This window comes from Lynx rufus, unplaced genomic scaffold (assembly GCF_022079265.1).
Source record: "Lynx rufus isolate CCGP_SWC_20201006 ecotype Redwood Valley unplaced genomic scaffold, mLynRuf1.p SCAF_2, whole genome shotgun sequence".
Lineage (NCBI taxonomy): Eukaryota > Metazoa > Chordata > Mammalia > Carnivora > Felidae > Lynx > Lynx rufus.
The window spans coordinates 127,799,941-127,944,119 of NW_025814834.1; the positions used below are offsets into that span (position 1 = coordinate 127,799,941).

General features: G+C 41.1%; 1 protein-coding gene, 1 long non-coding RNA gene and 2 pseudogenes across 2 annotated transcripts; 2 read left to right on the top strand and 2 right to left on the bottom strand.

Annotated features, from left to right (window-relative positions):
- Positions 1-12,358: 12,358 nt before the first annotated feature.
- On the bottom strand, positions 12,359-13,312 carry LOC124514279 (olfactory receptor 11A1-like). The gene has a single exon (XM_047082303.1). It carries the CDS (start codon positions 13,310-13,312, stop codon positions 12,359-12,361), a length of 954 nt encoding a protein of 317 aa, XP_046938259.1.
- A 13,494-nt stretch (positions 13,313-26,806) lies between these two features.
- On the top strand, positions 26,807-59,692 carry LOC124514280 (MICOS complex subunit MIC26-like; annotated as a pseudogene).
- Positions 59,693-78,180: 18,488 nt separating this feature from the next.
- LOC124514263 (uncharacterized) lies at positions 78,181-88,718 on the bottom strand. Its single transcript, XR_006962602.1, has 3 exons — positions 88,541-88,718; positions 80,520-80,619; positions 78,181-78,567 (listed from the first exon to the last, which is right to left on the bottom strand). It is a non-coding gene; the product is annotated as an uncharacterized LOC124514263 (long non-coding RNA).
- A 19,255-nt stretch (positions 88,719-107,973) lies between these two features.
- LOC124514281 (ribosome biogenesis protein NSA2 homolog) lies at positions 107,974-109,021 on the top strand (annotated as a pseudogene).
- The last annotated feature ends 35,158 nt before the right edge of the window (positions 109,022-144,179 follow it).

Consider the following 144,179-nt stretch of genomic DNA (forward strand, 5'->3'; position numbering starts at 1 on the left):
CTATATGCTCAAGAATGTCCGGGTGCTGGGCCACTTTGAGAAGCTGCTCTTCCTAGAGCTCTGCTGACTCATGTTCTCCCAGTGGCCCAGCCAGGGTGACTACGTCTTCTGGCCAGGCCAGCCGGATGCCAGTATCTATGTGGTGCAGGATGGGCTGCTGGAGATCTGTCTGCCAGGGCCTGATGGGAAGGAGTGTGTGGTGAAGGAAGTGGTCCCTGGGGACAGTGTCAACAGCCTCCTGAGCATCTTGGATGTCATCACTGGCCACCAGCACCCCCAGGGCACCGTGTCTGCCCAGGTGGCCCAAGATTCCACGGTGCTGCAGCTGCCAATGGAGGCCTTTTCTGCCGTGTTCACCAAGTACCTCGAGAGCTTGGTGGGGGTGGGAGGGGGCAGATCAAGATGGTGAGGCTGCAGTGGGACACCTTTCTGGCACTTCACAACTACCTGGGTCTGGCCAATGAGCTCTTCAGCCATGGGATCCAGCCCCTGCGCCTCTTCCCCAGCCCCAGCCTCCCGGACCGCAGCAGCCCCGTACGTGGCTCCAAGAGGGTGGTCAGCACCTCAGCTACCGAGGAGCCAAGGGAGGCTCTTGGCCAGCCACCTGACCACACTGGGGCCCCACTACCTGGACTTGCAGGAGACCCAGTGACCACTCCCTCCTGAACAGCCGGATCTTGCCCCATCATGCCAAAGCTGGCCCCATCATCACCCACCCAGGTGACCAGGATGTAAGCCTGCACCTTGTGCCGTGGGGCTGCCTGCACATCTACACCCCTTCTCACCAGGGGACTTGGTCGAGGTCAAAAACTGGAAAAAGACCCTCTCAAACCACAGTGGACTGGGCCTCATAGAGGTCTCACTCCAGGGGTCCACCACTCCAGAGTCAAGAGGGCCAGGCCTGAGGAGCCCCAGACATGGAAGACTGACCCAGATCCTATCTTCAGCTCTGCTCCAGCCACAACCCAGAAGCTGGCTGGTCTACGCATGGCAGAAGCTTGAGGAATCACCCGTCCGATAAAGTAGACTATCTTTACTCCTTGCTATCGGGTTGACAGAGGTTACCCCAGGAAGCTGGGGAAATAGGGAGAGGTTCCTGGTGGCACTCCTCTTCCTCTTATGGATAGGATATTTTGTTGGTATTGATTTCCTCTAATCTGGGCCCCATTTGTAAGTGTGGGGCACATTGAATGGAAGACTCTGGGGGGTTTAAAAGCTTAAATGTGTTGTAACCTCTTTCGGTCTGTTGGTTTGCCTGCCAGTAAGGAGGTTGCCAGTGCCATTTTGGGGAAGTGTTTACACTGATGTATGTGCCTCAAGCTTTAGGAAAAAGAGATTAAATGATTCTCAGGATAAAAGTTGATGCTTAAAATTGTTACGGAACCAGGCTGGAACACTGGTGGAAAAACCAAGCAGCACTCGGAGATCTTGGTGGATCGGAGATTTATTTAACACCGACGGGCTCAGAGGAGACCATTTCTCCAAAGATCTGAGCGCCGAATGCAAGGGGGGAGGGTAGTTTATAGTCGTCAGCTTCCATATCCGTGGGGTTTTTGAGTGCGCAGCAAACAAAGGAAGAAGAACCCAGAGGAGGGGGCTCTGAGCCAGAGACCAAAGTGTGTTTTAGCCCCGTCTCCCATCTTTGTCATACTTTATTCACTTCTCCAACATTCCCCCTTTTGATGCCTTTTAAAAAAACTTTTATTAGGCATCACCTTTCAGTTTTACAGGTTGGTACTTTCGAAAGGCTAAGATACGTGCAGTAGTTTGGTGAACAACAGTGTTTTCAATAAAATGTATCACGGCATTCAGTATACAGGTGCCGATGGATACAAGTAAAATTATGGAGAGGAGGGGCCCCACCAGAGCAGGATGCCCAATCTGTGAGATCCCATCCTTTTCATTGATTGATACTTTCCTGTTGTCTATGTTGAATTCTTTCCCTGAATTCCTTAACATTAGTTGTAACTATTCCTGACTGGTTTACGAAATAGCAACATTCGTCCCCCAGAAAGATTCAAGTCCCTCCTTTTTCTGAAGTGAGGACATTAAGAGCTCGCTTATTTTGGAGGGTCACTGCTGCCAGGGAGTTTATTTGGTTTTGTAAGGTTACCAGAGAATCTGCCACCCATTCCATGTCTTCACTTATCTCTTGAGCTAGTCTGTGGTATAGTCCTACAGATGAACCTATGCCCCCTATTCCGGTTCCTACTCCTGTCACAATTCCTGATCCTATCAGAACAGGTAGCAAGACTGCCTGTTTAGCCCAGGACTTAGGGCTAATGGCTGTTAGGAGCTGATCTTCAGTGTAAACATATATCTCTGGGGTTAGGAAAACGGAATAACATATCTGAGTCCAGTTGACCTCTAAGCATCAGTCAGCCAAATTAGAACACAGATAGAATACCCCAGGGGTTGAACATAGGGTTGAATTCCTCTTTAAGGTTATATTTCTTCTGCTTGGAGAGGTACTGTTCATGCCTTCAGGGACAGATTAGATTGTCAGCATTTGTGAGATGGACCCCAGTGGCCAGGCATCCAATTAAGACAGAGGTGTTGTCCTGAAAAACAAATAACCCAGTGAAGAAATGGGCAGAAAACATGAATAGACACTTCTCTAAAGAAGACATCCGAATGGCCAACAGGCACATGAAAAGATGTTCAGCGTCGCTCCTTATCAGGGAAATACAAATCAAAACTACACTCAGGTATCACCTCACACCAGTCAGAGTGGCCAAAATGAACAAATCAGGAGACTATAGATGCTGGAGAGGATGTGGAGAAACGGGAACCCTCTTGCACTGTTGGTGGGAATGCAAATTGGTGCAGCCGCTCTGGAAAGCAGTGTGGAGGTTCCTCAGAAAATTAAAAATAGACCTACCCTATGACCCAGCAATAGCACTGCTAGGAATTTATCCAAGGGATACAGGAGTACTGATGCATAGGGGCACCTGTACCCCAATGTTCATAGCAGCACTCTCAACAATAGCCAAATTATGGAAAGAGCCTAAATGTCCATCAACTGATGAATGGATTAAGAAATTGTGGTTTATATACACAATGGAATACTACGTGGCAATGAGAAAAAATGAAATATGGCCTTTTGTAGCAACATGGATGGAACTGGAGAGTGTGATGCTAAGTGAAATAAGCCATACAGAGAAAGACAGATACCATATGGTTTCACTCTTATGTGGATCCTGAGAAACTTAACAGGAACCCATGGGGGAGGGGAAGGAAAAAAAAAAAAAAAGAGGTTATAGTGGGAGAGAGCCAAAGCATAAGAGACTATTAAAAACTGAGAACAAACTGAGGGTTGATGGGGGGGTGGGAGGGAGGAGAGGGTGGGTGATGGGTATTGAAGAGGGCACCTTTTGGGATGAACACTGGGTGTTGTATGGAAACCATTTTGACAATAAATTTCATATATAAAATAAAAAAAATACAAAAAAAAAAAGACAGAGGTGTTGGTTTTGAGATTTTCAGGAGCTTCCCAGGTCAAAGGGATGGGAGTGGCTAAGTAAGCCCTCTGGCCGAGGGGCAAGCACATCCAGCAGGTTTGGGTGTGATTATCTATTTTATGGAGGACTTGTAGAGTAGCGTTGGCCCAACGCTGGAGTGGGGAATTGGTAAGCATCTGATTGAGGGCTGAAAGGTTCAGACCCTGGTAGGCTGCCAGGGGAGTGGTCGCCTTTATGGCTTGTATTACCCTATCGTGGGTATCCTTTATAACTTTTTGAAGGGCCCTGTCTTGCACCCCTCCCCCATCCGAGATCCCCCATTGAGGAAGGTAAGTGTAACAAGCTCACATCCCTCTCTGGAGGCCCTTGTTATGACATAGGTTCCTGACATTCTAGTTTATCTCTACAGTCTAATACTTAGTCCTTGGGGCACCGGATGACTGACAGAGAATGGGTGTTTTTCCCTTGTAGCAATCTTTGTGGAGAGAGGTGAAGGCACTGAACACCCTTGACCCCCTTATTGTCATATAACAATCCTGGGGGAAAAGTGGGTAAATGGCAGTTGTGAGAGTGAGAGAGGTTATCATAATATACAGGCAATACTTAATAATCATCCCATCCAGAGGAGGTATGTGAGACCCAGCATGCATCTTTTGTCCCATGTCCAGCTTCTCTATCAGCCCAATAGTAAGAAGTAAGATCAGGGCTATGACACCAGTAAGGGATAAGGACTGGCAGAGTTGCATCCATACCCCTGGGCTAGGTTCACTCGTTGATTCCTCAAGCTTCTGCCATGCGCAGGCCAGCCAGCTTCCAAGGCGTGGCTGGAACAGGGCTGGAGGTCTCAGGGGCCAGTTTCCCTTTTGAGGGTCAGTTTAAGTGGGTTGACTAGATCTGGATCACTTCGCCCATTTGTGGGTTCTCCTGAGTTGGCCTTCTTAACTCTGGAGTGATGGACCCATGGGGTTATACCTGAAACTTTAAGGGCTTGTTAGAGTTGTTAGAATAACAGTATGAGTCCCAAGTCCACCATGGTCTAAGAGGTTCCCTCTTCCAATCTTTGACCCACACAGAATCTCCTGGCTGAAAGGGGTGAATGGGGGTCCCTAAGGAAATTGGGGCCCTCTCTGTGGTGTATCTTTGTAACTTGTTTAGGACTGCCCCCAAGGTCTGGAGCTGTTCTCTTGTTCCCTTGTCTCCAATCTGGTGTAGGTCTCCTGGGAGTTTTCCTAAACATGGGGGGGGGTCTCCCATATAATAACTCAAAAGGGGAGAATCCTAGTGTTCCAGGCATGCATCAGGCACACAGGAGGGCCAGCAGGAGTAAATATGGCCATGGGAGATTAGTCTCTTGGTGGAACTTAGCCAGGGTTTCCTTGAGGGTGCGATTCATCCGCTCTACTTTCCCTGAGCTCTGGGGTCAGTAAGCAGTGTGCAGTTTCCAGGTAATGTCGAGGGACTTTGTTAGGGTTTGTATCATGTCTGCCACAAATGCAGGTCCGTTATCACCGTGTATGGTTAAGGGTAGACCAAACCGAGGCACAATCTCCCGTAGAAGAGCTTTGGCCACCTCACGACTTCGTTCCGTTCTTGTCGGGAATGCTTCGACCCATCCCAAATATGTGCAGATTATCACAAGAAGGTACCTGAATCCTTTATTTGGTTGTATGTCAGTAAAGTCTGCCTCTAAGTCTTCGAAAGGGGCGGCCTCCGTCCTTTGTGTGCCGGGCAGGGGCCATGGGGCAGACCAAGCATTGTTTTTGGCACACGTTATACACGGCTCACTGACAGCTTGGCATAATGCTGGCAGCTGGCAGATATAGTAGTTCTTTTTGAGGAGGGCTCCAGTGCAGTTTTCCCTAGGTGAGTGAGTTAGTGATATTCCTTCACTAGGAGTCACTAGGAGACAAAGATGTGTCCATTTGGCATGACCCACCATCCCTCTTTGCTTAGTGTGTCCCTTTCTGTCGAGGCCCATCTTCTTTCTTCATTTGTGTACAGAAGTGGAGAGGCTTGGGGCGCCTGGGTGGCGCAGTCGGTTAAGCGTCAGACTTCAGCCAGGTCACGATCTCGCGGTCCGTGAGTTCGAGCCCCGCGTCGGGCTCTGGGCTGATGGCTCAGAGCCTGGAGCCTGTTTCCGATTCTGTGTCTCCCTCTCTCTCTGCCCCTCGCCCATTCATGCTCTGTCTCTCTCTGTCCCAAAAATTAAAAAAAAAAAAACAAAACAAAAAAAACGTTGAAAAAAAGAAGTGGAGAGGCTTCCCTCTGGGGCACAACAGTCATAGCGTAGGTAGGAGCTTCGCCTGGGTCACCAGAGGTGACCGCTCTGGCTGTTTTGTCGGCCAGGCGATTTCCTTGAGTTACGGGGTCATCTCCTTTCTGATGTCCCTTACAGTGTAGAATAGCTGCCTTGTCTGGCAGCCATATGGCCTCAAGAAGCTTTAGTATTTCTTCCTTATTTTTGATAGTTTTCCCTGCAGCAGTGAGGAGGTCTCTTTGCTTATAGATAGCCCCGTGTACATGCACAATAGTGAAGGCATACCGGGAATCAGTGTAGATGTTAACTCATTTACCTTTGCTCAGGATGAGGGCTCGGGTTAAGGCGTATAGCTCACCTCATTGTGCTGACCATCCTTCCAGCAAGCCCTTGGCTTCCAGAACTTCGGTGGTTGTGGTTACCGCATATCTTGCTCTTCGGCTGCCCTCTTGTAAATAGCTGCTCCCATCGCTGAACAGGGTGATCTCTGGGCTTGTTATAGCCTGGTCTTGGAGGTCTGGGTGGCTGGTGTGGACTGCATCCACTACTTTGGAACAGCCGTGGTTGGGTTCTCCCTCCTCCGTGGGAAGGAAGGTGGCTGGGTTTAGTGTTCTTACTGTCTTGAGAGTGACCCTTGGGTTTTCATAGAGAAGGCCTTGGTATTGTGTCAGCCAAGAATTGGAGAGGAAACGATGTCCTTGGCTGCCCACGAGGGACATGATCGTGTGTAGGACCTTAAGTGTTAGTCCCAGTGTGTTTGTCTGCCTCCTTGATGAGCAGGACTGTGGCTGCCAGTGCTCTGAGGCAGGGTGGCCATCCTGCAGCCACAGGATCAAGTTTCTTTGACAGATAGGCTACTGGCCATTGCCAAGGCCCCATGCTCTGAGTGAGCACTCCAAGGGCTATTTTGTACTTTTCATGTACGAAGAGGTTAAAGGGCTTTTCTATGTCAGGCAAACCTATGGCTGGGGCTTGTCCCAGAGCCAACTTTATTTCTGTGAAGGCGGCTCTTGCCTCCTCAGTCCATGCAAGGGGCTCCCGGGCTGGCCCTCCCAACAGGTCATAGAGAGGCCTTGCTGTGGCTGAGAATCCCGGAATCCAAATGCGACAGAACCCGGTGGCCCCTAAAAATTCACACAAGCCTCATTTTGTTTGGGGCTGTGGCAGTGTGGTGATAACTTTCTTCCTTTCCGGTCCTAGTTCTCTTTTTCCTTTTGTGAGGAGGAAGCCTAAGTATCAGACCTGCTGCTGACAAATCTGTGCCTTTTTCCAAGAGGCCCGGTACCCCGAGGAGGACAGGAGCTGCAGGAGGGCCTTGGTACCTTTCGTACAGTCTTCTTGGGTGTCGCTGGCAAGGAGGAGGTCGTCTACATATTGGAGGAGGACACACCCTGTGGTTTTCGTCAGAAAGTCGGAGAGGTCTGCAGGTAGGGCTTCCCCCCAAAAGAGTGGGCGAGTTCTTGAAACCTTGGGGAAGTTGTGTCCAGGTCAGCTGCATCTGGTGCCCTGTAGTGGGCTCAGTCCATTCAAAGGCAAACAGTGGTTGACTTTGAGGAGCCAGGTGGAGGCAGAAGAAAGCATCCTTTAGGTCGAGGCACATAAACCATCTGGCTGACCCAAGAATTTGGCTGAGGAGAGTCTATGGGTTCGGAACCACTGGGTGTAAAGAAACAGCCATTTTGTTAATGGCCCTCAAATTCTGTACTGATCTGTATCATCCTCCTGGCTTCTTGACTGGCAAGAGCGGGGCATTCCAAGCCGATTGGCACTCAGTTAGAATACCTGCTTCTCTGAGTTTGGTCAGGTGCTCTTGTGTACCCATTCTAACCTCGAGTGGCAGGGGGTACTGCCTTTGTCTCTGAGGTTGGGCTCCAGGGATCAGGTCAACAATGATGGGGGCCCGACTCAAGCTAGTCCAGGTGGGTTATCTTGGGGCTGAATTCTGAGGGGCTACAGGGTAGGGCCTGGGCACAGAATAGTCTCCATTCTTCTTCCCTTGACAGGGTAATCACCAAGACCAGGGTTTCCTTCTGCCGTGGGTTTAATTGGAGGCTAGTGTGTCCAGTGGGTTCAAAAGTTATTTGGGCCCCAAGTTTGGAGAGCAGATCCCGCCCCAGGAGAGGAATCAGGCAGTCGGGTAAGTAAAGGAACTCATGCTGGACCTCGTGACCCCCAAGTTCACATTGTCAAGCTTGACAGAAGGGCTGCTGCATCGCCTGTGTCCCAGTAGCCCCAAGTATGGTTGCCATCTTTTGGTTGTAGTAACCGGGGAAGTTACAATGGAAATAAAATTAAAAATGCGGTGCCTGGGTGGCTGAGTCAGTTAAGTGTCCAACTCATGATTCTCCCTCTCTCTCCCTCTCTCTCTCCCTTTCTTCTCTCTGTCTCTCTCTCCCACTCCCCCCTCTACCCTTGTCCGGCTTATGCTGTCTCTTACTCTTTAAAATGAAAAACAGTCTCCCATATTCAAAATTTATTACATGCCATACTTTTGTCAGCTGCTTTGGCTATTAAGGTTCCTAGGCATTCCAGTCTCAGTTCCCTGGAGGCCAAAGTAGTCTATCCCACTGGTATTTCCACCAAAATTACTACCTTCAAGGAAACCAATAGCCAAACCTCTGTCATGGCCCAAAGGGATATTCTCTCGAATGATAAATTTCAGAAACATTGACAAGAGATACCCAACAGTTGGCCCCAGGGAGGGGGAAACAATATGGAAAATCTAGTAATTGTTAGCTTGATTAAAAGAGAACTCTGGTTTGGACCAAACAACAATCTGGCCCAACTAGAAATTCTAAAACTCCCGCTATTTACCACTGTATATACATTAAACCATTGGTCTCCTGAACATGATAGCATTCATGAACCAGTATTGGTGAGAAACAGTTGATAAGGCTGTTCATAAGGCTGTAAAAAGTGCCCAGCTGTCCAAAGTAAATTTCAGGGAAACCTGTTCACACAAATGGATTTCATACAACTCCCTCCCTTTGTGGATATTTTTTAGTCCTGGTTTGTATGTTTTCCCACTGGACCAAAGCTTTCTGTTATAGACATGCCAATGCTTCTTCTGGTAGAAAAGATGATCCTTATTTGAAGCACCTCTCTCAAACCTCAGTGATCAGGGAACCCATTTTACTCGTCAGGTGCTTTGACAATTCTGTTGTTGCTTGGTCGGTTTTACATTTTCCTTGTGCATATCATCCTCAATCCTCAGAGTTAGTCACACATGCACTAAATCAAGCACTAAGACTTAATTGGCAAAATTTATAGAGACCCTCCAAATACCTTGGCTGGAAGCTTTGCCATTGGACATTTTAAGTCTCAGATCCATCCCCTTGGGAACTCATAGACTCCTCCTTTGAGAGAGTCACAGAATGTCCAATGTACCTGCCCCCTGCCTTCTTTGACCCACAGTTGATAAAAGGAGATAGAGATACTTCAACCGTGTGACAGCCTAATTGCTTCTATTAAAAATAGCCATGCTTGGTGGAGTAATCTTTCCATAGTGCACTCCTAGGAGACAATGACCTTAAGTACCTTGCAACCTATAGATTTCATCTGTTGGAAAAGACACCTCCAGAAAGACTCTTGAACCTCACTGGAGAGGTCCTTATCAGAAACTGCTAGCCAACCCATGTGTGACCAAACTCCAGGGAATAGATTCTTGGATTCATATCTAAGAAAGCACCAAAGTCTGACTGGAACTGCGCGCTATCTGGTGATCTGAAAGTAAAGACTTCCAGTAATAGAAGAAGACATATAATGAGAGCTTTGCCAAGGTGTCCTGACCAGGCTTGTATATCTTTTTCTCACTGTTGTTTCTTCTCTCTCTTTTATGGGAAGACAATACTCTGTCTACATTTCCCAAGCCCTTGCAAAAGGGGGAAACCTCTTCTTTTGATTATGGCCTTTTGGAAACAGCTTCATGATCTTGGTACACATTAATTTTTCACTTGATTTTTCTGAAGGATTAGAAAGTTCAGAATTCACAAGAGCTTTCTTTCCTTTAAACTATTAATTGACCTAAGATTGTTTTCCAAATTCATGGTCTCTCAATTTTCACTCTTACTATTGTTGATAATACATTTGGTTCTAAACAGTTCTTTTGAGATAACAACATTCTTTTAAAATGTCTTTGAAGTTTTTCAAAAAGTTTATCAGCTACTGCTTTAAAATTCTTTTTAAATGTTTATTTTTGAGAGAGAGAGAGCATGAGTGGGGGTGGGTCAGAGAGAGAGGGAGACATAGAATCCAAAGCAGGCACCAGGATCTGAGCTGTCAGCACAGAGCCCAACGCGGGGTTCAAACCCACAAACTGTGAGATCAGGACCTGAGCCGAAGTCTGACGTTTAACTGACTGAGCCACCCAGGCACCCCTCATCAGCTACTGCTTTAAGTTTGTACCTACACTGTATCTTCCCAAATGTAGTTGGTTAACTTTTTCAGTGATCTCTCGAAATATTTAGTATTCTACTTTTGTGATGGGTTTAAGTGGAGACTTCCAGGAGGCATGTATGACAATTATGGGTGTTTCCTTCATAGGTAGAACCTTTCTCCCATACGTCAGAACAAATGCCAATAAGTATTTCAGATGGCTCCTTTCAGACCTAGAGTCCTGGTTTAGAAGCATCACACAATTTGGATTTGTTATGTTACTTCCTCTATTTTTATAATTATTTTAAGTTTTATATTCTGTTGCCTATCAAACTTTTTAAAAAATGATATACCCAATAAGGTGATGCTAGCTCATTGCTCTGAGATGATAATCCAACACACATGACCTTGACATAATACGGGCTTTAAGTTGGAGTACTTGAGGGTTTTTCCCTCCTAACCTTCCTTATTACTCAAATGTGGCTGTAAACGGTTTCCAAATGCTATGCACTTTCCCTCCAATGTAGGCTGTGACAGCCAGGAAAGGTCCTTCCTGGTACTGAGGGGCAAAACCACTAAATATGGAAAACCTGACTCCTGATCAGCAACGCTTTCAAACAAAGATCTTAACCAAAAGGGGGAAACATGAAAATTAATAAAAGGAAATCTCATTTAGAATGGAGTTGAGAAACCAGCAGAGGGAGCTCTCGATGCCCTCTCACTCATCAATTACACACCCAACCAGGAGAGAGGAATCCTGCACATGGATACTACTTTACTACCCCAGCAGGAAAGGAAGAGACCCTTTATTCACAGTCCAGCCAATGAAAAGCCACTATACTTTGAACTCCCAGTTTACTGCAATGGACATTTTGTTTGTAACAGCCTTCCCAACTTTCCCTTCCTCTGTAAAGGAGCGTTCCTCTTCTTTGTTCTGCAGACTTGCCTATGATTCTGTCATAGCTTGCTTGATCTGGATTGCAATTCTCTACAATTCCCCAATAAATCCACTTTTGCTGGTATAACTGGCAGTTTTATTTTTAGGGCTAATACCCTACACTTTCAGTCTCCCCCCATTATCAACATTTCCCACCAGAGTGGCACATTTGTTACAATCAGTGAGCCTACACTGACACATCATTATCCCCCAAAGTCCATAATTTCATTCGAGTGCACTCTTGACATTGTACATTCTGTTGGTTCTGCCAAATGTATAATGGTGTGTCTCCACTTTGTAGTATCATACAGAATAGTTTCACTGCCCTAAAATCTTATGCTCTCTATTTATCTCTCCTGCAGCCCTAACCTCTGGCAACTACTGATCTTTTTACTATCTCCACCGTTTTGCCTTTTTTCAGAATGCCCTACAGCTGGGATCATATAGTATGTAGCGTTTTCAGATTGGCTTCTTTCACTTAATTATACCTACTTACGGTTTCCTCCAAGTCTTTTAGATCTTGATAGCCCATTATTTTTTAGCATTGAATACTATTTCATTGTCTGCATGCACCATGGTTTATTTTTCCATTTTCCATTGAAGGACATCTTGGTTACTTCAAAATTTGGGCAATTATGAATAAAGCTTCTATAAACATCCATGTAAAGTGTTTTGTGTAGACACAAGTTTTAAGCTCGTTTCGGTAAATACCAAGGAGTGTGATTACTGGATTGTATGGCAAAAGTGTACTTAGTTTTGTAAGAAACTTCCAAACTGTCTTTTAAAGTGGCTGTACCATTTTGCACTCTCGCCAGCAATGAATCAGAGTTCCGGTTGCTCCACATATTCACCAGCATTTGATGTTGTCAGTGTCCCAGATTTTGGCCATCTAATAAGTACATAGAAATCATCTTATTATTTTTAATTTTGAATCACAAGTGTAATTTTATATTTATATATGTAGCTTTATGTTAGTTATTTGATTAATGTTTGTCATCCCCTTATAGCCTGTGGGTTCAGTGGAAGCAGGGACTGCCTCTGCTTTTGTTCATTTTATCACCTATATGTAGTACAGTGCCTCGAGCATAGTAGACCTCAATGAATATTTGAATAAATGAGCAACCAGCCTTAGCAGCTCGTTTTGAGGCTGAGCTTTTACACAAAAGATGCAGGTCTACTGAAGATAATGGAGCAGAACCTGACCTATGTAGACCATTCATGGGACACCAGTTCACCTGAGGCTGTCAGAACTCAGCAGCATCCATAGCCATGCTCAGAGGTGTCTGATCATCTGGCTTTAATAACTCCTGAGAACTTTTCCTTTTTGCATCATCCAAGGAGGAAACTTGGCTTCTTACTCAAGCACATCTTCAGGGCTTCGTGGATGTCTCTGTTTCTCAGGCTGTAGATGATGGGGTTGAACATGGGTGTCAGGATGGTATAGAGGAGAGAGAATCCTTTGCGCAAGAGCTGTGAAGAATTGGCTGAAGGCACGAGGTACGTGGCAATCAGTGTCCCATAAAACACCGTGACCACAGTGAGGTGGGAGGAGCAGGTGGAGAAAGCCTTTCTCCGCCCTGTGCCAGATGGAATTCTTAGGATGGCAACAAGAATGCAGGAGTAGGAGGCTGTGATGAGGAGAAATGGAACCAGAGTCACTGCAGAAGAGGTGGCATAAGCAATGGTCTCGGTCAGTGAAGTGTCCATGCAGGAAAGATGGACCAGAGGCGTGAAGTCGCAGAAGAAGTGATCAATTTCATTGGGTCCACAGAAGGTTAGTCTAGACAGTAGGACCATAGTAATTGCTGTGAGGAGGAAGCAGCAGAGCCAAGAACTGGAAGCCAGCTTAATGCAAAGGGGGCCAGTCATGAGGATGGGATACTGGAGAGGTTGGCAGATGGCCAGATACCGGTCATAGGACATCACAGCAAGCAAGAGACACTCCGTTGCAGCCAGGGATCCAAAGAAGTAGAACTGTGCCAGGCACCCAGCCACAGAGATAGTCTTCTGCTCAGCTATGATGATCAGCAACATCTTGGGGACGATGTTGGAGGTATACCAGATCTCTAGAAAGGATAAGTTCACCAGGAAGAAGTACATGGGGGTGTGGAGGTGATGGCTGAAAAAAACTAGCAGAACAATGAGGATGTTTCCAGAAACGATTAAGATGTAGAAAACTAAAAACGTCATAAAGAGGAAAATATTTAGCTGTCGGATGGAGGAAAATCCTCGAAGCACAAATTCTGCTATGGTTGTTTGGTTTTCCCAGGGTGGGATCACCATGCCTTTGCTTCCCTAGAGCACCCAGCGATAAGACATGCAAAGCACAGAAAGTTCTAGCTTACACATAGACCATGGATTGACAGTGGATGATTTTCATTCCCCACTCAGGTTTTTGGAAGATTTTTTATTTGGGAGGAGGAGTATCTTCTTTTTTCCCCCATAACCTGAAATGGGAAAGAAAAGAATTTGCAATAAGCACTTGTGACTGCTTCAATCCCCCTTCTTCTCCTACCTATCTAGATCTTTTTTTATTAAAATTTTTTTAACTTTTATTCATTTTTGAGAGAGAAAGAGTGTGAGTGGGGGAGGGGCAGAAAGAGGGAGACACAGAATCTGAAGCAGGCTCCAGGCTCTGAGCTGTCAGCACAGAGCCCAGCGCGGGGCTTGAACTCACAAACTGTGAGATCATGACTTGAGCTGAAGTCAGACGCTCAACTGACTGAGCTACTCAGGCACTCCTCCTCCTTATACATATCTTCATTTCATCAGGAGCAATGTCAGTCTTCGGGGAAAGCAGGACATGGAATAAAGGGGAAGAAGAATACAACGGGGAGGAAGAACAAAGTAAAAAGAAAGGAAAGGAGAATTATATGCTCTGTCATCCTGAATGCACTATGGTGGCTTGGGGAGTTATGTAAAGAAAAGAAGATCTAAAAGGAAGGTAGAAGTAGTAGAGAGTTTGTGAACTCTCAAACATTCCAGAGTTTGTGAACTCTCAGATGGACCTAGAGAATCAAGGACTCAGGACAAAGAACCCTTTCCCCCCTCCTCAAGTACTGGTTATGTGCAGAGAAACAGCCCCTATAATACCTACTATGAATTTTTCTCCTTTTCAGCTTCTTAGTGATTTGAGAGATAAATTTCTTATTTCTGTTACCGTTTCCATAGCCCGAGCAAGAGAAAATCAGATGAGTGTGAGGTTTGAGATTCTCTTGATTCTGAGGTCAGTGCTTGTGCTGGTGTAATGCAGAGGCAGGAGTGTTTTTCACTCACAATTTGAAAAAGATAAAATCAGGTCATTAAAAAGATTTTATGTCGGGCAGCAGTAAATGGGAAAAGAAGATTCAGAACCAGGGGGGCCTAACGCATGGTGTGCGACCAGCCAATTGAGTGTAAGGTAGTCTCAGGTTCTTCTTTTGAATGAGATACAAAGGCCCAGGTCTCCTCCTCAATTCCATCTTGGTCTAAGCCATAGGCCCTCCCCCGAAGTTCAAGATAGATAGAGAACCTGCTCAAGAAAGTCTGTTATCCTCAGAGCCTGAGGCTGAAACCATGTGACTGTTCCCAACACCCTTGTACTGGATGTGTTACATTCTTAACATAGTTGTGGAAGGACCCTCCTGCTGCAGGTGGAGATGGGAAACCCCACATGCAGGGACAGAAAGTACTATGTGAGGGTAATAATGAAGTTATCAGAGTAGCTGGAGAGTCCTATACAAAGTCCAGGGTGCTGCTCTGTAAGGGTCACATTTGAACAAGTTGTTTAACTTCTCTGAGACACAGTTTCTCATCTGTGAAATGGGATACCAGGAAGGAGAAAACCTTAACATGTGCCTAGCATGGGAAAAAAACATAAATACAGAGATTGTGAAATCACTAGCTCTTCCAGGCTGCCAACATTACTTAAGTTTACCAAGAAATTGCCTCTGCTTTGAAGAAAGCATTGGCAACAAATCCCAGTTTGTTTTGCCACATACTGCAGTGTTTGTGCATGTAATTTTGTGAGTAATTAAGCTCTTCCAGTGATCTCATATCATACTAACAGCTTTTGGCAGTACACGAGTCCCATTTTAAAATCGACCCAGTGTCCTACCATTCTGTGGGGCTTTAGTTTTCTAGCTTTCCACGTGGCTCACAGAACTAACCTGGAACTTGCGGTGAGCGGTCGCCAGGACTGGTGATGTGCACTCTGAGCCCATTGAGTGTAGCACGGGGAAGGCACAGAGACACAAGTTCTCTCCATCCCCTGCAAAGCACAAATAAGGATCTGAGATGTCAGAAGGAGGGCTTCGGTTCTGAGAGCACAGTCAGACTCCTGGATGTTGCTGCTATTGCTGCCTATGAGGACGTTATTACTCGATCCCAGGCACTGTCCTAAGTGCTGAAAAATGTAACTGTCATCACAACAACCCTCTGTGGTGGGTTATTATCCTTACTTATTATTCACAGAGAAGTTAAATAACTTACCCATGGTCATCAGCTAGAAAGCGGCAGAGATGAGATTCAGATTTGCTCTCAATCCCTCACTCCTAACCATGAGCACTGCTGCTCAGGGGGCCGGAGTACATCGGCTAGTTTGCATAGTCTCACGGAGGCGGGAAGAGGAATGTTTCCATGAGGCAGCCTATCATACAGGTTTTGACTTCAGGGAGAGTGAGTTTGCCTTTGTTGTTGATGAGGGAGCCGTTCCAGAAAGGGTCACAAACTGACAACCTTTTCTACCTGTCTCCTGGACTTGCTTTCTTTCACACTGCTACTTTTATGCTCTTTCTCTATAATCTTAAAAAATCCGGTCAGTTTATTACCTTAAAAAAATCCAAGAACACTTTTGAGAATGTGCCCAGAGAATTATCACTTCCCTTCCACCAGTCAGTTGCATTTATGCTGCAGGACTGCTGCATCAGCTGGATGCAATGCAGAGGCATGACAAAGGAAGGAAAGCCAGTGAAAGATAGGACAGAACTAACTAGCGAAGCCTTGTTGAGAGCACAGGCTCTAATGCTAAATAAATAGGCCTAGATTCCAATCCCTGCTCAACCACGAAGATATATAGGCAAAGGCATTTTATAACCTTTAAGGGGAGAGGAACTCTGCTACCTCCAGGGGATGAAAATGAGGATTTATAGGGCAGCAAGAGAGGTCGATGACACTGGCCTCCCTCCCCTAACATGCAGCCACTATCTCTTGCTCTGTCTCCTTAGCAGGGTGAGGAAATCGTGCCCCTATGTTAACTCTGCTTCTCTGTGCTGCTGGACTCCATAGCCACAAGCCCAAACAACACAGTATGTCTGTAATTCGTATTGGTACAGGGCTGGGTCCAGAGTAAGTGCTCAGTAAGTGGTAGAGCTTTCTTCCTTTCCCCTCCTCTCCTCTTCACCTCTTCCTCTTCCATTCCCTCTTTTTTCCCCAGTTATGTCAGCACAGTGAGTGCTATCTGAACATAGAAGATATCTGCTTCCCTTCACTAGAAGTGTTCGACAAGAATAAATTATGAGGACAATTAAAGAAGATGTAAGCATTGGAGAATTATTTGGGTTTGATGAGTTTTCATGCCCCTTTCAAATGTGTTTCTGATTGGGAAACATTTCATTCCCCCAAGACACACACATACAGAAAATTTGTAGGAAAGAGAAGAGGCTTATCACAAAGCAAAGTAAAAACAATACTCAGTGAATAATCACAGATTTTTCTGCCTTCACTAACAACAACAACAAAAAAAACCCCAAAAACATGGGAGGGCAGGAAGTGACTCGGGTGCTCTCTGAATGGGATCCTTTCTCTTAGCTGAATTCAGGCGTCAATCAACTAACCAATTAATTCAGCCAACATTTGGCTTATTGATAAGGGCTCTTGACTCTTGCTAGCTGCTCATTAATTCAGGTGAACAGTTGGTCAACCAGATAGACAAATAGTTTGATTCTGTTACTAACCTGATGATTGATTTAGTGTGCTAGGGAATTGTACCCCTGGCCTTATGTAGCAAAGAATAGACCCAAAACAGGAATCACTGAAGCGTATGCCAGCAGAATAGATGAGCTTTACCTGTCAGTGCCTCAGAGTGGTCCCCTCCTACTTTGGGGAGCCAGGCCATAGAGACAATGACATGTCTCTCTCCCTTGGATTCAAAGAATTGGGCTAAATATCTGGAATCCTGCTTTTATCCAGAAAGCTACCCGCCTGTGCACTTGCCAGAAACCTAAATTGGGGTTGTCTTTCCACATGAACCAAGGAGGCCAGTTGAATTTTGTCCCCATCTTTCAACCTTCCTCTGTGTAAACTTGAATTCCCTTTGTGGGCAAAGACATCACCTCCCCTGATCCTGGTGCTCATGGGCATTTCCCAAATGACTCTGCTGGGGAATTGCTGTTTATTTTGCAAATTATGTGAAACCAAGTTACCTTCACCTTAGAGGAAATATCCTTTTTTCCTTTGCTTTATATTAATCTTCTACTTTTTAAAAAAATTTTATTTAAATTTTAGTTGGTTAACATACAGTGCAATATTCGTTTCAAGTTAATCTTCTACTTTAATGATGACTATTCATATTTATGTTACCTGTATAAAGAGCTTTAATTTAGTGATGAAAAATGCATGATTATGTTAGGGGGATAATGGATTAAAATAGTATTTTGAAAGGAATATTCAATTTTTTTCTACCTTCTGGAAAAAAAAAACATTACTGTGCATTTCCTCATTGTATAGGTTTGGTAGAGAACTTAAACCAATATCTATGATAGTAAACATTTATTGTCAAAGCCATTAATTAGGATTCTAAAGAACTTGTGTCCTCCTTGATTCCTGTCATTTATTAAAAATTGTAACTGAGGCTAGCCTTGTTCTAAGAAATGTAAGTTTGTGATTGGCAACCTTCTGGAATTAAAGTGATCATCTACTGACAGCATTAACAGACTAAAGAGAGATTTGCTCAAGCTAACAAATTAATGCAGCTTGTTCAATAAGCATAACAAATAAAACAGTAAAATAATCAATGAATTGAAATGACGTCATTTGTTCTTCAGAACTGAAGTATTTTCTCTATGATATAGTACCCAAACTTCCTGAAACCTTGGTATCCACCACAGTTTGAACTCATGAGTGAATACCTATCTGAATGTATGAGGCTTCTGGGTAGGATGTCCTCATTGAAATCTACTAAGTAACCACTGTATGCCGGGCTTTGTGCTAAGCCTATAGTATCTGTAACCCTCACAATCCTTGTGCATATTGCCCATCATACAAATAAGGAAATCCAGGTTTTGAGAGATGAAGTGACTTGTTCAAAATTACCCAAGCAGAAGAATGTGAGGAGACTGGGATTGGACCAAAAGCTCCGTGAGGACAAAGCATGTCTATTTTCATCACTATTCTATCTGCCTGAGAGACTGGCACATAGTAAAATTTATAATAAATATATTAATACTTATTATAAATTTTTTATTAATACTTGTGAAATTTTGGGGGCGCCGGGTGGCTTGGTTCATTAAGGGACCTACTTTGACTCAGGTCATGATCTGATGGTTTGAGAGTTTAAGCTGACAGCTCAGAGTCTGGCTCCTGCTTCAGATTCTGTGCCTCCCTCTTTCTCTACCCCTCCTTCTCTCTCTGTCTCTCTGTCTCTCTCTCTATCAAAAATAAATAAACATTAAAAAATTACAAAATATATTTATAAAATTTTAATATAAAATATAAATAATATTTATAAATCAAATGAATAAATAGGTGAGCAAATGTCTGCCTTCAGATGCAGTGTTGTTTTTATTTTAGCAAGCCCCTTCCTCCAAATTTCACAGGAGGTGAAATTTCATGGTACCATTACCCTGTCAAGTTAAAAAGGGGGTCTAGAGCAGGCAGTCTTTCCCTTGCTGTCCTGCCTGCTGCTCCCTTGCAGTGTATTCGATAAACTTCTATCTCTTTTTTTTTTTTTTTTTCCCAACGTTTATTTATTTTCGGGACAGAGAGAGACAGAGCATGAACGGGGGAGGGGCAGAGAGAGAGGGAGACACAGAATCAGAAACAGGCTCCAGGCTCTGAGCCATCAGCCCAGAGCCCGACGCGGGGCTCGAACTCCCGGACCGCGAGATCGTGACCTGGCTGAAGTCGGACGCTTAACCGACTGTGCCACCCAGGCGCCCCAACTTCTATCTCTTTTAAAAAAGGCAGGCGTAAGGGGCTCTAGTACCTGCTGAATTGAGACTGAATAGGTAATGGAAGCAGTTCTTGGTGCCAACATTTTTTTAATGTTTATTTATTTTCAGAGAGAAAGAGAGCATGTGAAGCAGGGGCAGAGAGCAAGAGAGAGATAGAATCCCAAGCAGCCTCCACGCTGTCAGCACAGAGCCCCACGCAGGGCTCCATCCCACCAACTGTGAGTTCACGACCTGAGCCAAAATCAAGTGCTGAACACTTAACCAACTGAGCCACCCAGGCACCCCTAAAAATTTTCTTAAATGGAAAATTATACCTTAAAAAGTAAAAGACCACTGATAAAAACAGCAAAGATTACTTTATTTAGAAGAAGACCATTTAGAATCCCATTTGAGTATTTAAGTCAATTAGTTATTTTGCAGAAAGCCCACTTTACAATTTCTAAAAGGGTTTTAACCCATTTTCTACTTTTTAAAAGAAAAGATATTTATTTTTTGGCCATCAAGACACTGATCCAAAATTATTCAACAATACAAGCTTCGTAATAAATGAATTCAGTAAATTTACAGGACAAAAAGTTAACACACAGCAATTGGTTATGTTTCTATACACTAATAATGAAGTAGAAGTAAGAGAAATTAAGAAAACAGTTCCATTTACAATTGCACCAAAAAGCATAAAATACTTAGGAATAGGAATAAACTCAGCTAAGGGAGTGAAAGACCTGTAATCTGAAAACTGCAAGCATTGATGAAAGAAACTGGAGATGGCACAAACAAACGGGAAGATATTTCATGCTCCTGGATTGGAATAATTAGTATTGTTAAAATGTCCATACTACCCAAAGCAATTTATAGATTCAATGCTAGCCCTATCAAAATACCAACAGCATTTTTCACAGAACTAGAGCAAATAATACTAAAAGTTTTATGGAAACACAAAAGGCCCTGAGAAAGAAGAACAAAGCTGGAGCTATCACAATCCCAGATTTTAAGACATACTCTAAAACTATAGTAATCAAAACAATATGGAACTTGCACAAAAATAGAAACAGATCAATGGAACAGAATAGAGAGCCCAGGAATAAACTGACACTTACATTGTCAACTAATCAACGACAAAAGAGGCAAGAATATAAAATGGGGAAAAGATAGTCTCTTCAATAAAGGGTGTTGGGAAAACTGAACAGTTACATGCAAAAGAATGAAACTGGGCCACTTTCTCACACCATGCATAAAAATAGACTTAAAATGGATTGAAGACCTAAAGGTGAGACCTGAAACCATAAAACCCTTGAAGAAAACAGGCGCTCATCTCTTGGATGTTAGCCTTGGCAACATTTTTCTAGATCTGTCTTCTCAGATAAGGAAAACAAAAGCAAAAATAAAACTATTGGGACTACTCTAAAATAAGAGCTTTTGCACAGCAAAGCAAATCATCAACAAAATGAAAAGGTAACATACTGGATGGGAGAAGATATTCACAAATGATATATCCAATAATGGGTTAATATCCAAAATATGTAAAGAACCTACACAACTCAACACCAAAAAAGCAAATAATGCAATTAAAAATGAGAAGAGGACCTGAATAGGTATTTTTCCAAAGAAGATATATAGATGACCAACAGACATGAAAGATGCTCAATGTCAGTAATTATTAGGGAAATACAAATCAAAATCATGAGATATCACATTACATCTGTCAGAATGGCTAGAGTCAGAAACAAAACAAAACAAAGAAAAAATAGGAAATGACAAGTGTTGGCAAGAGTGTGAAGAAAAGGGATTCTTGTGCACTGTGGTGGAAATGTAAATTGGTGCATCCATTGTGGAAAACAATATGGAGGTCTCTCAAAACATTAAAAATAATACCAGGACACCTGGGTGGCTCAGTCGGTTAAGCATCTAACTCTTGATTTTAGTTCTGGTCATGAGCCAAATGAGTCACACAGTTTGTGAGTTTGAGCCCCACATCCAGCTCTACATTGACAGTGTAAAGCAATAAAGACTACAAAGCATCAGAGAACATCATCAGAAACACCAACTCTACAGATAACACAGTGGCACTAACTTCATATCTTTCAATAATCACTCTGAATGTAAATGGACTAAATGCTCCAATCAAAAGACATAGGGGATAAGAATGGATGAAGAAAAAATACATCTATATGCTGCCTCCAAGAGACTCATTATAGACTTGTAGATAGAAAGTGAAGGGATGCAGAACCATCTATCATACTGATGGACATGAAAAGAAAGCCAGAGCAGCCATACTTATATCAGACAAACTAGATTTTAAAACAAAGACTATAACAAGAGACGAAGAAGGGCATTATATCTTAATTAAGGGGTTTATCCATCAAGAAGATACAACAAATGTAAATATTTATTCCCCCAACTTGTGACACCCAAATATATAAATCAATAACAAACATGAGGAAACTCATTGATAATAATACTACAATAGTAGGGGACTTTAATTCCCCACTTACAGTAACGGACAGATCATCTAGGCAGAAAATCAACATGGAAGCAATGGTTTTGAATGACACACTGGACCAGATTGACTTAACAGATATATTCAGAAAATTTCACCCTAAAACAGCAGAATACACATTCTTCTCGAGTGCACATGGAACATTCTCCAGAATAGATCACATACTTGGTCACAAATCAACCCTCAACAGGTGAAAAAGATCGAGATTATACCATGCATATTTTCAGATCACAACGCTATGAAACTTGAGACCACAAGAAAAAAATTGGAAAGCCCTCAAATACATGAAGGTTAAAGAACATCCTACTAAAGAATGAATGGGTTAACCAGGAAATTAAAGACATAATAAAAAATACATGGAAGTCAGTGAAAAGTAAAACACGATAGTCCAAACACATTGGATGAAGCAAGGGCAGTCCTAAGAGAAAAGTATATAAGCAATTCAGGCCTGTCTCAAGAAGCAAGAAGGGTCCCAAATACACAATCTAACCTTTCACCTAAGGGAGCTGGAAAAGAAACAGCAAATAAAGGCTAAAGCCAACAGAAGAAGGGAAATAATAAAGATTAGAGCAGGAATAAATAATACAGAAACAACAACAAAACCCAGTAAAACAGATCATTAAACTAATTTGAAAGAATTAACAAAATTGATAAGCCCCTAGCTAGACTTATCAAAAAGAAAAGACAAAGGACATAAATGGATAAAATCATGAACAAAAGAAGAGATATAGCACCCAATACCACAGAAATACTAACAATTTTAAGAGAGTACTATGAAAAGTTATATGCCAACAAACTGGACAATCTGGAGGAAATGGACAAATTCCTAGAAACATACAAATTACCAAAGCTGAAACAAGAAATAGAAAATTTGAGGAGACTCATAACCAGCAAAGAAATTGAATCAGTAATAAAAAATCACCCAACTAATAAGAGTCCTGAGCCAGATGATTTCCAGGGGAATTCTACCAGATGTTTAAAGAAGAGTTAATACCTATTCTTCTTAAACTGTTCCAAAAACTAGAATGGAAGGACAGCTTCCAAACTCATTCTATGAAGCCGGCATTACCTTGATTCCAAAACCAGACAAAGAACCCACTAAAGAGTAAAATTACAGGCCAATATCCCTGATGAACATGGTTGCAAAAATTCTTAAGATACTAGCAAATCAAATTCAACAGTACATTAAAAGATTTATTCACCACAATCAAGTGGATTTGTTCCTGGACTGCAAGGCTGGTCCAATATTTGCGAATCAGTCAACGTGCTACACCATATTAATAAAAGAAAAGCCAAGACCTCTATGAACCACTCAATAGATGCAGAAAAAGCATTTGACAACATATAGCAAACTTTCGTGATAAAAATTCTCAAGAAAGTAGGGATAGAAGGAACATACCTCAACATTATAAAGGCCATGTACAAAAGACCCACAGCTAATATCATCCTCAATGGGGAAAAACTGAGAGCTTTCCCCCTAAGATCAGGAACATGACAGGGATGTCCACTCTCACCACTATTGTTCCAATAGTACTGGAAATCCTAGCCTTAGCAATCAGACAACAAAAAGATACAAAAGGCATACAAATTGGCAAAGAAGAAGTCAAACTTTCACTCTTGGCAGATGACATCATACTCTGCAAAATCCAAAAGACTCCCCCAAAATCCCGCTAGAACTGACAACATGAATTCAGCAAAGTCGCAGGATATAAAATCATCGTAAAGAAATCAGTTGCATTTCTGTACACCAATAATGAAGCAGTAGAAAGAGAAATCAAAGAATCTATCCCATTTACAATTGCATCAAAAACCATAAGACACCTAGGAATAAACCTAACTAAAGAAGTAAAAGAGATCTGTATGCTGAAAACTATAGAAAGCTTATGAAAGAAATTGAATAAAGCAAAAAGAAATGGAAAGACATTCCATGCTCATAGATTAGAAGAATATATAATAAAACATCTATACTACCCAAAGCAATCTACACATTCAGTGCAATCCCTATCAAAATAACACTAGTATTCTTCACAGAGCTAGAACAAACAATTTGAAAATTTGTATGTGACCAGAAAAGACCCCGAATAGACAATGTTCAAAAAGGAAACCAAAGCTGGAGGCATCACAATTCCAGACTTCAAGCTGTATTACAAAGCTATAATCCTCAAGACACTATGGTACTGGCACAAAAACAGACACATAGATCTTAGAACAGAACAGAGAACCCAAAAGTGGAACCACAAATGTATAGCCAACAACAAAGCAGAAAAGACAGAAAAGATGGTCTCTTCAGGAAATGGTGCTGGGAAAACTGGACCATTTTCTTATTCCATACACAAAAATAAACTCAAAATGGATGAAAGACCTAAATGTAAGTCAGGAAACCATCAAAATCCTGGAAGAGAATACAGGCAGCAACCTCTTTGACCTTTCCTGCAACAACTTCTTACTGGACATGTCTCCTGGGGGCAAGACAAACAAAAGCAAAATTGAACTATTGGGACCTCATCAAGATAAAAATTTGCACAGTGAGGAAACAATCAAGAAAACTAACATGCAGTCTATGGAATGGGAGAAGATATTTGCAAACAACATACCTGATAAAGGGTTAGTGTACAAAATCTATAAAGAACTTACATACTCCACACCCATAAGACAAATAATCCAGTGAAGAAATGGGCAGAAGTTCGGCATGAATAGACACTTCTCCAAAGAAGACATCCAGATGAAGGACACATGGAAAGATGCTCAACATCACTCATCAGCAGGGAAATACAAATCAAAACCACAATGAGATACCACCTCACACCTGTCAGAATGGCTAACATTAACAACTCAGGCAATGACAGATGTTGGCGAGGATGCCGAGAAAGAGGATCTCTTTTCCATTGTTGGTGGGAATGCAAGCTGGTGCAGCCACTCTGAAAAACAGTATGGAGGTTCCTCAAAAAATTAAAAATAGATCTTTCCTACAACCCAGCATTTGCACTACTAGTTATTCATCCAAAGGATACAAAAATGCTTGTTCAAAGGGGCACATGCACCCCAATGATACAGCAGCATTATCAACAATAGCCAAATCATGGAAAGAGCCTAAATGTATATCAACTGATGAATGGATAAAGAAGATGTGGTATATATATATACACACAATGGAAAATTACTTGGCAACCAAAAAAAAAAAAATGAAATCTTGCCATTTGCAACAACGTGGATGGAACTAGCATGTATTATGCTAAACAAAATAAGTCAGAGAAAGACAAATATCACACGATTTCACTCATATGTGGAATTTAAGAAACAAAACATGAATATAGGGGGAAGGAAGGAAAAATAAGATAAAAACATAGAGGGAGTCAAACCAGAAAAGACTCTTAAATACAGAGAAAAACTGAGGGTCAATGGAGCTATGTGGGTGGGGGGATGGAGTAAATGGGTGATGGGCATTAAGGAAGCCACTTGTTGGGATGAGCACTGGGTGTTAAAAGTAAGTGATGAATCACTGAGTTCTACTCCTGAAGCCAATACTAAACAGTATGTTATGTAACTTGAATTTTAAAAAGTAAAAAAAAAAAAAGAAAAGAAAAGAAAAAGAATACCATCTTGCCATTTGCAGCAACATGGATGGACCTAGAGGGTATTATGATAAGTGAAATATGTCAGACAGAGAAAGATAAATGCCATATGATGTCACTTATATGTGGAATCTGAAAAACAAAAAGCAGAAACAGACCCATAAATACAAAGGACAAACGTGTGGTTACCAGGGGGGTGAGGGTATAGGCAAAATTGTGAAGGAGTGTGGGAGATAACAGGCTTCCAATTATGGAATGAATAAGTCATGGGGAGAAAAGGTACAACATAGGGTATATAGTCAATTGTCTTGCAATAGTGTTGCATGGTGACAGATCACAGCTACGCTTGTGGTTAGCATAGCATATACTTATAGACTTGTGGAATCACTATGTTGTATATATGAAACTGATGTGACATTGTCAACTTTAGTTCAATAAATAAAAAGGAATACAAGCTTTAGCTATGTTCTGCAGCTGGTACAGATTCAGCTAAATACTTCAGACTTTCAACTTGTATAGCATGGCCTAAGAATTATAACTCTAATCCTTTGACTTCAAAAGGACTTAAATTATAATTTCTATATACTGTAAGTCTTAAAAGGTGAAAAATTCTAAAAAGAACATTAAAAGTGTTTAAAAAAACCATTTTTGAGCCTCATGTGTTCACTTCAGTTATTCAACATGATTAGGAATGTAACTTTGTGGCTATAAGAGAAAATTAATTATACGTTTGGCTGCCTTTTACTTTTTCTCTTTTGTTTCCGTTGTCCCCATTCTTAAGAACCCCAATCCCCATTCTATCTCAGAGACTTTGTAATTGTTGACTCTGCCTAGACTATGCTGTTTCTGTGTCGATGTGTTGGGTATTTTTATTTCAGTTCGATTTATTTGTTTACTTGGTTATTGGCAGTCTCCCCTACAAGACTAATTCTACAAGAGCAGTGAACTTTCTGTCTTGTCTGCTACTGTATCCCAGTGCAGACAACTGTGTATCTGCATTTAGTAGATAATAGCTAGCACAAAGTACATAATAACTATGTGCAGTACTAAAAAGAAAGAGTGGCTCCAAATGGAGTCACTTGTGCTAAGCCCCACCAAGACTTAATACCTAACCTAACTGCAGTTTTAGCCTCTCTCAGGAGTGGAGTTTTAAACCAATCAGCCTGGAATTTCCTGATCAGTACTAGTGATGTCATCTGATAAGATCCCCTGCTTTTCCCCTACAGAAAGATAACCTTGCCTGAAACAATTCTTTCTTTTCTTTTGCTAATAACCTCTTTGCCCTGCCCCATTTCTGACTATAAAATCCTTCCATTTTATAGGGCTCCTCAGAGCTCCTTTTTATTTGCTAGATGGGATGCTGCCTGACTTGGGAATTGTTGAATAAAGCCAATAAGATATTTAAATTTACTCAGTTGAAATTTTTTTGTTTCACATATTGTGCCAACAATGGGATCCAAAGCAAACTTCTGATGGTATTTGGAGACAATGAGAAACACAGGTGCGGCACCCTGTCAACCTTGTGAACTCACTGTCTTTCTCACTATTTATTAGGGTCATGGGTAAGTTTTCTTGGTTCTGAGCTCTGCTCTCTTTCCATCAAGCTCCTGATCTAATCGGCTTTCTGGTCAGTGTCCCATTTGATTGGAAACCCCAGACCTTGGTTATGTCCCCAGAATCCCAGATTTCATGTTGGAACTGCTAGTGGCAGCCATAGTTTCCCACTTGTTTGGAATTGGTTCACAGTCCCATTTGTTGTACTCTGCTGATTCAATCCTTTTTCTCGGTCCAAAGTTCTACAGGACTTGGTGGTTATGTTGCATCCACACGACTCCTGAAACAGAATGTTACAGGCACCAGTGACAGTCACAACAAAATTTATTGCAATGAGAGGCAAGGCCAACTGATCAGGACTGACACTCTTGATCAGAGTGTGGTCTCGAGAGCCAGGGTGCAGAGTTTTTATAGCCAACCACATCGTCTGATCATCACCTGGGGACAGAACAAAGGAATAGTTCCCAGGTGGGGGTGGAAACAGTTCAGACACGTCCTTGCCCCAATCCAATCAAACACTAAACTAGTTGATTTCCCTTAAACTTTTGTTCCCTTGATTGATAGGACAAAGCTGTTATCTCTTAATCTACAGTATTAAAACAAAGCTGTTATTTCTTAAGGCTACAGGTTAGCCCTACACTACAATTTAAACCCTTACAGTTATAGTCTAGAGTCAGACTGGGTCTGATTTAAAAAACCAAACTAGGTCCAGGATTGGACTGGGTTTGATTTGAGCTGAACTGGGTCCAGTAAATGCTCTTGCTAACAGGTATCTCAGAAGCCAGAAAGCTGCACAAATTGATGGGGAATGGTCAAGCGTTTAAAGACTGTTCGAGCACTTGCCACCTCAGGAGCACTCCCATGACCGGGTAAGTTGGTCATGTAACCTCAAGAAAATTTCCATACAATGAATGTAAAACACCCCACAATTCCAACTCCCACAGCACATCCCTCTTAGGTGTTAGTTTGTCTCTGAGAAACTCAAAAGCCTAGCTTAAAAAAATGGGTTCCTTTATATCCAAAGAGTTAAGTGTGCCACCTTTTGGCACACCTGTCTATTTTATGTATAAAGAATATGGTCCTGGAGGCTATAGATATTTTTAGAAATGGCAAAATCTTACTAAATCCACCTAGAATTACAGTGGCCATTATGAGGAATGTTTCAGTTAGGTGTGATCATTTAAGAACTGCACTTGAAAGTAAGGGTTCCCAAATTAAACAGAATGGGATATCTCTTTTAATTGTCATGCAGAAGTCTCCAAAAGGTTTCAAAATTCCAAAATGGTTTCATTGAAAGATTCATTGCAAAAGGTTAATGAAAAAGAGATAAAAGTTACCTAAAATGAAAGACTATAAGACTATGAGAAGTAACTCCTACTGGTCCCCCTCTACCTTCCTTTATTTGAATACTCATTCTAGGAATATTCTAAGTTGCTTTTCCACTCTTAAAAGACTATTAAAAATTACCTTTTAAAATAAGACCCCCCCAAGGCTATAGGCAAACCTCTTTAAGTGTCTTTTACTCGTTGGTCAAAGACAAAAGTAAGGGCTTTAGTTAAAGAATTGTTTTCAACCCATGGAGGATCCCCAGAAGTTTTTATAAATAGATTACTTCCTGGGGTGCCTGGGTGGCTCACTCAGTTAACCGTCCAACTTCGGCGCAGGTCATGATCTCACGGTTCCTGAATTCGAGCCCTGCATCACGCTCTAGGCTGACAGCTCGCAGCCTGGAGCAGGCTTCAGATTCTGTGTCTCTCTCTCGCTCTCTGCCCCTCCCTCATTCGTGTGCGCTCTTGCTCTCTCTCTCTCTCTCTCTCTCTCTCAAAAATAAACATTAAAAAAATTTAAAAGTGAATAGATTACCTCCTGAGTCTTGTCAAGAGAAGACAATAAAATTTCACATTGGCCCTTCCTTTCCAAACCAGACCAATTGGTTAGTGATCCTTGTCTCTAGGGATTAGATATTGTCTTCTTGCTTGTCTGGTTTTATGTTCTAAGAACTTGTCTTGTATTTCTGCGTGCCTGGGACATATCGGTTGTCGGTTCTGTCTTTGGCTATCTTTGGGAGTGACTCTAAATCTTGTGAAGATAGTATATTCGCACCTTCTTTGAGGATGCATCTTGGTTCTATGAGGTTGTTTAATACTGCCAGAAATATTTACTGTTTTATCCGACTGAAACCTGACAAGATATTTGAAAGGATTAATACTTTATGATAGGGTATTTGGCCAAATTTGAAGGTTGCATTCACAATCTGATAGGAATATTTTTAAGGTCTTCCTAAGAAAATATCTTCTTAAGTTGTTTCCTAAGAAAACTGTATACTGAAGGAAAAAGAAATAGTCCAACATAGGGTGTGTCAGTATTTGATATCACTTAGACAGCAGCCCAATTCTTTGAGGAATTAAAAAGTTATTCTTTTGCAAACCTAGTCTTTACAGGACCAACATTGTGGCTCCAAAAACATTCAAAGTCCACAGTAATCATTTTTTAGCAATCTCCAAACCTCCCCTATTTATCTCAAAAGTCTTGTAAGTATTGTAAAAATTCTGGCCTTAAGGAAACAAAACTTTGGGGAGCAGCTTGCATTCTTTTTCTATGCCTTTCATATGTAAATGTTCTACCTTGTCTTCTCCAGAATTCTTATGAAGACTGTCTTTGTTATGCATACTTCAGGGAGGTAATTCTTATCAAGACAAACAGAGTTGGGATGGGGCGCCTGGGTGGCGCAGTCGGTTAAGCGTCCGACTTCAGCCAGGTCACGATCTCGCGGTCCGTGAGTTCGAGCCCCGCGTCAGGCTCTGGGCTGATGGCTCGGAGCCTGGAGCCTGTTTCCGATTCTGTGTCTCCCTCTCTCTCTGCCCCTCCCCCGTTCATGCTCTGTCTCTCTCTGTCCCAAAAATAAATAAATAAAAACGTTGGAAAAAAAAATTAAAAAAAAAAAAAAAAAGAAAAACAGAGTTGGGGAGGTCATTTGGAACTTGATTTGTCAAGGACAAACACAAATCTTGTGTCTATAGACCTTTGTCTATATTAGATTCTAATCCTGTTCATTGTCTTAGAGATCTTGTTATATGCCTGTAAACTGGACCAGATCCTGAATCCAAGTTTCCTCAAATATCTGGCTGTGACTCTCCAAACTAGCATTTCCAATTTTCTCCCAATATGTGATCTTTGTGTCTGGTTTCTGTCATTTAACATTGTATTCTAAAGTTTCATCCATGTTGTAGCACATACCGGTATTTTATTCTTTTTTGGCTGAATAATATTGCATTGCATGGCTAAACCACAATTTGTTTATCTATTTACTAGTGGATGGAAATTTGGGTGACTTTAATTTTTATTTTACTTCCTTGGATGTTACAAATAGTGCTATAAACATTTGTGTACATATTTCTGTTTTGTTTTTAATTCTCTGGAATTGCTGTGTATTATGGTAATTCTGTTTTCACATTTTGAGAAACTGCTAACTTGTTTTCAACAATGACTGTACCACTTTATATTTTCACTAGCAGTGTATGAGAATTCTAATTTTTTTAAAGTTTTTTTTTTAATATTTATACATTTTTGAGAGAGAGAGAGAGCGAGAGAGAGAGAGAGAGAGAGAGAGAGAGAGCATGAGCAGGGGAGAGGCAGAGAGAGAGGAAGACACAGAATCCGAAGTAGGCTCCAGGCTCCGAGCTGTCAGCACAGAGCCTGATGGGCTCGAACTCACAAACCGTGAGATCATGACCTGAGCCAAAGTTGGACGCTTAACCGACTGAGCCACCCAGGCAGCCCTAATTTCTTTTTTTTTAATATAATGTTTATTTTTGTGAGATAGAGAGTGAGCAGGGGAGGGGCAGGGAAAGAGGAGGACAGAGGATCCAAAGCAGGCTCTGCACTGACAGCAGCAATCCTGATGTGGGGCTGGAACTCACAAACTGTGACATCATGACCTGAGCTGAAGTCAGATGCTCAACTGACTGAACCACCCAGGTGCTGAGAGTTCTAATTTCTTCAAATCCTCGTCAACACTTACTACTTTCTTTTTCTTATCATTAGAGCCATAACAGTGGGTGTGCTATAGTATAACATTGTGGTTTTCATCTGCAATTCTCTAATGACTAATGATAATCTTTTCATGTGTTTAGTGGCTATTTGTATATCTTCTTTGGAGAAATGTCTATTCAAGTCCTTTGTTAACTTTTACGATTGGACTATCTTTTTGTTGTTGAGTTGTAAGAGTTTCTTCTTTTTAAAAAAATTTTTTTAATGTTTTATTTATTTTTGAGAGAGAGAGAGAGAGAGAGAGAGAGAGACAGAGTACAAGAAGGGGAGGGGCAGAGAGAGAGGGAGACACAGAATCTGAAGAAGGTTCCAGGCTCTGAGCTGTCAGCACAGACCCCAGCGTGGGGCTTGAACTCACAAACTGTGAGATCATGACCTGAGCCGAAGTTGGACACTTAACCAACTGAGCCACCCAGGAGCCCCAAGTTGTAAGAGTTTCTTACATATTCTCTATACTAGATTCTTATCAGGTATGTAATTTGCAAGTATTTTTAATATGCTTTGCAAATGTTATCTCTAATTACGTGGGTTGTATCACTTTCTTGGTGATGTGCTTTGTGCAGAAAAATTTTATTTTTGTTAAACCCACTTTGTCTTTTTTTTTAAATTATTTGTTTTTGGAATCTAAGAATCCATTGCAAATCCAAGGTCATGGAGATTTATCCCTATGTTTTCTTCAAAGAGTTTTTATATTTTAGCTCTTAAATTTAAATATTTGAGCCATTTTGAGTTAATTTTTATCTATGGTGTGAGGTAAGGATCCAACCTCATTCTTTTGTATGTAAATATCTAGTAATTACATCATCAATTGTGGAAAAGACTATTTCTTTTGCCATTGAATGGCCTTTGCACTGTTCTCAAAAACCAATTTACTATAGAGGTAAGGGTTTATATCTGCACGCTAAATTTTATTTTATTGGTCTATACATTTATCCTTATACTAGTACCACAATATTTTGATTACTGTTGCTTTGTAATAATTTTTGAAGTTGGGAGCTGTGTGTCCTTCAATGTTATTATTCTTTAAAAAAATTTTTTTTTAGTATTCTGGGTCTCTTGTAATTTTATATTAATTTTAGGATCAGCTTTCCATTTCTGCAAAAACACTATTGGAATTTTGGTAGGGACTATTATGAATCTGTACATTTCTTTTTCTTTTAATATGAAATTTATTGTCAAATTGGTTTCCATACAACAGCCAGTGCTCATCCCAACAGGTGCCCTCCTCAATGCCCATCATCCACTTTCCCCTCCCTCCCACCCCATCAACACTCAGTTTATTCTCAGTTTTTAAGAGTCTCTTAAGGTTTGCCTCCTTCCCTCTCTGTAACTTTTTTTTCCTTTCTCCTCTCCCATGGTCTTCTGTTAAGTTTCTCAGGATCCCCATAAAAGTGAAAACATATGGTATCTGTCTTCCCCTGTATGACTTATTTCACTTAGCATAACACTGTCCAGTTCCATCCACATTGCTGAATCTATACATTTCTTTGGGGAATATTGTCTTAACAATATTAAGTCTTCTAATCCATGAATGTAGATAATTTTTCATTTGTTTAGGTCTTTAATTTCTTTAGCAATGTTTTGTAATTTCCAGTGTACAAATTTTGTACTTCTGTGGTTAACTTTGTTCCTAAGTATTTTTTTCTTTTTCATGATATTGAAAATGGATTTTTTCTTAATTTTATATTCAGATTTCATTGCTTATGTTTAGAAATTTATTTTTGTATGTTATATCCTGCAACTTTGATAAATTTGCTCATTAACTCTAACAGCTTTTCTTTTTTAATATTTAAAGACTATGTTTTATCTTGCCATGTAAATAAGTTTGGAAATGACAGTACATTCAGTATAAGCAATTTTAATACTGCAACTTTATATATGAGAGAGGAATAGAGAAAAGAATATTACAGGGATTTCTTCTACAGAGAAATAGTTATCATGGCCCAGGGTGACATGAGGCATCACCATGAGGAAGGAAGTTGGAAAAAAGTCTTATTCCTGCAGGCACCCCTGAGAATCCTTAGGTGGCACCTGGAAAGACAGGAGGTGGCTGTGGAGACTGGAGAACAGGTTGCTGAGGAGCACCATGCTCTTTGGCTGCCATCTTTTTTTTTTTTTTTTTTTGGTCTTATATCCACATTGCCACTATTGTTCTTTCATGCCATAATATTTGAGAACATTCAAGATAAGAAATGATAGCCATTTAATATGTTTTAAAATGCTTTCACTTTTGGCTTCTTTAAGAGTTTCTGTTTGTTGCTTCTATTGCCTCTAGAGTTGTCTGTCACTCCAAACTCACTGTCACATCCTCATCTACATACTAGGGCCTCTCATGGGTCATGTGCTATCAGTACCCAATAAGCCTGAAAAGGAACATGGTGGTGGTGGGCCTCAAATAGTTATTTTGTGTGTTGATATGTTATGATATTCTTTATATAATGTCATTTCCAAATAGAAATACTTTTAGTTCCTCCTTTCTGATTTTGATGCCTTCTATTTCTTTTTCTTGCCTAATTGTCCAGGCTAGAACTTTGAGTACAATGTTGAATAGAAGGGGCGAGGGTGGACATCCTTGTCTTATTCCTGATCTTAGGGGGAAAAATTTCAGGCTTCATCATTGAAAATAATCTTGGTGATGATTTTTTTCATATATGGCCTCTATCATGTTGAAGAAGTTCCCTTCAATTTCTAGTTTGTTGAGCACTTTATCATGAGAGGCTGTTGGATTTTGTGAAGTGCTTTTTTTCTACACGAATTAAGACACCTATATGGTGTTTTTCCTTATTCCACTAATATATTGCATTGATTTTTCTTTATTAGTTTTTATTTAAATTCTAATTAGTTAACATACAGTGTAATATTAGTTTCAGGTGTACAATGTAGTGAATCAGAACTTCCATACAACACCTAGTGCTCATCACAACAAGTACATTCCTCAATCCCCATCACCTATTTAATTTATCCCCCCAACACCACAAACTCCACTCGGGTAATCATCGATTTGTTCTTTATAGTTTAAAAATCTGTTTCTTGGTTTTCCTCTCCCTCATTTTCCCCTTGTTCATTTGTTTTCCCTAAATTCTACATACAAGTGAAATCATATAGTATTTGTATTTCTCTGACTGATTTAGTTTGCTTGGCTTAATACTCTCTAGCTCTATCCATGTCATTGCAAATGGCAAGATTTCATTCTTTTTGATGGCTGAGTGATATTCCATTATATTTATATAATATCATGTGTATATACCACATCTTCTTTATCCATTCCTCAGTTGACGGACATTTGGACTTTTTCCATAATTTGGTTATTGTATATAATGCTACTATAAACATCAGGGTACATGTATCCCTTTGAATTAGCATTTTTGTATTCTTTGGGTAAATTCATAATAGTGCAATTACTGGATCAAAGGGTAGTTCTGTTTTTAACTTTTTGAGGAATCTGCATATTGTATTCCACAGTGGCTACATTCCCACCAACATCATAAGAGTGTTTCCCTTTCTCCACATCCTTGCCAATATCTGCTGTGCCATTCTGACAGGTGTGAAGTGGTATCTCATTGTAGTTTTGATTCCTGTTTTCCTGATGTTAAGTGATGTTGAGCACCTTTCTTTGTGACTGTTGGCCATCTGTATGTCTTCTTTGGAGACATGTGAGTTCATGTCTTTCTTCCAATTTTTAAATTGGATTATTTTTTGAGTGTTGAGTTTTAGAAATTCTTTTATAATTTGCTAATTAATCCTTTATTGGATATGTTATTTGCAAATATCTTTTCCCATTACACAACCTGCCTTTTAGTTTTGTTGGTTGTTTCTTCACCGTGCAGAAGCTTTTATTTTTATGTAGTTCCAGTAGTTTATTTTTGCCTTTTTTCCCCTTGCCTTAGGCACACATCTAGTAAGAAGTTGCTATGGCTGATGTCTAAAAAGTTACTGTGTTCTCTTCTAGGATTTTTATGTTTCCTGTCTCACATTCCAGTCTTTAATCCACTTTGAATTTGTGTTTGTGTGTGATGTAAGGAAGTGGTCCAGTTTCATTATTTCATTCAGTTTTCCCAACACCATTTGTTGAAGAGACAGTCTTTTTCCCTTTGGATATTCTTCTCTGAATTGACAAAAATTAGTTGTCCATATACTTGTGGGTTCATTTCTGGGTTTTCTATTCTGTTCCATTGATCTATGTATCTGATTTTGTGCCCGTACCATACTGTTTTGATTAGTACAACTTTGTAGTATAACTTGAAGTCTGGAACTGTGATGCCTCCAGCTTTGCTTTTCTTTTTCAATGCTGCTTTGGCTATTCGGGTCTTCTGTGGTTCCATACAAATGTTAGGACTGTTTGTTCTAACTCTATGAAAAATGCTGGTGGTATTTTGACAGGGATTGCATTAAACATGTAGTTTGCTTTGGATACTGTAGACATTTTAACAATAGTTGTTCCTCCAATCCATGAGCATGGAATGCCTTTCTACTTTTGGGTATCATCTTCAATTTATTTCATCAGTGTTTTATAGTTTTCACACTACAGGACTTTCATTCCTTTGGTTAGGTTATTTCCCTGGTATCTTATTGTTTTTGGTGCAGTTGAAAATGGGATTGCTTCCTTAATTTCTCATCCTGCCACTTCATTATTGGTGTATGGAAACAACAGATTTCTGTACATTGATTTTGACTCTTATGACTTTACTGAATTCATGTGTTAGTAATTTTTTGGTGAAGTCTTTGGGTTTTGTATATAGAGTATCATGTCATCTGCAAAAAGTGAAAGTTTGTCTTCTTCCTTGCCAATTTTGATGCCTTTTATTTATTTTTGTTGTCTGCTTTTTGTGGCTAGGACACCCAGTACTATGTTGGGTAACATTGGTGAGGGTGGACATCCTTGTCTTGTTCCTGACCATAGAGAAGTTCTCGGTTTTTCCCCATTTATAATTATGTTAGCTGTGGGTTTTTCATAATTGACCTTTATTATGCTGAAGTATGTTCCTTCTAAACCTGCTTTGTTGAGGGTTTTTATCATGAATGGATGTTGTACTTTGTCAGATTCTTTTTCTACATGTATAAAAACGATCATGCCGTTCTTATCCTTTCTTTTATTGATGTGATATATCATGATTGATTTGTGAATATTGAACCACACTTGCAAACCAGGAATAAATCCCACTTGATAGTGGTGAATGATTTTTTTTAAATGTAATGTTGGATTCAGTCTGCTAGTATTTTGTTGAGAATTTTTGCATCTATGCTCATCAGAGATATTGATTTTGTATATCTACTTTGTCGTGTATCTGATTTTGGTATCAGGGTAATGCTGGACTCATAGAATGTGGAACTTTTCTTCCTTTTCTATATTTTGGGATAGTTTGAGAATAGGTATTAATTATTCTTTTTTAAATGTTTGATAGAATTCACCTGTGAATCCACGTGGTCCTGGACTTTTGTTTGGGGGGAGTTTTTTGATTATTGACTTAATCTCTTTGCTGGTTATCAGGCAGTTCAAGTTCTCTGTTTCTTCCTCTTTCAGTTTTGGTAGGTTATATGTGTCTAGGTGTTATTTCTCCTCTCTCATTTGTGATTTTGTGTGTGTCCCTTCTCCTTTCTTTTTGATTAAGTCTGGCTAGACAATGATCAGTTTTATTATTTTTTTCAAAGAACCAACTCCTGGATTCATTGATGTGTTCTGTTGTTTTTTAGTTTCTATATGATTTATTTCTGCTCTATTTATTATTTCCTTCTTTCTGCAGGCTTTAGACTTCTTTTGCTGTTCTTTTCATAGCTTCTTTAGGTGTGAAGTTAGGTTGTTTATTTGAGATTTTTCTTGCTTCTTGATGTAGGCCTGTATTGCTGTAATCTTCCCTCATATGACCACTTTTGCTGCATCCCAAAGGTCTTGGACCATTGTGTTTTCCTTTTCATTTGTTTCCATGTATTTTTAAATTTCTTCTTTTATTTCCTGGTTAGTTCATTCACTGTTTAGTAGTATGTTGTTTAACCTGCATGTATTTGTGATCTTTCCAGATTTTGTATAATTGTTGACTTCTAGTTTCATAGCATTGTGGTCAGAAAAGGTGCATGGTATGACTTTAATCTTTCTGTATTTGTTGAGGCTTGTTTGGTGACCTAATATGTGATATATTCTCGAGAATGTTCCATGTGAACTTGAAGAGAATGTGTATATTCCATTGTTTTATGGTGGATTGTTCTGAATGTTTTTGTTAAGTCCAACTGGTCCTGTGCCATAAAGTCATTGTTCTCTTGTTGATTTTCTGTTTAGATGATCTCCCATCAATGTAAGTGGGGTGTTAAAAAATTCCCAATTATCATTATTATCATTAGTTCCTTTATGTTTTTTATTAATGGTTTTATATATTTTGCTTCTTCTATGTTGGGTGCATAAATATCTACAATTGTTAGATCTTCTTGGTGTATTGTCCCCTTTAATAGTATATAGTGCCCTTCTTCATCTCTTCTTATAGTCTTTGTTTTATAGTTATCTTTGTTTTATAGCTATGTTTTATAGTTATACTAGTTTATCTAGTATCAATATTGCTAGTCTGGTTTTCTTTTGACATCCATTTGCATGATGTTTCTTCATCCCCTCATACTCAATCTGCAGGTATCTTTAAGTCTGAAATGAGTCTCTGGAAAGTAGCATATGGATGGGTCTTGCTTTTTTTTAAATCTACTTTGTCATCCTGTGTGTTTTGATTGGAATGTTTAGTCCATTTACATTCAAAGTAATTATTGGTAGGTATGTATTTATTGCCATTATTTGTTTTATTTGTTTTCTTTTTGTTTTGTTTTCTTTTCTTCTTTCCTCCCCGTGGTTTAGGTATATATTATTATATTTTAAACCCCACTTTTGTGAGTTTCTTGACTGATTTTTTACAGAAGTATTCATTTTTACTACTTTTGTGTTTTCCTGCATTTGTTCTGTCACTTTTGGTCTCTCCTTTCCACTAAAAGAGTTCCTTTTAATATTTCTTACAGGCATGGTTTAGTGGTCACAAACTCCTTTAGTTTTTATTTGTCTGGGAAACGCTTTATCTTCTTTTATTCTGAATGGTAGCCTTGCCAGATAGAGTATTCTTGGCTGCAGATTTTCCCATTCAGCACTTTTATATATCATGTCACTACTTTGTGGCTTGTCAAGCTACTGTTGAAAAATATCCTGCTAACTTTATGAGTTTTCTCTTGTAAGTTAAGGACTTCTTTTGTGTTGCTGCTTTTAAGATTTTTTCCTTATCACTATATTTTGAAATTTTATTACGATATGTCTTGGAGTGAGCCCGTTTTTGTTTATTTAATTTTTTTAAAAGTTTATTTATTTTTGAGAGTGAAAGACAGAGTATGAGTGGGGAAGAGGCAGAGAGAGAGAGGGAGACACACAATCCAAAACAGGCTCTAGGCTCTGAGCCGTCAGCACAGAGCTGGACACGGGGCTCGAACTCAGGAACAGCAAGATTATGACCTCAGTCAAAGCTGGACACTTAACCAAATGAGCCACACAGGCACCCTTGCTTTTATTGATTTTGATGGGAGTTCTTTGTGCCTCCTGGATGGATGTCTGTTTCCTTATCCAGATTAGGGAAGTCTTTCGCATTACTTCTTCAAATAAATTTTCTGCCCTCTTTTCTCTCTCTTCCTCTTCTGGGACTCGTATATGATGGGTATTATTACATTTGATGGAGTCACTAAGTTCCCTAAGTCTCTTCTCATGTTGCATTACTCTTCTTTCTCTCTTTTGTTCAGCTTCATTGTTTTGTATCACTTTGGCTTCTAGGTCATTAATTCATTTCTCTTCTTCCAGCCTGCTGTTCATTGTATCAAACTTATTTCTCATCTCATTTATTGCATTCTTCATCTCTGATTGATACTTTTTTAACTCTTTTATCTCTAAGGTAAGAGTCTCACTGATGCCTTCCACTTTTTTCTGAAGTCCAGTGAGTATCCTTATGATCATTGCTTTAAATTCTCTATCAGGCGTGTTACTTGTATCTGTTTTGCGCAGATCTCTGTTGATGGCCTTATCTTTTTCTTTAATTTGGGATAGAGTCCTCTCTGTTCTCATTTTGTGTAAGTCTCTGCCTGCTTCTGTGCATAAGAAAAGCCAGTTATGTCTCCTGTTCCTGAGAAGTAATGGCCTTGTGACGAAGAAATCATATAATGCCCAAGGCCTGGCACTTCAGGAAATGTCTCCAGCGCATGCTGTGTGCGGTCTGCTCTTGTGTTCTGGCTGCTGTGTCCTTCGGGCCAGTCATCGGCAGAGTCTCTCCTTGCCTGCTGCGGACAGTGTTTTGTTAAAAGTGGCCTGAGTGGCAAGTTTTAACTAGGTGGGTTCTGATCTGCTTTTGAAATGAGACCTGTCACCACTCCACTGGAATCGAGGCATTGCAAAACTGTTTGTGATTTGTGATATGGGCAGGGGTTTCTGGGGAAGGGGACCACAATGCTGGGACTGAGGCAAGCTTGACTGAGCAGGGCAGTTCCACCAGAGTGCAGGGGAGTGGCCTTAGTGTAAGCAAGTTAGGCAGCCCGTGTCTGTGTTGAGGTGCATCCTGCAGGTGGCTCTGCTTTTATGCTGAGGGGCAGGGGTGGGAAATGGCACCTGCCATCTCCTTTGTTCCCAGAGAGTTATCTCCATGAACACTGCCTCTCAGGGAAATCCTCCAAGAAGAGCAAATTAGTCTCCCTACTGTGTGCCCCAGGTACCCTTCAGATCACTGTTTTCACACTGTCTGTCCCCAGGTTGTTTGCCTACCTTCTCTCCAGAAACAGCACAGTGCCCTCTGGGCTCTATCCCAGCCAAGACTGTTGCCCTGTAAAACTCCAGGCTTTAAGCCTAGCTGGCTGCTAGAATTCACAAAATTCAGCCCCTTTTGCTTTCCAAGTCAACAGCTATGGGGAAGTGTTCTCCTTAGGCATTCCCCTCTGTGCTCCTCTCTCTCTTGCCCTTCTCTGTGACCATAGCTCCACCCCCTGTCGGAGCTAGGACCCATTTCTCTCCTAAACCACATCTACACACTTCTTACCTTCTTTGATGTGACCTCTTCTCTCCCTTTATTTGTGGAATTTCTTCGGTCATTCTTCAGGTTGATTTCTGGGGTATTTAGGATGATTTGATAGTTATCTAGTTGTATTCATGGGAAGAGGTGAGCTAGGGTCTCTCTGCTTTCCATCATCTTCTTCCTGAATCCTCTACATTGATTTTCATATGTAGAGCCACACTGGCATTACTGGGATAAATTCTACTTGGTCATGGTATTGTAATCCTTTTTTAAGGTTTTATTTTATTTTATTTTATTTCAACTTTTTATTAAAGTCTAGTGAGTTAACATATAGGGTAATATTGGAATTATGTATAGAATTTAGTGATTCATCACTTGCATATAACATCCAGTGCTCGTCACAACATGTGCCCTCCTTAATACCCATCACCCATTTAGCCCATTCCCCACCCACTTCCCTCCATCAACCCTCATTTTGCTCTTTACAGTTAACAGTTTCTCTTTTTTTGAAGCTTATTTATTTATTTTTAATGAAAGAGAGAGAGAGAGAGAGAAGGGGAGGGGCAGAGGAAGTGGGGGTGGAGAGAGAGAGAGAGAGAGAGAGAGAGAGAGAGAGAGAGAGAGAATCCCAAGCAGACTCTGTACTGTCAGCACAGAGCTTATATGGGGCTTGATCTCACTAACCGTGAGATCATGACCTGAGCCAAAATAAGGAGTTGGGTGCTTAACCAACTGAGCCACCGAGGTGCACCATAGTTAACAGTCTCTTATGGTTTGCTTTCCTGTCTTTTTTTCCCCCTTGCCCTAGTTCATATGTTTGGTTTCTTGAATTCCACATATGAGTGAAATCATATGGTATTTGTCTTTCTCTGACTGACTTATCTCATTTAGCATAATATACTCTAGCTCCATAATTGCAAATGGCAAGGTTTCTTTTTGATGGCTGAGTAATATTCCATTGTATATATATACTGTATCGTCTTTATCCATTCATTAGTTGATGGACATTTGAACTCTTTCCATAATTTGGCTACGGTTGATCATGCTGCTATAAACATTGGGGTGCATGTGCCTTTTTGAATCAGTATTTTTGTATCCTTTGGATAAATACCTGGTAGTGCAATTGCTAGGTAGTTCTATTTTTAACTTTTTGAGGAACTTGCATCCTGTTTTCCACAGTTGCTGCATCCATTTGCATTCTCATCGATAGTGCAAAAGAGTTCCCCTTTCTCTGCATCCTCACCAACACTTGTTGTTTTCTAAGTTGTTAATTTTAAGCCATTCTGACAAATGTGAGGTGGTATCTCATTGTGGTTTTGATTTGCATTTCCCTGATGGTGAGCAATGTTAAGCATCTTTTCATGTGTCTGTGGGCCATCTATATGTCTTCTTTAGAAAAGTGTCTATTCATGTCTTCTGCCCATTTCTTCACTGGATTCTTTGTTTTTTTGGATGTTGAGTTTGATAAGTTCTTTATAGATTTTGGATACTAATCCCTTATAAGATATGGCATTTACAGATATTTTCTACCACTCCATAGGCTGCATTTAGTTTTGTTGATGGTTTTCTTTGCTTTTTGGAAGGGTTTTATTTTGATGAATTCCCAATAGTCTATTTTTGTTTTCATTTCCCTGCCTCAGGAGACATATCTAGTAAGAAGTTGCTTTGACTGATGTCAAAAAGGTCACTTCCTGTGTTCTTCTCTAGGATTTTAATGGTTCTCTGTCTCACGTTTAGAGCTTTCATCCATTTTGACTTTATTTTTGTATACGGTGTAAGAAAGTGGTTCAGTTTCATTCGTTTGCAGGTCACTGTCCAGTTTTCCTAACACCATTTCTTGACGAGACTGTCTTTTTCCCATTGGATATTCTTTCCTGATTTGTCAAAGATTAGTTGACCATATAGTTGTGGGTTATTTCTGGCTTTTCTGTTCTGTTCCATTGATCTATGTATGGTTTTCCCAAGTTTTTCACGTGGTTGGCTTCAAGTTTCATAGCGCTGTGGTCAGAAAATATGCATGGTATGATCTCAGTCTTTCTGTACTTGTTAGGGCCTGATTTGTGACCCAACATGTGATCTAATCTGTAGAATGTTCCATGTACTTTTGAAAAGAATGTGTATTCTGCTGCTTTATCTTGAAATGTTCTTAATATGTATGTTAAGTCCATCTGGGTCAGTATGTCATTCAAAGCCATTGTTTCCTTGTTGGTTTTCTGCTTAGATGATCTGTCCATTGTTGTAAGTGGGTCTTAAAGTCCCCTACTATTATTGTATTAGCAATGAGTTTCTTTATGTTTGGCATTAATTGACTTATATGTTTGGGTGTTTCAAGTTGGAGGCATAAATATTTACAATTGTTAGATCTTCTTAATGGATAGTCCCCTTAATTATGACCTAGTGCCCTTCTTCATCTCTTGTTACAGTCTTTGGTGTACAGTCTAGTTTGTCCAATATAAGTGTGACTACTCCCACTTTCTTTTGACATCCATTTGCTTTATAAATCATTCTCCATCTCCTCACTTTCAATCTGCAAGTGTCTTTAGGTCTAAAATGAGCCTCTTGTATGCAGCATATAGATAAGTCTTATTTTTATATCCAAGGTATTTTGATTGGAGCATTGAGTCCATTTACATTAGAGTGATTATTGATAGATATGGATTTAGTGCCATTATATTACCTGTATAATTAGTGTTTCTGGAGATTTTCTCTGTCCGTTTCTAGTCTTTGTTGCTTTTGGTCTTTCTTTCCCACTCAAAGAGTCCCCTTTAATATTTATTGCATGACTGGTTTAGTGATTATGAACTCTTTTAAGTTTTGTTTGTCTGGGAAACTTTTTATTTCTCCTTCTATTGTGAGTGTTAGCCTTGCTGGATAAAGTATTCTTGGATACATATTTTTCCCATACAGCACATTGAATATATCATGCTACTCCCTCTTTCCCTGCTAAGTTTTTGTGAAGAGATCTACTGCAAACTTCATTTGTCTTCCTTTATTGGGTTAAGAATTTTTTTCCCTTGCTTCTTTCAAGATTCTTTCCTTATCTCTATATTTTGCAAATTTTACTATGATATGTCTTGGTGTTGGCCGCTTTTGTTGATTCTGATGGGAGTTCTCTGTGCCTCCTGGATTTTGATATCTGTTTCCTTTTCCAGATTAGGGAAGTTTTCAGGTATGAATTGCTCAAATAAACCTTCTACCCCTTTTTCTTCTTTTGGGACTCCTATTATGCAAATGTTATTACACTTTATGGAGTTGCTGAATTCCTTGAGTCTAAACTAGTGATTCAATAATTCTCTTTCCCTCTTGTTTTCAGCTTTATTTTTCCCCATAATTTTATCTTCTATATCACTGATTCATTCCTCTGCTTCTTCCATCCTTGTCATTACATTTAGTAGGTTTTGCGCCTTGGTTATAGCATTTTTGATTTTAGCTTGACCAATTTTTATGTCTTTTAAACTCTGCAGTAAGGGACTCCCTCGTGTTTTCTGTTTTTCTCAAGCCCAGCTAGCATTCTAATGATTGTTGTTTTAAATTCTGTTTCAGGCATATAACTTATGTCTGTTTTGATTAGATACTTGGCCATGACCTCTTCTTGTTCTTTTTTGGGGGATGAATTCCTCCATCTTGGCATTTTGTCTGGATCTCTGTCCTCTGTGTGTTCAGAAACCCTATTACATTTCCTGCTCCTGACAGTAATGGCTATATTAAGAAGAGGTCATATACTGTCCAGGGCCTGGCACTCCAGGAGGTGTTTTTGATGTATGCTATGTGCACTTTGCTGTTGTAGTTTGGCTGCTCTTTCCCTCAGGTCAGTCCTCTGCAGAGTTTCTCTTTGCCTGCAGTGTGGAATGTTTAGACATTGTCCATTTGTGGACTTATGGACCTGTATATGGTGAGTTTTAACTAGGTGTGTTTTGGACTGCTTGTTAAAGATTGCTGGATCCTAGTTCCCCTAGAACTTAAGCTTTGCAGCACTCTATGATCAATAGACTTGCTACATGCAGGGAGTTTGTGCCTGTCTTCTGGAGTGGGAGCCTGCTGCCGCATGGGCTCTCAGCCACTCTTGCCCTTAGTAAAAAACCAACCAAAACAAAACAAAAAACAAACAAACAAACAAAAACAAAACACCTGCAGAGTGCAGAAGGGCAGGGTCTGGTGTAAGCGGCTCAAGCCTTCACTCTGGGTATTGTGTTTCTCTCTGAAGTCCATCTGTGCTGATGGGAGTGGTAAAAAAAAAAAAAATAGCACCTGCCCACCCTAGGCCCTGGAGAGGGGAGTTCACATTTTCTGGTGTTCAGGAAACCCTCATGGAAGAGTGAACAAAATCCCCTCTTGTTCCCCAGGGTTCTGTCAGATCCCTGCCTCCACCCTTTTTCTGAGCCATCTATCCCTCCAGCAGCACAGTACTCCTGTGCTTTATCTCAGGCATGTGGCTGGGTTTCTTTTTTTTTTTTAATTTTTTTTTTCAACGTTTATTTATTTTTGGGACAGAGAGAGACAGAGCATGAACGGGCGAGGGGCAGAGAGAGAGGGAGACACAGAATCGGAAACAGGCTCCAGGCTCTGAGCCATCAGCCCAGAGCCCGACGCGGGGCTCGAACTCACGGACCGCAAGATCGTGACCTGGCTGAAGTCGGACGCTTAACCGACTGCGCCACCCAGGCGCCCCGATGTGGCTGGGTTTCAAAACTTCAAATTTTAGGGACACAATATGGCACGGACCCATACTGATCCTCTGAAGGAGGTCCTTGCCATGTTGTGGCCGGTGCTGGTTTGCTCCAGAAAAGCAGCCACAGGACTGTTCAGGGGCTCAGAATATATGGGAAAGCACAGCAGACATCCCACACAGGTTAGCCACCCTCAGCAGCTCAATGGTGCCTGCTGGGTCTTTTGTCCGCTGAGAGACAGTGACACCTCTCCCAAATGAACTCCCAAGAAGGGGAACTGTCTCTCCTGGTGCAATCCAGGGGATCCTCAGACCATGCTGTCTGCTCCTGGGCCTCTGCCCTCCTCTGCAGGAGCACCACTAAGTGCACCATGTTTGACCCCAGTGACGGCATGGACTTCTAAAACTTTAGACTTTGAGCTCTGCTGCTGGTCAAAACTTGTGATAATTAGCCTTTCTCGTTTTCCCAGTCAGTGGTTTTAGGGAAGTGCTCTTCTTGTACAATTTCCTGCGCGCTGCATGCTCTCTCTCTGTCTCTCTCTCTCTCTCTCTTTTGTCTGTGATCAGTGCCCCCCCCGCACAGCATCCACAATGCTGTTGTCCCCCAAATCACCTCTCAGCACCTCCTACCTTCCATGATCTTGCTGCTTTTTGTCCCTCTGGCTTTGCAGTTTGTCTTCTTAGTCCTCAGATTGATTTCTTGGGTGTTCAGAATGATTTAGTATTTATCTAGCTGTGTTCACGGGAGAAAGCAAGCATAGGGTCCCCCTAATACTCTGCCATCTTCACTTTATAATCCTTTTACTATGTGGCTGGATTTGGGTTGATAGAAGTTTGTTGAGGACCTTGCATCTCTAGTCCTTAGGGATTTTGCGTTTTTATTTTCTTGTCTGTCTGGCATTGATATGGGTAGTACTGGCCTCATAGAATGAGTTCTAAAGTGTTCCCTTTTCCTCTGCTTTTGGAGGGGCTTGAGAATTGGTGTTAATTCTATAAACATTTAATAAAATTCACCAATGAAACCATCTGGCCCTGGGCTTTTCTTTGTGGGAAGTATTTTGATTGCTGACTCAATCTTTTTCCTTGTTACAGTTCTATGCAGATTGCCTTTCTCTTCTTGAGTAAATGTTGGAGGTTTCTGTGATTCTAGGAATTTGTCCTTTTCATCTGAGCTATTGAATTTGTTGGCAGACAATTGTTTATAGAATTTTTTTTAATCTTTGTAAGATTGTTAGTGATATCCCCTGTTACTTTTCTTTTTTATTTTAGGAATTTGGATCTTTGTTCTTTTTTCCTTTCCAGGTCAGGCTAGCTAAAATTTGTCAATTTTTTATTGATCTTTTCAAAGAGCCATTGTTTCTCCCTTCTCTATTTTGTTTATTCATAATCTTTATTCTTGCCTTCCTTCTGCTAGCTTTGGGGTTGTTCACTTTTTTTTTTTCTGTTTCCTTAAGGTAGAAGATTAGATTATTGATTTCCAGGATTTCTCTCTCTTTTTTCTAGTGTAGATTATTATAGCTATAAATTTCCCTCTGAGTCCTTCTTTTGCTGCATTCTATACATTTGGGTATGTTGTGTTTTTGTTTTTATTTATCTTAAAGTTTTTCCTAATTTCCATTGTGATTTCTTCTTTGGCTTATTGGTTGTTTAGGATTATGTTGTTTTATCATATATTTATATGAGTGTTCCCGTTTTTTTTTATTTTTAAATTTTTTTTAAATCATTTATTTATTTTAAGAGAAGGGGTGGGGGGTAGGGACAGAGAGAGAGGGAGACAAAGAATCCCAATCAGGCTCCATGTTTTAACATGGAGCCTGATAAGGAGCTTGACCTCATGAACCAAGAGATCATGACCTGAAAAGAAATAGAGTCAGATGCTTTACCGACTGAGCCCCCAGGTGCCCCACCTGCTATTGAGTTTTAATTTTATTCTCTTGAGTTGGAGAAAATACTTTGTGTGATTTAAATCTTTTTAAATTTATGGAGACGCTTTTGTTGCCTGATATGGCCTATCCTGGAGAATGTTCCTTGTATACTTGAGAAGAATGTGTATGCCTGCTATTGTTGAGTTGAATGTTTTATAATGTCTGTTGGGTCAAGCCGGTTTGTGGTGTTTTGCGTAGGTTCTATTTCTTTGTTTATCTTTCGTCTGGTTCTTTCAGTCATTATTTAAAGTGTGGTGTTGATATCAGAAGGTATTATTCTTAAGTGTGTAATTCTCCCTTCAATCTGTCAGTTTTTATTTCAGATATTTTGGGGCTCCATTTTAGGTGCATACATGTTATATCTTTATGGATTACTTCTTTTATCAATATATAATGTTTTTCTGTATCTCTCAAAACAATTTTTGTCTCAATAGCTACTTTGTCTGATTTTTAAAAAACACTTGTATTTATTTTTGAGAGAAAGAGAGGGGGAGGGGCAGAGAGAGAGAGAAAGAGAGAGAGAGAAAGGGACAGACGATTTGGAGCGGGCTTTGTGCTGACGTTAGAGAGTCCCATGTGGGGCTTGAACTCAGGAGCCATGAGATCATGACCTGAGCCAAAGTCAGGTGCTTAACAAACTGAGCCACCCAGCCACCCTGCTTGATATGAATATAACTACTTTAACTGTTCTTTTGGTTACTGTTTGCATGGTTATATTTTTAACCTGTTTGTATCTTTAGACCTAATGTGAATCTCTTATGTACAGCATATAGTTGGATCATTTTTAAAACTCATTCTTCTAATCCCTGCCTTTTATTTGGATAGTTGAATACATTTATATTTCTGGTGGTTAGTAATAATGTGAGGCTTCCTTCTATCATTTTACAATTTGTTTTTCATATACCTTAAATATTTTTTATTCTTCAGTTCCTTCACTGCTATCTTCTCTTGTTTTCAATATTTTCTAGTGTATCATTTTGGATTCCCCTCTTGTTTCTTTTAGTACTAAATTTCAAGTTATTTTCTTGGTGATTGTCAGTGGATTACAATGTACATCTTATATATAACATTGTAGTTCAAATAATACCAACTTAATTTCAGTATAATACATATGCTTTGCTCATATATGCCTACCTTCCCCCTCACTTTTCATTTTTATAATCACAGTTATGTCTTTATACATTACGTGCCCACTCACTTAAGTTCATAAATTGTTTTATGGAGTTTTTTGTAAATCTCATGGGGAAAAAAATGAAATTACAAACTAAAAATTCACTGATACTGAGTTTTATATTTACCTGTGTAATTACCTTTGCTAGCATTCTTTGTTGTCTAATTGTCTATTGTCTCTTCAGCCTGAAGGATTCCCTTTAGCATTTCTTGTACGGCAGGCTACCAATCACATGTTTCTTAGTTTTTGCCTATTAGGGAATGTTTCATTGATCTGTTCTATTGTATTTTTAGTTTCTATATCATTTATTTCTGTTCTAATCTGTATTATTCCCTTCCTTCTACTGGTTTCAGGTTTTGTTTGTTGTTCTTTTTCTAGGTCCTTCAGGTATAAGGCTGGGTTGTTTATTTGAGATTTTTATTGTTTCTTGAGATAGGCCTGTGTTGCTCTATACTTCTGTCTTTGAACCTCTTTTTATGTATCCCAAAGGTTTTGGACCATTGTGTTTTCATTTTTATTTGATTTTGTGTATTTTTTACGTGTTCTTTGATTTCCTAGTTGACCCATTCATTGTTTAGCAGCATGTTGTTTAACCTGCATGTATTTGTGGTCTTTCCAAATTTTTTTCGTGTGGTTGACTTCTAGCTTTAAAGTGTTGTAGCCAGAAAAGATGTATGGTAGGATTCTGATCTTTGATAATTTATTTAGTCTTGTTTTGTGGTCTAATATGTTATCTATTCTGGAGATTATTCCATGTGAGCTTGAAAATAATGTGTATTCTGCTGTTTCAGGAGGGAATGTTCTGAATATATCTATTATGTCCATCTGGTCCAGTAGGTCATTTCAAGCTACTGTTTCCTTGTTGATTTTCTGTTGATTTTTCAGATTTGATGATCTGTCCATTGATGTTAGTGGGTATCAAAGTCCCCTACTATTATTGTATTATTATCAATTCATTCCTTTTTGTTTGTTAATAATTGTTTTATATATTTAGGTGTTCCATATTGGGTGCATAAATATTTACAATTGTTATATCTTCTTGTTGGATCATCATCTTTATTATGATATAGTGCCTTTCTTCATTTCTTCTTCTAGTCTTTATTTTAAGGTCTAGTTTGTCTAATGTAAGTATTGCTACTCCAGCTTTCTTTTGATGTCCATTTACATGATAAATGCTTTTCTTTGCTCTTCTTTTCTTTTCTTTTCTTTTATTCATTTTTTGTTTATTTTTTTCATGCCCTTACTTTCAATATGCAACTGTCTTCTTTAGGTCTGAAATGATGAGTCTTTTATAGGAAGCAGACGTATGGTCTTGTTTTGTTATACACTCTATCATCCTGTGTCTTTTGATTGAGACATTTAGTCCATTTAACTTCAATGTAATTTTTGGTAGATATGCATTTATTGCTATTGTGTTATATGTTTTGTGGTCGTTTTTACGGATTTTTAATGATCTTTTCCTCCCTTTCTCTCTAATGGCTTGTTGGCTTTCTTTAGTGATCAACTTAGATTCCTTACTCTTTTATTTTTTACACATAAATTATTGGGTCTTTTTGGTTTGTGGTTTCCATTCATTTTATTTATTTTTTATTTTTTAAGCTTATTTATTTATTTTTAGAGAGACAGAGGGAGGGAGAGAAGGAGAGACAGAGAGGGAGAATCCCAAGCAGGCTCTGCACCACCAGCACCGAGCTTGACGTGGGGCCCAAACCCATGAACTGTGAGATCATGGCCTGCGCTGAAACCAAACATCTGACACTCAACTGCCTGAAACACCCCAGTGCCCCTTGTTTTATATATGAGATCTGCACTTAGTGGTCTATATTAAGCTGATGGTCACTTAATTTTGACTTTGTTATTTACTCCTCTCCCCTCCATGTTTCTGATATTTGGCATCATATTTTTACACCCTTTTACTTGTGAATCTTTTGAGTGATTTTTTTACAGAAATACTTATTTTCACTGCTTGTGTGTTTTTTTACTTTTTATACTCTTACTCATGGTTTTTCCACTCAAAGGCTCCCCTTTAATATGTCTTGTAGGGCTGGTTAGTGGTCATGAACTCCTTTAGTTTTTGTTTGTCTGAAAAACTCTTAATTTCTCCTTCTATTGTGAATGATAGCTTTACTAGATAGAGCACTCTCGGCTGCAGATGTTTTCCTTTTAGCACTTGGAATGTATCATGCCACTCCCTTCTGGCTTCTGACTTTTCTGCTGAAAAATCAGCTAATAGTTTTATGGAATTTCCTTTGTAAGTTACTATCTTCTTTTCTCTTGAGACCTTTAAAATTCTTTATCATTGTTTTTGGCCATTTTAATTACTATGTGTCTTTGTGTGGACCTTCTTGGGCTGTATTTGTTGGGGGATCTCTGTGCCTGCTAAATCTGGATCTCTGTTTCTCTCCCCAGATTCTGGAAGTTTTGAGCTATTATTTCTTCAAATACATTATGCCCCCCTCTTTCTCTCTCTTCTCCTTCTGGGATCCCTATAATGCTAATGTTATTGCACTTGATGGAGTCACTGAGTTCTTTAAGTGTATTGTCGTTAGGCACTATTTGTTTCTTACCTTGTCAGCCTGATTGCTTTCCATTACTCTGTCTTCCAGGACACTAAGGCATTCCTCTGCGTCCTGTAGCCTACTGTTTATTTCATGCAGTATATTTTTAATTTCATTTATTGAGTTCTTCATCTCTGATATGTTATTTTTTATCTCTTTGTCAAAGGTCTAACTGATGTTCTCCACCCCTTTCTGAAGTCTAGTGAATATCTTTATGATCACCACTTTAAATTCTCCATCAGGCATACTACTTATTTCTGTTTCACGTAGATCTCCTGCTGTGATTTTGTTCTATTCTTTCACTTGGGACAAATTCTTCTGTTTCTCATTTTGTTACCTCTCTCTGTCTTTTTCTGTGCACCAGGAAAGTCATTTTTGTGGTCAAGTGACACATGAAAAAATGCTCAACATCACTCATTATCAGGGAAATACAAATCAAAACCACAATGAGATACCACCTCACACCTGTCAGAATGGCTAACATTAACAAGTCAGGCAACAACAGATGTTGGCAAGGATGCGGAGAAAGAGGATCTCGTTTGCACTGCTGGTGGGAATGCAAACTGGTGAAGCCACTCTAAAAAGCAGTATGGAGGTTCCTCAAAAAATTAAAAATAGAACTACCCAACGACCCAGCAATTGCACTACTAGGCATTTATCCAAGGGATACAGGTGTGCTGTTTCGAAGGGGCACATGCATCCCCATGTTTATAGCAGCACTATCAACAATAGCCAAAGTATGGAAAGAGCCCAAGTGTCCATAGATGGATGAATGGATAAAGAAGAAGTGGTATACATATTCAATGGAGTATTACTAGGCAATCAAAAAGAATGAAATCTTGCCATTTGCAACTACGTGGATGGAACTGGAGGGTATTATGCTAAGTGAAATTAGTCAGAGAAAGAGAAAAATCATATGACTTCACTCATATGAGGTCTTTAAGAGAAAAAACAGATGAACATAAGGGAAGGGAAGAAAAAATAATGTAAAAACAGGGAAGGGGACAAAACATGAGACTCTTAAATATGGAGAACAGAGGGTTCCTGGAGGGGGTGTGGAAGAAGGGATGGGATAAATGGGTAAGGGGCTTAAGGAATCTACTCCTGAAGTCATTGTTGCACTATAAGCTAATTAACCTGGATGTAAATTAAAAACAAAACAAAACAACAACAACAACAACAATGAAAAAAGAAAGTCATCTATGTCTTCTGCTCTTAAAAGTAGTGGCTTTATGAAGAAGAGGTCCTATAGTACCATGTGGTGCAGTGTCCCCTGTTCACCAGATCTCTGCACTTCAGAGGAGTCTCCTACGTATGTTGCTTGCTTCTTGCTATTGTGTCTAAGTAACTTTTCCTTTAAGTCCAGAATTCTTCACTGACTGCCTATGGCAGGCTGTGCTTGCTGTCTGTGGTGTTACTGAGATGCAGGCCAGCCAGCTCTGATGGGGTGGGACTGCAGGAAAGCTTGGGGGTAGGGCAGCGGTTTTATCAACATTCTCACCGAGCTGCTAGTGCTGTCAGCTCCCCCCAAGCTCAGCTGCAGCCACAGGCCCTGCACACTTTGGTGGCAGCAGGTGGTGGTCCGTACATGGCAGTGGTGGTGGCGAGGGATGCCACAGCAGCTGGACATGGTATCTGTGCATGGGGCTGAAGATCTGCTGAGTGGGGCATGCGCCACATTAAAAAATTCACCCTGAGCCCAGGGCTGAGGCCAGTGGCTTGAAGTGGGCCAGTCCTAAGGAGAACGCATTCTTTTTTTTTTGTATGAAATACAATTTATTGACAAATTGGTTTCCATACAACACCCAGTGCTCATCCCAAAAGGTGCCCTCCTCAGTGCCAATCACCCACTTTCCCCTCTCCCCCACCCCCCATCAACCTTCAGTTTGTTCTCAGTATTTAAGAGTCTCTTATGGTTTGCCTCCCTCCCTCTCTGTAACTTTTATTTCCCCCTTCCCCTCCCCCATGGACTTCTGTTAAGTTTCTCAGGATCCACATATGAGTGAAAACATATGGTGTCTGTCTTTCTCTATCTGACTTATTTCATTTAGCATAATACCCTCCAGTTCCATCCACGTTGCTACAAATGGCTGGATTTCATTATTTCTCATTGCCGAGTAGTATTCCATTGTTTATATAAGCCACATCTTCTTCATCCATTTGTCAGTTGATGGACATTTAGGCTATTTCCATAATTTTGCTATTGTTGAGAGTGCTGCTATAAACATTGGGGTACAAGTGCCCCTATGCATCAGCACTCCTGTATCCCTTGGGTAAATTCCTAGCAGTGCTACTGCTGGGTCATAGGGTAGATCTATTTTTAATTTTATGAGGAACCTCCACACTGTTTTCCAGAGTGGCTGCACTAGTTTTCATTCCCACCAACAAGAGGGTTCCCATTTCTCCAATCTCTCCAGCGTCTGTAGTCTCCTGATTTGTTCATTTTAGCCACTCTGACTGGCGTGAGGTGATATCTGAGTGTGGTTTTGATTTGTATTTCCCTGATGAAGAGTGGCGTTGAGCATCTTTTCATGTGTCTGTTGGCCATCTGGATGTCTTCTTTTGAAAAGTGTCTATTCATGTCTTCTGCCCATTTCTTCACTTTTAAGGTGTGGAGTTTGGTGAGTTCTTTATAGATTTTGGATACTAGCCCTTTATCCGATATGTCATTTGCAAATATCTTTTCCCATTCCATTGGTTGCCTTTTAGTTTTGTTGGTTGTTTCTTTGCAGTGAAGAGGCTTTTTATCTTGATAAGGTCCCAATAGTTCATTTTTGCCTTTAATTCCCTTGCCTTTGGAGATGTGTCGAGTAAGAAATTGCTGCAGCTGAGGTCAAAGAGGATTTTTCCTGCTTTCCTCTCTAGGGTTTTGAGTATTTCCTGTCTCACATTCAGGTCCTTCATCCATTTTGAGTTTATTTTTCTAAATGGTGTAAGAAAGTGGTCTAGTTTCATTCTTCATCATGTTGCTGTCCAGTTCTCCCAGCACCATTTGTTAAAGAGACTGTCTTTTTTTCCATTGGATATTCTTTCCTGCTTTGTCAAAGATTAGTTGGCCATACAATTGTGGGTCCAATTCTGGGGTCTCTATTCTATTCCATTGGTCTGTTTCTGTTTTTTGTGCCAATACCATACTGTTTTGATGATTACAGCTTTGTAGTTGGGGCTAAAGTCTGGGATTGTGATGCCTCCTGCTTTGGTTTTCTTCTTCAATATTACTTTGGCTATTTGGGGTCTTTTGTGGTTCCATACAAATTTTAGGATTGCTTGTTCTAGCTTCAAGAAGAATGTTGGTGCAATTTTGATTGGGATTACACTGAATGTGTAGATTGCTTTGGGTAATATTGACATTTTAACAATATTTATTCTTCCAATCCATGAACATGGAATGTTTTTCCATTTCTTTGCATCTTATTCAATTTCATTCATAAGCTTTCTATATTTTTCAGCATACAGATATTTACATCTTTGGTTAGGTTTATTCCTATGTATTTTATGATTCTTGGCACAATTGTGAATGGGATAAGTTTCTTTATTTCTCTTTCTGTTTCTTCATTATTGGTGTATAAAAATGCAACTGATTTCTGTACATTGATTTTGTACCCTGCAACTTTATTGAATTCATGTAACAGTTCTAGCAGACTTTTGGTGGAGTCTGTCAGGTTTTCCACATATAATATCATGTCGTCTGTAGAAAGTGAAAGTTTGACTTCATCTTTGCCAATTTTGATGCCTTTGATTTCCTTTTGTTGTCTGATTTCTGACGCTAGGACTTCCAACACTGTTAAACAACAGCAGTGAGAGTGGACATCTCTGTCGTGTTCCTGATCTCAGGGGGAGAGCTCTAAGTTTTTCCCCATTGAGGATGATATTAGCTGTAGGCTTTTCATAAATGGCTTTTATGGTGTTTAAGTATGTTCCTTTTATCCTGACTTTGTTGAGGGCTTTTATTAAGAAAGGATGCTGTATTTTGTCAAATGCTTTTTCTTCATTTATTGGGAGGATCATACAGTTCTTATCTTTTCTTTTATTAATGTGATGTATCACATTGATTGATTTGCAAATATTGAACCAACCCTGCAACCCAGAAATGAATCCCACTTGATCATGGTGAATAATTCTTTCTGTTCCAATTGAATTGGATTTGTTAGTGTCTTATTGAGAATATTTGCATCATATTCATCAGGGATATTGGCCTGTAGTTCTCTTTTTTTGCTGGGTCTCTGTCTGGTTTAGGAATCAAAGTAATGCTGGCTTCGTAGAATGAGTCTGGAAGTTTTCCTTCCCTTTCTATTTTGGTCCAGGAGTCTTATTTGTTGGGAGATTTTTTATGAATGTTTCAATTTCTTCGCAAGTTAAGGTTCTGTTAAAATTTTCTATTTCTTCCCATTTGAGTTTTGGTTAGTGTGTGTGTGTTTAGGAATTTTTCCATTTCTTCCAGGTTGTCCAGTTTGTTGGCATATAATTTTTCATAGTATTCCTTGATAATTTCTTTTATTTCTGAGGAATTGGTTGTAATAAATCCATTTTGATTTGTGATTTTATCTATTTGGGTCCTCTCCTTTTCTTTTTGAGAAGGCTGGCTACAGGTTTACCAGTTTTATTTTTTTCAAAAAACCAACTCTTGGTTTCATTGACCTGTTCTACTGGTTTGTTTGTTTGTTTGTTTGTTTGTTTGTTTGTTTTTTGGATTCTATATTGTTTATTTCTGCTCTGATCTTTATTATTTCTCCTCTTCTGCTGAGTTTGGGGTGTCTTTGCTGTTGTGCTTTTAGTTCCTTTAGGTGTGCTGTTAGATTCAGTATTTGGGATTTTTCTTGTTTCTTGAGATAGGCCTGTATTGCAATGTATTTTCCTCTCAGGACTGCCTTTGCTGCATCCCAGAGCATTTGGATTGTTGTATTTTCATTTCCATTTGTTTCCGTATATTTTTAAATTTCTTCTCTAATTGCCTGGTTGACCCATTTATTCTTTAGTAGGATGTTCTTTAACCTCCATGCTTTTGGAGGTTTTCCAGACTTTTTCCTGTGGTTGATTTCAAGCTTCATAGCATTGTGGTCTGAAAGTGCGCATGGTATGATCTCAATTCTTTTATACTTATGAAGGGCTGTTTTGTGACCCAGTATGTGATCTATCTTGGAGAATGTTCCCTGTGCACTCGAGAAGAAAGTATATTCTGTTGCTTTGGGACGCAGAGTTGTAAATATATCTGTCAAGACCACCTGTTCCAATGTATCACTCAGGGCCCTTGTTTCTTTATTGATCCTGTGTCTAGATGATCTATCCATTGTTGTAAGTGGAGTATTAAATTCCCCTGCAATTACCACATTCTTATCAATAAGGTTGCTTATGTTTATGATTAATTGTTTTATATTATTTGGGTGCTGCCGAATTCGGCACATAATTTGTAATTGTTAGCTCTTCCTGATGGATAGACCCTGTAATTATTATATAATGCCCTTCTTCATCTCTTGTTACAACCTTTAATTTAAAGCCTAGTTTGTCTGATATGAGCATGGCTACTCCAGATTTCTTTTTACTTCCAGTAGCATGATAGATAGTTCTCCATCCCCTCGCTTTCAATCTGTAGGTGTCCTCAGGTCTAAAATGAGTCTCTTGTAGGCAGCAAATAGATGGGTCTTGTTTTTTTTTATCCATTCTGATACCCTATGTCTTTTGATTGGAGCATTTAGTCCATTTACATTCATTGTTATTATTGAAAGATAGGGGTTTAGAGTCATTGTGTTATCTGCAGGTTTCATGCTTGTAGTGGTGTCTCTGGTACTTTGTGGTCCTTGCAACATTTCACTCACAGAGTCCCCCTTAGGATCTCTTGTAGGGCTGGTTTGGTGGTGATGAATTCCTTCAGTTTTTGTTTGTTTGGGAAGACCTTCATCTCTCCTTCTATTCTGAATGACAGACTTGCTGGATAAAGGATTCTCAGCTGCATATTTTTTCTTTTCATCACATTGAAGATTTCCTGCCATTCCTTTCTGGCCTGCCAAGTTTCAGTAGATAGGTCTACTACTACCCTTATGTGTCTGCCTTTGCATGTTAAGGCCCGTTTATCCCTAGCTGCTTTCAGAACTGTCTATTTTTGTATTTGCCAGTTTCACTATGATAATATCATGCAGAAGATCGATTCAAGTTACATGTGAAGGGAGTTCTCTGTGCCTCTTGAATTTCAATGTCTGTTTCCTTCCCCAGATGGGAGAAGTTCTCAGCTATGATTTGTTCAAGTACACCTTCAGCCCCTTTCTCTCTCTTCTTCTTCTGGAATTCCTATGATAGGGATATTGTTCCATTTGATTGCATCATTTAGTTCTCTAATTCTTCCCTTGTAATCCTGGATTTTTTTAATCTCTTTTTTTCTCAGCTTCCTCTTTTTCCATAATTTTATCTTCTAATTCACCTATTCTGTCTCCCCTCTGCCTCTTCAATCCAAGCTGTAGTCACCTCCATTTTATTTTGCACCTCATTTATAGCATTTTATTTCATCAGGACTATTTTTTAGTCTCTTGATCTCGTAGCAATAGATTCTCTGCTGTCCTCTATGCTTTTCAACCCAGCGATTAATTTTATGACTATTCTAAATTCTTGTTCAGTTATATTGCTTAAATCAGTTTTGATCAATTCATTAGCTGTCACTACTTCTTGGAATTTCTTCTGGGGAGAATTCTTCTGTTTCATCATTTTGGCTAGTTTTCTGTCCCTTAGGTATTTTAAAAGCTTGTTGGGTGCTCTGCACCTGCAAGCCCTGCTATATTAAAGGAGGGTCATACACAGTCCAGGGCCTGGCCCTTCAGGAGGTGGTTTTTTTTGAGAGTGTTACTTTCTCTCTCTTGTGACTTTGGTTATTTTATTTCCCTCCTCGCAGTGATATTTTGGACCCTCCACCAAGTGTGCTTTGATTTGTTCTTTGGTGTTTCCCTGTAAAGAAAAACAAACAGACAGACTAATCTGGGGGAGGAAACAGGCATCCAAGTCCAAGGGCCAAGGGAACACCCTCACATAGTTTCTGCAGATCAGGAATCTGAGAGAAGCTCAGCTGTTGGTTTTGGGTCTGTGACCTGGGCTGCAGTCATCTGAAGGCTAGACTGGAGGCTGGAGGATGCACTTCTAAACTCATTCAAATGGCTGTTGGCAGGGGTTTCATTTCCTCACCACCTGGGCTACTCCTCACAATGTGACAGCTGGCCTCCCTCAGAGTGAGTGATCTATTTCTGTCTCCAAACTCCTGCTCACTGGCCGCTGTTAGGTCACCGCTGCCACTGCATGGGTAGTGGCCTCTGGAACCCACGTGGATTCGAGGATGCTTGCAGGAGGGCACCGAACTCATTCTGAGTTAGGCACACTGCTAGCAGATTAGGTAGAAATTGTCTGTGCAGCACCACCTATGGCAGGTGGCTCTACCTTTATGCTGGGTGCAGGGGAGGGAAATGGTACCTGCCAGCTGCATTGTTCCTGGAGAAGACCCCTAGCATGCTCTAAAATCCTTATAAATGGATCTTCCTTATCTTTGCCCCAGGCACTGTGCAAACTGTTGATTCTGTTGCTTCTCCTGTGGCTGTTGTGTCTTTAAGAGTGGGGACCCAGCCATCACTAAGCCTCCCGGTTTGCCCAGTGCTGAGTCAGCAGCCTTTTAAAGCGGCAGGCTCCAAGACCCACAGGTTATACAAACACAGAGCTCAGCCCTTTCTAGTTTTCAAAGCCAGACGTTATGGTGATTCATTTTCCCTGTGTGGGTTCCTTGATGTTTTCCATCTTTGTGCCTGCAGCTTCCTCACTCCTGGGGACAACTTCTGACCGCTGTTTCTGCTCTTCCTAAACTCTCCAATACGGTTTCTTTTCTACATGTAATTGTGGAATTTTTTCTGAGAGTCTTCAGATTGCTCTTTTGTTTATTCACTCAGATATCTAGTTGTAAATGTGGGATGGAATGAACATCAGGTCCTACTACTTCAGCAACTTCCCAGCATCTGTCCTGCCCTTACATTGTTCTTTCTAAAAACATTTATTGAGGTATAATTGACAGATGATATTATATTAATTTCAGGTGTACAACATGTCATTTTATAGTCATATACATTTATAGTCATATACATTTTATAGTCATATACATATAGGCAAAATGGTCACTACAACAGGTGTAGTTACCTTGTCATTCACAAAGTTAATACAATATTATTGATCATATTTCTCATGCTGTATACTACATCCCCATTATTTATTTTACAGCTGGAAGTTTGTACTTATTAAATTCTCTACCCATTTTGCCCTCCCCACCACGAAGCAACTCCCCTCTAGCAAACACCAATCTGCTTTCTGTATCTATAATTAGAAGTTTTGTTTTGTTTTATTTTTTTATATTTCACATATAAATGAAGTCATATGGTATTTGTCTTTGTCTGCCTATGTCGTTGATATGACTATAGCTAAACCAGTTTTTGTTTTGTTTCCATTTGTATGGAATATCTATTTCCATCCCTTCACTTTCAGTCTGTGTGTGTCCTGACTTCTGAAGTAAGCCTCCTGCAGGCAGTATATAGATGTGTCTTGTTCTTTATCTACCCAGGAACCCTATGTCTTTTAATTGGAGAATTTAGTCTATTTACATTTAAAGGAACTATTGATATGTGTGAGCCAGAGCCACCTCTGCCAACAACACGTTCAAGGTAATTCAGAGTTCTGTGGGGCCAGCCAGCCTTAAGTGTGCACACCGTCAAAATCTATGCATCACCTAACAAGGACTCACTTCACAAAACTGCCATGAAGGTTAAGGAGCTTTCACTCTACTCCATTTCCGAGGGTCAATCTAAATATGTAGAGGAGCCAAAGGACCCATCTTGAAGAAAGCATCTCACATCTCTGACATTATGGTGAGCCATATTCAAGGTGGTGTCAGGAAATGTACTCACAAACTAAGCCCAAGATGCAGAGCTTGGTTCAGTAGGGGTTAGACACGCCAGACAGGTATAAATATCTCCCAAATGCACCTCCTGGATTTTTTCCAAGACTTGGTGTTATTGGTTTTGCTGGCATTGTTTAACTTCTTTTGGCTAGAGGTTCAAAAATGAAGAAGCCAGTGTATCCACCTGGGTTCATGGGATTAGCTGCCTCTTTTTATCTTTTTTTTTTTAATTTTTTTTTCAATGTTTATTTATTTTTGGGACAGAGAGAGACAGAGCATGAACGGGGGAGGGGCAGAGAGAGAGGGAGACACAGAATCGGAAACAGGCTCCAGGCTCCGAGCCATCAGCCCAGAGCCTGATGCGGGGCTCGAACTCACGGACCGCAAGATCGTGACCTGGCTGAAGTCGGAGGCTTAACCGACTGCGCCACCCAGGCGCCCCAGCTGCCTCTTTTTATTATCCACAACAAGCCATTGTATTTGTCCAGGGCAGTGGGAAGAAATTATATGACTGGGATTTACAAGGATACATAGTCACAGAAAATTTGTGGAGGTGAACTTTCAAAAGACAGGAAATGTGAAGAATTCACCCGGAAATAAGTAGAATGCTCAATGCTCTGCCCATTTTAATCTGTGTAGTAAACCAGTATTTTAACAGAAAAATGGCAGAGAAGTCAGTACTAAATGTAGTAAATTGGCTTTCTTCTTCAGGAAAAACGGTAGATCTCTTATCTTGGGTCATCACCCAAGACATAAGACAGACATAATATTGCTTATATTGGATTTTTAATAATAATATATGAGAGCTCTTTTATCATATCTCAGACAATTTTATCATTTTTAAAAATTCTCATTTAAGTAGAAGATATATAACATTTTAACCATAGTTTGTTATAGTTCTGCGCTTATAGCTATTTAATCCACACTTGAAAATTAATAAAAAAGGGGGTGTCTGGGTGGCTCAGTTGGTTAAGCATCTGACTTAGGCTCAGGTCATGATCTCATGCTTCATGAGTTTGAGCCCTACATCCGGCTCTGTGCTGTCAGCACAGAGCCCGCTTCAGACCCTTTGTGTCCCTCCGTCTCTGCCCTTTCCCCATGCTCTCTCTCTCAAAAATAAACATTTAAAAAAAATTAATAGTAAAGTAGAATATTTTCCAGAAGTGTGTAGATAATTTACATATTTTTATGTGAAAACTCTACCTTTTTACTCCTTTTGCTATGCCTTTTATGTTATTTTTTATATTCATATGAAGTTTTTGTTTAAATTCCACTTAGTTACCATACATGTAATATTAGTGTCAGGTGTTAAAAACAGTGATTCAACACTTACATATGACACTTGGTGCTCATCACAAGTGCACTCCTTAATCACCATCACCGATTTTCCCCATCCCCCAACCTACCTCCTCTCTAGTAACCATCAGTTTCTTCCCATAGATAAGAGTCTGTTTCATGGTTTTCCTCTCTTTTCTTCCCTTATAATTGTTTGTTTTGTTTCTTCAATTCCACATGTAAATAAAATCATATGGTGTTTGTCTTTCCCCACTGACTTATTTCACTTAGCTCGATACACTCTAGCTTCATTCACATCATTGCAAATGGCGAGATTTCATTCTTTTTTGAAGGCTGAGTAATAATCCATTGTATATATACACTACTTCTTCATCCATTCGTCAGTCATTGGACATTTGAGCATTTTCCATAATTTTGCTTTTATCGATACTACTACTATAAACATGGGGGGGTGTGTATCCCTTTGAACTAGAATTTTTGTATTCTTTGGGTAAATACATAACAGTACAAGTGCTGGATCATAGGGTAGTTCTGTTTTTAGCTTTGTGAGGAACCTGCATCCTGTTTTCCACAGTGGCTGCACCAGTTTGCATTTGTACCAACAGAAGAATCCCCTTTTTCTACATCTTTGCTAACATCTGCTTCTTGTGTTGTTGATTTTAGCCATTCTGACAGGTGTGAGGTGATATCTCATGACAGTTCTGAGTTATATTTCCCTGATGATGAGTGATGTTGAGCATCTTTTCATGTGTCTGTTGGCCATCTAGATGTACACTTTGGAAAAATGTCTATTCATGTCTTCCGCCCATTTTTACCAAATAATTTGTTTTTGGGTGTTGAGTTTTATAAGTTCTTTATATATTTTAGATACTAACGGTTTATCCGATATGTCATTTGCAAATATCTTCTCCCATTCTGTAGGTTGCCTTTCAGTTTTGTCGATTGTTTCCTTTGCTTTTTAGGAGCTTTTTATTTTGATGAAGTCCCAATAGTTTATTTTTGCTTTCATTTCCCTTGCCTCAGGAGGCATATCTAGTAAGAAGTTGCCACAGCTGAGGTCAGAGAGGTTACTGCCTGTGTTCCCCTCTAGGATTTTAATGGTTTCCTGCTTCACATTTAGGCCTTTCATCTATTTTGAATTTATTTTTGTGTATGGTGTATAAAAGGGGTCCAGATTTATTTGTTTGCATGTTGCTGTCCAGTTTTCCCAACACCTTTTGTTGAAGAGACTGTGTTTTTCTCATTGGATATTCTTCCCTGTTTGTCAAAGATTAATTGACCATACAGTTGTGGGTTCATTTCCAACTTTTCTATTCTATTCCATTATCTGTCTGGTTTTTGTTGTGTTTTCCATTTCTTTGTTGAACTTCTAATTTTGTTCTTGTATTGCTTCCCTGATGTTATTAAATTATCTCTGTTCTTTTGTAGATCTCTGCCCATATGTGGAACAAATAACTTGAATATTTTTGTAGGGTAATTTCTGGATCTTCATTTCTTTGGAGCCCAGTACTGGAGATTTACTGGAGACTCCTTTGGTGGAGTCATGTTTCCCTGATTCTTCATGATCCCTATCGTCTTGCATGTGTGCTTGTACATTTGAAAAAGTAGTCACCTCTTTCAGACTTTATGGACTTCCAGACTTTAAAGGAAACCTTCACTCATGTGTGAGGGCATGCTGGATCATGGATCTAGGGTACAGGGTGCCAAGTGTGTGGATATGTGGTGCCACTGGGTTCTGGGGGACATGATAATCTGTGGTTCAGGCCAGTGGACTTCACAGCATTGACAATTGTATGGTCCTTGGCTAACACTACAGGAGGGCTGCAGTGGCTGTAAGGGCAGTTGGGGGTCCTCAGCAGCACCTTCAAATCCAGTAGCTAGGGACCAGGGTAAGCAGCAGTGGTGGCTAGAGCCAATGGTGTGCACACACTTGGCTGCAGGGGCCAGCTTCTGGTTCCTATGTAGTGGCAGGAGCCATTTGCAGAGACACACGTGGTGATGGAGGCCAAAGCAAGTGGCAAGAGCCAAGGTCAACTATGGACTTACTGGTAGCTGTAGAGGCCCTGGATGCTCGCATGTGCTCCTGTGGCTGTGTACGCTTTCCATCTGGGTACGCATATTGCAGTGGAGGTTGATGATGGGGGGTGCTGGACTGGGGGCATGCAGATGCATAACTGGAGGGACTTGCAACAGGTGGGCACAGTAATGCTGGCTGGAGACAGAAGTCAGAACTGATCTATGCTCACAAGCAGCTGTGAAGTCCTTGGTTGTTGGTGTGCTCACCTGTGGCTGTACACTTTTCCCTGGGGCATGTGTGCTGTAGTGGAGGTGGGTGATAGGCAAGTGTGTGGAGGTGCACAGCTGGAGGGGCTGTGAGCATGAGCATAAGCATGAACATGAGCATGGCAGTGAGGGTCAGTGGGGAGAATCTAGAGTGTCATCTTCCACTCACACAGCCATAGAGGGCTTGGATGACTGTTGGCGTGCTTCCGGGGATCCAACAAGGAAGTGGAAGGGAGCAAGGAGAGACTCATATGGCTGGCTTTAGCAAACATGAATATTTATGGGGCAGAAAACTGGAAAAACCTGGGTCTGTGGTGGTTGTGCTGGCCATTGGCTTTGTTGGTAGCAAAATGTGCTGAGTTTGTCTGCAGAGCAGGTCTCTCTGAACTGCAATTATTCTCACTGTGCATCTGTTAATAATAGCTTCTGCTTTTCTTTCTTCTTCCTAACCAACTCTCTGTGTCTCAGCTTTGCCAGTCTGGCTGGGGTGAAAACAGTGGGACCTTTGCACAGTGCCCTGGGAGACTGGGGAAGCTGGTCGCTCGCTTCGTATTGCTTTCCTGGGGAGAACTCTTTCTAGCTGTGAAGTTAGTTGTTGGTGCTGAACAGTGCTGGCTTGTGGGATGGGATTATGAAGACAAAATGAAGATGTCTGCTTTCTCTTTCAATTTTTTTGTTTGTTTGTTTCACTGTGTTGCTTAAACTTCTTAGGTGGACTCTGGAGGTCTTCCAGAAATGATTAGTTTTGTTTTTTTTTTTAATGGATAGCTGTCCAATTGTGGTTCTTTGAGGGGGATCATGGAAGCTGGGTTCTTCTACATTGTCATTTTTCTACTTCCACATTCTTTGTCTTTTTTTTTTTTTTAAGAGAGAGAGAGGGCGTGCAAGTGGGGGAGATGGGCAGAGGGAGAGAAAGAGAATCTAAAGCAGGCTCCATGCCCAGGGCAGAACCTGATGTGGGGTTCAATCCCACAACTCTGGGATCATGACCTGGGCTGAAATCAAGAGTTGGATGCTCAACCTACTGAGCCACCCAGGTGCCCCCACATTCTTTGTCTTAATGCAAATGTGTGTGTGTGTGTGTGTGTGTGTGTGTGTGTGTATTTTTGTGTTTTCTCTCTTGTTCTATGAGTCTATTTCTTTATGTGTTAGCCAATATCAGCACCTTATCAGTAGCTTTTATACCTTATTGGCATATATTCAATAGAGCAAGTCCTCCTGCCTGTCTCTTTAAATACAGTCCTAGCTATTCTTGACCATTTTTGTACAAATTTTATAATCAGGTTGTTATGGTCCACATATATGTGTGCACATGCACACACACACACAACACAAGGAATTGGGACTTTGAGTTTTATGAATCATGAATATGATCTCTTGCCATTTATTTAGGTCTTTACTAATTTCACTCACTAATTTATTATAGTTTTTTTTCCATAGGGATCTTGTACATTTTTAAAGATTTGTTCCTAGGTACTGTATGTTTTTTGCAGTTTCAACTATAATATATTAGTATTTTGTTTGCTGCACATATATAAGCACAAAGTTGATTTTGTCTATTTATTGTATATAGAAATTTTGCTGAGCTCATTTTTTAGTTGTAATAATTAACTATTGATTCTTTTGGAATTCCTACATAGAAAATGATATGATCTATGAATAATGACGGACTTGTTTTTGTTTCTGAATATACATCCAATATAAATTTAATCTCTTTTTAAAAAAAAAATTGGAGGGCCTGGCTGGCTCAGTTGGTTAAATGTTCAACTCTTGATTTTGGCTCAGGTCATGATCTCATGGTTGGTGAGATGGAGCCCCTCATGGGGCTCCGCAGTGACAGTGCAGAGCCTGCTTGGGATTCTCTCTCTCCCTGTCTTTCTGCCCCTCACCCCCAATAAATAAGTAAACTTAACAAACTGAGTGTTGCTGGAGGGGTTGTGGGGGGGGGGATGGGCTAAATGGGTAAGGGGCATTAAGGAATCTACTCCTGAAATCATTGTTTCACTATATGCTAATTTTAAAAAATAAAAAATTAAATTAAAAAAAGGACTTAAAGCTTTTTTGTAACAGCTAGAGTTTTATTTTATGAGTTTTATCTTTTTTTAAGGAGAATTTATTTTTTATTTATTTTTGTTTATTTTTTAATTAAAAAAGATTTTTTAGTTTTTATTTTTTTTTGAAGTTTATTGTCAAATTGGTTTCCATACAACACCCAGTGCTCATCCCAAAAGGTGCCCTCCTCAATACCCATCACCCACCCTCCCCTCCCTCCCACCCCCCATCAACCCTCAGTTTGTTCTCAGTTTTTAAGAGTCTCTTATGCTTTGGTTCTCTTCCACTCTAACCTCTTTTTTTTTTTCCTTCCCCTCCCCCATGGGTTTCTGTTAGTTTCTCAGGATCCACATAAGAGTGAAACCATATGGTATCTGTCTTTCTCTGTATAGCTTATTTCACTTAGCATAACACTCTCCAGTTCCATCCATGTTCCTACAAAGGGCCATATTTCATTCTTTCTCATTGCCACGTAGTACTCCATTGTGTATATAAACCACAGTTTCTTTACTCTACTACAAAGCTGTAATCATCAAGACAGCATGGTATTGGCACAAAAACAGACACATAGACCAATGGAATAGAATAGAAACCCCAGGACTAGACCCACAAACGTATGGCCAACTAATCTTTGACAAAGCAGGAAAGACTATCCAAAGGAAAAAAGACAGTCTCTTTAACAAATGGTGCTGGGAAAACTGGACAGCAACATACAGAAGGTTGAAACCAGACCACTTTCGGGGCGCCTGGGTGGCGCAGTCGGTTAAGCGTCCGACTTCAGCCAGGTCACGATCTCGCGGTCTGTGAGTTCGAGCCCCGCGTCAGGCTCTGGGCTGATGGCTCAGAGCCTGGAGCCTGTTTCCAATTCTGTGTCTCCCTCTCTCTCTGCCCCTCCCCCGTTCATGCTCTGTCTCTCTCTGTCCCAAAAATAAATAAACGTTGAAAAAAAAAAAAAGAAACTAGACCACTTTCTCACACCATTCACAAAAATAAACTCAAAATGGATAAAGGACCTGAATGTGAGACAGGAAACCATCAAAACCCTAGAGGAGAAAGCAGGAAAAGACCTCTCTGGCCTCAGCCATAGCAATTTCTTACTTGACACATCCCCAAAGGCAAGGGAATTAAAAACAAAAATGAACTACGGGGACCTTATGAAGATAAAAAGCTTCTGCACAGCAAAGGAAACAACCAACAAAACTAAAAGGCAACCAATGGAATGGGAAAAGATATTTGCAAATGACATATCAGACAAAGGGCTAGTATCTAAAATCTATAAAGAGCTCACCAAACTCCACACCTGAAAAACAAATAACTCAGTGAAGAAATGGGCAGAAAACATGAATAGACACTTCTCTAAAGAAGACATCCGGATGGCCAACAGGCACATGAAAAGATGCTCAACATCACTCCTTATCAGGGAAATACAAATCAAAACCACACTCAGGTATCACCTCACGCCAGTCAGAGTGGCCAAAATGAACAAATCAGGAGACTATAGATGCTGGCGAGGATGTGGAGAAACAAGAACCCTCTTTCACTGTTGGTGGGAATGCAAATTGCTGCAGCCACTCTGGAAAACAGTGTGGAGGTTCCTCAAAAAATTAAAAATAGACCTACCCTATGACCCAGCAATAGCACTGCTAGGAATTTACCCAAGGAATACAGGAGTACTGATGCATAGGGGCACTTGTACCCCAATGTTTATAGCAGCACTCTCAACAATAGCCAAATTATGGAAAGAGTTTTATCTTTTTAATAGAACTCAATACTGTATTCATAGCATAACTAAGTTAGGCACAAAAACAGAAGCTTTTCCTTTACTGAATCGAAGAGAATTAAAGGTAGAAGTTCAGTACCTGGGACAGCTCACTGGACCCGTGGCTTGTTTTGGCTCTGTGGAAAACAGCTTTTATCCTAAGAATGTGAGATTTATGTGGTTGGCTATATCTAATTAAAACAACATTATTAGAGCATTCTTGACATTTTTTGCCATCTTTTTCTGCTGGAGCTATGGAATAAACTTTATAGTCACAAGCTTTTCTTTGAAATAGGGGTCAATTTTGTAAACTAAAAGTCAGAGGCAAAGGAGATTAAACCAAAGGAAGATGTTGGTAAACATCAATCAGAATCTTGGGGAGTAGGGAAATTGTTGCAGGATTTTATTCCACTTGCCTTTGTCCAAACACAGCATTCAGATATGATGTTTTTAATCTAAGACTATTCTAGTTGTCATTGGGGAGTTTGTTTAAAACCCCTGGATATATGTGATCTTAGCATGTTTCTCAGACTTTAATAACAATCTTGATAAAAAGCGATTTTCTTTCTTTCTCCATTCCTTTCATTCTTTTTCTTTTTTCTTCTATAGTTACCTTCCATTCTCTGAGGGCACTGTGAGAAAAATACTGCTGGAGAAGAGGAAGCTGACCTTCTTATGTATTTGGACAACAACTGCCCTAGTGATGTTATGTTTCAATCACACTAAAGAAGGCCAAGGTAAGCAAGAATAGAGTTTTACATTAACTAGACTTTTAAAAGATTAAAAATCTTTTGGGGACCAGAGGGCCATTTAGTTTCCTTTTGTAAAGTAAGTTGGCTAATCATAATTAACAAGAGAGAAATCTAAATTCTCCAGGAAATATTTTTAAAAACATGGCCCAAGCCATACTGCAATAAGGAGAACAATCTTATGCTAAGTTTAGTGGATTGAAAAGATACAAAGAAGCCTGGGTTCTTGTGCTGTCTGTGATCCATGATATTATCTCAGAATGCTTACTTCTGGATTTCTCAATATTTTAGAAGAAACAATTTTTTAAGACCCTTAAGAAATAGAATTTTTAAGGCACTTTTGAAGGTTTCTCAAGCTCCCAGCTAAATATTTTCCTCTTAAGAATGTAAGGTAGGGTTCAGGAAAATGGGACTATCAGTACCCTAGGCTCATCTCATCCCATGAAACACAACTGGATAACTACCAAATCATACTAAGTACCCCAGAAATTGGCCTGAAGACTGACAGAACAAACTCCACAACTAAAGGGAGAGAAAAAGGCAAATCAAAGAAAGTAGGAAGTGTAGAGATGTGTTTAGGGGAGAAGCAGATCACAGGTAGTATGGAGAGGAAGGAGCCAGGGTCACAGAACGGGCAAGTGAGAGAGGAGTCCACAGGGGAACGCACAAGGAGAATGTTTATCCATTGGCTTGCATACAAGAGGGGCTGAATTTCATGAGTTCTTGCAACCAGCAGGCTTAAAGCCTGGACTTTAAATGTTGAGAAGCTTGTCTGGGATAGAGCCTGGAGGGCACTGCACTTCTTTTGTAGAGAAGGCAGGCAACAACCCGGAGACAGACAGCGTGGTAACAGTGATCTGAAGACAGCCTGGGGCACACTGGGGGAGATTATTCTGCTCTTCTTGGAGTGCATCCCTGAGAGGCAGAGTTCAAGGAGACACAACTCTTTGGGAAGAAAAGAGCCAGCCAGAGCCATTTCCTTTCCCTGCCCCTCAGCGTAAACACAGAGCCACCTGAGGGAACCAGCTCAGCCCTGACACTGGCCGCCTAACTTGCATATACAAAGACCCCTCCCCCTTTGCTGTGGTGGGATTGCCCTTCTCATTCAAGCTTGCCTCGGTCCCAAGGTGGTAGGCCCCTCCCCAAGAAGACTGGCACAAGCCCGTGCCCACACCACATTCCTTGACCAGAGAGTTCTGCAGGGTCTCAGTTCTGGTGGAGATGGTATTGGGTATCATTTCATAAGCAGACAAGAGCACACCTGGTTAAAACTTGCCACACGCAGGCCAGGGACCACACACTGCCCACAGCAGGCTAGAAGATTCTCTGCAGATGACTGGCCTGAGGGTAGACCAGCCAGAACACAACAGCATAGCACACACAGCACACATTGGAGATGTTCCTTGAAGCACCAGCCCTGGGTACTACATGGCATAAAGCCATTACTTTCAGGAGCAGGCAATATAACTGGCTTCTCTAACACAGAGAAGAAGACAGAGACAAAAGGCAAAAATGGAGGAATTCATCCCAAAGGATAGAACATGACAAGGTCATGGCCAGAGATCTAAGTAAAACAAAAATGACATGCCTGATGGAGAATGTAACGCAACAATCATATAGATACTCACTGGGCTTGAGAAAAGAATGGAAGGCATAAGTGAGACCCTTACCACAGACACAAATAGTTAAAAAGAATCACTCAGAGATGAAGCATGCAATAAACAAGATTGGAAACACACCTGATGTAGTGAACCGCAGGCTAGAGGAAGCAGAAGAATGAATTAGTGACCTAGACAACAAAGCAATGGACAGTAATGAAGCTGAACAAAAGAGGGAGAGAAGTATGGAACAGGAGAGTAGGCTCAGGGAACTCAGGGACTCCATCAAACCTAATAACATTCATATTATAGGAGTCCCAGAAGAAGAGAGAGAAAAGGGGGCAGAAAATTTATTTGAGGAAATAATAGCTGAAAACTTTCCTAAACTGGGGAAGGAAACAGACTTCCAGATCCAGGAGGCACAAAGAACTCCCATAAAAATACACAAAAGCAGGCCAACACCTATACATACAGTAATTAAATTTACAAAATATCATGATAAAGAAAAAACCCTAAAAACAGCAAGACAAAAGAACAAGGCTAGCTGCAGAACTCTCAACAGAAACTAGGCAAGCCAGAAGGGAATGACATGATATATTCAAAGTGCTGAGTGGGAAAAATCTGTAGCCAAGAACACTCTATCCAGCAAGGCTATCATTCAGAATAGAAGGCAAGATCAAGAGTTTCCCAGACAAACAAAAACTATAGGAGTTCATGACCACTAAACCAACCCTGCAAGAAATATTAAAAGGGACTCTGAGTGGAAAGGGAAGACCAAAAGTGACAAAGACAAGAAGGGATCAGAGAAAATCTCCACAAACTGATAAAAACAAGTAATAAAATGGCAATAAATACATTGCTATCAATAATTACTCTGAATAATTACTTTGACTGGACTAAATGCTCCAGTCAAAAGACATAGGGTGTCAGACTGGATTAAAAAAAACCAAGATCCATCTATATGCTGCCTACAAGAGACTCATTCTAGACTTAAAGACACCTGCAGATTGAAAGTGAGGGGATGGAGAAATATTTATCATGAAAATGGATGTCAAAAGAAAACTGGAGTAGCAATACTTACATCGGACAAACTAGATTTTAAAAATAAAGGCTATAAGAAGTCATGAAGAAGGACACTATATCATACTAAAAAATATATCCAAAAAGAATATATAACAATTGTAAATATTTATGCACCCAACATGGAGCACCCAAATATATGTCAGTTAACAAACATAAAGGAACTCATTGATAATAATACCATAATAGTAGGGGACTTTAATACCCCACTTACAACAATGGACAGATCATCTAAGCTGAAAATCAACAAGGAAACAATGGCATTAAATGACACACTGGACCAGATGGATGTAACAGATACATTCAGAATTTGAATTAAAGCATTCCATCCTAAAGCAAAAGAATACACATTCCTTTTAAGTGCACATGAGACATTCTCGAAAATAGATCACGTTTGGGTCACAAATCAGGCCTCGTCAAAAACAAAAAGATCAAAGTCATACCATGCACTTTTCTGACCACACGCTATGAAACTAGAAGTCAACCACAAGAAAAACTTTGGAAAGACCACAAATACATGCAGGGGCGCCTGGGTGGCTCAGTTGATTAAGCAACTGACTTCAGCTCAGGTCATGATCTCACAGTTTGTGAGTTCGAGCCCCACATCGGGCTCTGTGCTGGCAGCTCAGAGCCTGGAGCCTGCTTCAGATTCTATGTCTCCCCCTCTCTCTACCCCACCCCTGCTCATGCTCTGTGTCTCTCTGTCTCTCAATAATAAATAAACATTAAAAAGAAAATACCACAAATACATGCAGATTAAACAACATGCTGCTAAACAATGAATGGATCAATCAGGGTATCAAAGAAGAAATAAAAAATTAAATGAAAAGGAAAACACGATGGTCCAACACCTTTGGGATGCAACAAAAGTTGCATATAAAAGTCTATATGCTTCCTAAGAGGGAAGTATCTAGATAGGTCTACCTCAAGAAGCAAGAAAAATCTCAAACAAACCACCTAACCTTATACCTAAAGGAGTTAGAAAAAGAACAAGAAATGAAGCTTAAAGCCAGCAGAAGGAAGGAAATAATACAGAGAGGAAATAAATGATATAGAACCAAAATAAAACCCAATAGAACATATCAATGAAACCAGGAGCTTATCAAAAGGAAAAAAGCAAAGACCCAAATAAATAAAATCACAAATGACAGAGGAGAAATAACAACCAACATCACAGAAATAGAAATAATTATAAGGGAATATTATGAAAATCTGTATGGCAACAAATGGGGCCACCTGGAAGAAATGGATAAATTCCTAGAAATATATAAGCTACCAACACTGAAATCATAAAATAGAGAAAACTTGAACAGACTGATAACAAGCAAAGAAATTGAGTCAGTAATCAAAAATATTCCAATAAACAAAACTCCAGGGCCAGACGGCTTCACGGGTGAATTCTACCAAACATTTAAAGAGGAGTTCATATGTGGATCTTGAGAAATTTAACAGAAGACCATGCTGGAGGGGAAGGGGGGAAAAAAAAGTTACAGAGAGGGAGGGAGGCAAACCATAAGGGACTCTTAAAAACTGAGAACAAACTGAAGGTTGATGGGGGTGGAGGAGAGGGGAAAGTGGGTGATGGGCATTGAGGAGGACACTTGTTGGGATGAGCACTGGGTGTTGTATGGAAACTAATTTGACAATAAATTATATTTAAAAAAAATAAAGAGGAGTTAATACCTATTCTTCTCAAACTATTCCAAAAAATACAAATGGAAGGAAAACTTTCAAATTCATTGTATGAGGCCACCATTACCCTGATACCACAACTAGATAAAGACTCCACTAAAAAGAGAACTACAGACCAATATCCCTGATGAACATGGATGTAAAAATTCTCAATAAAATACTAGAAACCGAAGCCAGTAGTACATGAAAAGAATCATTCACCATGGGCAAGTGGGATATATTCCTGCTTTGTAAGGGATGTTTGATAATTGCAAATTAATCAACATGATACACCACATAAATAAAAGGAGAGGATAAGACCATATGATCCTCTCAATAGATGCAGAAAAATCATGTGACAAAGTAAGACATCCATTCATGATAAAGTCCCTCAACAAAGTAGGGTTAGAGTGAACATACCTCAACATAATAAAGGCCGTCTATGAAAAACCCACAGCTAACATCACCCTCAATGGGGAAAAACTGAGAGCTTTCCCCTAAAATCAGGAACAAGATCCAGGTGTCCACTTTCACCACTTTTATTCAACATACTACTGGAAGTCCTAGCCACAGCAGTCACACAACGAAAAGAAAAGGCATCCAAATCAGCAAGGAAGAAGTCAAACTTTCACTGTTTGCAGATGACATAACACTTTATAGAGAAAAACCTGAAAGATTCCACCAGAAAACTGCCAGAACCAATACACAAATTCGGTAAAGTCACAGGATACAAAACCAGTGTACAGAAATCCATTGCATTTCTATACACCAATAACGAAGCAGCAGAAGGAGAAATTAAGGAATTGATCGCATTTACAATCACACCAAAAACTATGGGATACCTAGGAATAAGCCTAGCTAAAGAGGTAAAAGATCTGTACTCTGAAGACTATAAAACACTAATGAAAGAAATGGAAAATGACACAATGAAATGGAAAAACATTCCATTCTTATGGATTGGAAGAACAAATGTTATTAGAATGTCTATACTAGCCAAAGTAACCTACACATTTAACACAATCCCTATCACACTACCAACAGCATTTTTCACAGAGCTGGAACAATTATACAATTTGTATGGAACCACAAAAGACCCTAAATAGCCAAAGCAGTCTTGAAAAAGAAAAGCAAAGCTGGAGGCATCACAATCCCACACTTCAAGTCATATTACAAAGCTGTGATGATCCAAACAGGCATAAAAACAGACACATAGGTTAATGGAACATAATAGAAAAGCCAGAAATGAACCCACATCTATGTGGTCAGTTAATCTTTGACAAAACAGGGAAGGATATCCAATGGGAAAAAGACTGTCTCTTCAACAAATGGTGTTGGGGAAACTGGACAGCAACGTGCAAAAGAATGAAACAGAACCCCTTTTTTACACCATACACAAAAATAAATTCAAAATGGATGAAAGACCTAAATGTGAGGCAGAAAACCACCAAAATCCTACAGAACACAAGCAGTAACCTTTGTGATATGGGCCATAGCAACTTCTTTCTAGATATGTTTCCTGAATCAAGGGAAACAAAAGCAAAAATAAACTTTGGGACTTAATCAGAATGAAAATCTCTGAAGCTTTTCATGAAGGAAACAATCAACAAAACTGAAAGGCAACCTACAGAATGAGAGAAGATATCTGCAAATGACATATCTTATTAAGGGTTGGTATCCAAAATATATAAAGAACTTATAGAACTCAACACTTAAAAAATAAAAGATGTAATTACAAATGGTCAGAAGACGCAAACAGACATTTTCAAAGAAGACGTCCAGATGGCCAACAGAGACATGAAAAGATATTCAACACTACACATCATCAGGGAAATCCAAATCAAAACTACCATGAGATATCACCTCACACCTGTCAGAATGGCTAAAATCAATAACGCAAGAAAAAACAGGTGCTGGAGAGGATGCGGAGAAAGGGGAATCCTCGTACACTCTTGGTGCAAATGCAGACGGGTACAGCTACTATGGAAAAAAGAATGGAAGTTCCTCAAAAAGTTAAAAATAGAACTACCCACTGATGCATAGGGGCACTTGTACCCCAATGTTTATAGCAGCACTCTCAACAATAGCCAAATTATGGAAAGAGCCTAAATGTCCATCAACTGATGAATGGATAAAGAAATTGTGGTTTATATACACAATGGAGTACTACGTGGCAATGAGAAAGAATGAAATATGGCCCTTTGTAGCAACGTGGATGGAACTGGAGAGTGTGATGCTAAGTGAAATAAGCCATACAGAGAAAGACAGATACCATATGGTTTCACTCTTATGTGGATCCTGAGAAACTTAACAGAAACTCATGGGGGAGGGGAAGGAAAAAAAAAAAAAGAGGTTAGAGTGGAAGAGAGCCAAAGCATAAGAGACTCTTAAAAACTGAGAACAAACTGAGGGTTGATGGGGGTGGGAGGGAGGGGAGGGAGGGTGATGGGTATTGAGAAGGGCACCTTTTGGGATGAGCACTGGGTGTTGTATGGAAACCAATTTGACAATAAACTTCATATATTGAAAAAAAAATAGAACTACCCTACGATCCAACAATTGCACTAGTAGGTATTTATCTAAGAATACAAAAATACTAATTCAAAGGGATACATGCACCCCAGTGTTTATGGCAGCATTATCTACAATAGCCAAATTATGGAAACAGCTCAAGTATCCATCAACTGATGAATGGATAAGGAAGATGTAGTATATATATATATATACAATTGAATATTATTCAGCAATAAAAAAATGAAATCTTGCCAATTTACAACAGTATGGCTGGAGCTACAGAGTATTGTGCTAAGCAAAATCAGTCAGAAAGGCAAATGCCATACGATTTCACTCACATGTGGAATTTAAGAAACAAAACAAATGAGGAAAGGAAGAGAGAGAGAGAGAGAAGAAAACCAAGGAACAGACTCTTAACTATTAAGAACAATCTGACTGTTACCAGAGGGGAGGTGGGTGGAGGGATGAGTGAAGTAGGTGATGAGGATTAAGGAGGGCACTTGTGATGAACACTGGGTGATGTATGGAAGTGTTCAAACACTATATTTTACACCTGCAGCTGATATTATGCTGTATGTTAACTAAGTGGAATTTAAATTAAAACTTTAAAAAAAGAATGTAGGGTAGTCACTATTGTATAACTGGGTTCATTAAATATTTATTTATTATGTACTTTCTATATGCTGGGCACTGTGTGATTCCTATGGATACAAAGAAGGTTATTCTGAGTTTTTGAAATGTACCTGCCTTGCCTCTTTAACTTTTGGGAGGCTATGATGGAAGAGATACTCCTTTGTCTTACCAGTCTTTGTGGGGTTTTAGAACAAAAAGAGTACTGTGAGTTTGGAAATAAATTTAGAGAGAGGTTACTTACTCCGGTCACAAGTATTCTTTGCTGTAATAAGAAGGAATTGACATTACATAGTGGGGAGGAGTATGGACTTGAGAATCATAGTAGGAGGTTCAAATTCTGACTCTACCACATATGAATTGAAGGACCTTGAGTCAGTAAGTTGACCTGCTAACCCTCAGTTTCTTCATCTGTAAAATGGGAATAACAAGTACATACCTCATGGAGCTATTGGGTGGATTAAATTATCTAAGGTATGCAAAATGCTCAACAGTGTCCCTGATGTGAGCTAAGTGCTCAAAATGTGAGGCATTATTATTATTACTCTTATTATTATTATTATTTAGAAACATGAAAATATTGTTACTGTCCACATGCATTACAGAAGAGATGGATCATGGATTGTTCTAGAAGATGAGGAAGCAGAAAGGATGGATCAGGGAAAACTTTCTGAGAACAGCTGTGTTTCAGTAGCACCAATCTGATGTTGGGCCATTTTGACTCTCAGCATCAGGGATCTAAACAAAAACTGTAAAAGGCTTTTAAATACAGAGAACAAACTGAGGGTTGACGGCGGAGGCGGGGGCGGTAGGACGGAGGGGCAGGGAAATGGGTGATGGGCACTGAGGAGGGCATTTGTTGGGATGAGCACTGGGTGTTGTGCATAAACGATGAATCATGGGAATCACTCCCAAAGCCAAGAGCACACTGTATACACTATACGTTAGCTAATTTGACAATAAAGTATGAAAACATAAATAAACCAAAACCTGTTTAGCCACATTCCATTCTAGCCATCAACTAAGCTGTTGGCCATAGTGAGTGATGCACATCTTGGAGAGCTGGAGACCAGCCCTGAGACTCATGATGTAGTGACCTCATTGCCATCTGGCATCAGTATCAGAGGGATCAATCACCAGATTTTCCACCACATGTCTGTTTTGTAATTCCTGAGGGTGTCCTGTTTCTTCAGAGAAGAAAGGTCCTTAATTGGAACTGCTCCATCATTCACAGTCCCTCAGGACCCATATTTTGTAATTTCAAGAACCTGCCCATAGAGGATTACGTTTAATCACTCAAGTAGTGTGTAGAAGAGAAGTTGATTCCTAAATCTTAATTATATATACATAATTATTGGACCACTTTCTCAGTAAAACCAGGTAAGTCTAAACAAATCTACATTCCCTTGGTGTTTAAAACTCTTGATTTTTAATGAAGCCCCTCAGGCTTTCAGGTCAATTTGAACAAAGAGAAAAGCATGAAACTTTTAAGCAATGATTCCTGGAACTCATTATAATTAATTATCTAATCCCCTCCCCTGCCATTTGCCAGTGTGTTCTAAGATAATCAATTGTTAAAAGCTGTCAACCCTGCTCTCTTCTTAGACCAAGATGTTCCAGGTTGGGGGCATATAAATGTCTGGAAAAGATCCCCCCACCCTCATCTGTGCTCTTTGTACCAACCTTCCCTCTCTGGTCCATAAGCGTGGGGTGGGAAGGTTCTGGATGATTACTGACGCTATCCCCATAGGACAGAGGTAGGGTTTCTTCAGCAGTTCAGCCACACCCACACCAGAGCTCTAAGATACCTTCTCAGCAAGTCTTGGCTTTCTCAGTGGTTGCAAGACTGCTTCAGTAGCCCCACACATTTAAAAAAAAAAATCCCTTGAGCAACTATACACAAAAGCAGAAATGGAGAGGGAAGGTTTCACCACATCCCTCATCAGGGAGGAAATCTCCCTAGAACTCTTCCAGGAGACCTCCCCTTCTGTCTCAGCCACAATGAGATCAATCCCACATACACAGCTTTGGCACTTGACTCATCAATGTAATTTTAACATATTCTATGAAAACTTCAATGTCAAAACATCCTAATTCCTTGACGTCCATTTTTCCTTTGGCCACTGTATTCCCGACCAATCTTATTCTTTATCATGATCCATCTCTGAAATGATGAATAGTGATAACTAAGCCTAACGAACACCTAGTTCTCTCGCCCTCTTACTGTCGTCATGCCTACAGTCTGATCACGACATCCGATCACTGTGCCTTTGCCTCCTGCTTGTCCTCAGGATTTAACAGTGCCCTGCAATTTTTACTTTTGTCCCTCTCCAGCTGGGAGACACCCTCTGTGTCACTATGAACCCTCTCTCTGTAGCATCCTCAACCCTCTTGTCTCATAGTCTTCCTGTGACATGTGCCCAACATGGATTAATCTGACCATCTGGCCATTCTACTCCCATTTGGACTGATGGAGAACATAACACAAACATGCAGATTGGTGCCACTTCAAAAATATGGTGTCAGTTCTCCACTGCATGGCTTGGCAATTCTCTTAACTAGCAGAAGTCAGCTTTTACTCATATTTTCAGTGGCTATTCAAAATATTTACTTCTCTCCCTAACCCTCAAACATCGTATCTGTTTCCTATCTCTTGGCAGATAGGCTTGCTTCCATTTCACAGAAAAAGTAGGAACGTCTTGTGTACTAAATAGCAATAATTAGTCATATGCATAATTAATAAGATAATGTATCCACAAGAGTCTTCACTTTGTTTATAGGGACTTTTTCTTCTTCTAAGATTTTATTTAAATTCAAGTTAGTTAACAAATAGTGTAGTAGTAGTTTCAGGAGTAGAATTTAGTGATTCATCACTTACATACAACACCCATTGTTCATCCCAACAAGTGTCCTCCTTAATGCCCATCACTAATCTAGCCCATCTCTCCACCCAACACCCCTCCAGCAACCCTCAGTTTGTTCTCTGTATTTAAGAGTCTCCTACGGTTTGCCTCCCTCTCTGTGTCTATCTTTTGTTTTTCCTTCCCTTCCCCTTTGTTCATCTATTCTGTTTCTTAAATTCCATGTATGATTCTTCTAAAAGAAGGTAAAATAAATTATATTTCTATCAGATCTGTGTGTCAGATCTGTCTGTCTACCTACCTACTTATCAATCTATCAACATCAGCAATTTACCATGAAATGCATAAAGAATAAAAAGACTGCTAAATAAATAGACATGTGAATAGATGTGGCAAAGCAAATATTGTTATTAATAGAATCTAGGTGGTGGATATGCAAATGTTCGCCGTGAAAATTATTTCAACTTTTCTGTAGGTTTGAAAATTTTCCTTATAAAATGATGGAACTAATTTAGATCTTCAGAAATCAGAGATACCCATTTGAATATTATCCAGGAGATACCAATTATTGAACAGCATATAAAAGCAGATTTTAGGTTACATTTTATCGGACACAGCACTCATTTCTGAAGGAGGCTGTCACAGAAATATCTCCTTTGGGGTGCACACAATGGAAGACCAACTTTTATTTGTTACTGGTTAGTATTCTAACAGGAAAGGGAACAGAAGGGTTGCAAATTTTAAGTGTTAACACAAGTACCCCTACTGGACAAAACAGTAGGTTCAATATTATTTCAAGGTTTTTAGTCCCCAACTTTATTTAAAATTTTTTTCCTAAATGGCTTTACCACTTGAAATTCCACTTTCTTTCACATCTGCACCAGTAGGCCTTCCCTTCCTCTTGTCTTTGCAGAATTTCCTTCACCAGGAGCTGCTAATTAGATAGGCCGTATTCTCAAAGTTATGCCCAGGAGTCCAGTTTGTTAGCCCTGGATGAAAGAGATCAGGTTTAAGGCAAACGAACTGACAAAAGGAAGAAAGTGGGATTTTTAACAAATGGGATGTGGGGCAAATAATGTTCTATCTGCACCCATAGGAGCAGGTCTGGAAGCAATGAGAGCGCAAAGAGGTTTCTGGGAGAAGGTGGAAGAAGGGACAAGTTTGGAGAAGGTGAAGGCAGACAAATAATGCTGTACCAGACAGGTCTGGAATGATAGCTAAGCCACCTTAAATTATTTGGGGAATAAGACAGAGCACGTATAAATAGTTGGCCTTCACGTTTGTTTTTGTTCTGAGCATCTTTGATTCTGTGAGACATTGTGCTCCATGAGATCAGCCCAGCATTAGCAGTCCTGGGTCACGCTCAGACAAAAAGGAGCAGAGAATGCTCAGGGGGCCACCCAGGCCACAAAAACCTGTCCTTCCCCTCTCACAGGTGAACTTTTTGTGGAACAGAATAATTAGCCATTAGATCAAACTCCTTAATCTGTATCCTTGTGTTTTCTTCTCTCTCATCTTCTATGAATACTCAGGAAAACCTCAGTTTTTATATGGCGAGAGAAGCAGAAATGGCTTAACTTCTCTTGAGCGACGGGTCTAGATATTTGCAGGATGTCCGGGCCCCCTATTGATACTTACAAAAGCTCTAGGCAGTACAGCACAGTGGCTAGGAGCCCAGAGCTGAGAGCCCACCCTCCTGCATTCAAATTCCAGTTCCACCACCTCCTGGCTGGGTGACCTTGGGCGAGTTACTTAACCGCTCTATGCCTCAGTTTCCTCTGCAAAATGGCAATGATGGTAGTGCTTACCTGATTAGGGAGCTTCAAGGTTTAAAAGCACTCAGTCAACAGTTGGCCCGCATGTAAAGCTTATCTGCTGTTCTGCTGTTGTTGTCTTTCTCCCCAGAAAATGTACTTTGAATCCCTGAATCCCCTCATTGTTCCTCCAAGGAAGAACTGTTGGCTTCAGAGTGGGCGTCCTGAGGACTTTTTTATTCCTATTATCTTAATCCTTCTCTTCCTTCTGACCCAGAGAGACAGCAAGCATGGTCGTTAGGGGACTAGACGCTGGAGATACAGTACTTGGATTAAGATCCTCACTTCATCCTCCTCGTGACCAACTGTAGGACAGTTATTTAACCTGCAGTGCCTTAGTTTACTTATCTGTGAAGTGAGGATGGTAATGATGACAATGATAATGCATAAGGATGTACTGAGTGTTACATGAGATCATCCGCGTCACGCCCTTGGAAGACTCCCGGGCATATTGTTAAGTGTTTATTAAGTGTTAGTCATTATAGTTCTGCATTCTACACCCCACAGGCATATACAGTGGACCTGCCAAGTGCAAAGCACGGTGAGACACTAGTCACCATTGAAATGATTCCTGTCCTCAAGGAGCTTAAGAGTTTCCAAGTTAAAATTTGTGAGCCCTTGATTCATCTTGTGGAAGCCATTGATTCCAATCTTAGTTGAAGACAGGCCCTCAGGGAGGTCCACTCAGATGACACTTGTAGTGCAGAATGTTTCAGAGAAGGCACCCAGCCTTGACTTTTTCCCCTGGTGGGATCCAGGAATCCTGCTGCTCCCTCAGGGGGTTCCAGTTTCTAGCTCTCTGCATCCAGGCCCTCAGCCTCCACCGATCTCCTACTCTGAGGCAGGAGAAGTAATAGAAGCAGGATAGGAGGGGAATTAATAGATGCCCTAGGTTCGAACCTCAGCTCTGCTGCTTCTACCTGACTATTTATTTAACCTCTCTGAGCCTGTTTCCTCATCTGTACAGCAGCACCCACCTCACAAGGCTGTTGTGAGCATTTAAATGTGTAAACGTGTGACAATAACCTAAAAAAAATTTCCAGGCACAGAGTAGGTAGGCCCTATAGAAGAATTTGCTGTTACGGTTTTTATTCACTATAAGAGGGTCCACATAGCATGAAATCTACCTGATAAACCTGGAGCATTCCTCCCACAAGTGTGGTCAACGATCATGTTCTTCCAGTCCACCAGTGGCTTTCTCTGACACTGTCTTGGCAAGTTCTGGTCCTAGGAGACAGAAGAGGAGAAACTTAGAGGACCGAGGGGATGAGAGGAGGTAGAAACAAAAGCCATAGTAGCACCATGAGCTAGGAACATTCACTGTCCCTCTGTGGCACCACAGGAGTTAGGGAGACTATTTCTGTATAGAAAGCCTGCCATTGTTTATACAACAGCAGAGCTGTGTGACCATGTGCGCACTTCAGCATTCCTTCCTCACCGTCCCCATGCATGCTCCTTCTCTCTTGCCTGTCTGCAGGAAGCCAATGGGAACAGGGCCCTTTTCTGGAGGCTTTCTTTTTTTTTTTATTTTATATATATGAAATTTATTGACAAATTGGTTTCCATACAACACCCAGTGCTCATCCCAAAAGGTGCCCTCCTCAATACCCATCACCCACCCTCCCCTCCCTCCCACCCCCCATCAACCCTCAGTTTGTTCTCAGTTTTTAACAGTCTCTTATGCTTTGGCTCTCTCCCACTCTAACCTCTTTTTTTTTTTTTTCCTTCCCCTCCCCCGTGGGTTCCTGTTAAGTTTCTCAGGATCCACATAAGAGTGAAACCATATGGTATCTGTCTTTCTCTGTATGGCCTATTTCACTTAGCATTACACTCTCCAGTTCCATCCACGTTGCTACAAAGGGCCATATTTCATTCTTTCTCATTGCCACATAGTATTCCATTGTATATATATACCACAATTTCTTTATCCATTCATCAGTTGATGGACATTTAGGCTCTTTCCATAATTTGGCTATTGTTGAGAGTGCTGCTATGAACATTGGGGTACAAGTGCCCCTATGCATCAGTACTCCTGTATCCCTTGGATAAATTCCTAGCAGTGCTATTGCTGGGTCATAGGGTAGGTCTATTTTTAATTTTCTGAGGAACCTCCACACTGCTTTCCAGAGCGGCTGCACCAATTTGCATTCCCACCAACAGTGCAAGAGGGTTCCCGTTTCTCCACATCCTCTCCAGCATCTATAGTCTCCTGATTTGTTCATTTTGGCCACTCTGACTGGCGTGAGGTGATACCTGAGTGTGGTTTTGATTTGTATTTCCCTGATAAGGAGCGACGCTGAACATCTTTTCATGTGCCTGTTGGCCATCTGGATGTCTTCTTTAGAGAAGTGTCTATTCATGTTTTCTGCCCATTTCTTCACTGGGTTATTTGTTTTTCGGGTGTGGAGTTTGGTGAGCTCTTTATAGATTTTAGATACTAGCCCTTTGTCTGATATGTCATTTGCAAATATCTTTTCCCATTCCGTTGGTTGCCTTTTAGTTTTGTTGGTTGTTTCCTTTGCTGTGCAGAAGCTTTTTATCTTCATAAGGTCCCAGTAATTCACTTTTGCTTTTAATTCCCTTGCCTTTGGGGATGTGTCGAGTAAGAGATTGCTACGTCTGAGGTCAGAGAGGTCTTTTCCTGCTTTCTCCTCTAAGGTTCTGATGGTTTCCTGTCTCACATTTAGGTCCTTTATCCATTTTGAGTTTATTTTTGTAAATGGTGTGAGAAAGTGGTCTAGTTTCAACCTTCTGCATGTTGCTGTCCAGTTCTCCCAGCACCACTTGTTAAAGAGGCTGTCTTTTTTGCATTGGATGTTCTTTCCTGCTTTGTCAAAGATGAGTTGGCCATACGTTTGTGGGTCTAGTTCTGGGGTTTCTATTCTATTCCATTGGTCTGTGTGTCTGTTTTTGTGCCAATACTATGCTGTCTTGATGATTACAGCTTTGTAGTAGAGGCTAAAGTCTGGGATTGTGATGCCTCCTGCTTTGGTCTTCTTCTTCAAACTTCCTTTGGCTATTCGGGGCCTTTTGTGGTTCCATATGAATTTTAGGATTGCTTGTTCTAATTTCGAGAAGAATGCTGGTGCAATTTTGATTGGGATTGCATTGAATGTGTAGATAGATTTGGGTAGTATTGACATTTTGACAATATTTATTTTTCCAATCCATGAGCAGGGAATGTCTTTCCATTTCTTTAAATCTTCTTCAATTTCCTTCATAAGCTTTCTATAGTTTTCAGCATACATCTTTGTTAGATTTACATCTAACCTTTGTTAACCTTTACATCTTTGGTTAGATTTATTCCTAGGTATTTTATGCTTCTTGGTGCAATTGTGAATGGGATCATTTTCTTTATTTGTCTTTCTGTTGCTTCATTGTTAGTGTATAAGAATGCAACTGATTTCTGTACATTGATTTTGTATCCTGCAACTTTGCTGAATTCATGTATCAGTTCTAGCAGACTTTTGGTGGAGTCTATCGGATTTTCCATGTATAATATCATGTCATCTGCAAAAAGTGAAAGCTTGACTTCATCTTTGCCAATTTTGATGCCTTTGATTTCCTTTTGTTGTCTGATTGCTGATGCTAGAACTTCCAGCACTATGTTAAACAACAGCGGTGAGAGTGGGCATCCCTGTCGTGTTCCTGATCTCAGGGAAAAAGCTCTCAGTTTTTCCCCGTTGAGGATGATGTTAGCTGTGGGCTTTTCATAAATGGCTTTTATGATCTTTAAGTATGTTCCTTCTATCCCGACTTTCTCAAGGGTTTTTATTAAGAAAGGGTGCTGGATGTTGTCAAAGGCCTTTTCTGCATCGATTGACAGGATCATATGGTTCTTCTCTTTTTTTTTTGTTAATGTGATGTATCACGTTGATTGATTTGCGAATGTTGAACCAGCCCTGCATCCCAGGAATGAATCCCACTTGATCATGGTGAATAATTCTTTTTATATGCTGTTGAATTCGATTTGCTAGTATCTTATTGAGAATTTTTGCATCCATATTCATCAGGGATATTGGCCTGTAGTTCTCTTTTTTTACTGGGTCTCTGTCTGGTTTAGGAATCAAAGTAATACTGGCTTCATAGAATGACTCTGGAAGTTTTCCTTCCCTTTCTATTTCTTGGAATAGCTTGAGAAGGATAGGTATTATCTCTGCTTTAAATGTCTGGTAGAACTCCCCTGGGAAGCCATCTGGTCCTGGACTCTTATTTGTTGGGAGATTTTTGATAACAGATTCAATTTCTTCGCTGGTTATGGGTCTGTTCAAGCTTTCTATTTCCTCCTGATTGAGTTTTGGAAAAGTGTGGGTGTTCAGGAATTTGTCCATTTCTTCCAGGTTGTCCAATTTGTTGGCATATAATTTTTCATAGTATTCCCTGATAATTGTTTGTATCTCTGAGGAATTGGTTGTAATAATTCCATTTTCATTCATGATTTTATCTATTTGGGTCATCTCCCTTTTCTTTTTGAGAAGCCTGGCTAGCGGTTTGTCAATTTTGTTTATTTTTTCAAAAAACCAACTCTTGGTTTCGTTGATCTGCTCTACAGTTTTTTTAGATTCTATATTGTTTATTTCTGCTCTGATCTTTATTATTTCTCTTCTTCTGCTGGGTTTAGGCTGCCTTTGCTCTTCTGCTTCTATTTCCTTTAGGTGTGCTGTGAGATTTTGTATTTGGGATTTTTCTTGTTTCTTGAGATAGGCCTGGATTGCAATGTATTTTCCTCTCAGGACTGCCTTCGCTGTGTCCCAAAGCGTTTGGATTGTTATATTTTCATTTTCGTTTGTTTCCATATATTTTTTGATTTCTTCTCTAATTGCCTGGTTGACCCACTCATTCGTTAGTAGGGTGTTCTTTAACTCCATGCTTTTGGAGGTTTTCCAGACTTTTTCCTGTGGTTGATTTCAAGCTTCATAGCATTGTGGTCTGAAAGTATGCATGGTATAATTTCAATTCTTGTAAACTTATGAAGGGCTGTTTTGTGACCCAGTATATGATCTATCTTGGAGAATGTTCCATGTGCACTCGAGAAGAAAGTATATTCTGTTGCTTTGGGATGCAGAGTTCTAAATAGATCTGTCAAGTCCATCTGATCCAATGTCTCATTCAGGGCCCTTGTTTCTTTATTGACCGTGTGTCTAGATGATCTATCCATTTCTGTAAGTGGGGTGTTAAAGTCCCCAGCAATTACCACATTCTTATCAATAAGGTTGCTTCTGTTTATGAGTAATTGTTTTATATATTTGGGGGCTCCGGTATTCGGCGCATAGACATTTATAATTGTTAGCTCTTCCTGATGGATAGACCCTGTAACTATTATATAATGTCCTTCTTCATCTCTTGTTACAGCCTTTAATTTAAAGTCTAGTTTGTCTGATATAAGTATGGCTACTCCAGCTTTCTTTTGGCTTCCAGTAGCATGATAAATAGTTCTCCATCCCCTCACTCTGAATCTAAAGGTGTCCTCAGGTCTAAAATGAGTCTCTTGTAGACAGCAAATAGATGGGTCTTGTTTTTTTATCCATTCTGATACCCTATGTCTTTTGGTTGGCGCATTTAATCCATTTACATTCAGTGTTATTATAGAAAGATACGGGTTTAGAGTCATTGTGATGTCTGTCTGTTTTATGCTTGTAGTGATGTCTCTGGTACTTTGTCTCACAGGGTCCCCCTTAGGATCTCTTGTAGGGCTGGTTTAGTGGTGACAAATTCCTTCAGTTTTGGTTTGTTTGGGAAGACCTTTATCTCTCCTTCTATTCTAAATGACAGACTTGCTGGATAAAGGATTCTCGGCTGCATATTTTTTCTGTCTAGCACACTGAAAATCTCGTGCCAATTCTTTCTGGCCTGCCAAGTTTCAAAAGAGAGATCAGTCACGAGTCTTATAGGTCTCCCTTTATATGTGAGGGCACGTTTACCCCTTGCTGCTTTCAGAATTTTCTCTTTATCCTTGTATTTTGCCAGTTTCACTATGATATGTCGTGCAGAAGATCGATTCAAGTTACGTCTGAAGGGAGTTCTCTGTGCCTCTTGGATTTCAATGCCTTTTTCCTTCCCCAGTTCAGGGAAGTTCTCAGCTATAATTTCTTCAAGTACCCCTTCAGCACCTTTCCCTCTCTCTTCCTCCTCTGGGATACCAATTATGCGTATATTATTTCTTTTTAGTGTATCACTTAGTTCTCTAATTTTCCCCTCATACTCCTGGATTTTTTTATCTCTCTTTTTCTCAGCTTCCTCTTTTTCCATAACTTTATCTTCTAGTTCACCTATTCTCTCCTCTGCCTCTTCCATCCGAACCGTGGTGGTTTGCATTTTGTTTTGCATTTCATTTAAAGCGTTTTTCAGCTCCTCGTGACTGTTCCTTAGTCCCTTGATCTCTGTAGCAAGAGATTCTCTGCTGTCCTGTATACTGTTTTCCAGCCCAGCGATTAATTTTATGACTATTATTCTAAATTCACTTTCTGTTATATTATTTAAATCCTTTTTGATCAGCTCATTAGCTGTTATTTCCTGGAGATTCTTCTGAGGGGAATTCTTCTGCTTGGTCATTTTGGATAGTCCCTGGTGTGGTGAGGGCCTGCAGGGCACTTCCCCTGTGCTGTGGTGTATAACTGGAGTTGGTGGGCGGGGCCGCAGTCAGTCCTGATGTCTGCCCCCAGCCCACCGCTGGGGCCACAGTCAGACTGGTGTGTGCCTTCTCTTCCGCTCTCCTAGGGGCGGGATTCACTGTGGGGTGGCGTGGCCCGTCTGGGCTACTTGCACACTGCCAGGCTTGTGATGCTGGGGATCTGGCGTATTAGCTGGGGTAGGAAGGCAAGGTGCACGGTGGCAGGGGGGGCAGGCTTAGCTCGCTTCTCCTTAGGTGATCCACTTCAGGAGGGGCCCTGTGGCAGCCGGAGGGAGTCAGATCCGCTGCCGGAGGTTTGGCTCCGCAGAAGCACAGAGTTGGGTGTTTGCGCGGAGTGAGCAATTTCCCTGGCCGGAACCGGTTCCCTTTGGCATTTTGGCTGGGGGATGGGCGGGGGAGATGGCGCTAGCTAGCGCCTTTGTTCCCCGCCAAACTGAGCTCTGTCGTCGGGGGGCTCCGCAGCTCACCCTCCCTTTGTCCTCCAGCTTTCCCGCTTTCTGAGCAGAGCTGTTAACTTATGACCTCCCAGACGCTAAGTCGCGCTTGCTGTCGGAACACAGTCCATCAGGCCCCTCCGCTTTTGCAAGCCGGACTCGGGGGCTCTGCTTGGCCGGCGAGCCGCCCCTCCGCCCCGGCTCCCTCCCGCCAGTCCGTGGAGCGCGCACCGCCTCGCCGCCCTTCCTACCCTCTTCCGTGGGCCTCTCGTCTGCACTTGGGTCCGGTGACTCCGTTCTGCTAATCCTCTGGCGGTTTTCTGGGTTATTTAGGCAGGTGTAGGTGGAATCTAAGTGATCAGCAGGATGCGCGGTGAGCCCAGCGTCCTCCTAAGCTGCCATCTTCCTGTCGAGTCCCTTCTGGAGGCTTTCAAGAGAACCCAGCTCAGGTTTGAGGCTCAAGTCCCAGGTGCTCTGGGAAGGAGGCTGCCAAGGTAACATGGTAATTTCCACAGGTCCACCACTAGAGGGCAGAGCTCCACCACAGGAAATCTAAAGTCAGCAACCAGTAAGCCCCCCGTCCAAGTGTGCTGGGGAGAATCCTCCAGAATGCCTGGCTGCAGCTCTTCGCAATTCAGTTTCCCTGGGGTTTGGCCCAGGATCTTGGCGATCACTCTATGACACAGACATTCCACCCACGCAGGCCCCTCAGGCCGGAGAATGTCACTCCCTGGTCCCCTGGATAATGAGCATGAAAGGAATCGAAGGTAAGTCAGGACGAGTGGCTAGTTTGCTCCTCTCTGTTGCTGCTGCATCTCATATCTTACACCCCTGAAAGCCTTGGCTCCAGTTGAGGGCCCTCATCGGGGCAGATTTCGTTGTCATACATTTGGGCAGCCCCTTGTTATCTGGCATAAAGTGGCCTAATTCCTAAAATAGCACCCCATGTCCCTGACCCTCCTCACCTTACTTTTTAGGGCATGTTCGTCATGAAAACAAAGGTCAGGGTGGGGCTTGGGGTGGAAGGTGACCAGTGTCTCTGTAGGGATTTAATAGATGGGGTTATCCATGGCCGCGCAGAAAAGGCCCAGAGTGGTCCCACGTGTGACACAATTTTCCGGTTTCCCCATCACCCCTGGCACAGGTGGTATAAGAAAAGCATCACCCCAGGCAGGCACAGCACGTCTTGGGTCAGGAAGCAAGGAACTGGGTTCCAGTCCCAGCTTCCCCTTGCCCTTCTGCTTTTTCTGCGGAAATTACTAAGCTGCTCTGGGTTTTCCTTCCTCACTGTTTGAAAATGACTGTTCCTCTTGAAGGGCAGCACTGCTGAAGAGGGGAGTGTTTGTTTTGTTTTGTTTAATGTGTATTTATTTTGTGGGAGAGAGCACGAGCAGGGGAGGGGCAGAAAGAGAGGGGAGCAGGGAATCCAAAGCAGGCTCTGCGCTGACAGCTGAGAGCCCGATGCAGGGTTAGGACTCGTGAACCATGAGATCATGACCTGAGCCGAAGTCAGACTCTAGCAATTGACCCACCCAGGGGCCCCTGGTTTTGTTTTTGTTTTTGTTTTTTTTAATGTGGGATTTGTCTATCCCATTTCTAAGTGATTCCTGCTCAAGCCTAAGGAAGGTATGAATCGAAGAGGGAAGAACCAAGATTGGCTGAATAGAGGTTATCTGCCAAGGTCCTGGCAAGAGTGTGAAATGTCAGATTAGGTTGATTTGCTCTCTTGTCTCACAGGCACACATGCGTATGCACGCGCGCACACACACGCGCGCGCGCACACACACACACACACACACACACGCGCGCGCGTGCGCGCTTCCTGTCTCCAGAGTATAATTAGTTTCTTCTGACACAGGCACATCTGGGATATTGCTTACTGCTCTGCAAATACCTCATATTTAGTATGTTATTCACCTGCTAAGCAGCTCCTCTTGTGATCATCGCCTTTGGCAACATTTCATGGCAAAATCCCTGGCAGACAGTCTGGAGAGCAGTGCTTTAGCCGTATTCACACCCACCTCACCTTCAACACGCTTCTGGGACATTTTTATCCCAATACGATCTCAGACAAGTCACTTACCTCTCTGATTGTCATGGTGTTTACAGTATTTTTAAATTGGAAGTCAGAAGAGTGTTCTGTTCTGCTCCCTTGCTTCTCTCAGTGCTCCCTTCTCTCTCCTTCCCCCACGTCCCTCACTGTAGGATTCTGCACTCCAGCCATTCCCAACTACTTGTCTTCCCCGAGGCGGCCGTTCTTTCCTGCTCTGCATACACACAGTGCTCTCTGCTTTGAATCCCCCTTTTTAAAACGTCTGTTTTCCTTTATCTGCTATCAGCCCTTGCAGTCTCAGCTTTGACATCATCCTCTCCAGGAAGAACCCCCTGCTGTCTCCACACCACCACCTCGCCTGGGGCTGATGTCCCTGCTCTGTGCCCCCATAGCACCTGCACACCCGCCACAATACATTGCCCTCGTCTCACCAGTTTGCCTTCCCTCCGGGCCATCCTCTTATCTTTGCCCAGCCAACGCCAAGCACGGCGCTCTGGTCTTCATCATACTGCCTCTCCTGCTGGGTTCAGTCTTTCGTATGGATGTACATGCTCCTCACCCAGACCCTGCTTTGGGTGTTAAGTAGAAAGTCATGGCTATACTCTTAGATATTCCCGCCGCTGTGGCAGAACTGTACTCCTGAGAAACCGAAGCTTTTGGTTTCCATCCCAGAGGCTGGAGGTGTTTGTGTAGTTTTTTAATATGAAATTTATTGTCAAATTGGTTTCCATACAACACCCGGTGCTCATCCCAACAGGTGCCCTCCTCCATGCCCATCACCTACTTTCCCCTCCCTCCCCTATAAACCCTCAGTTTATTCTCAGTTTTTAAAATTTTTTTAAATGTTTTTATTTATTTTTGAGACAGAGAGAGACAGAACATGAGCAGGGGAGGGGCAGAGAGAGAGGGAGACACAGAATCCGAAGCAGGCTCCAGGCTCTGAGCTGTCAGCGCAGAACCTGATGTGGGGCTCGAACTCACCGACCGTGAGATCATGACCTGAGCTGAAGTTGGACGCTGAACAGACTGAGCCACCCAGGCGCCCCTATTCTCAGTTTTTAAGAGTCTCTTATGGTTTGCTTCCTTCTCTCTCTGTAACTTCTTTTTTTTTGTCTTCTGTTGAGTTTCTCAGGATCCACATAAGAGTGAAAACATATGGTATCTTTCTCTGTATGACTTATTTCACTTAGCATAACACTCTGGAGGTATTTGTGAATGGTTTCTGTTGAGCACTGGGACCTTCCCACAGAAGGGAAGACCACACCCACCTCATGAAGTTGACAGTGCGCAAGGAGCTTCCATGTACCCCTTACTACCCCAAACTCGCCTTAGATACGGTTGTCTTCTTTGATAGATTAGGAAGCCGAGGCCCTGAGACGAACTGACTCGGGGTTCCAGAGGCAGGAAGTAGAGAAGCTGAGGCTGGAAGTCAGGTGGCATGTGTTCCTGGACTCCAAGCTGGAGAAAACAGGGCTTTCTAATTCTCCCCCCCACACCCCTCTCTGCCGGGCCTGCAGGAGCCCCAGGGTAAGCCACAAAGTCAGGCTCCCGAAGCAGACCGCTGTGCAAGGGCCTGCCCTCTGTGGTCTCAGGGAAGAACACCGCGTACTCTGCCCTCTCCATCTCAGCAGTGCATTGATCCCGTACTTGGAAAAATCAATGTTGGCGAGGACAGCAGAACGATTGCTCAGACACATTTGTCATTGGAGGTGCCTTCAAACATACCCACACAGCAGCAGCCTTCAGCCTCCGCACCCCCAGCACAGCCACCTCTTGGGCCAGAGTCCCAGCTACGGGCAGCACAGCCTGCAGGGAGTCTGAACCGGGGAATGTCCGGGTCAGGGGATCCAGCTCCGTGCTGCACGGGTGAGGCATCTGAGGCCAGGAGGTGAGCGACCTGCTCAAGGTTACACAGCTAGGAAGTGACAGGGCCAGGATAAGAATTTAGCTCTCCAGATCACATTCGTATGCCCTCCAGCCTGGATCACATGAGGCGCTATTATGGGTGTCAGGAGGCCTCACTTTGTTCCCCACAGAGTGTCAGCCTGCCCCTGCCTCCTGTTGCCCAGTATGCCTCTGTCAGGAATCAGTGCCTTCATGGAGGGGACACAGAGTAGTGGTTAAGGACACCGGCTTGGGTGGGGCACCTGGGTGGCTCAGTCGGTCAAGCATCTGACTTTGGCTCAGGTTGTGATCTCACAGTTCATGAGTTTGAGCCCTGCATGTCAGCCCTGTGCTGACAGCTCAGAGCCTGGAGCCTGCTTCGGATTCTGGGGCTCCCTCTCTCTCTGCCCTTCCCCAGCTTGCACTCTGTCTCTGTCTCTCTCTCTCTCAAAAATAAAAGAACACAGGCTTAGGATCAGATGGACTCAAGGTTGTGACCTATTCCTAGCAGAAGATTATTTAACTTAACCTGTAGTTTCCGTATCTGTAAAAATCATGTCTTATTCCAGGACTGTTTTCATTCCACGTCTTAACATCGAAAATCATTAAAACCGCCTGATGAGATTGGTTCTGTTGCCTGTGGTACTTCAGGCACAGAGAGATTCAACAGTGTGCCCAAAGCCACACACCTAGGAAGCAGGGGATTCAGCAGGGGCCTGCAGTAACTGGTGCACTCATGCCACACGCCCAGCTCCCACCCCCTGCACACCGGCCCCACCTGATCTGGCAAGCACAGCACCTGCATGTGGATGACAGCACCCCTCTGTCGTGTCTGCTCAGCCGCATGCCAGCCATTTGGTCAGCTTGTCCCTTCGTTGGCCAGTAGGTACAGAGAAGGAAAGCCGTTAGTCGATTTGGCTTCTTTGGGGTGGCACAGGCTGTGTTGCTGGGTTCCTCCCTAAATGCACATTTCTGAGACATTCTTTTATCACCAGAGCCTGGTTTGCTTTGGGCTGGCTTCTTTCTGAAGCTGAGGGATACGGTGACATTTGGGCATATCCAGGAAAGGCCTGAGAAGCAGATGGCTGCTTCCGACCCCAACTTGGTTCCACAGTGAGAATGGCCCAGGCAGGATACTCTCAGACATTTCTCCACTCAGCATCTTAATTATTCATCATGTCCTTAAATACTCTTCTGTGACGAAATGCTAAGCGACACATTAAATATTCATCATGATGCACCTAGCGCAGGGCCAAGGGTAGAATTAAGCGGAACAAATGTGATTTCTGATTACATCTCTTTAATTCTAGGCGCTGAACACCCCCAGGCTGCTAGGACTCCGTCCCATTCTGAAAGAAAGCCAGGAAAGTAGATTCCACAACATCCCTTTATGTGCTGCCAAACTGTCTTTAGAATCTTGGCAAGAAGTTCTTTCCTTTTTCTTTCTTTCTTTTTTTTTTTTAACTTTTAAAAACTGAGGTATAACATATGCATGTATGTATGCACCCACACAACCACCACCCAGATCAAGATATAGAACATTTCTAGCAGCCCAGAAGTCTCCCTCATGCTTCTTCCCAGTCAATACCACCCCCCCCAACACACATAAGAATACGCTGTTTTGACAAGAAATTATTTTTATATTTAAGTCTACTTTAGACCCTTCCTTCTGTCATTTCTGTTCACTTCCTCGCATTTTTAATTGGAAGACAAAGACCAAATAGCTATCTATCACCCATTGATTCGAAGTGCCTGGGGGTAGAAGCATAGATAAGAGGAAGCTCTTGGGCCAGTCCAGGGAGATGATGCTGGCTTGATTTGGAACAGGGAGCAGGAGGAGGGAAGATGGAAGAGGGGACAGACTTGTGGGATGTATTTGGAAGTGATATTGGATGTGACGTGGAAAGAGTGAACTCAGGCATGATGAGGGGTTGACTTGAGTTCCTTGTTGGAGGTCGCCACCATTTGTTGAAGTAGGGAAGATGACAAAGGAGCAGATTTGGGGACAAGGGGAGGTCAAGAGCTCTGTTTGAACTTGTCACCTTGAGATACCTGCTAGACAGAGTCCAAGCCATCCGGAACTTGGGGAAGATGTCAGGCTTGGAGAGAGAGGTGGATTTGGGAATCATTGGCCCGTAGATGGATTTCAAAGCCTGAGGATGTCATGAAATTACTCAGGGTAAACAGAGCAGAGGACAGGACCCAAGACAGAGCCCTGGAATTGTTCTAGCTGATGCCAATACTTGCCTTAAATAAATTCTAACATTAGAGAGGGGAAAATAAGCATTGTCTAATATGTAATTCAGTCTGAAGATTCAATAAATTTGCTTTCAAGCTGGAAAAATGTTTTGAGTGTTCTGCAGTCTTATGATGATGCAAGGGAATTCTGATGATGAATTTTGGTCAGATCAGTCATCCCTTTCAGGTCCCAATGGTCCCTGGCCCAGTGAACACAGACCTCTAGATGATCTCACAGGGGCTTTTTTATTATTTCAAAAAGCTTGGTTGAAATGGTTATGTTTGCCTACCATAAAGATCTATAAGCTAACCACAACGTCAGGTTTTTCTGCTTTGACTAGCATTGCATTGACTGGCAACACTAGATGTCTTGTGGTGACCAGAAGTTGTGTTTGACAGTACCACGTCTTTGGTTATTTTTTTTTTTAACCGAGAAAAGGTACAAGTGCCTAATCGATGCACTTGCATTGATTTCAAATGCAAAAAAATGCATTATTTCAAAAACTCAGTTTATTAATCTGTAAATATGACAATAATGATAGCTCCTACCTCTGTATTCTGTAAAATTAAATGTTATGCTATGAAATTAAATGAGATAATGTACTCGAAGGGCACATGGTTAAGTGCTCAATACATGGCAGTGGTGATTGTTATTCTTGTGACTATTCTTGTTATGACACAGACTCCAAAAGGAACAAATAATAAAGGCTGTCCTCTGTATGAACAGCGTGGGGGCCACACTACCATTCTGTTTTATGACACATCCTTTCAGGCCAATCATTGTAATCCATTGCACGGAGTTAGGGGCACTTGTTACTAGTTCACATATTTGTTTATGTCTGATGGTATGGCCCCATCTCTACTCAGAGAATCTTCCTTCAGAAAAACTGGCCAAATACCATGACTGCCTCTCAGCGTGGCCCCCCCCCACTATAGGAACAAATCAATAGCTGTCATAAGGAAAAAGATAATCCAGTCTTTCCCTAGTAGATGCAGATGGTTAGTCAGAGACAGCAGTAAGCTAGTCATCTGGCCCCTTGAAGTAATCTCAGCTGATGGGTTATTTTGTTTGCCAATAATGTTGCTTTTGATACTCAAAAATAACAACACTAACAATAATACAGAATGGGGCCTTTTCTACTTCTGTTGTCAGAGCCATGCATCAAACTCTCTGCACAGATGGAAACATCACCCACAAAGTCTGAGAAATGGTGTGGTAGGGTTCAATTATGAAGCAGCAAGAAGAGGGGTGAGTGTGTGCAGCCCCAGGGTGACAGGAATGGCACTTTAACAAGAATATCTGATTAATGTTTTAAAGTGTTTGAGGTGCATCCATATAAATCATCCCATTCGACCTTCAAAATGGCCTTCCCAGGTTGGTAGTATTACACTCATTTCAGAGGTAAGGATTCGGATTCTCGGAGAAATTATGAAACTTGTTCAAATGCTGGAGGCAGGACTCAAACCTCTGTCCCCAGCCACTGCCCTCCACGGAAGTTCTCAATGGTCCAGCAGCCTGTGGATCCACCAGGCTCCAGCAGGAATGGATCCGTGTGGTCTGCATCTACCGTGGTCAGAGCAGGGCTTCCATAATCAGAACAGGCGCATGACTCCCTGGTAGTCATTGAAGCCGCATTTTCAATGCTTTTAATGACTTGTTTTATAAATAAAAGCATTCAAACAGCTGGTTATTTCACTCTAACTGAAATCAACTACCTAGATACCCTTAGATATAGATATGGATATATCTATAGATATAGATATAGATATCTATAGATATATAGATATAGATATAGATGATATAGATATAGATTTGTTCTGTTTTCTTCCAAGTATTTTTGTTTTTACAACTAGAACAATTCTGTCTCATTCTTATTTTGGGAAAAATGTAAGTGGAAAATGATGTCTGTTCACAGAGTTTGATTTGAACTATTGAATAGCCACATGAGCCATGGCAATTCACCCAACTCTCTAGACCATTAGAATCCAGACGAACCTTTGGAAATGTTCTAGACCTGCATTGTCCAATATGGTGGTCAACAGTCATGAGTCTATTGAGGAACTGAAACGTGACTCATATGACTCAGAAACTGGCTTTTCAGTCTTAATTAATTTAAATTGAAATAGCCACATGTGGCTAGTGGCTATCGTATTGGAGAAAGCAATTCTAGGCTTATATCCTCACCTCTAAAATGACAGTGTTTGTGCTTGAATCAATCCCGCTAAGATTCCTACCACGACACTAGCATAGTGTTACATATTAGGCACTCCATAAATATTTCTGGCAGAGATATTTGTAGAATGAAAGACCAACCAAGTGGACAAATAAATCGCTGAATCTTAAGGTAACATTACAAATGGAATTACTTTAGGATGACCTGGAAAATCTAGATTTTTGGGGGGTGAAGAGTAACATTGGCATTGGCTGCGGCTGGGAGGGAAGCCTTGGCAGCTGTTCACGTGGGAACAGAACCAGGTACAATCCAGGTCACTCTTGCCTTTCCACTTCCTCCATACCCGGAAAAGCAGTTTCCTCCTTGGGGGTATTTTCATAGCCCAAGTCTCCTGGTGAGATGGAGTCTCAGTGCTGGAACTACGGGCTTGGAAGAATGTCAGGAAAGAGGGGACAATTGTCGGGAAAACCCAGGGATAGCTGCCAAGACTTCCCTTCCAACTCACGGGAAAGACTTCCTTCAGACACAGCTTAAAATAACCACTGCCCCAAAAGTGCCGGTCAGAATACGTGGGTGAGTTCCAAGTATCCCAAGTATCCATCTCGGCTTTGACTCTCTCCTCCCCTTTTCTGTTCTGAGGAGTTTCTCCCTACTCTGAGGCGCGCTTCCTCTTTTTCACATGCAGTATGGCGAGTGCCTGAGAAGTTTTCAGGAGATTGCATGTTCCCTGTTGCTGGAAGACCCACCTCATGTCCAGAACACGGGTGTGGTGTGGGGTAAGAGCAGGGGCATCGCGTGGCACCCCAGCTCTTCCGGGAAGGGCACTGCACCTGCCGCTCTCACAGAGCCCCGCTCCAAGCCCGTGCTTGCCCACTTAGCCAGGATCTTGCTTTCTCTTCCTTTTTAGCTAACTATATGTTTCTCTGATTTATAAACTTTTTGCTTTTATTTTGGGGGAGCATTTTTTAAGTTTACTTATTTATTTTGAGAGAGAGAGAGAGGGAGAGAGAGCATGAATGAGCATGAGTGGGGGAGTGGCAGAGAAAGGGAGAGAGAGAATTCCAAGCAGACTCTGTGCTGTCAGAACAGAGCCTGACACGGAGCTTGAAATCACAAACCACGAGATCATGACCCGAGCCAAAATCAAGAGTCAGACGCTCAACCGACTGAGCCACCCAGGTGCCCCGAGAAATTGTTTTGTTGTGGCAAAATATGCATAAAACTTCCCATTTTAATACTTTTCAAGTGTATAATTCAGCGGTATTCAGTACAACATTCACATTGTTGTGCAGCCGTCACCATTGCCCACCTCTAAAACTTCTTTGTCATTCCAAACTGAAACTCCGCATCACTGAACAGCTCCCCATGCCCTGCCCTCCAGCCCCTGGTAACGACCATTCTGCTTCCTGTCTCTGCGAATTTAACTACCCTAGGTACCGCATATAACTGGAGTCACATGGTAGGTCATTTCGTAGCAAGCTTTTTTCACTCAACCTAATGTCGTCAGGGTTCATCTATGTGGGAGCATGTGTCAGAATTTCCTTTCGTTTGAAGGCTGAATAGTATTCCGTTGTACGCACATCCCACGTTTTGTTTATCCACGGTTGTGTTGTTTCCATTTGGGGGCTGTTGTGAATAGTGCTGTTGTGAACATGGGTGCACAAGTATCCGTCCGGGACCCTGCTTTCAATTCTTTTGGGTGTATGCCTGGAAGTGGGATTTCCGGATCACATGCTATTTTCTATGTTTATCCTTTTGAGGAGCTTGCTTTTATTTTTAAACCATCCTAAACTCTCCTTTTCTTGTATCTTTTAGCTCTTGAATTTTATTCCTAATCGTTCAGTCTTCCCTGTGTGTGTTTTGAGCTTTTCATGTGCTGAGTTTTTAGCTTCTCATTGAAATCTTCATCTCTTATTTGTTTTTACTTTGCAAGAATCTCAGCTTTTAGTCTTTTATCTTTTATTTTGAACCTTGTCTATCTCATCCAGTCTAACGTGTGTTTCTTTCATCTGTAAGCTTTTTGCTTTATTTTAGTTTAAAGCCATCTCCACCTAATCCTTTTTACTCCTATAATTTAATCTGTTTTACCTAGGGGTTCATATGGCTGACCTCATATATCTATGCTGTGCTCATCACAACTTGATCATATTTCTGATAGTTGTCCATGCTTTTCTTCTCGGATGCTGTGTAAGGGGTGTTGGGAAGGGTGCAGGGGAGGCAAATGAGGTTGAGGTCTGTCATGGGTCAGGTTCCCTGGGAAACAGACTCTGAGGCAGAGATTTGCATTCAGGGGGGTTATGGGGGAGGGCAGTCAGAGCAGGATAGGGGAGAGAAAGAGAAGTTGAACTAGAATGCAGTTGAGCCTGGGGACTGAGCCTTCATTCACTAGAACTCCGTGTGTACCTGGAGGTGAAATCTTGGGCAGGAAGTTTCTTCTCGTGAGGGAAATGCTGGGAGTGGGGGGACTTGGTTTGTACTGTCAACAGGTGAAGATCCTGGGGTGGGGTGGGGTGGGGGATCTGAGTGCGTACTACAGCATCCATCCAGGTTCCCATATCCTAGGGGGGTAGCCCCCGCCAATCCAGTCCACTGATGGCCAGCTAACTTGTCAGTGTATGAAAATTATCTGGAGAGAAAACTTGAGAAGCCCCCTCCCCACCAAGTGTATGTAATTTGAGAAAGCAAATCTGATCATTCTGACACATTTACGTTGCCCCTCCAAAGTGGAGAATCATAGGCCTAGGCCAAAATACCAGCACACCAACTTCTCTTATAAATGGCTTTTATCCGGGTTATGTTGGATCCATTGATAGGTCCCCTCAAAAATGTGTTGTCTTCCCTTAATAAGTCCTATGTAGGGGTGGATTCAGGTTTGGTAAAGCCTAAAGATTTTATAATTTGGGGGACCCCTTTCAGAAAAATAATAAAAAATTAGCAGGCATTTCCCAGGACCTTGGAAGGGTCCTATGTAAGTGAGAGGCCCCACAGCTAAATTTTATAACTTCATTGTAAATCCTCCTCTGGTCTGAGACCATTACTGCTCAACCTGACTGAGGGGCTGCCCTCATAGTTTTAGGGAGAGACACTTCCCAGCTCTTGAATCACCTTCTCACTCTAGGAAGTTCCCGAGGAATTTCTCCTTGGCTGGGTCCCCAGGAAGTCTTACCTTGACTCAGGGGACCATGTTGGCACCCTGAGGATACCCCATTTCCAGGAACTGGTTGGAAAGACTCTACCTTAGACCAAAGGAATAGGGCCAGGCAGATGTGGGCTATGATTGTTCACTGGGAGAAAGAGGTAAATCATATAATAATAAATTGATAATGATAATAACAGGTAACAATTATTAGAAATTTAGCGTGTACCCATCCTAGTTCTAGATGCTTTATGTGAATAATCACATTTAATCTTCATAAGAAAACTAGTTAACATATATCCTTTCTATTGCCATTTTACAGATGAGGGAATTGAGGTTTACAGAGTTTTAGGAACATGCCCAGAGACACAGCTAAGAGGCAGTGTGGCCAGAATGTCAACCTCTGGCTCTGACTGCTAAGTATTTGCCCTGTGGACACCCCCATCCCTGTGCTGCACTACTTTATAGGAAGGCTAGGGTGGTGGCAGCGGTTGTGGTAATGTATGTGTGTGTTGCTCCTTATGAACTGAAAGTCCTCATTTGCAACGTGGCCAATTCCTCTGGGAAGCCCTCTGGTATATTAGGTTTTCTGAGGGCTTTAAAGTCCTTTGCTGAAGGATTTTAAATGCTTGAGTCAAGTAGAGCAATTGGAACCACTCAAGGGATACTGAAAAGGGCAGATGCTGTATTTTTAGTGTATGGACTCCCCCAGTGGATCCAGAGTGTAGTCTAAAGCATGCTTTCGAAGGTCAACCCCTTGTTGCCCACAAAATAACATGCCTGTACGAACCTTTCATCTTAGAACACTCTTTTTTTTCATGGGTGTGGGCCATTTAATTTTTGTGACTGTCAAGAAAAAAGGGGGAGTGAGATTTTGATAGGAGTGGATCAAAGGAGTGGATGAGCCACCCTTATCTCAGTCAAGCTGTGCTCCGCAGCATGGTGAACAGAATTCCTTTCATCTGGCCTTGATTCATGTCCCTGGGAAGATACAGATCCTCTGTCTTCCTGTTGATACTGCCCCGTCTACTCAAACAGACTTCTACTGATGATAATACTTAATTTATTCCCCAGCTCAAATAGCATCTCAAGAGACCTAAACACCAGGATCAGCAGTGATTCCAGAAAGTCCATATTTCAAGTTTTTAGAGAATGAATGGATCCCCATGGACAGTTCTTTCAGAGATAGATTTATTAACCTAAAACAAACAAACAAAAATCCTTGCCAAACTTACTTTCCTTTAAAGACAGCAGTACTAAATGGTAGATCGTGGAATAAATCTCAGGGGAACTTAAATTTCTATCAATAGTGTATATTGTGATTAAACCTTTTTTTTTTTTTTTTTGCTCTGGTCTGAGTAAAAAGTATACATGTTACCCCTCACTTATCTTTACATAGCTTCCCTTGTTGCCCCTCTGTACTTATGATTATGCTGGGGAGGTCAGGGGACTGGCAATAAATGCACCAGGTGTTTTTTCTAGCTCCATTTGAGCTATTACTGTCAAAGAATCTTTTAAAACTTGGATGCCTCAGAGGAGAGGTTTCTTCTCTGATCTGCTCTGAATAGGTTGCCATTACCTTAAAAATATTTTATTCACACTGTGTTCTAGCAAATATAGTACTTACCCTCCTGGTGCCTTGCTTGACAGGGAAAAACATATGTAAAGCAGAAATCTCAAAAGGCCATCCAGGAATTTTTCAAATGAATTTATCTTAGACTTCTCTTTGCCAAAAAAAAAAAAAACCCACAAAAAACAAAAACAAAAAGAAAAAACTCAAAGCCACAGAAGAGCATCTAAGTGTGCCTCTTATATCTTCCTTGGACAGGAATTGGTTATGAGAAAAGTTACATGATCTTGACATTGACCCCTGGTTATTGATGCTTTTGCAAAACAAGCCTTTCACTTCTCTAAGAGTTGGAGGAGTTAGAATGTGATTTTGATAGATCTAATAGCATCATCCAAATGGAGTCAGATAAACTGAAATGCATTTTGGACTTTTAAAATATTGCATACCAGCGATTTGATAACACTGGCATGATACCCACACATCCCTATTACAACAAAGAAAATAGAAAGATAATGCTTTCTTATATATGTTACAATGTCAAAAAGATGCCCAACATCACTAGTTTCTAGGGAAATGCAAATCAAAATCATATCACCTCATACCTATTAGGATGACTGCTATCAAAATGAAAGGAAGGAAGGAAGGGAGGGAGGGAGGGAGAAAGGAAGGGAGGAAGGAAGGAAGGAAGGAAGGAAGGAAGGAAGGAAGGAAGGGAGAAAAGAAGGAAGGAAGGAAAGAAGGAAGGAAGGATGGAAGGAACAGAGGGAGGGAGGGAGGAAGGAAGGGAAGAAGGGAGGAACAGAGAAAGGGAGGGAGGAAGGGCGAACAAATGTTGGCAAGGATTTGAAGAAATTCAAGCCCTGTGCTATGTTGGTGGGGTAATTAGAATTACCATATGATCTAGAAATTCCACTTCTGGGCGTATATTCTAGAAAAATCAAAAGCAGAGCCTGAAAGTTACTGGTATGCCATGTTCATAACAACATTAATCACAATAAGCTGAAACACAGAAGCAACCCATGTGTCCATCAAAGGATGAGTGGAAAAACAAAATGTGGTATACATAGATGAGGGAATATTACTCAGTCTTAAAAATTCTGACACATGCTACAATATGTATGAATCTTGAGGACATTATGCCAAGTGAAATAAGGCAGTCTCAAAAGGACAAACACTGTGTGCTACCACTTGTATGGGGCACCAGGTGATCAGATTCACAGAGACAAAAAATAGAATGGCAGTTGCTAGGGGCTGGGGGGAGCAGGGAATGGGAAGTTATTATTTAATGGGTATAGATTTCAGGTTTGCAAGATAAAAAGAGTTCTGGAGATGGAGAGTGGTGATGTTTGCACAACAGTGTGAATGTACTTAACACTACTGAAACCAACACTTGAAAATGGCGAAGGTGGTACATTTTATATTATGCAGATTTTTACCACAATGAAGACATTTTAAATGGCATTAATATCATGAATTAGGCATACCTTTTATAGATGATGATCTCGGACATCTAATTAAAGGCTAAAGGAAGGTCACCTGTGCTACAACCAAAGTCACTTGTTTGTGCAGCAATCCTCGGGCATTTAGCTGCGACTGCTTAACAAATTAATTCTTCAGCTCCCGAGGCACATATGTTTTACAGGAGTCCCCCCCCCCCCACCGCTTGCCTGCGGTTTTGCTTTCCACAGTTTCAGCTACCTGCAGTGAACTGCAGTCAGGAAGCACATCCTCCTTCTCTGACTACACATCAGAGGGCCAGTAGTAGCTTAACATCACATCACAACACCTACGTCATCTACCTCACTTCATCTCATCATGCAGGCATTTTCCATCTCACATCGTCACGAGAAGAAGGGTGAGTACAGGACAATAAGATACTTTGAGAAAGAGAGAGAGAGAGACCACATTCACACAACTTTTATTACAGCGTATTGTTATAATTGTGCCATTTTCTTGTGGGTAATTCCTTATTGTGCCTAATTTATACATTAAACTTTATCACAGGTATGTAAATATAAGAAAAAACACAGTGTATGTAGAGTTTGGTACCACCTGCAGGTTCAGGCACCCACTGGGGGTCTTGGGACATATGCCCGCGGGTAAGGGAGGACCACTGTAATCAGTTTTTCTTGAAGGACGCATCAAGAAGGGTACACTGAGTGAAGTTAAAGGTTCTCTGAATGTCCTGTTGAGAATTGTTAAGGCTAGGGCCAGAGTTTCACCTGCTTTATTTTTCTTCCTCTCTGCTAAATTTATCATGGCCATGCTCAATGGCACCGAGTCCATGATCATTCAGTTGGCAACTCACTGGGACCCCAGATGGCTTCTTGTTAACATGGGGGCGTTGTGGCCATCCCTACAGATGTTCCCTTGGCTCATCTTCTAGCTAACTTAGAGCAGACTTCTCTTCAGACACACATCTAGGAAGGCTATTCGCTTTCATGACAAGATGCCAATCTTGCCTCCATATGGTTTATTGTCTAACTGGGCCAGAAAAATGCTTCTTAGAGAAGGTGACATTTAAGCTGAATCTTTAAGGAAAGAGCAGAAGTTTGTCAAGCAAACCAAGAAAAGGGGGCACTTCAGTCAAAGGAAGAAGCTGTCATGAGACATTGATTGAAAGTGCTTGGAACCTTTAAAACGAACAAGTGCTGCTGTGGTTAAACCCCAAAAGAGGTGTGTTTAACCAGTTCAGGTTTAGCCTATTTAGAAGTTCTTCAGCACACCTTCCCAAAGAGCCTTGCTCTGCTTCATTTCTTGACTGTCTCTTACATCCCTCTCAGTCCCACAGGGAGAGAGCAGCAGAGATAGGGGCAAAGAGAAGACAAAGAGAAAGGGAGAGAGAGAAGCAGAGGAGGAGAAAGAGAGACAATGTATACAGATGTATGGTGGCTGGAATGTTTGTAAAGAGAAATGGCATGGTCTTCATGTGGTATCTAGAGAAAGGGGGCCCTAATCCACCAGGACTGTCCATGAACATGGACAACAGTCAATGTAGAGAAACTTCTTCTTCATTTAAATTTTGGATGGGCCCCGAAGGCCACCTGGTCCACTGCCTCCTTACTCAAGTATGAAGCCACCCAGGGACTGGGTGAAGTATAACTCAGAGGGCTTGACTCAGGGAAGTAGGTAGGAACAGGTGTGGCATGACTTTCTCAACCCTGAAATGCTCCCCTTCCCAAAAATTATCTCTCCCCAGCCTGCCAGCACATATAGCATTTTTTCATGTTATGTCATTTATTTTCGACCATTACCAAGTGGTATAATTCTCTCCGTTTCACTGCTGAGGTTTAGACCAAGAAAGGTAAGGAATATCCCCAGTGTTGCAAGCTAGTATATCATAAGGTTAGGATGAACTACCAATAACAAACACCTGAAATATGGAAGCTTAAAAGAGATAGAAGTCCAAACGCAGGTAATTCAGGGCTGACATGACCGTTACATGGTCACCATAGGCCTAGGACTTTTTAGGCTCTCTGCTCCATCATCCCTGGTATGTGGTGCAAGATGGCTGCTGGAGTTCCAGATATCACACCTACACTCCAAAGAGCAGGAAGGAGGAAGAAAGGACAACTATTTCTAACTCTGCACATTTTCACCTAGCTATCATTGGCTAAAAGTTAGTCACATGATCACACAGTCTTTTAGATAATAATGTGTCCATCCAAAAGTCAAGTTCTGTTATTTCTAAATATAAGGAGAGTGGATATCCAGAAGACAGCTAGCACTCTGTTACAGCTGGAAAGAGACTAGCCAGATGTAGATCAATTTAATTCCACATTCCATCTATTTGCCATCACTCTCCTACTTTTCACTGTAGGATGAAAGAATGGCATTAGCCAAAGCCCAAAGGTGTGAGATTCCAGGGCCGTTCAGAAGAGTGACAAGCTCCGTGTAGCAGGTACATCTGGGGTATAGCTAGATATAGTGTAGATGACATTAGAAAGGAAGGAAAGTATGGTGAAGAACCTTGGATACTCAAAAGTCAGTGGGAGTCACTGCAGGTTTTTGAGGAGGGGAGGAGCCTCTACTCAACTGGTGGCTGAGGATCCTGGGGACATGCTAAAGAGTCTAGTGTTCCAGGGGGCCTGCCTCTAATATTTGGCCTGTCTCTACCATTAGACAAGTTGTTTAACCCCTTTGCACCTTATTTTCCTCATCCGTACAAAAGTTCATGTAAATAAAGTGCCGAAAATAATCCCTGGCATAGAGTATGCTCTCTGAAACGGTTTTCTTTCTTTCTTTTTTTTATGTTGGTCTTGAATTCTATGAAGCCAAACAGGAAATGAAGTAGGGGACGTTCCCTTGGGGCTGACAGATCCCAGAATCCAGTCAGGTCGCGACTTCCTTAACAGCCCCGTGTGGCTTTATAGGGTCTGGTCACTGTAAGGGGGCCTGCGAGGAGGATAGGGATTTTGGTGACCTTGGAACAGCACTCCACTCCAGATTCTTCCTCCTCCCAGATATTTCTCGCTCCTTCGTGGGTTCGGGCTCCAGGCTTAGTGCCTCCAGGCTCCAGATCCAGTCTCTTCTCTGAAAACCAGGCCGGGACTGGGTTGAGACAGTACCACTCTCATGCCCCTGTTCTGTGTCTGGTCCTGGGGGGGGGGAGGGGATGCCCATCTTGCCGCTGGAGTCCTTTAGCAGGAAGGAGATTTTGGCTGCCTGGTCCCTTGTAGCTACTCCTCAGGGCCAGAGAGTTTCCAGGGGATTCTCCAGGAGCCTCAGAAATCCCAACATCAAGGAAGGGTCAAATTTAAAAGGAAAACTTCTTCCCCAGGGCCTTGGAAATAATTAATATAACTTTGAAAGTAAAATTAATTTTCAACAGCGCTGCCCTTTTCCCCAGGTAATACTTTGATTAGTTCGAGGAGGGTATTGCCAAGATGCAAAACTGGGGGCTTGAAAGGATTTCTTACTCCAGCCTTCTTGTCACTCTGTATTTCATCAAAGCAGGAGCAAAAAGGGTGATGTGAGGTTGGTATCCTCAAAGCACCTCATACCTCATAAGTGGGGGAAATAGCCACTTGGACTGCGGTGGAGCTGATGAGACTCTTGCCCAGGACTTCTGATGCCAGAGCCCGTAATTTCCCCTCACCAGCATGTGGCGCTGTTGGCCATTCCCTCCTCTGGTAACTCTTTCCTCTGATGTCTATGACACTAAGTTCCTTTCTTTTCTCTCCTCCCTATTTAACTGATTATTCTCCACAATCTTTACTGTCTCCCCTTCGTTTGTGTATCCCTCAGAGGCTGCCAAATCCCAATGAGCTATTTCAGAAGTATGTCTCAAATCTGTACTCTCCTCTCTTTTTTATTTTAGCTTTTAAAAAAATCAAACACATAATTTTATTTATTTAAAAACAATTTTTTTTAACATTTATTTATCTTGGAGAGAGAGAGAGAGAGACAGAGTGCGAGTAGGGGAGGAGCAGAGAGAGAGGGAGGAGACACAGAATCCAAAGCAGGCTCCAGGCTCTGAGCTGTAAGCACAGAGCTCAACGCGGGGTTCAAACTCACAGACAGTGAGATCATGACCTGAGCCGAAGTCAGATGCTTAACTGACTGAGCCACCCAGGAGCCCCGCAAACACATAATTTTAAAAGGCAAATATGGCTAAAATGTTTCTAACTCGATAGAGCAGTCCCCTTCTCACATCAACCTGCCCCAGTGCTTGGTCCTCTCCTAAGAGGCAGAACTGCAGCATAAGGCTGTGCTGATTGTGCAAAACTCAACTTTGGGGGTACCATTTAAACACTGTGAGTTGTGAAATACACAACCACCATACATAGTAGTCTATTCAAGTTGTAACCAGTCGTCTTTTAGTCATTTCTTCTAGCATTTACCTTTATGACTCTAAATAATAAGATTGTACTGCTTTTTCTTGATTCTTGAATACCAGTTATTATGTATTGAGGTCCTCTGACAATGAATGATTACTTAGCTCTCTCAGACTCCCCCAACCACGCTATATGATTTCTCCTCTTTTATCTTTTTATCTGTGTAGTTATCTCACAATTTCATTTCAATCAGTATTCAATAGCTCCCTAATTAGAACCATGTAAAAGCTATTTACTGCTGTGTCACATAGTATACTGTTATGGCTGCTTCCTTGTTCAGCTTTGGTTTTTCATACGGTTAATAGTTGCCTTCTTTTTTTCCCATTTCCTGGTTCAACTTTAGTGTTCACATGGTTCATAGTTGCCTTCATTTTTCCCCCATTCTCTTAGTATTCAATCTACTAATGACTGGCTCAATCTCCCCATTTCTTCCAGCAACTTCTCAAATGCAGTGTGGTATCATTTACACACACACTCTCTCTCTCTCTCTCCTGCCCCTCCCCCCCTCCACCAGAGAGTTGTCTTCCGAACTTTAAATCTCCCTGTTCTATAAACTGTTTACTGTTTAGGTCAGCTACACAGCTCTTGTCCTGAGACTTCTATTCGCTAACCTGGGCATTCCTTTCACTTCTTTCCTTCTTGGACCTCATGCTTCCTCTTTCCTCGTTTGGTAGAGCATATTGCCTAGTAGTTTCTGTAGACATGATACAATGGAATTAGGTTTTTGTAATTCTGAAATATCTTTATTCTAACATCACACATCATGATAGTTTGACTAACTGTATATTCCTAGAGTGGAAATAATTTTTCTTCATAATACTGAATGTAGTTCTCCCCTGTCCTCTAGCTTTCAGGGAAGCTTCTAATTCTAAACTTCTGCATATAACCTGGTTTTTTGTCTGGAATATTTTTCTATTAATTCTTTACCCCTGGTATATTGAAATTTCATGAGGATGTGTCTTGGTGCAGACTTTTAAAAGATTTATTTTGGGAGGAACACTTTTTGGACTTTTAATCTAGATATTTTGTACTTTGGTTTTCCAAAATATCATCAAATTATGTCTTTGTTTTATCCATTTTCTCTGTTCTGTCTTTCTACAAACTCTGCTGGTTTGCTATCAGAGGTAGAATCCTCCAATTTCCCTGTCTTTTCTATATTATTATTATTATTCATATCTTTATCTCTGTGTCCTACTTTCAGTGGGATTTTTCCAATTTAATCTTCCAATCCTTTTGAATTTTTAATTTTAGTTATATTGCTAATTTGCAAGAGCTTTTTCTTATTTTCTTACTGTTTCTTTTTTATAGCATCCTTGTTTCTCTGAGGATGCTAATTATTGCTTTCTTTAAAGTTCGTTTTCTTCTGCTCCTTGTTTTTTTCTTTTCTCTCTGATTTTTATGCTGTAGACATTTCTGAAAATCTAGACCACTTAACTTCTGTTCATTTTTAAGACTAAAATGATTGGAAGACTGATGGGAAGTCTTCTGTGATTAAGCAAGGCTTAATGACTGCTGGAGTTCAACCTATGGACTGGATGTTTTTTCCTTGGGGAAATATACGTGTGTGTGTATGCATGTGTGTGTGTCTGTCTCTTTTCCTCCTCCTTCTGCTGGGGCAATTTGAGATTCTCCAGAGAAGGACAATCCAGTCTCCTCTCATGAGGGTGTAAGTGTGGCAGCTGGTATCTAGGGAGTAGGGTAGGGGACTGTGTGTCTCACTATTCAGGATGCAGCCTCTCACATATTTCACACATTTCCTGTCTTTTCAGTTGACCACCTCAGCCAAGCCTTCTGCTATGCCTGGTATCTCTGAATTCAGAGGCGCTCTGGTTCAGTTGTTCTCAAGAATAAATCTCTTCCGGGGTGCTTGGGCGGCTCGGTCGGTTAAGCATCTGACTTTGGATCAGGTCATGATCTCAGAGTTTGTGAGTTCGAGTCCTACATCAGGCTCTGTGCTGACCACTCAGAGCCTGGAGCCTGCTTCAGATTCAGTGTCTCCCTCTCTCTCTGCCCTCCCCTGCTCGTGCTCTGTCTGTCTCTCTTTCAAAAGTAAATAAACATTAAAATTTTTTTCAAAAAAGAATAAATATCTTCTTTCCAACAAAGTGAGGGAGGGATAGTCACCTGGATAGGCAGAGTTGGGGTCTGGAGGTCTAACTGATCCTTTTACAGACTTCCAACCTATTCCCCCGTTCAACTATGGCACACTTCCATGCACCTGGTACTCCTGGGATTTTCATCTTTTTTGGGTTTTCAAAGTGAATAGAATTGCTTCTCACTAATGCACCCATCCAAAGACACTTAACTGTATTCATTTTAAGCTTTCTCTGCTCTGTTACATCAGTTCCCAACATCCCATGTAGTTTTTGTCTTTATATATTGAGGTTTGGGATTATGTATGTCTTCCAAGTTTCACCAGTGATGGAATGCATATTTTATTCTAGTCCTTCTTAGAGCTTCAGTGATTTTTTTTTAAGAGAAGTAAGCAGAAGTGTCAAAACCAAAAGATCCTGCCCTTTCCCGTCGTTGGCTGTGTGGAGTCAGCTCCTGGGTCTCTGACACCTGAAAATTGAGAGCTTCTTCCTGGCCTGGCAGCTGTACTTGGGAGTCTCGCACCTGTCACCATGCCATACAACAAATATATTGAGTTACACCATAAATCTATGGATATTCTTTGGATTATCATGAGAAAAAGATACAGAAAGAAGGTCGAAAAAGCTCATGAATGTTTAAACAAGGCAAAAAAGATGATTCGTCGAAAAACCAAGCTTTGCCATAAACAGCACCATGCCGAGGAAACACAAATGAAAAAGACTCAGGGTACATGAAGAGGGAAACCCTAAACAAAAGAATGATGAAAAGACTTCAAAAGAAGCAGTAGCTGCGTATCTTCTGGAGAGGGAGGCACAGTCCAAGATGAAGTGCTTTCCAACAAGATTAAACGAGAAAATGGGGCACCTGGGTGGCTCAGTCAGTTAAGTGTCCAACTTTGGTTCAGGTCATGATCTCACAGTTTGTGAGCTCGAGCCCCGCATTGGGCTCTGTGCTAACAGCCCAGAGCCTGGAGCCTGCTTTGGACTCTGTGTCTCCCTCTTTCTCTGCTCCTTTCCCACTTGCACTATGTTTCTTTCTCCAAATAAATAAATAAACAAACATTAAAAAAAATTTTTTTAAAGATTAAACAAAAAATGGAAAGAGAAAGTAGAAAAATGGGAAGTCCCTCTACCCAGAGTTCATGACCAGGGAGAAACAGAAGTGTTAAAAGTTATTTGAACAGGAAAGAGAAAGAAAAAAAGCATGGAAGAGGATGGCTACTAAAGACTGCTTTATTGGAGATGGCTTTCCTTGGAAACCACCTAAATATGAAAGATTCATTAGGCCCAGGGGCTTACGTTTCAAAAAGACCCATGACACAACCTGAACTGGAAGCCACCTTTTGCCTGCCAATTTTTGTTGTAAAGAAGAAATCCCTCTTTCCCACTTACAATTTTGGGTGTTATTACCAAAGGTCCAGTCACTGAGGTGAATGTGAGTGAATTGGACATTGTGACACAAGGAAGCAAGGTTCTTTGGGGAAAATATGCCTGGGTTGCCAACAGTCCTGAAAATGATGGATGCATAAATGCAGTCTTGCTGGGTCAACCGCAGTTTCATGCAAGTAACTCTTTATGATTATTGAAGACTGCACACCAATCAGGAGAACCGCCATTACTGTGATGTTTGTGAATACTACCAGGCAGCTTTGCATGTCTGCAGTCATCAAGAGAACTATTTATTCTCTTGTAAAAAAAAATATATTAAAATAGAGAAGTTTCACAAAAAAAACAACTTAGAGACCCCCACCCCTTCCTTGTGCCTTCCACATCCACTGCTTAATCTACTTTCTCATTGACTTTTAAGTATCCTCTAGCTGCTTTCCTGGTCTCCAATGTCTTTCCCCTCTAACTCATCCTTTACAGATAACCTGATCTGATCACATACCTCCCCAACTCAAGACCATTCTATGTCTACTCATAACGAACAGAACTATGTCCTTACCAGTTTTGTTTCAACCATCCTTTCCAGTCTTTCATTTACCTGTAGACTCATAAACTCGATTTTCAACATGTATCTACTGAAAAGTTACTATATTCCAGGTCCATTGGAGGCATTTGTAGATACAAAGATGAAAACACAGTTCGTGCGCTCAGAAATCTCAGAGTCGCAGATAAGTAAAGACTGCTTCCCATCCCCACATCTGTCTGTTAAAATTCTGTCCATTCAAAGTCAACCTCAAGCAACAAGCCTCCTCTGTCTTCGTGTTGGAATTAATCTCTTCCATCCCCAGGCTCCCCTGAGCATTTCCCTGTACTGCTATTAGAACATTGAATCCAGATTACCTTGAATAGGCCTGTAGATATGTTTTCTCCTTCACTTTATGTAGGACTCCTTTGTGGTAGGGACAACCGAGATCTCTGTCACATCAGGAAAGAGTTCTGCATAAAGCAGGAACTCAATAAAAATGTATTGAGAATATTAAGTTTTCCTCTTACTGAATTCAAGGAAGAAGTGTTTGGTTGGTATTTATATGAGGGACACTGAATTGCTTTATTTATTCTTTTGACATTCAAACATTTATTAACCTGCTGTGGACCGGGCCTGTGCTGTGGACCGGGCACTGTGGTTACAAAGATGAAAAAGGCACAGTTGTGTCCTGAAGTGGCTCACGGTCCAGGGAGAAGAAGACAGTAGTGCAAATAATTGCAAAGGCATGAGACAGGGGCTATAATAGAGGCAGAGCAGGGCAGGAAGAACTTAGAGCCCTGCCTGCAAAGGGGGGCGGCACCAGAAAGAAGGTGATATCCAGCCAACATGTGAAGGATGGAGAGCAGTTCCCTAGAGAGAGAAGGAATAAAAAGGAAATCCTAACGGATGTTATTTTCTCTTTTGGCTGTAGTGAAGGGGGGGGGACCCCAGTTCTTGTTCAAACAGATTCACCCTTTCAATATTCAAATGCTTGTGAAGGACCTACTTATTGTGAGCTGGGTCCCCTGCTAGGCAGATATTTTTAATATACGTTCTCTAAAAAGCAGATAAAGGAGCTTCACGTTTTAATTCAAAGGGTTTTATGAAGAACTGCAATAATGTAGTCCAGATAAGTGTTCTGATGATTTCTTAATTCAAAGAAAAAGCTTAGAAGAATGCATGTAGCTAACATATCCATCAGGCAGTTTCTCTCAAATATCTGCTGTCCCCCGCAAGCATTTGGCAAGAGCTGCATTGCAATCAATTCCTGGTTGAATTATCTGATGAGGGTCGGAAATGCCATTATTCTGAGTTGTTGATTAAAGAGGGATTCACATGCTGTATACACCAGATGTGCAGGAGGTGGGGCTGACGGCCTGTGCTGAATGATTAGGGAGCCTGATTTGTATTCTCTCTCAGAGGCAGGGGCCATGAACTTCTCATAGTGGCTAAGGAAGGAACTGTGCATGTGTCCGTGTGTGTGTGTGTGTGTGTGTGTATAATAGTGACCTCATGCCAAGCAACGCATTAGACATTATGTTCTTAAATTTTCACTGTAATCCTTTTGAGATAGATGTGTTATGGAGATGCCTGGTGACACAAAGTATTATTTAATTTATCTATTATAATTATTGTGATGATTTATGTGGCAATTTTAGCTGGGAAACTGCTAGCCAGTTCTCAGTATAAGTAGACACAGTCACATTGGGACATCTTTCTGTCTAGGGAAGGGTCACTAGAGTAGTTTCTCCAGTAAATGTAATGACAAGCAGGCAATGCATGCCCCAGGGAAGGTTATATAATAGCACCCATTTGGTGATCGACTGTTTTTCCCTCCTAATCTCTCCAAATCTGGGGAGCTTTTAGGTAGAGAGGGACTGTGAACATCCAGGGAGCTAAGGGGTAAAGACCCTTCTTTTTGAGGTTCAACATGATTAGAACTTCTTTAAATGAATGTTCCCCTGACTTAAATGTTAACTTCACAAGAACAAGGTTTACCTCTGTGTCCACAGGACCTAGATGGTAGCTAGCACTAGTAGGTGCTCAATAAATACCATTGAGTGACTCTTATCCCCAGTTCTTTACCCTATACCCTCCTCCCAAGTTTTCCAGAATAAACTTTTACCCTCCCTTTTTTATGAATATTATATAATTTATTAAATAATACAGCTCTACATGGAGGATATTTCCTCCATTTTTTAATTATTTTTTAAATATGAAATTTATTGTCAAATTGGTTTCCATACAACACCCAGTGCTCAACCCAACAGGTGCCCTCCTCAATGCCCATAACCCACCCCCCCATCAACACTCAGTTTATTCTCAGTTTTTAAGAGTCTCTTATGTTTTGGCTCCCTCCCTCTCTAACCTTTTTTTTCTTCTTTCCCCTCCCCCATGGTCTTCTGTTAAGACTCTCAGGATCCACATAAGAGTGAAAACATATGGTATCTGTCTTTCTCTCTATGACTTATTTCACTTAGCATAACACTCTCAAATTCCATCCACATTGCTACAAAAGGCCATATTTCATTCTTTCTCATTGCCACATAGTATTCTTTTGTGTATATAAACCACAATTCTTTATCCATTTGTCAGTTGATGGACATTTAGGCTCTTTCCATAATTTGGCTATTGCTGAAAGTGCTGCTATAAACATTGGGGTACAAGTGCCCCTATGCGTCAGCACTCCTGTATCCCTTGGGTAAATTCCTAGCAGTGCTATTGCTGGGTCATAGGGTAGATCTATTTTTAATTTTTTGAGGAACCTCCACACTGTTTTCCAGAGCAGCTGCACCAGTTCGCATTCCCACCAACAGTGCAAGAGGGCTCCCGTTTGTCCACATCCTCGCCAGCATCTTTAGTCTCCTGATTTGTTCATTTTAGCCACTCTGACTGGTGTGAAGTGATATCTGAGTGTGGTTTTGATTTGTATTTCCCTGATGAGGAGAGATGTTGAGCATCTTTTCATGTGCCTGTTGGCCATCTGGATGTCTTCTTTAGAGAAGTGTCTATTCATGTTTTCTGCCCATTTCTTCACTGGGTTATTTGTTTTTTGGGTGTGGAGTTTGGTGAGGTCTTTATAGATTTTGATACTAGCCCTTTATCCAATATGTCATTTGCAAATATCTTTTCCCATTCCGTTGGTTGCCTTTTAGTTTTGTTGGTTGTTTCCTTTGCAGTGCAGAAGGTTTTTATCTTCGTGAGGTCCCAATCATTCATTTTTGCTTTTAATTCCCTTGCCTTTGGGGATTGTAAAGTAAGAAATCACTGCGGCTGAGGTCAGAGAGGTTTTTTCCTGCTTTCTCCTCTAGGGTTTTGATGGTTTCCTGTCTCACATTCAGGTCCTTTATCCATTTTGAGTTTATTTTTCTAAATGGTGTAAGAAAATGGTCTAGTTTCATCCTTCTGCAAGTTGCTGTCCAGTTCTCTCAGCACCATTTGTTAAAGAGACTGTCTTTTTTTCCATTGGATATTCTTTCCTGCTTTGTCAAAGATTAATTGACCATATTTTTGTGGGTCTAATTCTGGGGTTTCTACTCTATTCCATTGATCTGTGTGTCTGTTTTTGTGCCAATACCATGCTGTCTTGATGATTACAGCTTTGTAGTAGAGGCTAAAGTCTGGTATTGTGATGCCTCCCGCTTTGGTCTTCTTCAAAATTACTTTGGCTATTCGGGGTCTTTTGTGGTTCCATACAAATTTTAGGATTGCTTGCTCTAGCTTCGAGAAGAATGCTGGTGCAATTTTGATTGGGATTGCATTGAATGTGTAGATAGCTTTGGGTAGTATTGATATTTTAACAATATTTATTCTTCCAATCCATGAGCATGGAATACTTTTCCATTTCTTTATATCTTCTTCAATTTCCTTCATATGCTTTCTATAGTTTTCAGCATACAGATCTTGTACATCTTTGGTTAGGTTTATTCCTGGTATTTTATGCTTCTTGGTGCAATTGTGAATGGGATCAGTTTCTTTATTTGTCTTTCTGTTGCTTCATTATTAGTGTATAAGAATGCAACTGAGGGCCGCCTGGGTGGCTTAGTTGGTTGAGCGTCTGACTTCGGCTCAGGTCATGATCTCGTGGTCTGTGAGTTCAAGCCCTGCATCAGGCTCTGTGCTGACAGCTCAGAGCCTGGAGCCTGTTTCGGATTCTGTGTCTCCCTCTCTCTCTCTGCCCCTCCCCTATTCATGATCTATCTCTCTCTGTCTCAAACATAAATAAAACGTTAAAAAAATTTTTTTAATAAAAAAAAAGAATGCAACTGATTGCTGTACATTGATTTTGTATCCTGCGACTTTGCTGAATTCATGTATCAGTTCTAGCAGACTTTTGGTGGAGTCTATCGGGTTTTCCATGTATAATATCATGTCATCTGCAAAAAGTGAAAGTTTGACTTCATCTTTGCCAATTCTGATGCTTTTGATTTCCTTTTGTTGTCTGATTGCTGATGCTAGCACTTTCAACACTATGTTAAACAACAGCGGTGAGAGTGGACATCCCTGTCGTGTTCCTGATCTCAGGGGGAAAGCTCTAAGTTTTTCCCCATTGAGGATGGTATTAGCTGTGGGCTTTTCATAAATGGCTTTTATGATCTTTAAGTATGTTTCTTCTATCCCGACTTTCTCGAGGGTTTTTATTAAGAAAGGATGCTGGATTTTGTCAAATGCTTTTTCTGCATCAATCCACATGATCATATGGTTCTTACCTTTTCTTTTATTAATGTGATGCATCACATTGATTGATTTATGAATGTTGAATCAGTCCTGCAACCCAGGAATGAATCCCACTTGATCATGGTGAATAATTCTTTTTATATTCTGTTGAATTCGAGTTGCTAGTATCTTATTGAGAATTTTTGCATCCATATTCATCAGGGATATTGGCCTGTAGTTCTCTTTTTTTGCTGGGTCTCTGTCTAGTTTAGGAATCAAAGTAATGCTGGCTTCGTAGAATGAGTCTGGAAGTTTTCCTTCCCTTTCTATTTTTTGTAACAGCTTGAGAACGATAGGTATTATCTCTGCTTTAAATGTCTGGTAGAATTCCCCTGGGAAGCCATCTGGTCCTGGACTCTTATTTGTTGGGAGATTTTTGATAACAGATTCAATTTCTTCACTGGTTATGGGTCTGTTCAAGCTTTCTATTTCTTCCTGTTTGAGTTTTGGAAGGGTGTGGGTGCTTAGGAATTTGTCCATTTCTTCCAGGCTGTCCAGTTTGTTGGCATATAATTTTTCATAGTATTCCTTGATAATTGCTTATATTTCTGAGGGATTGGTTGTAATAATTCCATTTTCATTCATGATTTTATCTATTTGGGTCATCTCCCTTTTATTTTTGAGAAGCCTGGCTAGAGGTTTATCAATTTTGTTTATTTTTTCAAAAAAAAAACAACTCTTGGTTTCATTGATCTGCTCTACAGTTTTTTAGATTCTATATTGTTTATTTCTGCTCTGATCTTTATTATTTATCTTCTTCTGCTGGGTTTAGGGTGTCTTTGCTGTTCTGCTTCTAGTTCCTTTAGGTGTGCTGTTAGATTTTGTATTTGGGATTTTTCTTGTTTCTTGAGATAGGCCTGGATTGCAATGTATTTTCCTCTCAGGACTGCATTTGCTGCATCCCAAAGCGTTTGGATTGTTGTATTTTCATTTTCATTTGTTTCCATATTTTTAAAAAATTTCTTCTCTAATTGCCTAGTTGACCCATTCATTCTTTAGTAGGGTGTTCTTTAACCTCCATGCTTTTGGAGGTTTTCCAGACTTTTTCCTATGGTTGATTTCAAGCTTCATAGCATTGTGGTCTGAAAGTGTGCATGGTATGATCTCAATTCTTTTATACTTATGAAGGGCTGTTTTGTGACCCAGTATGTGATCTATCTTGGAGAATGTTCCCTGTGCACTCGAGAAGAAAGTATATTCTGTTGCTTTGGGATGCAGAATTCTAAATATATCTGTCAAGACTATCTGTTCCAATGTATCATTCAGGGCCCTAGTTTCTTTATTGATCCTGTGTCTAGATGATCTATCCATTACTGTAAGTGGAGTATTAAAGTCCCCTGCAATTACCACATTCTATCAATAAGGTTGCTTATGTTTGTGATCAATTGTTTTATATATTTGGGGGATCCTGTATTCAGCACATAGACATTTATAATTGTTAGCTCTTCCTGATGGATAGACCCTGTAATTATTATATAATGCCCTTCTTCATCTCTTGTTACAGCCTTTAATTTAATGTCTAGTTTGTCTGATATAAGTATGGCTACTCCAGCTTTCTTTTGACTTCCAGTAGCATGATAGATAGTTCTCCATCCCCTCACTTTCAATCTGTAGGTGTCCTCAGGTCTAAAATGAGTCTCTTGTAGACAGCCAATAGGTGGGTCTTTTTTTTTTTTTTATCCATTCTGATACCCTATGTCTTTTGGTTGGAGCATTTAGTCCATTTACACTCAGTGTTATTATAGAAAGATATGGGTTTAGAGTCATTGTGATGTCTGTAGGTTTCATGCTTGTAGTGATGTCTCTGGTACTTTGTGGTCCTTGCAACATTTCACTCAGAGTCCCCCTTAGGATCTCTTGTAGGGCTGGTTTAGTGGTGATGAATTCCTTCATTTTTTGTTTGGGAAGACCTTTATCTCTCTTCTATTCTGAATGACAGACTTGCTGGATAAAGGATTCTTGGCTGCATATTTTTTTCCGTTCATCACATTGAAGATTTCCTGCCATTCCTTTCTGGCCTGCCGAGTTTCAGTAGATAGGTCTGTCACTAGTCTTACCGGTCTCCCTTTATATGTTAGAGCGTGTTTATCCCTAGCTGCTTTCAGAATTTTCTCTTTATCCTTGTATTTTGCCAGTTTCACTATGATATGTCATGCAGAAGATTGATTCAAGTTACGTTTGAAGGGAGTTCTCTGTGCCTCTTGGATTTCAATGCCCTTTTCCTTCCCCAGATCAGGGAAGTTTTCAGCTATGATTTCTTCAAGTACACCTTCAGCACCTTTCTCTCTTCCCCCTTGGAATCCCTGTTATACGTATATTATTGTGTTTCGTCGCATCACTTAGTTCTCTAATTTTCCCCTCATACTCCTGGATTTTTTTATCTCTGTTTTTCTCAGCTTCCTCTTTTTCCATAATTTTATCTTCTAATTCACGTATTCTCTCCTCTGCCTCTTCAATCCGAGCTGTGGTCACCTCCATTTTATTTGGCACCTCATTTATAGCATTTTATTTCATCAGGACTATTTTTTAGTCTCTTGATCTCTGTAGCAATAGATTCTCTGCTGTCCTGTATACTTTTTTCAAGCCCAGCGATTAATTTTATGACATTATTCTAAATTCTTGTTCTGTTGTATTGCCTAAATCGTTTTTGATCAATTCGTTAGCTGTCGCTACTTCCTGGAGTTTCTTTTGAGGAGAATTCTTCTGTTTCATCATTTTGGATAGTCCCTGAGGTGGCATGGAACTGCAGGGCACTTCCCCTGTGCTGTCTGGAGTAACTTGTGTTGGTGGGCGGGGCTGCAGGCAGACCCGATGTCTGCCCCAAGCCCACTGCTTGAGCCACAGTCAGACTGGTGTGTGCCTTATCTTCCCCTCTCCCAGGGCAGGACTCACTGTGGAGTGGTGTGGCCCCTGTCTGGGCTACTTGCGCACTGCCAGTCTTGTGGTGCTACTTTGATGGGATCTGGCGTATTAGCCAGGGTGGATCCACAAGGTGCACAAGGGTGGGAGGGGCAGGCTCAGCTCCCCTGCGGGAGGGGCCCTGCAGCACCGAGAGGGAGGCCGACCAGTCGGGGGAATGGATCCATAGAAGCACAGCGTTGGGTGTTTGCAGGGTGCAAGCAAGTTCGGTGAACTGGTTCCCTTTGGGATTTCGGCTGGGGGATGGGAGACGGAGATGGCACTGGCCAGCGCCTTTGTTCCCCGCGGAGCTGAGCTCTGTCTTCCGGGGCTCAACACCTCTCCCTCCCGGTGTCCTCTCGCCCTCCCACTCTCGGAGCAGAGCTGTTGACTTATAACATTCCAGATGATAAGTCCCGCTGGCTGTCAGAACACACTCCGTCCGGCTCCTCCGCATTTGCAAGCCAGACTTGGGGGCTCTGCCTTGCTGGGTGGGCTGGCTGCCCCTCCACCTCCCAGCTCCCTCCCACTAGTCCATGTAGTGCACACCACCTCTCTGCCCTTCCTACCCTCTTCTGTGGACCTCTTGTCTCGGCTTGACTGGATGAGTCTCTCCATTGACAGAAAGGAGAGTCCATTCTGCTAGTCTTCTGGCGGTTTTCTGGGTTATTTAGGCACATGTGGGTGGAATCTAAGTGATCAGCAGGACGAGGTAAGCCCAGAGTCCTCCTGTGCCGCCATCTTCTCCCTATCTCTACCCTCCCTTTTTTATTAACTCTCTGTTCATTCATATCCCTGAAATCGCTAACCAAAAGCTGCAGCAGCTTCTACAGTCTCTTTATACATTCACACTCCATTGAAAGTGATAAAATCGTGTCCTCAAATAGAAGAGAACGTTTGTCTGGTTTGTTGTAACAAACCGGAGGATGTGCAACCAGATTATCTGACATTTATGCCAAGTTGTTTAAGTAAATAAGCTCAAAAGAGGTGGTAGGTATTAAAAGGGGATATTAAACCATTCGGTATTGGCATTGTACGAGGAAGATCCTACTTCTGATTTTAATAATAATGTTTCTTCACTGGAAGCGATGATAAATTTGTTTTGAAATGACATGTTGTTTGTAAAAAGATTTAAACCTAAGCCTTAAATGGCTTTAGCTGAATTCCATTCAAAGGTGTTTAAATGACTCTGTCATCATTATTCTGAGGTTTTTAGAACTCTTTATAAACCACAAGATGACAGAATTAGACAAATTTGATTTTAGCCTGTCAGTAATCTGGTATCTATGATTTGAGAGGAAATCAATGCCTTTTAAATTCAATTCAACAAACACACGGTGAAAACCAACTGTGTGCCCAGCTTCGTGACATGAGCAAAAGATAGAAAAATGTAAAACAAGGTCCCTGCCTCTAAGAAGCTTGTAATCTAGTAGGGAGAGACAGGTGACTAAGGAGATGGTTCTAGTGCAGAAAGAAGAGATGGAACCAGATCTAAGATTCTTCTGAGGCTTTTTTACAGGACAGAGGCAGCGTCTATGCACTGTCATAGGAGAGAAGGCAGAGTGCACATTTACAAATGTAGTTTTTATTCTGAATTGTCGAGAGGTTCATTCCATCTTAATCTTCTTTATCCACTTAATCCCTCTATTACTGTTATGTGTATGATCAGATTCAGGGCAATAATATTTAGGTTTAGAATAAGCTTAAAGGAGAAATGCTGGCCTTCAGTCTTGTCAAGAATATCTATCTGATGTATTGAGATGAACAATGAAAGGCAAACAACTAAACAGCCTATAATTCTGCCTTCCTTGATTAAAAATGTAAGTGAAATTTCTTCTCAGTTTATTCTATACACTATCATAAGTATTTTTTAAATTTTTAAATGTTTATTTATTTTTGACAGAGAGACAGGGCATGAGTGGGGGAGGGGCAGAGAGAGAGGGAGACACAGAATCCGAAGCAGGCTCCAGGCTCCGAGCTGTCAGCACAGAGCCCGACGCGGGGCTCGAACCCACGGACCGCGAGATCATGACCTGAGCCAAAGTCAGATGCTCAACTGACTGAGCCACCCAGGTGTCCCTATCATAAGTATTTTTAAATTGCTATAAAAATGGTCCTGGCTGGAAAAAAAAAATGGTCTTGGATGTATATCCATCTTTTTGTCAGGCTGCTGTCTTTACAAAAGGGACCAAGGAAGAGCAACCTTCAGACCAGATATTCTAGAAATCACCGCTATTCTGGAAGGCACCTCTCAAGATATGTCTGAAAAATATCAGATTCAGGAAGGTGTTCACATTTTCCCTGATGTTGTTATTTTTTAACTATATTTTTAAATATATGATTTAAATATGTTTAAATTTTTTGAATATGTTATTTTTTAAATTATTTTAATGCTTATTTATTTTTGGGAGAGAGAGAGAGACAGAGCGTGAGCAGGGTAGGGGCAGAGAAAGAGACAGACAGAATCTGAAGCAGGCTCCAGGCTCTGAGCTGTCAGCACAGAGCCCGACGTGGGGCCCGAACTCACAGACTGTGAGATCATGACCTGAGCTGAAGTCAGACGCCCAACAGACTGAGCCACCCAGGTCCCCCTTAAACGTGTTATTTTTTAAATATGCTATGCTAAGCACTTTCCCTGCATTATCTCAGTCTCACAGCAATGCTATCAACAAGGCTCTACTGTCTTTCCTCACTTTAAATGAAAAGAAAAAGTTTTTTGAGTCACAAAGCCGCCAGGGTGTGAGTCTCACGTAGGCAGATTTTATTTTTTATTCCCTGGTATGTACTTAGAGCCTAGAACAGAGCCTGGAATTATACAGATGTTCATAAATACTTGTTGAATGAATGAGAGGAAGGATGACTAAAGGGTAGAGAATTTTCTCAAGGCCACATAGATAGTAAAGGGTAGAGTCAGGACTCCAACTCAGGTCTGTTTGATTGCAAATCCTCTGTTTCTACCTCCTATGCACTATTATCTGCCCATGGCTTGAAACTGCCTTTTCAGTCAGATCCAGACAGCTGAAAGATCAGAGTATCCGACATTTCCAGAGACACCAGTTGCCTGGCTGACCCAGTTAGTCTGGCCAAGAAGCTAGATTGAGAGTGGAGGGTCAGTCCTTGTTTTAAGGGGATCCAGAAGCAGAAACAGTGATGGCAAATTCACTCTTACATTCCATCAAAATTGGAGTCTTTGAAGATGTGTTGTGGAGGTTGAATAATATTCTGTATGTAATGGACTTGGTCTAAATTCAAGTCCATTAAGCACCTAATACATAATTGCACCTAATACATAATTGCAGGAACTAAGGAGGTGAGTATAAATTTTGTAGAACATACTAGGTCCTACTAAAATTTTGAAATCAAGGGGTGGTAAAGCTTTAGACTGATAGACATTTAGCTTAAGACATTGGTAAAACAAATGCCTGATATAGCTACCTGACTCACATGATAAATAATCATAATCATTTGAATGAGCTTCCCATTTGCATTCCAATTTTAATATAACAAGGATATTGGGAAATGTATTTTTTAGAAAATTTTTTAATTTTTTATTTATTTTTGAGAGAGAGAGAGACAAAGTGTGAGCAGGGGAGGGGCAGAGAGAGAGACACACACACAGAATCCGAAGCAGGCTACAGGCTCCGAGCTGTCAGCACAGTGCCCAATGTGGGGCTCAAACGCGTAAACCACAAGATCATGACCTGAGCCAAAGTCAGACGCTTAACCGACTGAGCCACCCAGGCGCCCAGGAAATGTATTTTAAAAATTCTATTCTAAGTACTTTACAAATCTGAACTCACCCCTTGGAGCAGCTTTGGAGACAGAGATCATCATCACAGATGCTTCCATAGATTTGATTTCATTCTGTCAGTAATCGGTTAATCTATGATTTGAGAGGTAATGGAAGCACGAAAAAGTGAAGTAATTTTCCAAGATCCCACAGCTGCTTGGTGCAGAGTTAGGATTCAAACCCCGACAGTCTGGCTTCAAGTCTGTTCTCTTAGCCACTATGCTCCAGCAAAGGGAAAGGTGTGATCAGGCCTTATTCCTATGCTTCCTGGGACCTAGAACTGGCTCTCTCTATGGCCTTAGGGTGGAGACTGTATAACATACAACAGAGTACAGATTTGTAATGCTTCTGATGGAGCCAGGGTTGGGGCATGGCCTCATATTAAGCCTTTTTGCATACCTGGAATAAAAGCACTGTACCACCTACTATTCAGAGTAGTTAAGAGCAGTAAAGACACTGATACATACAGAAGTCTATAGTAAACTTTATTATACTATAGTATATATATATAGTATATACACTATAGTATATGTATATAGTATATATAGTATATATATATACTATATATATATACTATACTATAGTATATAGTGTTGTTATAGTATTATAATACTATAGTATTATACTATATATGTAGTATATAGTATAGTATTATACTATAGTAAACTTTATTATACTATAGTATATAGTATATAGTATACTATACTATATAGTATGTATAGTATATGTATAGTATGTATGTGTGTATATATATATATATATATACATACTATGCTATAGTATACTATACTATATACTATAGTATACTATAGTATATAGTATATACTATACTATAGTATACTATGCTATATACTATACTATAGTATATAGTATATATACTATGGTATATAGTATTATTATAGTATTATAATACTATAGTATTATATTATATATATAGTGTATAGTATAGTATTATACTATAGTAAACTTTATTTATTTGTTTATTTGTGTATTTATTATTTCAGGTATAATTAACATGCCATGTTATATTAGTTTCAAGTGTACAGTATAAAGATTCAGTAATCCTGTATATTTCTCAGTGCTCAAGAGGATAAGTGCTTTCTCTATTTTACCCATCCCCTTTGGCAACCACCAGTTTGTTCTCTATATTTAAGAAACTTTGGTTTTTCTTGTTTGTTTGTGTTTGTTTTGTTTCTTAAATTCCAAGTATAAGTGAAGTCATATGGTACTTTTTTTTCTGACTTATTTTACTTAGCATTATACCCTCTAGATACATCCATGTTATTGCATATGGCAAAATTTCATTCTTTTTTATGGCTGTGTAATATTCCAGTGTGTGTGTGTGTGTGTGTGTGTGTGTGTGTGTACAGTTCATATATATAAACTTTAATGTGTCATGCACAAGTAGGAAACTGTTGTTCATTATCCTTCATTACTCGGCCTGAATATAAACTAAGGGCAGGGTCTGAATTCCTATTTCTTTTTAGGTCTCTCTCAGGGACAAGCACAGGGCTCTGCACACACAGGAGATCCTATGGTTCATCAACCATACCACACCTGGCTCTTTGGAAGGAATACCTGTGGCCCCAGCAGTTTCAGTTAATGCCCCTCTGACTTGCAGCAAAACCATGTATCTTTCTGATTTGATTATATATAAATGAAACCCCAAGACTATAATGTCTAATAAGGTAGGAAAGAATTAGTTGCTGTTCATCAGTTTCTTAGAGGCATGTTCATGAGACAGGGTCTGGGTATGGTCTTAGTTCCTTGTTGAGGCTTTAGAGTTTATGTCTTTGGGAGACAAATGTCTCATTAAAGCAAACAAAGACAAAAACCAACTAGTCCCTTCACTGAAGTGCAGTCAGCTTTTGCACATAACGTTCTTTCTTTGCTTTGTCTGGTGGAGGCTGTTTAGGGTCACAGGCAAACACATCACATTCCAAGCAGTCCTCCATCATCCTGCTGACATCTTCCAATTGCTTGAAAAACACGTAAGCAGCTCCCAGTATCAAAACCTGAAAATAAATGAAGCAAAAGTTGAGAGAATTCAAGGGAGAAATAAACAAATCCACAATCCTAGTTGGATATGTTAATACTCATCACACAGTTATTGATAGAATCAAGTAGACAAAATAAGTGAGGATATAAAAGACTTGATCGCTATCAGCCAACTGGATCTAATTGACTTTTATAGAATGTTATACTATACCCAAAAACCACATAATACTCATCATTTTGAAGTGCACGTGGAATATTTATAGACCATATTTTTAAAATAAATTTCAAAAGATCAAACTGATACAGACTATGTTCTTATCCATGGCTAAATTTAATTTAATCATAAGACGATCTAGAAAAGGTCCAAATATTTAGAAATTAAGCAATAATAATCAACGGCCAATGAAGTAATCACAAGGGAAATAAGAAAATACTTCTAACCAAATGACGATAATTTCACAACATATTAAAAGCTGCGGGATGTAGGCAAAGCTGTGCATAGAGGGAAATTTATTGTTTTGAATTTCTTTGTTAGCAACAAAGAAAGTCCTAAAAATCAGTGATCTAAGCTTACTGCCATTTTAATAACCTGGAAAAACAAGAACAAATTAAATCAAAAATAAGTAGCAGAAAATAAATAATAAAAATAAGAACAGAAATCAATTAATTTTTTTTAAATGGACAAACAGCAAATAAAATGAACAGAATCAAATGTTGATTATTTGAAAGGATTAATAAAATTGATAAAAAATCTCCCTACACTGTGAAGATTATAAAATGTGCTTGAAAATTTATACCCTTCCCATCAAGAGCTGTAATCTATGTTCCCTTCCCTCAATCTGAGGTAGCCTTGGTAACTTTATTTGTAACCAGTAGAGGTTGATAGAAGTAGCACTACTTTAGTTCCGAGCTTCTTCAGAAAAAGGCCAAGCAGCTTCCACCTGATTCTCTTGGGGTGATTGCTCAGAAGGAATCATGCTGGAGGGACCACATGGAGGCACTTCATCAACAATCCCAGCCTGGCCCCCAGTAGCCAGCACCACTGCCAGCCCCAGAGGAAGCCATCTTGGACATCCAACCTAGTGGAGTCTTAGATGACGAAGCCCTAGCTGACAGATGAATTCAACGACACTGAAGACTCCAAGCAAGAACTTTCAGTTGAGGTCTTCTCGAATTTCTGACCCACAAAATCATTAGTAAATTAAAGTGATGCTTTTAAGCTGCTGATGTTAGGGGTAAGTTATTATGCAGCAGTAGTATAACCCACATACTGATCAAGAACCAAAAAGAGCAAATATAAATTCCAATATCAGAAGGGAAGGAGAGGGCAACACTAAAGATATTACACATTAAAAAGAAAAAATCATGGCAACATTATGAAAAACTTCATGCCAATATATTTGGCAGTTTAGATGAAGTGAATACATTTCTTGAATGACACAAATTGCCAAAACTGATACAATATAGAAAATCTAAAACCCTATATCTGTATGATAATGAAAAGAAATTAAATTCCTATGCAAAAGTCTTCCCACAAAAGAAACTCCAGTCCCAGACAGTTCAACAATAAATTCAATCAAATATTTAAGGAAGAAATGATACTAATATTTACAAAAGCTCAGAAAATATAGAAGCTAATTAGGAATACTTTCTACCTCATCTTATGAGGCCAGCACAATCTTGATCAAAGACAAAGATGTTATTAAAAAACCAGACTTCAGACCTTTAGTCCTTCATCAACATAGATGCAAATATTAACAACATGTTAGCAAATAACATCCAGAAATCTATGAAAAGATCACGCTAAAAAAATAAATAAATAAAAATTAAAAATTAAAAAATAAATTAAAAAAAAAAGAAAAGATCATGCTACCTAAGTGAGTTTATGCTAGAAACACAAAGTTGGTTCAATATTCAAATATAAATCAAGTTCAATGTGTAAAAATCAATTGATACAGTTGCCATTCATATATCAACCAATATAGATACCACTGAAAATAGTATTAAAAAGATAAACTATTTAGGAATAAGTCTGATGAAAAATGTGCAAGTTGCATACACTGAAAACTATAAACATTTCCAATATGAAAAAGACTTAAATAAATGGAGATACATGTCATATCCATGACTTCAGGACTCAATACTAAGATAAACTTTCTTCCCAAATTAATCTATAGATGCAATGAAATACCAATCACAATGTCACAGACTTTTAAAAAGAAACCTGTTGAGCTGATTCTAAGAGTTTTGTAGAAACATGAAGGGTCAAGAATAGTTAAAACAATCTTTAAAAAATGGAGGAAAGCTGGAAGATTTATGCTACTTGATTTCAAGAACTACAATCAAAATGTAGTAAGCAAGTTTTGTGGTGTTGGAATAAGGATAGACAGATCCAACAGAACAGAATACAGAGTCCGAAAACAGTGCCACCCAAACAGAGGCAATTGACTTTTGACCAAAGCCCAAAGTTGATTCTGTGGGGGAAAAAATTTTTTTTGTCAGCAAGTGGTACTGGAACAATGATATCTATGTGGAATAAAACAAACCTGAACTTCTGTTTCATACTTCACACAAACATAAGTTGGGATGGGTTATAGACCTAAATATAAAAGCTAGAACCATAAAACTTCAAGAAGAAAGCATAGGAGAATACCTTTGTATTCTTCTATACCTTGAGGGAGGCAAAGATTACTGTGGACCCAAAAAGCACTAGATATATAAGAAAAACATATTTCATAAATATTTTAAAACTCAATGTACTTCATAAACATTAAAATTTCTGCTCATCCAAAATCACTACTAAGAAAATGAATAGGCAATCCACAGACTGGAGAAAAAATATTTGCAATGCATATATCTGACCAAGGACTTATATCCAAAATATGTAAAGAATTCCTACAAATCAACAAGAAAAGGTAACAAATTTTTTTAAACAAGCAACAGATTTGAACAGACACTTCACAGAGAAGACATTTAAATGTCCAAGAAGCACATGAAAAAGTGCTCAACATCATGAATCATCAGAGAAATATAAATTAAAACCACAAAGAGGTACCATTTCACATCCACTAGAATGGCGAAGAATCGAAAAGATTGATAACACCAACTCAGGAAGTGAAGATGTGACACAGCTAGAATTGTGCATTGCTCATGAGAGAAGCTTAAGTGTTACAACCACTTTGGATAACTGGCTTTCCTTATAAACTTAAACATGACTCTACCTATAACCCAAGTATTATGCTCCTAGGTTTTTATCCCCAAGAAATAAAAAAACAAAAAATGCCCACAAATGGTTTCCATGAGAATGTTCAGAGCAGTCTTATAAGAGCCAAAAATTACAAGCAGCCATAATGTGCGTTGACAGGGGAATGGATAAGCAAATTGAATTATCTTCATACAGTGGACTAGTATTTAACTATAAAAAGGGATGCACTACTGGCATGTGCAATAGCATGGACAGATCTCAAGAACATGTTGAGTGAAAGAAGTGAGGTACAAAAGAGTACATGCTTCACGATCATACTGTATGATTTCATTTATGAAGTCCAAGAGCAAACATAACTCATCTGTGAGCCTCTGGGTGGGTGGGGAGATAGAAGATTGACTGCAAAGGGGCACCTGTATCTTGTTTGGTAAATACATAAGTGTGTGCAAACAATTATCAGAACTCATCAAACTGAGCACTTAAGATCTGTGCATTGTATTATATATGAATACCTCAAATGAAGACGTGAGCATGTGCATAAACACACAGCTCATGCATGCGTGCACACACACACACACACACACACACACACACACACTTTGTATCCCAGAGAGATTCCCCAACCCATTCTCAACCCTTGGTGGTGGGGGAGAGGATTCAGTTGAATACTCCAACGAAATGAAAACAGAATTCATCGCAAAACAGAACTAGAATGCCTTGGCCCCCGCTCCCCACCAGCGGAGTCTTGTTCAGCGGAGTCTTGCTGTGGTGGGTGAGTGATTGGGCAGGTCTGGAGACAGACCCCGTGGGAGATCTGACAGGGCAGGGCTAACAAAACTGTCAACGCCCTGCAAGGTCTGTTAAGGTTCCTCTCTTGCTGTCTAGGTCAGGTGCACTGCGTTGGTCTGAGCTTGCGCACTGTTTTCCTCTTCTCTGTCAACTCCCTGAGTAATGCTGCAGCTGGATAAAAGCCTTCCTCCCTTTCTCCCATAACCTCATCACAGTGGTTTTCTAGTTATTTTCATGAGAAAATTTATTCCATTTCATTATATCTTGACAGGCAAAATAACTTTTTAAGTGTCCTGTGCAAATATTCTTCCCTGCTTCTCATTGTACGTTCACAAATGTTTTCAAGGACTGTTCTATGCCTGAGCTTCTCAAATTGAAATGCATATGAGTCACCTATGGATCTTATTAAAATTCCAATTCTGAGTCAGTAGATCTGGGTGGGGCCTGAGAGTCTGCATTTTTAAGAGATTCCCGGAGGGTGTGGATGTGTTGGTCTGAGGATCCCACTTTAAGTAGGAGGTTGTCTGTAATATGCTAGCAGGGCAATGGATACTGTTCTCCTATTCACAAGGCAGGGTAAGTTAATGCAGAGTGTGGTGTCAGAGAAAGACGAGGGGGTAAAAGCAATTCTGATTCTCTTTTGCTCTCTTTTCCTGCATCTCAAAGCCTGCCCTTCATGCTTCTTGCTACACGTAACAAATGGGTCTGTTTTCCTAAGAGCTGTACACACCCGCCCCCAGTGACAGCTGTCTTCTTCTAAAGCTGTATTAGAGAAGGAGGAGAGGCAGGTTACTCATTATAGTCATGATTTGCTCTGTCCCACATTGCAGATGGAAAAACTGAGGCATGAAGAGGCAAATTGTCTGAACCATACACTAATACAACATAAAGCACCACCCTTCACGACTAAGATTGTACGACATTAGAACTAGGTATGTTAGCCAGGATTTTCTTAGTGGCTTGTGCATTGAAATTAGAACAGCTCCTTCCGTATGGTTCTTGGATCAAATCTTAGATAAATCCAGCATTCTAGAAATACTCCGGATGGCATGACAAGTCGTGTCTTTCCCCCTGATTATCTTCCAGTCTCTGACTGATACTTAGTGTTTTCATTTAACAAACATTTACTGAACACCTACTAGTCTGGGCTCTGCATAGTTATTGAAAATACAAAGAAGAACAAGTTCATTCCTTATCCTGAAGGGGAGATCGACACACACATTTAAAAAATGAGATAAAGGAAGAGAGAATAGTTATAAAGCAGCTAGCACCTGCCAGAGATGATGCAGCCTTTTTTTTTTTTTTTTTCAGGTGGCCTTGTTAGAGGTGGGCACGGGCTGCTTAATTCTGCCAGGGGGACCAGAGAGACCAGAGCAGTTTCATTTGTGTTCAGCCTTGAGAAAAGAGTGGGAGTTCACGGGCAGAGAGGACATAGAAGGGCATTCTGGGCAGGGGAGGACAGCAGGAGCATTGTTGTGAGCAATGTGGTGTCCTCAGGCCTCTGGGTGGTCCTAGGTGTCAGGAGTGTGAACCGCGTGGGGAATAGGAGCGGTCCCTTCTGTTTGCAGTCTTTGTAGTGTCTTGACATGCATTCTGTTCATCGATCTGAGCAGCCTGTGCCTCCATCCGTAGCCAGAGCACTAATTACCTGTCAGCTGGAATGAGGGAAGCTTAGGACGCACCTAGGAAGGGCTGGAGAGAATGTTAATCAAAGGCATTCTGAGAAAGTGATTAACATTTCCAATGTGTTCTACAAGCCTCTGCTTCTCTGGAATTTTCAGTGCAATTATTATCTCATTCTTTGGGAGCAAGCAGCTCTCCAGAGAGGCTTCCTGAGCAGCTCTGACATTTCAGAATCAGAGCTTGCACTCCTGGCTGGCTGAGATGACCTGACAGTTCTCTGCATCTCCAGCACAGACCTGGCAGAGCCTGGCGGTGCCCTTTGTTTTGGACCCGAGGCTCCCACCCGCCTCCACTGGAGTCCTCAAACACCTCTGTGCTGGCACACACCCACCCTTTGAGGCCTCTGGTATGCTTGAGGAATGCAGAATTCTCAGGAACGGCTGTTTAAATACATTGATTCTCAGACATCCATGTGTATTTCATGCTCCCCAAGGGCTTGTTAAAAGTGCAGGTAGTCTGTTCCAGACCTAGAGATTCAGATTCAGAGACTGAAGCCAACCCTGAAAATGTACCTTTTAAAAAAAAAAATTTTTTTTTTTAATGTTTATTTGTTTTTGAGAGAGAGAGAGAGCACACGTGGAGAAGGGGCAGAGAGAGGGGTAGACACAGAATCCAAAGCAAGCTCCAGGCTCTGAGCTGTCAGCACAGAACCCCACGTGGGGCTCAAACTCATGAACTGTGAACTCACGAACCGTGAACTCACGAACTGTGAGGTCATGGCCTGAGCCAAAGTCTGACGCTTAACCGACTGAGCCACCCAGGCACCCCTGAAAACCTACCTATTAAAAGCAAATGTTCCAGGGGCGCCTGGGTGACTCAGTCGGTTAAGCATCCGACTTCGGCCCAGGTCATGATCTCATGGTTCGTGGGTTCAAGCCCCACGTTGGGCTCTGTGCTGACAGCTCAGAGCCTGAAACCTGCTTAGAATTCTGAGTGTCTCCTTCTCCCTCTGCCCCTCCACCCCCCCCCAAATAAACTTTAAAAAAATATTTTAAAAATAAATAAAAGCAAATGTTCCAAATGACTGGGATATAAACCAAAGTTTGAGAATATTGGTGTTAGGGTTTGGAAATCTGTATAATAAGAACATCTAGACTCTTTCTATACCTAGTGAGGTTCCCTTCACACAGACCTGGGCTCAGTTTCTGATGTGAGAAAAAAAGGTAAAGTTGTCCTGGTTTTTTTTATAGAATTTATTGTTGAATTGGTTTTCGTACAACACCCAGTGCTCATCCCAAAAGGTGCCCTCCTCAATGTCCATCACCCACTTTCCCCTCTCCCCCACCCCCCATCACCCCTCAGTTTATTCTCAGTATTTAAGAGTCTCTTATGGTTTGCTTCCCTCCCTCTCTGTAATATTTTTCTCCCTTCCCCCCCCCCCATGGTCTTCTGTTAAGTTTCTCAGGATCCACATATGAGTGAAAACATATGGTATCTGCCCTTCTCTGGCTGACTTTATTTCACTTAGCATAATACCCTCCAGTTCCATCCACATTGCTGCAAATGGCCAGATTTCATTCTTTCTCGTGGCCAGGTAGTATTCCTTTGTATATATAAACCACATCTTCTTTATCCATTCATCAGTTGATGGACATTTAGGCTCTTTCCATAATTTGGCTATTGCTGAAAGTGCTGCTATAAACATTGGGGTACAAGTGCCCCTATGCGTCAGCACTCCTGTATCCCTTGGGTAAATTCCTAGCAGTGCTATTGCTGGGTCATAGGGTAGATCTATTTTTAATTTTCTGAGGAACCTCCACACTGTTTTCCAGAGCAGCTGCACCAGTTTAGATTCCCACCAACAGTGCAAGAGGGTTCCCATTTGTCCACATCCTCACCAGCATCTATAGTCTCCTGAATTGTTCATTTTAGCCACTCTGACCAGCATGAGGTGGTATCTCAGTGTGGTTTTGATTTGTATTTCCCTGATGAGGAGTGACGTTGAGCATCTTTTCACGTGTCTGTTGGCCATCTGGATGTCTTCTTTAGAAAAGTGTCTATTCATGCCTTCTGCCCATTTCTGCACTGGATTATTGTTTTTCAGTGTGGAGTTTGGTGAGGTCTTTATAGATTTTGATACTAGCCCTTTATCCGATATGTCATTTGCAAATATCTTTTCCCATTCCGTCGGTTGCCTTTTAGTTTTGTTGATTGTTTCCTTTGCAACGCAGAAGGTTTTTATCTTCGTGAGGTCCCAATCGTTCATTTTTGCTTTTAATTCCCTTGCCTTTGGAGATGTGTCAAGTAAGAAATTGCTGCAGCTGAGGTCAGAGAGGATTTTTTCCTGCTTTCCTCTCTAGGGTTTTGATGGTTTCCCATCTCACATTCAGGTCCTTTATCCATTTTGAGTTTATTTTTGTGAATGGTGTAAGAAAGGGGTCTAGTTTCATTCTTCTGCATGTTGCTGTCCAGTTCTCCCAGCACCATTTGTTAAAGAGACTGTCTTTTTTCCATTGGATATTCTTTCCTGCTTTGTCAAAGATTAGTTGGCCATACAATTGTGGGTCCAATTCCGGAGTCTCTATTCTATTCCATTGGTCTATGTGTCTGTTTTTGTGCCAATGCCATACTCTCTTGATGATTACAGCTTTGTAGTAGAGGCTAAAGTCTGGGATTGTGATACCTGCTGCTTTGGTTTTCTTTTTCAACATTACTTTGGCTATTCGGGGCCTTTTGTGGTTCTATACAAATTTTAGAATTGTTTTTTCAGCCTTAAGAAGAATGCCGGTGCAATTGTGATTTGGATTGCATTGAATGTATAGGTTGCTCTGGGTAGTATTGACAGTTTAACAATATTTATTCTTCCAATCCATGAGCACGAATGTTTTTCCATTTCTTTGTATCTTATTCAATTTCCTTCATAAGTTTTCCATCGTTTTCAGCATACAGATCTTTTACATCTTTGGTCAGGTTTATTCCTAGGTATTTTATGATTCTTGGTGCAGTTGTGAATGGGATCAGTTTCTTTATTTGTCTTTCTGTTGCTTCATTATTGGTGTATAAAAATGCAACTGATTTCTGTATGTTAATTTTGTATCCGAAAAGGTAAAGTCTTAAACATTATCAAGTTAGCCCAAAATGGGACTCAAAAGTGGAAGAGAGAATGATCTTTGTTATTCTACCTGAAGCTCTACTGCCTGGTGGAACCCCGGAGTCTAGGCCATGATGTGCCTTTGCCCCATCACTTTTGTGACATACGAAGGGACCCAGGAGATACCGAGGGCCTCTACCCCGCCCCTTGTCTCTGGAAACACTGGCAGCCACAGGAGGGTGGTCTGAGCCTTCCCATAAGACACAAAACCCCCAAGGGCTGTCCTCTGAGCACCTACAGAAGCGTCTGTGTATCATCTGCTTGAGCAAAGGAATCCTTGCAAATCATTTCCAGCCTGGTTAATGATGCGGTGCTTCAAACAGTGCCACCAAGATGAAAAGCAGCTCACACATGGGGAGCCCTCTCTATTTTCACCACCACAGCCAGCAAGAAACTGCTGCCAAACAGGATCCAACTTTTTGGGAATGTTTTGAAAAGCTGATGGAAACAAGGGTCTCTGTCACGCTTTTGTCACACCTCACTTCAGCATGTGGGGAAAGCTCTCTTGGAATGAATGTTAGTCGGTCTCAGAGACACACACACTTGATGTCTCCAGCAAGCAGTCCTGCCATTTACACTGCACACTTAAAGCTCTATCTCCTGGTTTCTAAAGCAGAAAGGAAAGAGTTGGAGGAACCATCCAGGCTTTTTTTAAAAATAATTGAAGCAGGTTGGAGGTGCTGTCTAAAAAGATGTCTGCCAAAGCTCCCTCCCACTCTTACCTACCTGAACCTGAGCTGAGCTCTGCCTAATTACCTACATAATTTCCCTGGCTCCTGTGCTGGTGTCCAGGTGCCCTCTCTGTCCCCTGGAAGCAGAGCCATCTGTCAGATACCTCTCTCCGCACCACCACCCCCCCCCCCCCGCCCCGGCTTCCCTCTCATGTACACAACACTATTAGCTTGGGGACTGACAGTTCTGCTATGATATTTGTTTTGCCCCTGACAGGTTTTTCAGCTAAGTAACAGGAGGGGATTCCCCCACCCAGAGCCAGCTCTAGCTTTCCGTGGTTCCCTCCTCCAATCTGTTAGGAAAATGATCCTGGATGCACTTAGAAAGGGAAGAAACAGTGTTTTGTTAGCTGTTGAATGGAGGTCGGGTCCTCCCTTCCATCCACCAAGCAGAGAATTGCCTGTTTATTTCTCCAAGTAACACTGGTTTGTCACTGTGAGCAGCAAACACATCTAAAAAAAAAAAAAGGTCATTCATACTGTGGATCAGACTAAAGGCAGGGAAAAAGAAATGTGTCCTCTGAGAACAAACAAACAAACAAAGCAAGTTGAATAAAATGATCATCTTTAATCCCTTAGTTGGTCTTCCCCCTCTACCACCTTACACACCCAATTTGAGTTTTCCTGGGACTTAAGTAGGATCTCAGGAGAGAAATGAGATATAGCACACAGAGATGAGAGCAGTGGTGGGGATTGAGGTGAAAAGGTGTGCACTCACCTTAGATCCCCTAGCCAAATAAACCATTTAGGGAGTCCATGCCCAGATTCATTCTATCAATGAATCAATAACAAGGAGAATGCAATTGCAATACCACAAGAACCAGAAATCTAGGAGCATCCTTGACGCTTCCCTGTCTCACCCTCCACATTCAACCCAGCATCAGTCTTGCAGAGTCTGACTCCTAAATATCTGTCAGACCTACCCACTGCTCTTCATTCCCACAGCTATTGCTCTGGTTCAGCACCATCATCTCTTGCCTGAATGACTGTCAGAGCCTTCTAATTAGGCTCCTTACAATCTATTCTTCGTTGCATCCAGAGAGACCTCTCATAAGTGCAAATCTCATGCTATTCTCCAGATAGAACCCTTTCTCCTCTTTTCGCCAGGCCTTGATTTTATCTCCAAAGCCCAAGATCCTTCACAGTATGGCTCCTGCTTATTTCTCCAGACTCAACTCTTAGGACTTCTTGCCTCAAACCCTGGGCTCCAGTAAACTACACTTCTCCTTTGCAAAATAGAACATATGCTCTTTCACTTTGGGTCATCATGCATGCTGTTTTTTCTGCTTGGAACAATCTTTCCTATGCTCCTAAGCTGCCTTAATTAGCTGTTTTCTGCCTGAACTTTAGGTCTCAACTAAAATATTATTCCTCTAGGAAGCCAGCCTCAAGGCAGCTCGGCTGTTTCTCCTTTGTGCTCCCATAGCACTTTCTGGATCCCCACTTCTATCCTGTAATCTCCAAGAGAGTAAGGGCCATGTCTATTGGGGTCACCATTGTATCCCTGGCCCTAGAAAAGAGAACAAAATAGACTCAATAAATATTTTTAAATAAATAAATGTTTGTATCTCTTGATTTTTCCTACTTAATGATGGAGAGACTACAAGTATAGTTTACTTCTGTCTCATAACAATAAAAGCTTCCTCTTACTTCATGGGATTCAGGATAAACTAGCATCTTTTCTATTCTCTTCCCTCTTTTCTCCAAAGCCTGCCTTTCAAGGGAATCTCCCTTATTGCATTTTGGTGGAAAATTTTTGTTAGTGCCTTCTCTATAACAATTTACCCCTGGAGCTATACCCAGTCCAATTCAATCTCCCGAAATCAATGTATAATATCTCAAAACCATAGTGTTCTTGTCTGCACCACTTACTTGGCAATCAATCAGGTGCTGCCTTGTGATAGCTCCTCTACTCCTGTCTTAAATTATTCTTATTAATACTCAACATTTCACAGGTTTATAGCATGTCTCCCAACAATTCTGTAAGTCCCTTTAGGACTTAATCATTTTGGGGTCCCCTTACAGCTTCTCTACAATAAACCAAGTGCATCTAACAGGGAAAAATACCATTAAATGTTGAGCAAATAAATGAGTGTTAGGTAGTCAAGATAGATCAGATCTGTTTATTTTTTGGCCAGTATTGAAAGAGTCTGCAGCAATTGGCTTGAATTTTAAGAATGACCAAGGCAGATAACTAATACTTAAAAATATATATAAAATGGCCTGGATTTAAGGTCGGAGGTAAGACTTATCTAGAATAAACTAAGCCTTCCAAATAGACTAAAGGCACAAAAGATGCTATTTCTGTGAGTGCCCATGAGAGGAAGAGTATCTCTGTAACTGAAATGGGATGATTCTTACCGGATTCCCAAAGATTCCCAAACCTCCACTGACCCTATAAGGTCTGCCAAATGAAGCAGCTAAGATTCTCAGACTTTTGTCATAATTTTTCCTTGTTTGTCTATCAAGCAATGGAAAGAAATCTGGTTGGAGGTCAAGAGACTTCATACTTCTTTTCAAGATAAGGTGAAACTTACATTGTTTTGCTGGCCAAAACATTTAATGCCCCTAATCCTCAGTCTTGCATGTTTATAGTAATTATAATGCTTAGGTTGTCTACTTCGTACTCATGTTGTGATGATCAACTGGAGTTAGATATGATGACACTTCATAAGAATGTAAAGAAAAACATGGGGCACCTGGGTGGCTCAGTCGGTTGAGCGTCCGACTTCGGCTCAGGTCATGATCTCATGGCTCGTGAGTTCAAGCCCCACATCGGACTCTGTGCTGACAGCTCAGAGCCTGATGCCCGTTTCGCATTCTGTGTCTCCCTCTCTCTCTGACCCTCCCCCGTTCACGCTCTGTCTCTCTCTGTCTCAAGAATGAATAAATGTTAAAAAAAAAGTTTTTTTAAGAAAAACACAAATGTGAAATACTAACATCATTATCTTGACCCATTGGCTAAATTTCTTGAGTTTTGGCTTCTCACCCCACCCACAGCCCTCAACTAGGCAATAAAGCGGTGATGACGTTGAGTATTTGGTAAAGTTTTATTGTGATTTAACATTGTACATTATTTCTTACTGAAGAGACGGTGTAAAGGAAAATGGAATCCTCCCCAGTCAATAGGGATCTCTAGATCGTTTCCACAGATAATCAAGTGGTAACTGTTCATTTTTATTTCCAAAGGAATTTATTGAGCGTCCACTAGTGCCAATAATTTACTAAGTATTGGGATAAGATGAATTAACCCTAATAGAATTCATTATGTGATAGGAAAGATCCATAAACATGTCAACCGAACTTTTCCAAATGTAAATTACAGTTAAAACATAATGGCAGCTGCAAGGTGCAAGGAAGAGAAAATAGAGCATGGCTTTAAAGTCAGGCCTGATTTTTGTAGTTCCAGAATATGTAATAAATGCCAATCTTGAGATATGCATATACTTTTCAGAGGCATAAAGGGGCCTAGAGGAGTTAAGGCTGACTTCCCAAGCTACTCTCAACACCTACGTCAAACATATCTGTGGCATTTTAGTATTGACCATCCTATTCCTAATGAAAATGGTGTGGAGAGCCATGTGTCACCATCTCCTCACCGCCTCCGCCCCACGTCCCTCCATCCACCAACATATCTTATGGACAACCAGTCCTTCAAGGGCATGGCCCCCAATTTATGGATTTTGTTTCAGCACCAAGGACAGAGGCACACAGCACAGGCTTCTCCAGCTTCAGAAGTTGACCATGATTTGGGGACTGAATTTAAGATTGCACCAGTAGGTTTAACCTAAAATTTGTTGTATTGGTGTTCTTTCCTCACTAAGCTGAATAGTCATGTACCTTAAGCACTGAATAATTTTTATATTGTGTGGCCTACTGACCTGGACCCCAAGCTGTAGGAACTATGCACTTAGTGACCATTGCCAATGTCAGGACTGACATTCTTGCTTACCTACAGCCTAGCTTCCTGGCCCTATGCCTGCTGTTTAAAATCCATCTGCCTGCCTCAAAAATTGCCTTTCCATGCCATGGTTTATTTTTTCTGTTCTACTTTACAAATCACATTTCTAGGGGGCTAATCCAGATGAATCCTATCAACACAGTAGAATTTAATTTATCCCTGAGGCCAAAGAATAGATTAGATACCTGGATTATAAGTGGGCTAACTAGGTAAAGATTAATCAGTTAGGTCCACAGAGCAAGATGAGAAAGGACACAGGCTCAGTGACCACTCTTCCATGAGAGGTTTTGTAATAGACCATGAGCTTCCTGAGGACAGGGACTAAATATTTTACCACTGTGTTTCAAGTACCTGGCACATGGTAGCCATTTGTTAAGTGACTATAAAATAAATGAATAGTTCTAATATGTATATGTATCTCAGAGCCCCATCTAATTTTTATTTCACTTGACTAAGATGTGACCCTACTCTCAAGGTTGCCAGTATAAAAGTATATGCAAGTATAAAGTATATGCAAGTATGCAAGTATAAAACAAGATGTAAAATACAGAGCTATGTGCAAGCTCTGTGGAGGACTATCATTATACAACCCAGGATGACTGTACAAGGCAAGGGGGAGTTCAAATAAATGGGAAAAGGGGCACTTGGGTGGCTCAGTTGGTTACACGCCTGACTTTAGCTCAAGTCATGATCTCATGGCTGGTGGGTTCTAGCCCCGCATCAGGCTCTGTGCTGACAGCTCAGAGCCTGGAGCCTGCTTCGGATTCTGTATCTCGCTCTCCCTTTCTCTCTCTCTCTCTCTCTCTCTCTGCCCCTCCCCCGCTCACACTCTGTCTCTTAATAAATAAATAAATAAATAAATAAATAAATAAATAAATAAGGCAGTGACTTTGAAACCAGGTAAAATTTCCCATCTAGGTGACCTCTAAATTAACTAAAAAGTTAATTAACCTCTGATCTCCATTTCGTTATTTATGAGATGGTGGTTCACAGAAGACAAGCCATTCCTGATTCACTGTGTTTCAAGAGGAATCAGGGAGCTTCGTTTTCTCCAAACTAATACAAGAGAAAGTTTTCTCTGGTTCTCAGCCTATTCCTGCCCTGGGTCACTGGGACTTGACCAGACAGAGAAGAGTCTTGTTTGGTTTCCTCATCCTGTCCCAGAACTGCTGTTCTGATCACAGGGACCTCATTTCTTGATCCTGCTCCCTGATGTGACTAAGAAGCCAGGAGATTTACATTCTGGTTCTGGCTTTGCCAGTGTTTTCTGTGTGTCCTTGGACAAAGCAGTCTTCACTCCATCTTTCCTGTCTATCTCCCATTGCTCCCTAGGTGCTCTGAGAACTGTACAAATCAGGCCAGCTATTCCCTGATCACGTCTCACATTTTTTTTCCACCTTTATGTTTAGCTCACAGCTATGGAAGACTTCCTCATCCCACATGCCAGCTATGGGAAACCAAAGCATCCTTCCAAGCTCATTGAACAAAGCCTTGAACTTTTCTTGCTCATACCGTGGCCCTTAACTCTCTGCTTCTCTCTGCTCCCCATACACAGTGATTCACAACCCTGACTGGCGATTAGAATCACACGGGGAGATTATAAAAGCACGAATGCTTAGACCTCACCCCAGACCAATTAAACCTGCACTTCTGCTGCTGGAGTCAATAGTGTACTAAAGCTTCCTAGGTGATTTTGATATGCAGCCAGGATTGAGGCCATTGTTGCCCTGCCACAGCTTTGTTTCTCCTATAGTGTTTGATACCAAATTATAAGTTACTTGGTGGCAGAGCGTCGTAGACTCTGGGTCTAAAGTTCTCTCTTGTCCAGCAAGAGAGCATACACAGGATTAAAATGCAAGAGATGGCTAATGTCCAGGAAAAGACAAGAGCCCCGAATAAGGGTGCTTGCTCCGTATTTATTAAGATCAGAAGGCTTGCAAACGTGATGGGCGTGCACAAAGAGACAATGAATCTGTGAACGTTAACTCATGGGCATGAGGGAAAGGGGGTTTTGAAGATATATGGTGTTAAGGGTTTAGGTCAAGATAAACCAAAATCCTGGTGCCCAGCAGATGGACGTTAATGGCAGACAAGAGGCACCTTGTCTGTTTTATCTTAGCCAGCCTAAGGGATAAGACAGAGCATGCAACCTCAGGGTCAACAAGGCACCTTTCTTTTGTTAATTAGCTCTGCTCTGGGCAATTTTGCCCTGAAGCGGTTTATAGCCCTATTTACCTGTTTACCTAATTTGGTCCTTCTTTCTTGTGAAAGCAACTTTCTGCTATAGTTCTAAGTTGGGGGGGGGGGTGTATCTGCCCTGAATACCTAATCTTATTTACCTCATATACCTTTGTATTGGGGCCTTTGCCCCGCCCTCTCTATACTTATTTACCTAATCTTGTTTACCCAAACTTGGGTGTGAGCATCCTATGGCTCTGTAATTCTTTTTGCCTTGTTAACCCATCAGTGCAGGCTCAGGGAATTCCTAAGCTTATTCCCCCAGAGAAGAGACTGTCCACTCATTTTCTGATTTTAGAACAATGCCTTACCCAGAGTAAGTGCTCAATAATTGTTGAATTGAGTGGTACCGGATTGAATTGATGACTGTTGAAGTCATAACAATTAGACACTGGGCCCAGATGGGCAACTAACCAGATGTAGACATGGGCAGATCACTTTCTCCTATTTCTCTGAATTCTCCAATTCTCAGTGGCTGTTGACTGGGTGTCCCACAAATTTAACTCAGTTCTGACACTATCTACTTGCAGACAGCATCTGACCCCACAAGTTGAGGGCTCCATCCCACAAGACTTCCCTCACTTCAGATGCCAAGCACAAGTCCAGGTTGTCACCTGTGCTTCTGCCCAACTGGCTATACATCAGAGGTTCCCATGTCCTCCTCCTTGGGTTCAGTTAGTTTTCTGTAGAGGCTCATGGTGACTCAGAGAATCATTAATTTTACTAGTTTATTATGAAGGGTATTATCAAGGACACATATAATCAGCCAGATGAAGAGGTACCTAGGGCCAGGTCTGGGAGAGTCTCAAGCATGGGCACTTCAGCCCCTGTGGAACTGTGGTACACCACCCACCTGGCATGTTTACCTACCTGGAAGTTCCTTAAATCTTGTTGTCCAGGAGTATTTATAGAGCTTTAATCTGCAACCCCTGCCTCTTTCTTTGCCAAAGGTCGTGGGTAAGGCAGAAAGTTTCAGTCCTCTGATCACATGTTTTCTCTAGTGACTAGTCCCGTTCTAAGGCTATGCAGGGACCCATCCTAAGTCACCTCATTAGCATGAACTCAGGTGAGATTGAAAGGGCTTGTTATGAATAACAAAATATATTCCCACCACTTAGGGTTTTAGGAGCTCTGTGCCAGGAACTGGGACAGGACCTAAGACATTTATTACACCACGTCCCTTCTTTTGTCCTTGTAGCAACAACTCTTGGTCCTCTGTCCCCATACCCATCTCTCTTCCCTCCTTTCTTTTCTTTTTTTTCAAGATAACAAATGATTTTGATTATTTTAATTCACTAAGTCTGAAGTAATTTTTCCCACAACATTAGAGACTAATACATTTTTTAAAATATTCATTTATTTAAGTAATCTCTGCACCCAACATGGGGCTCGAACTCAACCCCGAGATCAAGAGTCACATGCTCCACCGACTGAGCCAGCCGCGTGCCCTAAGACTAATACATTTTCTTTTTATTAAAGTCTGTGGACATCATTGCTATTATACCTTCTAGTTTGTCAGATACGTTTTAAGTTGTCCAGATACCTTTTGAAAGCAGTGATTTGTTCTTTTTTTTAAACATTTTTTTAAATTGAGCTGTCATTGACATAGACATTATATTATTTTCAGATGTACAACATAATGATTTGATATTTGTATGTATTGCTAAATGATCATCACAGTAAGTCTAGGGAATATCCATCACCATAGTTACAAAAAAATTTTCTTGTGATTAGAACTTTTAAAATTTATTCTCTTAGCAACTTGCAAATATGTAATACAGTATTATTTTTTTTCAATATATGAAGTTTATTGTCAAATTGGTTTCCATACAACACCCAGTGCTCATCCCAAAAGGTGCCCTCCTCAATACCCATCACCCACCCTCCCCTCCCTCCCACCCCCCATCAACCCTCAGTTTGTTCTCAGTTTTTAAGAGTCTCTTATGCTTTGGCTCTCTTCCACTCTAACCTCTTTTTTTTTTTTCCTTCCCCTCCCCCATGGGTTTCTGTTAAGTTTCTCAGGATCCACATAAGAGTGAAAACATATGGTATCTGTCTTTCTCTGTATGGCTTATTTCACTTAGCATCACACTCTCCAGTTCCATCCATGTTGCTACAAAGGGCCATATTTCATTCTTTCTCCTTGCCATGTAGTACTCCATTGTGTATATAAACCACAGTTTCTTTATCCATACAGTATTATTAACTATAGTCACCATGCTGTATATTACATCTCCATGACTTAATTATTTTAAAACTGGAAGTTTGTACCTTTTGACCCCCTTTGCCTATTTCTTCTCCACCCCCTAGCACACTCCCCACTCTCCTACCTCCATCTTTGGCAACCACCAATCTGTTTTCTGTATCTATGAGCTTGACTTTTTTGTTTGTTTTGATTTTGTTTTTGTTTTTAGATTCCACATATAAAAGAGATCATGTGATATTTGTCTTTTTCTATCTGACTTATTTCACTTAGCGTAATGTCCTCAAGATCCATTCATGCTGTTGCCAATGGCAAGATCTTGCTCTGTTTGTGGCTGAATAATATTCCACTGTGTGTGTGTGTGTGTGTGTGTGTGTGTGTGTGTGTGTGTGACATCTTTATCCATTCATCGTCCATCTGCCCTCCTTTCAGCTCACTCCTATTCTTTTTTTTTTTTAATTTTTTTTTTCAACGTTTATTTTTATTTTTGGGACAGAGAGAGACAGAGCATGAACGGGGGAGGGGCAGAGAGAGAGGGAGACACAGAATCGGAAACAGGCTCCAGGCTCTGAGCCATCAGCCCAGAGCCCGACGCGGGGCTCGAACTCCCGGACCGCGAGATCGTGACCTGGCTGAAGTCGGACGCTTAACCGACTGCGCCACCCAGGCGCCCCAGCTCACTCCTATTCTGTGCTCCTCCCCAAAAGGAGAGAAAGCTATAGTGATTAGTGATGAAAGCCTAAAATGCTGATTGGAACACATTTCCTCTTGTGCAGAATCACTGTATTTTTTTTTAATTTTTTTTTTTAACATTTATTTATTTTTGAGACAGAGAGAGACAGAGCATGAATGGGGGAGGGTCAGAGAGAGGGAGACACAGAATCCGAAACAGGCTCCAGGCTCTGAGCTGTCAGCACAGAGCCCGACGCGGGGCTCGAACTCATGAACCGCGAGATCCTGACCTGAGCTGAAGTCGGCCGCTTAACCGACTGAGCCACCCAGGCGCCCCGAATCACTGTATTTTTAAATGAATCGCCCACTCCCCTTTTGCTTGTCTGTGTTTTATGCTCCCGGGAGAATGTTGCCGCCAGATTTGGCACCTTTGGGAAAACCAAGTTCTAGCTCTTTGCCCACTCCTCTTTTCTTTCCTTCCTCTGAGGTTCCTTTTCTTTTAAGAGCTGGCCAGAGGGTGAGAGTATCCTAAGGTTTGCATTCAGACTTTAAGAGGATATTGGAGGTTCACTTGAGGAAAACCACATTCTCCAGTCCAAATTTGTGGGAAGAGTCTACGGTGAGTTGCACTATCTTAGTATTCTCTGTATCCCACATGGCTACTATTTCTTGAGAGTTTGTACATCCATACTATCAGGAGGAAAGATGATTGGAAAATTCACCGAGTCCTGAATCCCTGCCCACAATGCCAGCAAAACCCCATTCTTACTTCTAACAGGTCTCAATTTCTCTTTGCAAAGCAAGAGAGCTCTCCTGGATGGCCAGGGCTTCTTCCTGCTCTAGGATTCAGGAATTATAATTGCGTAAGAGATATTAAGCCTGGGGATCAACTGAGAGGAGAGGATAGTTGTCTTTTCTTCCAAAACACTCCTTGCCCTATCCCTGTGCTGTGTACCAGCCTAGCACTGCGACACCCTTCCTGAGTGTGAGAGGTGTGAAAGGAGCTTGAACTTCTGCAGAGCTATTTTGGTGCTGCCCAAAGGGCACATGAACTTGAGAACAGAGTAGGTGAGGCTGAAGCCCAACCCACATCCTGCCTCTGCCCGCAAACCCAGGCAAAAACAGGACAGGCCTCCGTCTCTAACCAATTACATCACCTGTGGGAACGTTTTGACACCAACAGCTATGACCTCCTTTTTCTTATCTTAAAGCCAGATCTGCCCTTCAAAGAGAAATGCAGAATTGTAGCAATAAGCTCATTTAAAACTAAAGAACCTTCAGATGTCCTCTGGGAGAAAAATGCTCACTGTGTTTGTTGTCGTGGTTTGCTTTTATTTCTCCATCATGCATAAGCCTATTTATCTGTGTATTTTGCCACTTTATTATGGTCAAGTGTGCCCTTATTGCAAAGTCTTTTATTTTCCTCAGAATGTTCTACCCGTTCCACATTGCCAAGAGTTGGTTTATTCCTTTTTTCTACGCGTACATCATAAATACGGGTTTTCTTCTTTGCCATATCACCCAGCACAATAATGCTTACTGATGACTGTGTCATATCAGGTTCCTAGGGCTGCCATAAAAATGTACCACAAACTAGATGGTTTACACCAATAGAACTTTATTGTCTCTCAGTTCTGGAGGCTGGCAGTCCAAAATCAAGATGTCAGCGGGGCCACGCTCCCTCTGACAGTGCTAGGGAAGGACCTGTTCCAGATGTCTATCTTAGCTTCTAGTATAGGCGTTCCTTTGCTTGTAGACACATTGCTCCAATCCTCCATCTGCAAATGAAGTCCTCCCTGTATCTTTTTTTTTAATTTTTTTAATCTTCATTTACTTTTGAGAGAGAAAGAGAGAGAGAGAGAGAGAGAGAGAGACATAGTGCGAGTAGGGGAGGAACAGAAAGAGAGGGAGTCACAGAATCTGAAGCAGGCTCCAGTCTCTGAGCTGTCAGCAGAGTCCGACCCAGGGCTCGAACTCACGTTCTTCAGACCATGACCTGAGCCAAAGTTGGACACTCAACCAACTGAGCCACCCAGGTGCCCCAAGTCTTCCCTGTATCTTTACATCATCTTCCCTCTGTGCATGTCGGTCTCTGTGTCCAAATTTCCCCTTTTCATAAGAATACCAGTTGTATTGAATTAGGGCTCACTCTCCTGACCTCATTTTAACTTGTTTACCTCTGTAAAGACCCTATTTCCAAATAAGATCACATTCTGAGGTACTAGAAGTTAGGACTCCAACATATCGTTTGTGGTAGGACCCAATTCAACCCAAAACTTATGTCAATTCTCCACTTCTTTTGTATTAATATAGGAATGACCAAAATATTCTAAGTAGTTGGATGAATAATGAATCCCAAAGTTCTTTTCTTTCTATGTGTTTGTGTCATTTCTAGTAAGCACACAGTTGCTTCTGCTTTTTGGGACTAACCATGGTATTGGTGAATATCAGGATCATAGGGTGCCTCAGAGACCATCTGTCCTAACCACCTATCTGTGGCAAATCTTCCCCATAACATCCAGGAGCCATGGCCACCAGGCTTTGCTCACACACCCACATGTCAGGGGACATGTTGGGGTCTCTTCCTTCTATGACCAATTCTGTCTGTGAAAAGGCTCTTCCGGTTTTTGGACCCAAATCTCCCAAATTCTGCCCCGAAGGAGTCTGATCCCTAGTCTTGAGCAGTGTAGAAGGCCTTCAGGTATTCTGAGTGTGTGAGGGTGGTCAGGTGTCCCATCTCTTCTCTATCTCATACCCAAAGAGCCTCATTTTCATCCATCCAGACAGCACACAAGCCCAGAGGTATGATCTGTTCAGAGCCGAGTAGAGCAGCTACGTCCTGTCTCAGTT

What these genes read in the sequence shown, in the direction of transcription:
- LOC124514279 (XM_047082303.1), bottom strand. Translation starts at nt 13,312, where the DNA reads ATGGTGATCCCACCCTGGGAAAACCAAACAACCATAGCAGAATTTGTG.